At 52.9% G+C, this 121,896-nt stretch overlaps 9 protein-coding genes, 1 long non-coding RNA gene and 1 pseudogene across 21 annotated transcripts in view; 9 read left to right on the forward strand and 2 right to left on the reverse strand.

Annotated features, from left to right (window-relative positions):
• ACOX1 (acyl-CoA oxidase 1) overlaps positions 1-298 on the forward strand; it is a 23,710-nt gene extending 23,412 nt beyond the window's left edge. For all 3 annotated transcript variants that reach the window (XM_006176457.3, XM_006176458.3, XM_032456800.1), the window contains exon 14: positions 1-298. This exon is cut by the window's left edge and continues 3,505 nt beyond it. The gene's annotated coding sequence lies outside the window, so the exon portion shown is untranslated.
• Positions 299-966: 668 nt separating this feature from the next.
• FBF1 (Fas binding factor 1) lies at positions 967-22,386 on the forward strand. The gene is given in 32 exon segments (XM_032498240.1): positions 967-1,101; positions 1,503-1,642; positions 2,080-2,163; positions 2,738-2,765; positions 3,523-3,564; positions 4,898-4,988; positions 5,600-5,618; positions 5,620-5,661; positions 6,203-6,253; positions 7,819-7,960; positions 8,446-8,520; positions 9,120-9,239; positions 9,566-9,701; positions 9,846-9,979; positions 10,568-10,664; positions 11,697-12,146; positions 13,096-13,296; positions 13,624-13,712; positions 13,878-13,936; positions 14,731-14,886; positions 15,041-15,141; positions 15,258-15,464; positions 16,134-16,241; positions 16,323-16,462; positions 16,555-16,673; positions 18,177-18,299; positions 18,386-18,571; positions 19,026-19,202; positions 19,294-19,431; positions 19,526-19,643; positions 20,544-20,653; positions 21,239-22,386. Coding segments are annotated over 30 exon segments (3,546 nt in total). The 5' UTR covers positions 967-1,101; positions 1,503-1,642; positions 2,080-2,160; the 3' UTR covers positions 21,323-22,386.
• On the forward strand, positions 17,436-17,534 carry LOC116656950 (annotated as a pseudogene).
• A 2,928-nt stretch (positions 22,387-25,314) lies between the features above and the next one.
• MRPL38 (mitochondrial ribosomal protein L38) lies at positions 25,315-30,449 on the forward strand. 2 transcript variants are annotated; one of them, XM_032456808.1, is made up of 9 exons: positions 25,315-25,475; positions 25,600-25,779; positions 27,098-27,232; positions 27,319-27,527; positions 28,052-28,124; positions 28,295-28,340; positions 29,330-29,488; positions 29,738-29,874; positions 30,074-30,449. In XM_032456808.1, the coding sequence occupies exons 1-9, from the start codon at positions 25,409-25,411 to the stop codon at positions 30,208-30,210; spliced, it is 1,143 nt and encodes a 380-aa protein (XP_032312699.1). In that variant the 5' UTR covers positions 25,315-25,408; the 3' UTR covers positions 30,211-30,449. The 2 variants fall into 2 exon arrangements, with proteins under 2 accessions (XP_032312699.1, XP_032312700.1); XM_032456809.1 differs by lacking the exon at positions 29,330-29,488.
• A 1,754-nt stretch (positions 30,450-32,203) lies between these two features.
• LOC116656731 lies at positions 32,204-32,875 on the reverse strand. The gene is made up of 2 exons (XR_004311646.1): positions 32,736-32,875; positions 32,204-32,372 (listed from the first exon to the last, which is right to left on the reverse strand). It is a non-coding gene; the product is annotated as an uncharacterized LOC116656731 (long non-coding RNA).
• Positions 32,516-39,350, forward strand: TRIM65 (tripartite motif containing 65). Of its 3 annotated transcripts, none has more exons than XM_032456806.1 (6): positions 32,516-33,147; positions 34,172-34,267; positions 34,492-34,746; positions 34,832-35,006; positions 35,140-35,205; positions 35,717-39,350. In XM_032456806.1, exons 1-6 carry the CDS (start codon positions 32,680-32,682, stop codon positions 36,289-36,291), a joined length of 1,635 nt encoding a protein of 544 aa, XP_032312697.1. In that variant the 5' UTR covers positions 32,516-32,679; the 3' UTR covers positions 36,292-39,350. The 3 variants fall into 3 exon arrangements, with proteins under 3 accessions (XP_032312697.1, XP_006176572.2, XP_032312698.1); XM_006176510.3 differs by having other exon boundaries at positions 34,513-34,746; XM_032456807.1 differs by lacking the exons at positions 34,832-35,006; positions 35,140-35,205 and having other exon boundaries at positions 35,779-39,350.
• A 3,260-nt stretch (positions 39,351-42,610) lies between these two features.
• On the forward strand, positions 42,611-47,116 carry TRIM47 (tripartite motif containing 47). Of its 2 annotated transcripts, none has more exons than XM_032456812.1 (6): positions 42,611-43,367; positions 44,460-44,555; positions 44,763-44,993; positions 45,173-45,371; positions 45,820-45,891; positions 46,159-47,116. In XM_032456812.1, the coding sequence occupies exons 1-6, from the start codon at positions 42,693-42,695 to the stop codon at positions 46,797-46,799; spliced, it is 1,914 nt and encodes a 637-aa protein (XP_032312703.1). In that variant the 5' UTR covers positions 42,611-42,692; the 3' UTR covers positions 46,800-47,116. The 2 variants fall into 2 exon arrangements, with proteins under 2 accessions (XP_032312703.1, XP_032312702.1); XM_032456811.1 differs by having other exon boundaries at positions 42,613-43,367; positions 45,817-45,891.
• Positions 47,117-47,254: 138 nt separating this feature from the next.
• LOC116656732 lies at positions 47,255-55,943 on the forward strand. Of its 2 annotated transcripts, none has more exons than XM_032456813.1 (2): positions 47,255-47,790; positions 53,495-55,943. In XM_032456813.1, the coding sequence occupies exons 1-2, from the start codon at positions 47,639-47,641 to the stop codon at positions 54,270-54,272; spliced, it is 930 nt and encodes a 309-aa protein (XP_032312704.1). In that variant the 5' UTR covers positions 47,255-47,638; the 3' UTR covers positions 54,273-55,943. The 2 variants fall into 2 exon arrangements, 1 of the variants encoding a protein (XP_032312704.1); XR_004311647.1 differs by lacking the exon at positions 47,255-47,790 and adding an exon at positions 51,318-51,780.
• An 8,834-nt stretch (positions 55,944-64,777) lies between these two features.
• WBP2 (WW domain binding protein 2) lies at positions 64,778-71,859 on the forward strand. Of its 3 annotated transcripts, none has more exons than XM_032456828.1 (8): positions 64,779-64,935; positions 67,064-67,172; positions 68,256-68,391; positions 68,877-68,969; positions 69,620-69,754; positions 69,947-70,069; positions 70,555-70,631; positions 70,752-71,023. In XM_032456828.1, the coding sequence occupies exons 1-8, from the start codon at positions 64,877-64,879 to the stop codon at positions 70,803-70,805; spliced, it is 786 nt and encodes a 261-aa protein (XP_032312719.1). In that variant the 5' UTR covers positions 64,779-64,876; the 3' UTR covers positions 70,806-71,023. The 3 variants fall into 3 exon arrangements, with proteins under 3 accessions (XP_032312721.1, XP_032312719.1, XP_032312720.1); XM_032456829.1 differs by having other exon boundaries at positions 64,903-65,046; positions 70,752-71,859; XM_032456830.1 differs by lacking the exon at positions 69,620-69,754 and having other exon boundaries at positions 64,778-64,935; positions 70,752-71,859.
• Positions 71,860-72,951: 1,092 nt separating this feature from the next.
• On the forward strand, positions 72,952-86,296 carry UNC13D (unc-13 homolog D). 2 transcript variants are annotated; one of them, XM_032456823.1, is made up of 32 exons: positions 72,952-73,308; positions 74,012-74,047; positions 74,249-74,356; positions 74,473-74,532; positions 74,622-74,688; positions 74,920-75,100; positions 75,499-75,543; positions 75,680-75,748; positions 75,911-75,980; positions 76,169-76,273; positions 76,356-76,448; positions 76,524-76,627; positions 77,496-77,613; positions 77,703-77,827; positions 77,950-78,040; positions 78,122-78,178; positions 78,272-78,369; positions 78,475-78,526; positions 78,612-78,742; positions 78,830-78,950; positions 79,311-79,454; positions 79,614-79,712; positions 79,819-80,025; positions 80,198-80,266; positions 81,259-81,338; positions 82,838-82,943; positions 83,019-83,090; positions 83,499-83,582; positions 83,672-83,792; positions 83,959-84,082; positions 84,569-84,765; positions 85,527-86,296. In XM_032456823.1, the coding sequence occupies exons 1-32, from the start codon at positions 73,192-73,194 to the stop codon at positions 85,646-85,648; spliced, it is 3,273 nt and encodes a 1,090-aa protein (XP_032312714.1). In that variant the 5' UTR covers positions 72,952-73,191; the 3' UTR covers positions 85,649-86,296. The 2 variants fall into 2 exon arrangements, with proteins under 2 accessions (XP_032312714.1, XP_032312716.1); XM_032456825.1 differs by lacking the exon at positions 72,952-73,308 and adding an exon at positions 73,656-73,869.
• A 993-nt stretch (positions 86,297-87,289) lies between these two features.
• On the reverse strand, positions 87,290-119,872 carry UNK (unk zinc finger). Of its 2 annotated transcripts, none has more exons than XM_006176461.3 (16): positions 119,713-119,872; positions 101,185-101,394; positions 99,966-100,142; positions 99,686-99,816; positions 98,989-99,124; positions 98,302-98,419; positions 97,311-97,395; positions 96,011-96,153; positions 95,414-95,614; positions 94,764-94,829; positions 94,128-94,302; positions 93,084-93,185; positions 92,744-92,932; positions 90,473-90,654; positions 89,608-89,865; positions 87,290-88,752 (listed from the first exon to the last, which is right to left on the reverse strand). In XM_006176461.3, exons 1-16 carry the CDS (start codon positions 119,814-119,816, stop codon positions 88,597-88,599), a joined length of 2,433 nt encoding a protein of 810 aa, XP_006176523.2. In that variant the 5' UTR covers positions 119,817-119,872; the 3' UTR covers positions 87,290-88,596. The 2 variants fall into 2 exon arrangements, with proteins under 2 accessions (XP_006176523.2, XP_032312717.1); XM_032456826.1 differs by having other exon boundaries at positions 95,993-96,153.
• Between the last annotated feature and the right edge of the window lie 2,024 nt (positions 119,873-121,896).

The raw sequence follows: 121,896 nt of genomic DNA on the forward strand, positions 1-121,896 counted from the left end.
AAGGAAATGATCTGTATTCTCTGGAGTGTATAATTCCCTTTTTTTCTATGACTGTTGTGGCTTGAGTTGGTTCCTACCTGACAAGACATATTTAGTGTGTATTGTTACCCATCCCTGATTGGATGTGTCAATGAGGATGGGAGTACCAGGAAGTGCGCGGGGTCGAAAGTCTGTGAATCATGGTTGAATCATCCGGCGGTGCCCCGCCAGCCCTGCTTGGCCTGCGGGTAAGCCAAACCACTAACCCCCTTTTCCTTTGTAAAACTGACAAACCCTTAATAAAATCTTAACACAAAAAGATGTTACATGTCTTTATTAGATGGTGATGTTGGGTTTCACTCTACCTTTGCAACTTTGATTTTCTTAACGAAGGTCACAACTATTTCCCTAAGCTTTGGAATGTGGGATAAATACATAATAATTTGTGGTTTCACCACGTCAATCCCCCACTTTTTTTTTTAACATTTTTTATTGATTTATAATCATTTTACAATGTTGTGTCAAATTCCAGTGTTCGCAATTTTTCAGTTATTCATGGACATATACACACTCGTCACATTTTTTTCTCTGTGAGTTATCATAACATTTTGTGTATCAATCCCCCACTCTTGACACGTTTCTCACGCCCTCCACGAGTCAGCCCTCGGAAGAGTGCTGGAAGAACTTTAAATGTTCGGTCTTGGAGCCCAGACCCCAGCAGTTATCCGGGGAAAGCGGAGGAGGAAAAAGCCCAGCAGCTTTGCATCCCGGTAGCCCGCTCTTGGCGAAGGGGCTTTCAGTGAGCTCCTAGCAACGCGCCAAGCCTCAAACAGAGGCCCGACACCGACTAACGGCCGCGGCGGGGCACCCTGGAAAATGTAGTTCATCCTAGTGGCCCATGTTTCCTTGGTCCCGGCAGGTGAGCGGGCCTAGGACTACAACCCCCAGGATGCTTCGCGCCTCGCCTTACTTCCGGAGGCCGGGCGACTGAGAGATTGGCGTTCGCGAGGCTCCGTAGCGGGAGGTTGACAGAACCGGGCTCGAGTGGAGTCTGGACCAGTGGCTGTGGCTGGGACACGGCCCAGCGGCTGCGCCTCCGAAGAGAATGGCGCGTAACCTGGGGTATTTCAGGGGCTGGGAGGATCGTAGGCTGCTCTCGCGATCGAGATAGGCTGGGCGCGGGGAGGGGGTGACGCATGGAGGGACACGGAATCTCGGGACTGAGGGACTGGGTGACTCCGGGAGGGCCCTTGCTAAGGCGCGGGCTCGGGATTTCAAAATGCCTGGCACGAAGTTGGCTGAGCAGATGCGATGACGCGAGGGTCCCTGTGGCACTGTGTCCTTTGCAAGCCTCTCAGAAATTCCCACGGTCTGGGAGGGAGGAGATGGCAGACGCTCCTAGACTCCAAACGTGTTTGGACTTAAAAGTTCGTGAACATTGTCATTACAGAGAAGGAGAAACACAGCCATTCAGAGTGGCCCCTGTACAGTAACCCCACACAAACTTTGCATTCTAATAACAGGACAGGCCGACACCAGAGAAGTAGAGATCCCCTCCTCTGACTCCTTTCTTCCAAGCTGTGCCAAAGGTCAGACTTGGCAGCGTTGAGGAGGGAGAGGAAGAGAGTGATCATTCTGAGGAAAACCATTCTCTACTAATGGAGTGAGTCGGATGTGTGTGAAGGGGAATTTTTCCACCATCAGTGAAAATGCTTTCAAGGAGTAACCAGCTTTCCCATCTGCTCTTTGTGCTGAATGCTGCCTGGAGAGTAGTCATGGGTGTTGCCTGGGGAGGTTTATTGGCCGTAGTGCCAGGCACCCACCTCCTTTCTGAGATAGGTACCCGCCATTTTCTACATCTTCTTCGAGGGTGAGGGATGAGGACCACTGCACTTTTTTTGAGTGATGTCCAGGCCTCAAAAAGTTAACCAGAGCACTTTGCTTCTCATCTGAATTGCCCCGCATAAGGAATTTTTAATTGCTAGAAGTAGGTTTTGACCTCTTGAATGGGTAAAGTGAGAGAAGGCATGACAGGTCTTGGACTCAAGCACTGTTAAAGCTACATCACTTTTAAGCAACCACTTTAATTTTCTTCATTAGGAAGGATGAGCCTGATGGACAGAATTCAAATGAGCTGGACAATGCTGTGAAGGAGCTGCAAGCAGCCCCCAGAGCCTTGAGATGGTAGGCAGAATGCAGAGTAGGTGTGTGGACATGTCAGCCTGACCTCACCCCTACTCCCACCTCCAAGATCTTAGCTGCATGAAGTACTTTGGGGAGCTGGGTGACCCCAAAGAAGAGTGATGGTTAGTAGCATTTATATCAAGCTTCTTATTAAGCAATAAGCAAGCATTTCTTCTTAGTCTCTCAATGTCCATTTGAAAGCATTTTTTTAAGTGTCTGTTCCTGGTATTGAGAAGTCAGGGACATGGAATAGAGGAGAATACTGCATCCTGGCTGGCTGGAAGGGTATGAATGTGGTGTCTGGAAATCTGTGGGAAAAGGAGAGACTTCTGCCCACCGGATGGCACCCACAGTGGTGTCCACTGCTTGTTAGTGGGGGCCGTTTTCATGCTCTGAATGAGCCTGTTCTCAGAAACTCTAAGAAAACCACAGAGGGCTTCTGTCTCGAAATGCCATCAGTGCTCCTTTTCCTCTGGTGACTTGGCAAAAGGCAAAACAGTTCTTTCTGCATTCTTTATTTCAATACACATTTACTGTCTGATTTTGTTAATGTGATTTGTTTTTCCCATTTTAGGCACCAAAAACCAAGAAGGGATTGAAAGGTGAGTGGAGAGATGGAACATCACCCTTAAGCCAAAAAGAATTCCCCACCTTCAGTCCACAAATAACAGACACGTCTGTCTGAACGTTCTTGGTGTGAGTCGTGCTGATTTCCCATAATCTCATAGGCAGCTCTGGTTTTCCTAGGGAACTCCTGCTGCTGCCTCATTGGCCCTCAGAGTAATTCGGAAATAAACAAGGGGTGGGACTTGAGAAAAAATCCTTCTTGTTGGGCTCAGGATCCAGAAGTATACAGTTGGGGTTAAGAGTGGTGAAGGCACTTAAGCTGGATATGAGAAGTTTAATTCACTGTTCACACCTGAATTTCCTCCATGTTCCCCTCATCAGAAGGTATGTCTCCAAACCAGTTCTGGGGGTCTCAGCTGGAAGGGAACAAGGAAGCTATTGGTATAAAAGAAGATTGTATGTGTGCCTAGAAATCCTGGACACTTTTCCCAAAAAAGCATCTGGACTTTGTTCAGAGTCTAGAAGACTGGCTTGTTGGCCAATGTGTCACGTAGAATGTAGGTTCTCCTGAAAATCTGTGCTGTCCTTTGAGAAAGTTATTTTCAGTTTCTACGCTGGGGTCTTTTAACCAGACGTTGTAACTTGTTGCCGGGAGTTAGAAAACATCTCGTGGGCAGTGAAGAGAGAGCCAAGCCTGAGTCCCAGCCTCTGAAGGCTCTGAGGTCTCAAGACATGAGGCCCTAAAGATCATTCTTTTCTCCTGAAGTCATGGTGGCCCTTTTTCTGTTCCAGGCTCCATTGATGATGTCCTTGGTGACCTCCTGGGGGATGAGAGTGAGTGCCCCTCCCCAGAATCCCCCGATTAGGCTTTTTTTTTTTTTAATTGAGATATAATACGCGTAAAATTCACTCTTTTAAAGTGTATAATTCAGAGACTTTTAGTATATTCACACAGTTGTACAACCATCACTGTAATCGAATTTCAGAACATCTTCATCACCCCATAGAGAAACTCCACACCATTAAGTCACTCCTCATTCTCCCCTCCCCCAGCCCTAGGCAACCACTTTTTTAACTTTTCTTTCTCTATGGATTTGCCTATTCTGGACATTTTATAGAAAATGGGATCATACAGAATGAGGCGTTTGCATCTGGCTTCTTTCACTTTCCATGCCATTTTCAAGGTTTGTCCACACTGTAGCATTCCCCTCTTTACTCCTTTCCACAGCTGGACAGTATTCCACTGTATGACACACCTTGTTTTTAGCCATTCATCAGTGGATGGCCATTTGGGTGGTTTCCACATTGTGGGTAGGCTGTTAGGAATAATGCTATTAGAAACATTCATAGACAAGTTTTTTTTTGTGAGCATATGTGTTCAGCTCTTTGGGTATAAATGTAGGAGCTGAATTACTGGACTGTATGGTAGGTAACTATGTTTAACTCTTTGAGGAACTGCCAAACTATCTGCCACAGCAACTGTACCATTTTACATTCCCACCAGCAGTGGAGGAGGGCTCCAGCTTCTCCACATCCTTGCCAGTACTTGTTATTTTCTGTCTCTTTGATTATAGCCATTTTAGTGGGTATCAGGTAGCATCTCAATGTGGTTTAGATGCACGTTCCCTAATGACTAATGACGTTGGCCATTTATGTCTTTGGAGAAAGGTCTTTGCCCAGTTTTTAAAGTGGGTTATTTGTCATTTTATTGTTGAGTTGTAAGAGTTCCTCATATAATCTGGATATTAGTTCCTTGTCCTGTGTTTCTGTGTCTGCTGCTCTGAGGAGCAGGGCTTCAGGGTCATGCCAAACTCATAAGGGACAGCAAGGCCCCGGTTCCACCTACCTGACCCAGAAGAACACACAAGCACCAGCCCATGGACACGGCAGTGCCTTTTTCTTCTTGAATTTCTATGGGGTGGGGCAGCCTGCGGGGAGCATCTTCATTTGGCACCAGTTGGGTTGACTTCCTGCTTGGAAAGATACTGCTTCTTCCCCCGTTCAGGCTTTTAAGGGACCTGCTTACGGGGCCAGTTTCCTTCCTCCATAAAGGCCCTTCTTTCAGCAGGAAGATCTGGGAGACAGAGTGATGAGGAACTTGCTGCCCTTTTCATCTTGACTCCAGCTCTGCATGGTCAATTGATATCTTCTGTTTTCTTTTTTCCAGCAACACCTGAGAAGCCTGTTAAACTAACTTCACGTGCCAGAGACACCTCGGCTGTCGCTCAGGCCCTCCCTCCTTCGAGGGCGAGGACAAAGTGAGCGCAGGGGCCTGGCTCAGGCATCCAAGCCCCATTCCATTCCGAATGCCCCTGCCCCTCCCCGACCTTCCCACTCACACGGGGCCTCTTACGGTGTCAGCCCCTCCCTGCTCGCCGCTCAGCTCCTGGCCAGTGAAGGAGCCTGGAGGAGAAAACAACTGAACTGGAGTCAGAGGTTCCGGCTTCTAGTCCTACATTGGTTGCTTACTGTGTGACCGGGGCAACTCCTGAACCTCTCTGAGCCTCAATTTTCCTACCCTCAGAAAAGGGGGATTGGTGCCTTTCACACTGTGTTTGCTCTTCTGAGCTTCTCCTGACAGCTGCCAGGGAGGGAGGAGCTTTGTGAGCTCTCCGCCCTCCACCTTCTTTTTACTCCAAGCATTTCTGGTTTTCTCTCTTATCTGCTGTTTTTAAAGGGGCTCTCCTACTTTAAAAAAGTGAAAAATCATTGCACTAGGTGGTTTGTGAGGTTCCTTTTAGCAACCTTGTTCTCCATGAGTAGTCTACCCGGGTTCAACTTGGACTCTTTAAGCCACTTCTCCTTTGTTAGAATCATCGAGTGCCTTGGGGACTGTTTGTGGGTGGGTGCTGACTCTGCCCCTTCGCAGGTCCCTCCTGGAAGACGATAGGCTTTAGCACGAGGGCAGGCCTGGCAGGAGCTGATGCTGAGGTGAGCCATGCCCCTTCTCTGCTCCTCACCCTCTTACCCCCAGAAACAGTGAGAAGGAGGTTATGGCCGAGGGGCTGCTTCTCACAGAAGGTTTAGAAGTCCCTGCGAGGCCAGTTTGTTCTTAAACAGAACAGTACCTGAGGGCTGCCCAGTGGACCCAAGGTGACATCCTTTTCCTTCCTCCCGGTGAGATAAGCTAGGGAGCTGGGCTCCTTGCACCTGCTAGAGGCTTGGGTGTTGCCCCTTCCCGCAGTAAATGCCACAGCTGGTCTGGTCATGTGGACAGGAAGTAGCCTAATTTGAGTCCTGTGATGGATGTGGTCTTCCTATTGGGAAGGACAGGAAGTGGCAGGCTTTCTAGGTCTCCACTTCTAGGTTTGACTTCAAACAACACCCAAGCCCCAAGTAAGGGCGGGACCCTGCGGTGTATGCCCCGCTGGCCCAGCTCTGCTCCTGCCCTAATGGAAGCAAGGCAGCCAGGGCCCTGAGCTTTGTTGGGCCTTGACTAACACTCGTCCTTACCCTCCGAGGGTGGCTGCAGGTTTCGGACATCTCAGATGCAGACCCGCAGGCTCTGCTCCAGGCCATGAAGGTAAGGAGACAACTGGCGCAGTGTGGGGACCTGGGAAAGTGGGGTGATGGTACTGTGTGCCACGCCTTCATTCTCCCTCTTTACAATTTGCGTTTCTGAGCCCTTCCTAGCGCAAGAGTGACTTTCATCCGTGAGCTGCTGCCCTCCCTGTTCCTCTGGGCATATATCAGTTTTCCTGGTTTATGGAGATTACAGGCCTCTGGTGAAATGGGGCGGCGGCTTCCCGCTGAGGAATGGGGGAAGACTCCCCTGAAGTCTTGTTCTTAACCTTTCTCTATGTTTCTCCTCACACCCCCTGCCAAGTCCCCTTCAGTACAGCCATCCTCTCATCAGATCAAGCCCCAAGCTAATCTTTTTTTTTTCCCATTTATTTATTTATTTAGTGAGGGAGGTAATTAGGTTTATTTATTTCTTGATGGAGGTACTGGGGACTGAACCCTGGACGCTGGGCATGCTAAGCAGACACTCTGCCACTGAGCCATACCCGCCCTCCTCCCAAGCTAATCTTTGCAGGGAATTTTAAAACATAAGTTCTGAACAGCTCACGAGAGCATGATGTCACCGTACTCGGGCAGCCTGGCTGGGGTCCAAGGCCTCAGGTTGCCCTTTGTTCTCCCTCCCCCTCCGTCCAGCAGCCCCCTCCTGCCTGACCTCTACCTCACGGCCCTCCTGGTCAGCCTGTGTTGCCAGGAGCCAAGGCTGAGCTCTCAACCCTGCAGGACCCTCAAGAATTGAGACCTATTTCCTTCTTGACTCGAGAGTCGGCTTCTTAAACTTGACTCAGCTCAAAAATCGCTCTTCCCCAAGTCCAGCCCGCTGGGATCTCCAGGCATGACCCTCAAGTCCTCTGACTCTGTTGACAGTAGTGACCCTGAGCCTCTCATCCAGAACCACGAGCTGAACCCTCCACCCACTGTGCCGCCATCCTCATTCCTTGTCAAAATCACCATGCAGCCAGTCTGGACTCAGGGCTCGTGGTGACCACGGGGTCCCCGACTGCCTTCCTCTCCTGGCTTGGTTGTGGTGGTTTTTAACGTCCTCACCATGGAACCTTGACACAGAGTAGCATACCTCTGCCTCTGGTCGCAGTTTGCTTCCCCTGACCCAGGCAGGGTTAAGAATCCAGGTCAGAATTTTTCCAGACTTTGGACAAAGGGTTATCTTTTGCCTCAGGTCCCTCTCACTGCCCGGGATCCTGCTGTTTGGTTTCTACTGCAGATGTCTTCATCATTTGCTAAGCCTTTGTGCGAAGCTGCTGAGAGCAGGCTTCAGCCACCCTGTCATTCCCGCGTCAGGGCAGCAGCTGCTAGTAACTGCTGGTAGGGGTACCAGTCTAAGACCGTTTGGCTTACTGGAGACTGACTGTCTGGGGCCTTTGTGGTTTGGCCCTGCCTCTGTCCTTGTTCTGTAACACTGCTGGGGTCAGCCCCCCCGCCCCTAGTCTTCATGCGTTCTGTGTGGAATTTGGAGGCAGCACCTTCACGAGGCTGCTCCGAGTGTGAGCACATTTAGCAGCTACCAGCTGAGCAGCAGTGGGGATTCCTTCCTCCTTCCTGCTTTTCCAGGATCTAGATGAAATGGATGCTGATCTCTTAGGTCTGAAGAAGTCTAATCTAGCCTCAGACAAAAGGTCTGCCAAGGGTTCTGAGAAAGAAGAGCAGCCTAGTAATCTTAAACCTGCTGGTATGTTAACGGCCAATGAGAAAGGTAGGTGGGAGATGCTTAGACGGAAGCTCTCATTCCCGGTGGGTTTTCTCTCCCTGGGATGGAGATGAGAGGACGGGAGCTCCTTGAGTACAGATGTGTGTTTGAATGTTTGTGGTGGGAGAGGGAGGCAGGTTGAGCCTCCTCCCTGCCTAAGGCTCTTCCAGTCCCGCTAAGTCCAACATGGTGGCTCTGGAGAAGCCATTGGAGTTAAATTGGAGAATGTTATAGCAGCCTGTGCGTCTCCCAAGCCTATGTCCCCATTTGGAGTGACTTGTGACTAGGGGGCAGGAGGTAGCTTGCAGACCACATTTCTCTGCCAGAAGCCTCTCTGACAACTGGGGAGGTGTAGACCATCCCGAGGCTGCGTCCATAGCCGCCCCCAGGTAGAAGTGCTCACCATCCCAGTGGTCCCAGTCATGGTGTGGCAGAACATAGGCCAGGAGAGACACAGGCCTGTGACCTTGCCCTCCCTTGGCTCCCTGCAGGAGACGCCATTCCCACCAAGAAGCTACCTCTCTCTCCCACCAGCTTTGGGCATCACAGGAAGTTCTCCTTTGAAGGTACCACAGGCCCTGCAGTCGTGCTTCTGGAACACTTCGGTTCTGAGAGTAGAGTAGCCTGGGCAATGCTTACCTGCTTGCCCGAGGCCAAGTCACTGTGTTAATCAGATGAGGAGCAGACAGCCAGTGCCCCGATTTTGCTCTTCATGAATTCAGGGAGGGACCAGTTTTGTTCTCCTGGCTGGGATATTTGGGACACTTATTTACAAGGACTTTGACACCAGGTGTCAAACTGAAGATTTTATAACATGTGGGGAGAGTTTCCTTTCCCTTCGAGAATGCATGGAAGTTTGACTTCTCTTCTGATGCCTTGGGAACGTTTCCAGAAGGCTCGGGCAGACAGCAGAGCCTGGGCCAGTCATGCTGGAATGCAGGCCCCGCAGGCTCAGGGCCGCTCTCCCCGCTTCCTGTCCCCTGGCCGAGCCTGGTCTGTGTCTGAGCCCCCCTAACCCAGGCCCCCGCCCAAGACGCCCGAGCAGCTAGTTTATGTATCAGAGCATCTAGAAGTCTCTGGTTGAGTGAGAACGCACCCAGCACAGTGCTTGTTTTCCTGAACAAAGTGTGCCATCTTACCTTTGCTTTCCCCTTCTGGCTTTGAGACTTGGAAGACCCATTGGCAGGACTTCTCTCCGATGACGAGGAAGGAATCTCCAAGAAGCCACCAGGGATGGAGAGCAAAACAGCTTTGGAAAAGAGCGCAGCCCCGGTCAGAGATCAAGGTAGGGGGGTGGGCTTACCTGTCCTGAATCAGAGGCAGCTGACTCGCCCAACTTTCTGGTGCAGAACCAAAGACCCCACCAGGCAGAGACTCCAGGTCTGAGATCCTGGACCAAGAGATTACCGGTCTCCAGGAACAGGGTGGGGGATGCGTGAGCCCTGGAGTGGGGCCGGGGAAGTGAGGTCCTGCAGGCAGACCAGACACTGTGACGCCTGCTGTTCCACGCGAAGGTCAGGGTTGCAGGGAAGCGCCCCCCTCAACCAACTTAAACATCACAGCTAAGGGCAAGAAGGCTGCAGGCCTTATGCCCTGTGTTCTGTCTCTTAGGTCCCTCTCTGCCTCTAACTCCTGGGGACACCCCAGTCCGAAAGAAAGAACTGCTCTTTGACGATGAGGATGACATCATGGCCACCCTGGGGTTTGGAGACCGCCCCCGAGCAGAGAGGAGGCCAACGGGAGACCAGTAAGGGGCCTTATGAGCAGAGAGTCCCTGGCCAGGCTGCTGCTTCAGGCCCAGGGAGAGGGAGAAGCCAGAGGGTGGGCACAGCGTGGGCCCCCCCAGGAGCCCTTGTACTCACAGGTTCCTGCCCCGTGTCCCATCCTGCAGGGCAGCGCCCCTCCCCGCTCGCTCCAAGCTGGATGAGCTGCTGGGTCGGGGCACTGCCGCCAAACTCCTGGCCCACCCGGGCAGCGGGGAGCGCAGGGAGTTCAAGCTGGACAAGAAGTACCAGAGGCCACAGGGTAAGGACGCCTGTGGGGCAGGGGACCCCAGAGCAGGTTTTTACAACAATCCATAATAGATAAGCTTTACATCATGACACACATTATTCTTCCCGTTTATAACTGAGACAGAAGCATCAGGAAATAATAATTACCTTGCTCAGTACTCTTGTTTTTTTATTGATACACTGTTTGACTTATAAATATATTGGTCACAACTCATTAGTTTCTCAACTTGCTAATAGGCAGCAGCTCAGTTTGAAAAACACTGCCCTGGACCAGTGTTTCTTTGTTCAGAGCGTCGGCCCACTGGCCGTCTGTTGAGAATCATTCCTGTGACACAGGCAGCTCACCGGGCCTCACCTGCAGGATGCCTGTTGCAGGGCTCCCCTTGCACTTTTAACAGCTCCTCGGTGAGAATCGCGCGCTGGAGTCTGAGGTGTTGGCAGACGCCCAGCCCCTCACCCCGCTCCCCCCACAGCAGCCTCCCGGTCCACTAGTCTTAACCTGTCAAGCTGCCAGTTCAGCTTTTTTTAAACAAAGAATTCTACAGCCGCAAAAGAAAGGTTGACGCCCCCTGCTCTAGATCACAGGTGCCTTAATTCACAGACAAAGAAGAAACCTGGGATGACGAGGACTTCACCTTCAGAGCCTATCAGCCCACTGTGGGCCCCGAGGGCCGGCAGTCCCGCCGGCAGTCGGTCAGGTAAGCGGGGCCTGCAAAAAGCTTGGCCTCAGAGACTGGCTGCCCGTTGGGAACGTGGACTCAGCCCCACCCCATCCCACTGCCAGTCTTGTTTGCGGGGCACGAGGCTCTGCAGGTGCTACAGGAGGAGGGGGTTGCCCAGTGCCCACCAGTCCAGGCCCAGTGGTCAAGACGGCCCCCAGCAGGAGCCAGCCCCAGGTTCTGCTCCCAGGGTCCTCAGAAGGAAAAGGAGACAGGGAACCCAACCCCACCAGAAGCCCCTGAAAGCCTTAAACTTCTCCCTGAGGCACATCTACCCGCTGTGGGGGAAGAAGACTGTGAACCTTGGGCAGCAGGCTCCTCAAACTGCTCCAGGGCACACTGCCCTGGGATCTGCCATGACATCCTGACAGCAGTCTTGGCCCAGTTTGCAACAGAATGTTAACGGATAGAATTTTCTGAGTTTGAGGTATTTTCTCCCAGTAAGTATTTTAAATTTTGTATTTTGAAATAATTTCGAATTGGCAGAAGAGTTGTTAGAAGGGTACAAAGAACTCGCTCTTCCTCCACCCAGGCTCAGCAGGGTTAACATTACTTCGCAGTAGCTTCATCAGCCTCTCTTTCTATCTGAATAACCCTGTGTACACGTCGACTTTTTTCCCCAATCCCAGTATATTCTTAAACCTTGGAACTTGCTGCCCATGGCCAGTAGTAGCACATAGAGGCAATGGCCAGGTCGTGGAATGACTGTTGATGGAAAACCTAAAACCACCTGATCCAACCGATTTTTCTCTGGACATGTGGGCCCGTGGTTGTACTTTGGTCCCATTTGCTGCGAATGGAGTTGTCCCTGGTTCACGTGGCAGAATCCACAATGTCTGTTTCACAGTGTTCTACAGACAGCACTCACCCGCTGTGGCTCTGGCTGTGCAGGGCCCCTGGGCATCACGACTCCTTAGTGTGGGCCCCATTGTCACCCACTCCCAGCAGCAGAGGGAAAGGCTGGGACAGGCTGCTTGCCCTACCTTAGACTCCCTCTTCTCTGTCTTGAAGTAGGTTCTTAGAAGGCAGCACAGACCCCAAGGGAGAACCAGGCTCCAGACAGAGCAGCCCAGCGGCGTCCAGCCCCATCCAGCCCAGGAGGGGAGGCGCCGATTGGCTGGGCCTCAAGGACGACATCTCGGACCCACTCCCTCCCTCCCCAGCCAGGGAGGCTCAGAGGGGACCCCCTCCCGTGAGCCAGCTTTCTGCCCCAGGCTGCCACTCAGGCCCGGCCAGGCTGCCTTCCTTCTCGGGGGCAAAGCCACCAACCGAGGGTGCAGGTTCCCCTGCCAAAGCCAGCCAGGCTTCCCAGCCAGGACCATCTGAGGAAAAGGAGGAGGAGGACTGGCTGAGCCATACCCTGTCTCGGAAGAAGTCCCAAGGTCTGGCCAGAGAGGAGCGCACTGCGGCCCCTAAGGGCCAGAACTCCGTGGGGGTAGTGGGCCAGCCGCCTACTGGCAGGTAGGGGCTCGGGCTGCCGTCTCTGGTGGAGGGAGGGCCTTGCCATCCTGGTGCCTCCATCGGGAGCGCCCACAGTGCGCTGTGGGGCACAGTGCCGCCTCCTTCCGGTGCTTCTCCCTCTCTTGGGGGCTGGGGTGAGCATCTGGCTCCCCGCCTTTGCCCAGCTGAAAACATAAGGGAGCTGGGGGCTGTTGACACTCATGCCCTGACTGCTGTGGGGATAGGTGCCGACCTGATCAGGCAGGAGACCCAGGTGCCCTTATGGCAAATACACAGCCATCCCGGTGCCTCTGAGCAGGGGCTCTGCCCACAGCACCCCTGGGCTAACAGAACACCAGTGTCTGCTTGGTCTGCTGGCCTGAGCTGAAGCAGGTGACTCGTCAGCTGGGATTCACTTGTGCTCTTCCGGGGTGTTAGAGGAAACAATGGCTGAGAGGCGGCTCCTGGGGGAGGCCACAGAATCAGGGGCAGGACAGGGGGCTGGCAAGGCTGGGACTGTCCAGAGGAAGCCTCAGGATGCTATGCGGCCAGAGCAAAGGGGAGGTGAGGTGGATAGTTGTGTGACAGGCTAGAGACGTCACCCACCCCTGGGGTTGCTGTGAATGAGGAGGGCGGTTTTGACCTGAACCTGAAACCAACGGGAAAGCTTCCTCGCTGCTGACCCCAAGAGCCCAGAGGAAGGGGTAGCCACAGACGGGAGAAGGGAGGAGCTGGTCGGGTGCCGGGCACAGCGGGAGAGTGAGCCGAGCTGCAGCCTAAAGCCAAGCAAAGCTGCGGGGACCAGAGCATGGCCCAGCCTTGGTGCCCAGGACAGGTCCGCTGTCGCTCCTCGGACTGTCTTCAGATGGTCGCCCCAGTGAGCACTGAGGCGGGGACGGGTTACTGAACACCAGGGGCTCAGACTTGGGAGAATTTCCAAGACGGGCTGGTGGGAACAGGAGAAAGGCTGAGGGAGGCTCGGAGCGTCTTGGCCACAAGGCTGCACACGTGGGCTTTGTCCGGCCGGACCTGGACCTCCTGCCGCCTTCACACTCACGTTTCCTTTCTCAGCCTGCCTGCCAGCCAGCCCGCAAGGGCTCAAGCCAGCAGCGACCGCAGGGCCCTCAGAAACAGGAGCACCAAAGCCGCCTGCCAGGTCTGCCACCTCAGGGTATGTCGCCACGGGGCTGAGGGTGGGTGGGGCGTGGCAGGGCAGCTTGGGCCCTTTTCCCCAGAACAACAGGTGGTGGCTGTGCAGGGCTCTGACATGGTCAGTGTGCTGTGTGGTGTCAGGCCCACTGAGTGAGGGACCTGAAGCGGGGTCCCCGTCTCCTCTTCCCAACTGAGACCCCACTCTTAGTGAAGTGCTCACCTCCAGGCCTTTCCAGGCAGTGACTCAAACCTGGTGTTTTCCTTTCCTGCCCTGCCACCCTCCCCTTTTCCCTGTGTCCTGTACAGGAGGCTGTTGACCTTGCCACCTCCATCCCTGTGTCCTCAGGTCCCGCGTAACTAGGAACCAGGCCGCCTTGGCCCTCCATGCAGGTGACTCAAAGAGGGGAACAGCCCCTGGAGACCACTCTGGCACCGGTTCGTGTTCCGCTTTGTTTGGCGGGTTTAACTCGGGGTAAAGGAGAAGCACTAACAGCTGCCTTCAGGGCCCCGAGAAGGCGAGTGAAGCTGGGCGCTCCCGAGCGCACACACAGACCGCGTTTTCTACACCTCCTACTCATCTCTGTGCCGTTGATCTTTCAGAGCCTGCGATTTGTTTCCTGAACTCCCAGGAGCCCCCAGAGCTTTCTGTGCCTGTCCAGGTAGGGAGGGGGACAAACAAGGGTAGGTTTCAGCCCGTGGGGCAATTCTTGTGTACTCAGAAGCAACACCCACCAAACCTGACCAAGGCCAGGAGGAATGTGCCCTTCTCTCAGCCAGCAGCTGGGCCTCCTCACCAGCACTTCCTTGCACTCCCAGGCGGAGTCAGGTGCTGATGTGCCAGCACCAGGAGGGAATGGAGGTGGCACCCAGGCGGGGGCAGCCAGAAATGTGCCAGTCAGAAAGCAGGGCTGCAGGCATCCTGATGTTCCGTCTAGAAAGCCTCCTCCATCCTTGCCATCCTCCCACTGTACCCCCTCTGTCTCCCAGGGTGGCAGCCCCCCGGGCCTGGGGAGGCCTAGCCCCACAGGAGCAGCTCACTGTGAACCCAGATGTGCCTCTGAGGTGGTGGATGGGGGCCGGTCTGCAGGAAGCAGGACAGCTCTCAACATTTGGACTCAGGCCTGACGGAAAGGGCCAGTGTCACAACCTCTTGTCATAGCTGGGGCCCCAGTGTTCATCCAGGACTCTGGGATCCCTGCTGGGAAGGAAGTTGTTCTGAGGAAGGAAGGGAGACTCATTTTCCCTAACCAGACCTGAGAGGGAAGGGCAGTGACCCTGTGACTCTTCCAAGGCCTCATCCTTGGCCTCTTGGTGTCACATCCTTGTCCCCATCTACAGCTACAGATCAGGCACAGGCCCAAGAGGTCCAGAGGAGTGAGGGCCAGAGGTAGGTGAGCTCAGCTGAGTCCCCGTCCCATTCCTGAGCAAGAACATCCCTCCCCATCTCCTCCAGTCCCTGCTCCCGGAGTCCCTGGCCCAGAGCCTGCTGCCAGGCACACAATACCAGATGCAGCTCCTGGCGGCACAGGCACAGCTTCAGGGCGGCACCGCCGAGCTCCAGGCTGACCTTCTGCAGAGTCAGGCCCGGCTGGCAGAGCTGGAGGCCCAGGTGAGGGGCAGAGGGGCAGCTGGCTCGGGGTTTGGGCAGGGAACCAGAGTTGCCATGGGACAGTGTCACTGTGAGGGCGGGCGGCTTCCCCGGGCGGTCTGAGAGATCCCACCTCCCCTCCCTCCCACCACGCTGCCCCTCCTGCATCTCCCAGGTGCGGAAGCTGGAGCTGGAGCGGGCCCAGCACAAGCTGCTGCTGGAGAGTTTGCAGCAGCGGCACCAGGCTGACCTGGAGCTCATCGAGAGTGCTCACAGGTAGCCCTGCTCCTCCTGCCTGGGCTCACAGCCGTCCCCGGCAGATGCGCTGGGAGAAGCCCTTTGGGTGGCCGCCCTCACCTTCTGAGGCCCACGATTGGGTGTTCTGTTGGCAGAAGCCGCGTCGAAGTGCTAGAAGCATCGTACCAGCAAAGGGAAGAGAGGCTGCGGAGAGAGAACGAGGAGCTGTCCGCCCAGTACCTGTCGCGCTGCCGGGAAGCCGAGCAGGCCCGCACCGAGCTCACTGCCCAGCACCAGCGGCGCTTGGCCGCTGCCACGCAGGAGAAGGACCAGGAGATGGAGCGGCTCCGGGAACTGCAGCGGTGAGGGCAGGCAAGGCCCAGGGATGGGAGGGCAGGGGGAGCTGGCTTCAAGGGTGGCCAGAGGAGGCCGATGGCCATGAGACCCCAAGCTGTGGCTCAGCAGCCTTTGAACCAAAGCTTAACCTCACTGACGCATCGCCCCTCCTGAGTGGGGACCCACCACTCCTACAGAGGTGGGGAGGGCGTACTCGCAGGGCCCAGGGGGTCACTGGGTGCTCGGGAAGGGCCTGGCAGCAGTAGGCAACCCAAGTGCTAACTCAGCACAGGTTAATCCACTCGCCAGCTGGACCTCTTAAGTCCAGTGACTAGATCGGCCCTGGAAAAGGTTTGCACTGCTGTGCCTGGCGTGTTGATCTGGTTGCCCTTCTATATGGGGGCAGCATGGGCCTTTTCACCCTACTCAGGTTAGCCAGACAATTAAGGGTTGTTGGCACACCTGTCCTTTCGTCCATGTCAAGTGTCCTTTGTTGAACAACAAGGACTCTCCCCCAGGGTGTGGATTGGGAATTGAGGCACCGAGACAGATAAGGCAGAGGAGACAGGGAAACTGAGGCAATGCCCAGAGGAGAGGAGGAGAGGTCTGTGGAACACTGACCACCCAGAGGCATGCCCCTGCCATGCAGAGCTGCCCGTGGTATTCACTACACCACCTCCCCACTGCCCCCTCAGGGCCTCCATCCTGGAGATGCGCAAGGACCATGAGGAGCAGCTGCAGCGGCTGAAACTACTAAAGGACCGGGAGATTGATGCCGTCACCAGCGCCACCTCCCACACGCGGTAGGCGTGCCCTCCTGGCCCCCTTCACCCCGAGGGGCGGTGCTGGGGTCCCCAGGCCCGCGTGACCCGAGCCCTCCCCAGGTCCCTGAATGGCATCATTGAGCAGATGGAGAAGTTCTCCAGCAGCCTGCACGAGCTGTCCTCCCGCGTGGAGGCCTCACACCTCAGCACCACCCAGGAGTGGGAGCTGGGGATCCGGCAGCGGGACGAGCAGCTCCGAGGTACTGCAGGGTCCACGTGTCCCTCCCTCCGCTCCCCCCGACTCCCCATGGGAAGGTGGGCGGGCAGTGAGTGCCCCGTGGGCCGCCCCCAGTGCTGCAGGAGAGGCTGGGCCGGCAGCAGCGGGACATGGAGGAAGAGCGGAACCGGCTCCAGGAGGTCATCGGGAAGATGGAGGCACGCCTGAGTGAGCAGAGCCGGCTGCTGGAGCAGGTGGGCTCCGTCCTCCTGCCCAGGGCCTGTCTCCCCCAGGCAAGGGCAGCTGCGCTCTGACCTCACCTTCTCGGCCCTAGGACTTTCCTCTGGGATGTCTCTACTGCCCCTGTCTGATCTCTGCCAGGGCTCCCACCTCCCCACGTCCAGAGGTGCCCTGGGTCTGCCCTGTCCAGCCCCTCCCTGCCTACCCGCTGCACCTCCCTCTCTCCTGCCCCCCACTCAAATCCTTCACATCAGCTGCTGCCTGTGACATTGGGAGAAATACTCCTGTCTTCTGAGCTGTAACAGATAACATTTTTAAACTCCCTACATATCTTCCATATATAAGAACAAGCTTTATTCTTTAAAAAATAGTGCCTTTCACCTAGATTATCCAACTAAGTGAAGTCAGATAAAGAAAGACAAATTTATCACTTATATGTGGAATCTAACAAAATAGCACAAATAAACTTATTTATAAAACAGCCACAGACTCACAAATAAAACAAACTTATGCTTACTAAAGGAGACAGCAGGGGCAGGAGGGGATAAATTAGGAGTATGGTATTAACAGATATACCCTACCATATGTAAAATAGATAAATAGCGAGCATTCACTGTAAAGCACAGGGAACTGTATTCAATATCTTGCAATAACCTATAATGAAAAAGAATCTAAAGAAATATATATATATAACCAAATCACTTTGCTGTACACCTGAAATTAACACCATACTGCAAATCAGCTTACTTCAATTAAAAACAAAAGTTTGTTCATGCTTGCTTCAGCAGCACGTGTATTAAAATTGGAATGATACAGAGATTAGCATGGCCCTGCGCAAGGGAGACACGCGAATCTGTGAAGTGTTCCCTATTTTAATAAGTGTACTAAAACAGTTGTACTCCAACTGACCTCTACTTTGTGCCGAACAAAAAAGCAATTCCTGATAGAATTGGTCCAATAAATACTTGATGAATTCAGCCAGGGTGCCACTGATGGCATGGCATGTATCCTGCAGACCTATCAATATGTAGACATAGGTCTTTTTATATCCTGGGGTTTTTTTTAATCATGTTTTTTTAATATTGTGAACCATATTTATTCAGCCCTTCATTTGGTGCTTTACTAAGCACCCGCCTTGGGCCAGGCTTGTGTGTGCCCCGCATCCCCTGGCATATGGTGTCAGGCCCACCCTGGCTGGTGCTTTTACCTGTTGGATAACAGGAGACAGGAAGGCAATGCCGTAGTTGGTGATTCAGGGAACAGAGGTATTGCTGTTCTTCGGACCTTCGGAGCCACCTGAGGCTTCTCCAGCAGTGGTTCCTGAGCTGTTAGTCGTACAGTTAATCCCAGCAGCTGGGCCCTGGTCTGCACCACTCAGGAAAGGAGGTGTCTGGTATGCGGTGGGAGAAGCCAGGATTGGGGCAGTTTGCACAGCTCCCCAGGGAACATTCAGGCCTGATTGGGGGCAAGCAGAGCATGGAAGGGGCAAGAGCTCTCATCTGTGACCTGGCCCACAGGAACGCTGGCGGGTGAGTGCAGAGCAGTCTAAGGCAGAGTCCGTGCAGCGCACTCTAGAGGAGCAGAGGAAGGTCATGGTCCAGCAGATCACCATGGAGCGGGAGGAGCTGGAGAGAGCCAAGGTGAATCCAGGCACACCGTGTTCAGCTGCCTTCCTTGCCATTACGCCCAAGGATGCTCACTCTGTGCCCTCGCGCCCTGGTCCCAGAGTGCCTTGCTGGAGGAGCAGCAGTCCGTCATGCACAAGTGTGGGGAGGAGCGGCGGCGCCTGGCGGCCGAGTGGGCCGAGTTCTTTACACAGCAGAAGTTGAGTAAGGAGCGGGCGGAGCGAGAGGCAGAGCGGGCGCTGAAGGTGGACACCCAGCGGGAGGGCACCCTCATCAGCCTGGCCAAGGTAGGGCCCAGAGCCTCCTGGGCAGCCCTGCCCCTTCTCCCTGCCCCCACTGTCTGCTCCTCCATCAGGAGCATCAGCTTAGCAAAGAGCGTAGTGAAAACAAGAGATTAAAACAATAGTCATCGCATCATAGTCAGCTTCCTCTTATCATCCTAGGTGCTCTGTGCACATTGTCTCATTTAATCCTCATCACGTTTCCATGACTTAGATATTCTAGAAATGAGGCAACTGGGGTTCAGAGAAGTTGAGCCCGGGGCAAAGGGGCTACACAGAGGCTTGGCCCCAGGTCTCTCTGCCCATCATCAGACCCCCTTGTCCCCCCACCTCCTCCCAGGGTCAGGGTGGAGCAGAGCCACAGCAATGAGGCAGGAGGCTGGGGCTGGTCCTCGGAACCCTGAGCAAAGCCCAGTTCAACTCTTGGGAGGAGAAGGCAGCAAGGCTTTACCATCTCCAGGAGCAGGCAGAGCTGAAGATCAGGGCAAGTGAGCTCCGGGCCAAGGAGGATCAGCTGGTGGCCGAGAGGGAGGCTCTGGAGCGGGAGCGGCAGGAGCTGCGGCTGGAGAAGGATAGGGTCAGTGCCGCCGCCCAGCGCATCAGGCTGCGTGCTGAGGAGGTGGAGAGCATGAGCCAGGTACCCGGCGGCGCAGCTCCCAGGCGTGGCTGGGTTGCGGGCAGTGCGCTGACCCCAGCCAGCCCGGCTGACCCAGGAGGCCTCCCCACAGGTGGCCTCAGAGAAGTACGAGGAGGGGCAGCGGGCACTGCGCGAGGCCCGGCAGGTGCAGTCAGAGCAGCAGGCCCGGCTGCAGCTGGTGCAGCAGCAGCAGGAGAGGCTCCGGCAGCAAGAGCAGCACGTGAATCAGGCATGGCTCCTCCCCGCCCCCACCCCACCCTGGCAGCCCCGCTTCCTTGGCCGCTGTTCTCACAGCTGTGTTCTCTCTGTGGGGACGGTGACAGGAGCACCTGAGCCTGGCCCAGCAGCGGCTGCAGCTGGATCATGTCCGACAGGACCTGCTCTCTGGCCCTGTGGCGCTGCTCTCCAGGGCCCAGGGCCTGGCACCCTCTGGCCTGAGTGGTAAGTGGCTCTGGAAGGACAGACCATCGGATCAGCTGGCCCACTGGGGCAGGCAGTGCCTGGAACGTCCAGCCCATGCTCCTGGCCTGCTCAAGTTAGGGGCCGGCTGGGTCTAAAGTCATCTTGGTCACTTCTTTTCCTACGTAGGTGATGCATGTTAATTATAGAAAAATAAGTCATAAATAGAAGGAGGAAAACTATTTTTTTAAATATTACCCTCAAGCTCCTAGACTTGACTTGCCCTTGCTATGTGCCTTCCTTGCCTCCTGGTGCAGTGCTGGGCACATGCTGGGGGCTTAAGACACAATGAATTCTTGGGGGAAAATAAAATAAAATAAAAATAAGACAAAAATAATAAAATATTACCTTCAACTCCACTCTCGAGAGAGAACCACTTTAAACATTTTGGTGCATAACATTCTAGACTGTTCTGTATATATTTTTTAAAACGAAATTGAGATCGCATCATATGTTGTTTCATAACTTGATTTTTTTCATTCAGGAATAGACAGATGGACCATGTTTTCATGTCAGTAATTAAACATTTAACTTAATTCTTAATCAGCATAATTTTCCATTATGAGGTTGTTCCATATTTTTACTGGTTTCCTACTGAGGGATTTTTTTTTGTCACTAAGATAAACAGCACCTCAGTGGAAATCTTTGTACATACCTCTCTGCACCTTTGCCCAATTATGTCCTTTGAATAAATCCCTAGAATTGAACTTACCAGGTGAGACCCCATGAGCATTTTCAAAGGCTTTTTAGAGTTGGATGTGCCAGCAAGATTGGCCTGGCTGCACCCGCCTGCAGTGATGAGAAGGCCCCGGGGAACAGGCTGTGGCCGCCCTGGTCTCCCACTAACACTGTGGTTCCTGACTTCCTCCTCGACCTTTTCAGCCGTCGTGGCTCCTGCTCCCACCACGCCTCGGTGCAGCCAGCCGCTGGCCGGCCTGGGCCCCTCGCACCTCCACGCCAAGCTGGTGCTACTGAAACACACAGCTGCGCAGGTGAGCCTCCCAGCACAAAGGCCGCCCTTGCCCCGGCCCACCCACCCCTGGAGACTCAGGGCTCCTGGTGTTCACACTGGTGACAGGCAGCTCCCGCGGAGGCAGGAGGGAGCACAGCCTGGCCCCAGGGAGGGCTGAGCCCACCCCCTGGAGGGGAATAGAGCATCTCTGAGGCCTGTCCTCTGTGTCACTTAGGGAGCATGTCCTATGTGCCAGGCTCTGTGCTGAAAGTTTATGTTCCTTGTAAGCGCTTGCCCTCCCACAGCACTCCAAGGCAGGTAATGTTATTTTCTGCAGTTTCCAGACAGGCTTAGAGGGATGAGTCACGTACTAACAAGTGGTCCCACCAGGAGTGAGAGCTGGTGTTTCCCTGCACTGCACGTGCTCCTGCCCTGCCCCACCCGATTCCCAGAGCCGGACAGAACTGGGACATAAGCGGAGGGGAGGGGGGCTCCCAGAGAGAGGGCTGCTCGCCTAGCACCCAGGGACCCCTTCACCCACAGTGCCACAACCCAGTGCCCCTGTCCACAGAAGGAGGTACAGGAAGCAGCCCGAGGGCGACTTCTCAGTAGCTCTGCCTTTCAGGACCATGACTTCTTGGAGAATGAACAGTTCTTCCTGGAGACCCTGAAGAAGGCCTCTGACAACATGGCATCCCATTCAGCCTGAAGGGCCCACCGCCGCCTCAGCAGAGGCCTCAGACCCTGGAACTCTCCCACTGCCCACTGGCTGCCAGCCCCGAGGAAGGATCCCCAGGAAAACTCTGCAATGCCCAGGGCCTGATTACAGTTCTCCCTGTGGAAGGGGTGCAGGCGCCTTCTTCCTTAGTGCTCCACCCCGTGGGTAAGGCCCTGTGCCTCTCGGACTCCAGGGGCAGCAGCTTCTGGGGAGACGCGATACTGAGGGCATCCCAGCCCCACGACACTGTCAGCCCCAGCTTTGGTTCTCCTGCCCCGCACGCTCCCAGCTACGGTCCCGGGGTCTGACGGGCGCTGTGGGCCCCTCAGCTCCTCAGCCTGTGGGTGGTTCGGGGATCTTTTCCCCTGGGCCTCTTCTGAGGCAGGGGGTCTTCTGGAACCCCTTTCCACAAGGAATCTCCCACCCTTCCTGCCTGAGAGGCCAGCAGAGAGAGCATGGGGTCTTCTCCCTAATGGGGACAGAAGAGTCAGGCCACCCATTTTAATGGGCCTTCCAGCCTCCTGGCCAAGGGGGTGGGCAGCCATGCAGGGGCGGAGAGGGCTCTGGGCCCGGCCAGCCTTTACCTCCCAGTCTGCTGCGCTCTTGGGCCTCAGCCAGCCCTGCCTGCTGTCAGGCCGGCTCCCACAAAGTCCCCGCCTTGTTCCCGGCTGCCGGAGCAACGGACTAACTCACACAGATACTGGCCTCATGGCTTCTTGGAATACGCTCCCCAGAGGCAGGAGAGGGGGCTGTGGGTGATGGTGGGGTGTGGGGAAGGACAGAAGGCTTCTCTCTGTGCTGTTCTCTTGTCACAAAACCACATCCGGGTGGGAATGAAGATGATGGCAGCGCCAGACCGCTGCCTGGGAGGAGACAGCACCCTGGGGACGGGAGGGGCTGCTGCCCTGTGTCAGAGTTTGGGGGGCTCTGCCCTTCTCCACTTGTGGGCAGTGGGCCAAGGCCAGTCGGAGGGGCACCAGGAAAGGGTTGGGAGAGTTGGTGGTTGTCCCCTGCAAACCCAAGGACTCAACTAATAAAATCACAACTAATCTAGAGCGGCTTCTCTCACCTCCCATCAGAGGAAACCGTCCAGGGGCGAGGGAAGGTGAGGAGGGCCATGCCAAGTCGGGTGTGGCGGGCACAGGTGTCTCTGCTCTTTCAGAAAAGCTTCCAGAGGGGCATTTTTTTTTACATCTTGGACCCACTAAATAGCTATATTATTTTTTCTTTGTTTAATGAGGGGGAGGTAATTAGGTTTATTTATTTATTTAAATTTGGAAGAGGTACTGGGGATTGAACCCAAGACCTCGTTCACCTAAGCATATGCTCTACCACTTGGAACTATACCTTCCCCACTAAATAGCTACATTCTTAATGGCTGGATTCTTAAAAAATGTGCCACCACTCATCTGAGTTTGAACCTATCTCTTAGAACTGTTTGTAGCTCTGTTATTTGCTATAAAACTGGGCGGGGCTGGGACCCTCCAGCCCTACACCCTACCTGCCTGCTGGCTGGACCACAAGCAGGAGAAGGATATGAAGGGGCATCACAGACGAAGGGACTGAGACTCAAAATAATCTGCCCCAGGTGGCACAGCCAATAGCAGAACCTGGGTTTGAGTTTTGCTTGGGCAGATTCCAAAGCCCTAGGCGCTCAGCCATGTCACTTTGCTGCCTCCTCCTAGAACGGCACACCGCACACAGCACTTCTGCGCAGTGGAGGATCCCAGGCTCCTTGGGTGGTGCCCACACCCAGGAGGGAAGCATTGGTGTCCCATTAGAAGCCTGATTAAAGCTTGAAATTCAGTCCTTGGAATTCGCACTTATCAAATTCCCACCCATGTAAAGAGCTAGAGGGGTCTGAGGATGGGAGTAGCTGGTGTTTACAGTCACCTGACAGATTTGTGGATTAGGGGAGGGTGCAGGGAGACCCACAGGGAATGATCTTAAAATTAAGGAGCAAGTTGTTACGGCTCTGTACACCTTGTTAAAGAGTTTGAACTTTTATTTTCAGGGCAGTGGGTATTCACTGAAGGGTTTTAGTCAGAGTGGAACCATATTTGCTTTTTAGAAAAGCCGTTGTGGCCAAGGGTGGAGGACAGACCGGAAGGGCAAGAGTGGGGACAGGGAAGCCAGCAGGAGGCCGTCTGCTATGGTGTAGGGGAGACAGGACAGCATTCTACCCAGCGTGGCAGTGAGGAACCCAGTGCCTGACCTGCAGGATCAGGAAGGAGGGTGTATGTGGGAGGACCCCCAGGTCTCTGGCTTGGGCAACTGGGTGGTGTCCTACTTGGATGACACTAGTGCCCATGAAACAGCCAAGCAGAGATATTCCATGGGTACTTGGTCCTGACAACACTAAACCCAGTGCCTATCACTGCTCTGGATCACCGTCCCTGATGTGAAGGTGTGGTAGGTAGCTTACTCATCCCCTTTCACTAACCCTTTCTCCTTAAGGAGAGGCTGGGTATTACTGGCCTTAATGTATAGTAGGTGTGCAGTGATGGTGAGTTGGGTTGTCTGGCTGCTCTTTATGAAAACCAAATTCAAGGTGTGGCCACTTCCTGCTGGATGAAGAGACCCCTCACACCATTTCAGTGTGAATGTGAGGGTCAAGCTTCTGCTAGTACCAGAGCAACTGAATGAGTCACCAGCCCTGGTTGGGACATCAGGGAAGGCTTCCTGGAGGAAGCACTTAACGAGGTCCAAGAGGTAGCCAGGCAACAGGGAGAAAGGTAAGGAGTGGAAGGCAGAAGTGACAGCATATGCAAAGGTCTTGCGCCAGGGGGAGACAAGTGCTGACTATGTGAAACCAAGTTCCTGTAAAACCCTGTTCCCTTACAGGGTTTATGATTAGTCTCTCTAACCAAAACATTATTCCCTGTCTTGTCCTCTCTGACCTCAATCCTGTGCTAACTGAACACTAATCAATCAGAGTCAGATGACTAAAACTGCTGTTGTTGATAACATCGTTAATGTACTAAAATTGCTATTATAGATATCCTCCTCAACACAGAAACTCAGGTCGTTTCTCTAGGGTAAGATGAGCTAACATATCCCTGAGCCTGGCCAGAGAGTCGTATGTAAACCAGAAATATCCCAACTCCCAAAACTGCGATTAAGAAATGTTACAAGATGATAACCCCAGCTGCTTTGTTTTTCCCCTTAAAAAAACAAAACAAAACCCTAACTCAAAGACCAAGCTGGGGTGGATCTGAGACTTGTCTTCCATGCCCTTGCTTGGTGCTCAGCAATAAATCTTTACTTTGCTGCAAACCCACCATCAGAATTTGGCTTCCTACACCACGGGCACAAGAGCCCTTTGCTGGGATAACATGGAAGTTTGAGTTCCAGGACAGAGGCGAGAGCAGAAGACGGTCCAGATCACCTGGGGTACCAAATTTTATCTTGTTAGAGCAACACAGTTCTGAAAGGGTTTAGGCACAGACACGGTTTTAACCAGATCACTTCTGCTGCACTGTGGATAACAGTAAACTGGAGGTGATCAACAGCTAACACATATACCACAGAAAATGCCTTATATACGTTAATTCATTCAGTCCTTCTAACAACCTTATGAGGTAAGCACCATCAATCACTACCTGCATTTTTTTCCAAGTAAAACGGCAAGACAGACAGGAAGGTCGCAATCTGGAATTTGAACCCAAGCCGGGGGACTCCAGAATCCCTGCTAGTACCCCTCCCCCTGCCCATGCTGCTGCACCACTGGGGGTGCTCAGGATGCCTCCTTCAGGGGTGGGGCGACCCCTGAGAGTAGCACCAGGAAAGCGCCGCTGCCCGGCCGGCACACCGCCGCCAGTCTGTGGCGCCTCCCGGTGGCTGGCCGGGGGCAGCGGCCCGGACTGCTCGCGGCTCCGCCCCGCCGCCCACTGGGCACGCCCAGGGCCCGTAGCTACCTTCAGCCTGGAGGAAGGAGCTCCGGGAACCCGCGACGGAGGGCTCCGCGGCCTGGGCGGAGGCGCGGCTACTGGGACGCGGGGGCGGGACTTGAGGGGCGTGGCCTCTGTCGTGCGCTCAGGCGCTCTCCTGCCGTCTCTGCCGGGTCTTAAGGAGAAAATGGCGGCGCCCTGGTGGCGAGCCGTGCTGTGCGGAAGTCGGGGGTGGCGGGGCTTCAGCACCTCAGGTGAGGGTTCTGGGGGTGGGGAGGGCTCTTGAAGGTCCCCGTGTAGCCTAACCATGGGGCTCGAGCCAGCGCCCGCCCCCGGCCTCTGTGGGGCCTGGCCTGACGTCCTGCTCACTGCCTGCAGCCGCCCTGAGCCGCCGGACCCCTCCTCTGGGGCCGATGCCCAACGAGGACATCGATGTCAGCAACCTACACCGGCTGAAGAAGTACCGCAGCTTCGACCGCTACCGGCGCCAGGCGGAGCAGGAGGCGCGGGAACCACATTGGTGGCGGACCTACCGGGAGCACTTCCGGGAGGAGTCAGGTGCGGGGCTTCCGGAGCTGGGCTGTGGTCGGCGGCATCGGGACTCGCGTCCTCCTCCCGCTTGGCGGAGGGGGCTGGCCTGCCTGGCTTCCCGCGCGCACTGATGGCAGTTTAGTCCCACCAGGAATTTTGACACCTTTTGGTCTCCCTACTTGAAAAGTTCCCTTCCCTCACTGTTAAGAGTTCCACCTTAGATATGTCTACTCCTAAAATCCTTTCCCGATCAGCCTCCACACCCGCCATTCCCGGTTAGAACGCCTCTCCGTGCTGCTTTAATAGTATCCATATAACCTTGACGCACCGTATCCTGACATTTTTCACTGTCTCCCTCCCGGATTGTGCCCCTAAGGACAGGGATCTTGCCTATCTTGACCACTATTGGCTCTCACACCCATGCAGTGCTTGGCACATAGGTGTGCAGTACTTTGCTGAATTAAATTGAAAGCCCTGGACAAGGTGACTCAGGGACCCTGCTCTTGAGGGAATTACTGAATGTGTCCTTTTAGAAAGCATTGATGAAAGCATTTTTAATATTGGTTAAGGGCACAGGCAGGGAATCCACATAGTCTTATTTAAACCCAAGTCAGCCTCTTGGGAGTGACTTCCCTGAGGTTCAGTTTCCTCCACTGTAAAATAAAATGATTGTGTCACAAAATCGCTGTGAGGATTAAAGGAGACAGTTCATTGGAATTCTTAGACTAATATTCCTGCTGAGAGCCATGTTTCTTACTGTTACTGTCTAATATAAATAGGAAAAGGGGCTGAAAGTTTTCTAGGGCCTTGCTGCTCAGAGTGTGTTCTGGGACCAGAAACATGGGCATTACCTAGGAACTTGTTAGGAATGCGGAGTCTCAGGCCCTACCCTGACCTACTAGTCAGATGGAGAATCTGAATTTTAACAAGTTTCCTATGTAACTTGTATGGTTTGTCCATTAAAGTGTGAGGAGTGCTTCTTTAAGTCCTTCTAGCTTCAGCTGTTAATTCTGCCAAGGACACAGGTGTGAGCCCATGGCCAGCTGTGAACAGGCTTGGAGGTGATCCCAACTCCAACTGGGATGACCATCTGCCTCTGTTTCCCATGACTTAGACAGATGATGTGACCTGGTTTAGGGATCAGAAAATAGTCTCGATTTGTATCCAGTTTGCTTAGCAGCTGGACACTGTTCAGGTCTGTGAAGCTGACCACACAGTAAATTTTAGTTTTGTGAACTAAAGAGTTAGACTTAGCAGCAGAGCTTGGCCAGTGAGAGAACTAGGTATGGACAGGCAGCTTAACCAAGACTTGATACCACTGTCTCCAACACATCTTCCCTCCCAGATCCCAAAGACAAGATTGACATCGGGCTGCCTCCACCTAAGGTCTTCCGGACCCAACAGCTGTTGGAGCGGAAACGGGTCCTCCAGGAGCTGCGGGCCAACGTGGAGGAGGAGCGGGCTGCTCGCCTCCGCACAAGTAAGCCGTCCCAGGGGCCAGGGGCCCGGGACCCGGGTGTGTCCCTGCCTCTAAACTGCATCCTAACTGGCATCATTCCTTCCCAGCTCGCATCTCCCTGGAGGCTGTGCGGGCCGAGTGGGAGAAGACCTGTGGCCCCTACCACAAGCAGCGTCTGGCCGAATACTACGGCCTCTACCGCGACCTGCTCGGCGGGGCCACCTTCGTGCCCCGAGTCCCCCTGCAGGTGGCCTACGCTGTGGGCGAGCACGACCTGATGCCTGTGTACCATGGCAACGAGGTGACACCAACTGAGGTGACTGCGGCCTGTGCACAGACGCATCCCACCACGGGCCACAGACAACTCCTTTTTGAAAGCACGTATAGAGGTGGTGGTTACGGTGGTCAAGGGCGCCAGCACAGCCTCGGCGTAGACTGATCCGGGATGTTCTTATTCTCTGTCTCCTCTTTTTAATTTCTTGGTAAACAGCACTAGCGTACAGTAATTACAAAGAAAAATTATAAAATGACAGAAAATGAAGCTGCATCTTGGCACACTTGGCATACATACCCTCTGTCTTCAGAGTGCCCTCCCAGCCACTGGCTGCCGACACATGGGCCTTCTTGTAGTTCAGATCTCTGAATAGGCAATGGCAGAGTTCCTTCCATAGGTCTCTCTTTGCCCACCTGCCCACCTTGAGGGGCTGTCAAGGGCGTTTGGATCAGAATGGGCTCTCCCTTCAGGGCTCCCACAGGCTCCTGCCCTTCAGAAGGAAGATCTGTTTAGAATAATTTGTCCATCCCTGGTGGGGGTGACAGTTCCCTCTTTCTCTCCCCCAGGCTGCCCAGGCCCCAGAAGTGACCTATGAGGCAGATGAGGGCTCCATGTGGACACTGCTGCTCACCAACTTGGGTAGGTGTCTGGGGCTCACTGGGACTCCTGCCTCCCTCACCTTCCATGAGCCAGGGCTCCAGGGAGTTGGGGGCCGGGCCAGGCAGAGAGTTCCAGCCCCGGTTCCTTCCAAGGAAGGAGGTGGGAAGGGGCAGCAGGGCCCTCAGTCAGCAGGGTGTGTTTCTGTGCAGATGGACACCTGCTGGAACCGGATGCCGAATATGTCCACTGGCTGGTGTGAGTACCTGGGGCAGGAGGCTGGGTCAGGAGCTCTGGAGGAGTCCCTGGCATCCTAGAAAGAGCTGTACCTGCAATTAAGTCTTTGTTCCATCATGGATTATCCGTAGGGTTTTGGATTAACCTCCCACCCTTGGAGGTGGTTCCTCACCTCTGCTTCCTGAGGGCATCAGGGGCCCTGTGATCCAGTGGCTGAAGACAGCTACAGAAGAAAAAGCAGGCAATGGCCTTGGGCACTCCCACAGGCCTCTTGGCTCCCTGAACTCATTTCCTCACCTGTGAAACTAGGATGATGCCACCATGTGCCTTAGCTACCCTGAGGGGCTCTGTGACAGTCAAATGGGAAAAGGACCATAACAAGCCTCTGGCAGCTGTGACATGCCCAGTCTGGGCTACCTTTGTTTTCTCACTGGCCTTTGGTTCTGAGCGTCAGGCTGGGGGCAGAGGTCATGCAGGTGACCCCAGCTTTGGGACTTCTGGCTAATTGGGATGAGTGACTCAGGCTGGTTTCTGTCATCTTTTATTCAACTGCATATACCAACCTGTACAGCAGGAGCCTCTGAGGAGTTGTACCTGGTGCAGGCCCAATGGCCATCCCAGTGCCGGGCTGGGCAAACACTGCCTGACAAACCCAGAGCCTTCAGGAAGCAGAGAGAGAAGTAGCCTTAGGTGGCATGGCTCTCCTGCCGAACGGCTGTGGCAGCCCCACCAGCTCCCCAGGCCCAGTAAACTGCCTGCTTGCCCTTGCTGTCAACCTGACAGTCCTGGGACCCCAGCCCTCAGTCTCTAAGCCCCTGCTGCTCCCTCCGCAAGTTTGCAGTCCGTCCGAGGGTTGCAGAGCTCTGCTTCCTGCCGGATTGTACAACAGAGATCATCTTAGGGTCTGTCCTCCCAGGGAGCTCATCAGTCTTGAGGGAGCATAGCAGTGAGGACGTTCCTGCTGCCACTTCCCTCTAGTGGCAGTTAACAGATGCTTTTCCTCCTGCCAGAACCAACATCCCAGGCAACAGGATGGCTGAAGGACAGGAGACATGTCCCTACCTACCCCCCTTCCCTGCCCAGGGCACCGGCTTCCACCGCTTTGCCTTCCTGCTTTTCAAGCAAGACAAGCCAATCGACTTCTCTGGGGACACCCGGCCCTCACCCTGGTAATCTGCACACCTCCCCCCATCCCCCCACCACACACAGCAGTCCCCCCAGCCTTAGGCCAGCTTCCCAGCAATGGTCAGTCTTGCTCACTTCTCCTCTTTCCTAACTTAGACCTTGAGGTGGGCAGAAGGCTAGTTGTGCTAGGCAGACCCTAAGGGGCTTCTCAGGATTGCCTGTGGGGCTGGAGGTAGGGTGTGGGGTTCTGGTGCCCGCCTCCCCACTCTCAAATGCTCCCCATCTTCCTGTAGCTACCAGCTTGCCCAGCGGACCTTCCACACTTTTGATTTCTACAAGAAACACCAAGATGCCATGACTCCAGCTGGCCTGGCTTTCTTCCAGTGCCGTTGGGATGACTCGGTCACCCACGTCTTCCACCATCTTCTGGGTAAGGGCAGAGGGGGCTGGGGGAGAGTGGAGGCTGGCCTCAGCTCACAGACCCGACTCGCCAGAAGGGCTTGTCAGGAGAGGGCCCCCGGCAGGTGTGCAGCTCCTGGGGTGGGCTGGCTGGGTATCCCACCTAGCAGACTAGAGAGGGGCTCGGGCCAGCAGCAGCCCACTCCCATGCCCCTTCATTCTTCTTGCAGAAATGCGAGAGCCGGTGTTTGAGTTTGTGCGGCCGCCCCCGTACCACCCGAAGCAGAAGCGCTTCCCCCACCGGGAGCCCCTGCGCTACCTGGACCGGTACAGGGACAGTCACGAGCCCACCTATGGCATCTACTGAGTGGCCAGAGTGCCACCCACCTCAGTGGACTGGGCCTCTCAGGCCACCCTGTCAAGCTCTGCAGGCAAGAGCAATGGAGACAGCCCCCGGGGCCAAGCACTGGGGTTCTCGGCCCTGCCTGAGGCAGGCCCTCTGCCGCCCTCCCAGCAGGACCAGGGCTTGGGAGTGAAGAACGCTCTCTGGGGGTGACAGTGGGTGGCAGTGGGAGGAGATGAATAAAGACTCTTGCTGGAACCAGCCCCGAGCCTCGTGGAGGCCTAGGTGAGTACTGTAGGTGCGCGGCAGCCGAAAGCATTTGCTTGGCTCCTCGGGTTTGTCTGCTTCTGGCTGAGGCCTTCGTGCTGCCAGCAGCAGAGGAAGCAGAGGGGACTGGGGCCAGGTTGCTAGGGTAGGGGGGAACCTGGGCTACTGCGATGCCCCACCGCTCCAGGAAGCCTCCCACGGATGTCGAGGGCTGGTATGTGTGTCAGCAGGGCTCGCCTGAGGTGCTCTGGCTGCGTGGTGGGTGTGCGGAATCCTCCCCTCACCTTCTGACTGAAGACTCAGTTTAGGGATGTCTGACAAGATTGTAACCACAGCCCAGCCTTTCAGTGCATCTTGGAAGCAATATGTTTGTGGCTTGGGGCGGGGGGAGCGCTGTGGGCTAAGGAAACAGGGATGGTAGGGGCGCAGAAGAAGGTTTAGTTTTGAGCTTTCTCTTTAGAAACTGTCAAGATCTATGCACATGAGTCACAAGTGACGAGTGCTAAGTTGTATGGAAGATAGTTGAAGTATTGAGGCAGTGGAAAAGACTTCGAGAATTGGACTAACCCTGAGGGAAATGGGCCTCAGGGGATAACACTGATTAAAGGAGGCAGATGGGAGAATGCTTGACATCCTAGGTGAGAGGAACCATATGAAAAAGGCAAGTGGCAGGACAAGGAAGGAAGGAAGGAAACAAAGACTTTTGCTGTAGCTGGTCTGGTTCTGTGTTCTAGGAACAGCCAGAGCGCCCCCTGGTGGAACTCTTGCTTTATGGGTGGGAAGTGGGCTGCCTCCCACCCTAGGTGACCACTCACCTCTGCTTCCTGAGGGTGTCAGAGGCCCTGTCATCCTGTGGCTGAAGATCAGTACAGAAGAAAAGCAGGTTGTCGGCCCTGACTGCTCCCACAGTCCTCTTGAAGAAAATCTGCCAGCCCTGGGCATTGGCCCCTTGCCTCCAAGTGCTTTGAATAAGAAGCAAAGGCAGGGCAAAGGCAGGTCTCAGATCTCTGGGCACACCCCCTGCTTGGGGCCCAGAAAGCCCCTGCATCCTTGCTGGGTGGTTAGGGTATTTCTCCTCTTTAAAGGAAAAGACTGCCTAGTTGCCAATCAAGAGGAGATCTGTACACCTTTTCCAGAAAGAGAAACTTCACATACAACATGGAAGACAGATGCTTACTGCATTGCAGAGAGAGGGCAGCTTGCCTAAAAATTAGGCCAACTCAGTAAGAAAGGAGAGTTAACCCTCCTCCAGCTCATGCTGGCTAAATACCAACTGCCCCAGGGCAGGTGGGTTAGCAATCAGGAAAGACCCCTCTCCTCTGCTCAGCTGCAGGGGAACCACCTCTCTAAAAAGTGAGGTTCCAGAACAGCCTGGACCAGCAAAGAAGGAACTCTCCAGCAGAGGGCTGACACCTAGAGGGGATTCCAAGTAGAGCTGAAGATTGCTTTTGAGTTTCCTTTAAAGGGGGTATGAAAAATAAATAAAGGGGGTATGAAGAAACCAATTTTCTGGTCCCTGTCTCTTGGTAACCAGAAATTTCCACCTCACTGTTTAAAAGAACTAAAATTAGGCATGGCCTAGAGAAGGGAGACACCCCAGTCTGGCAAGAGCCTGAAATTCAGCTCAAGGAGAAATGCAGCAGAGCCCTTGGGGTCAGGAGAGAGCATTCTAGCTGTGTGCCCCATTCTCATTGCCAGGCACTCCCATGCGCTGTCCCATATAATCGTCAAAACTCCAGGGAGGTAGACATTGTTGTTGCTAGTATTATTAGTATTAGATTTTCAGGTAAGGGGCTCAGAAGAGGTCCCGTGGTGGCCCCCAGCCAGAAGGCCTGGAGGTCTGAGGAGTTTCCCAGGGCTCCTTTTGTCTCCAGAGCCTGGGGCCGGATTCCACGCACAGGAGCTGCTGGACTGAGGGTCTAGGGAAGCAGGATGGAGGTCTTAGGGTGGGACCGGAGAGAGCCAGACCCAAACTCCCAGCCTGGGATGACAGGAGGCAGAAAGGGGGTGTTTCGGAGCCGGGAGGGGCCGAGCGCCGGAAAGGGAAGCCGGGAGCCGTCGGAGCCGGCGCGCTGCGGCGGGCAGGCGCTGGGAGTGGCAGCAGGTCGGGGCGGAAGAAAGGCTGTCACGTTTCTCTCCCGCGGTGGGTCCTGGCTCCGCCCCCGGCACCCACGGCCGGGCGCCGCCCGCGGGACCCGCGGTCCCTTTAAGAGGCCCAACCTGAAGATGCGCCCGGGGCCGCCCGCCGCCATGGCCGCGCAGCGCCTGGAGGACAAGCTGACCTGCGCCATCTGCCTGGGGCTCTACCAGGACCCGGTGACGCTGCTCTGCGGCCACAACTTCTGCGGGGCCTGCATCCGGGACTGGTGGAAACGCTGCGAGAAGGCGTGCCCCGAGTGCCGGCAGCCCTTCCCCGACGGCGCCGAGCTGCGCCGCAACGTGGCTCTGAGCGGCGTGCTGGAGGAGCTGCGCGCCCGGCCCGCGCCGGGCCCCGGCCCCGACCCCGGCTCCGCTCCGGCCCCCGGCCCCGGCCCCGGCCCCGGCCCCGACCCCGGCGCGCGCTGCCCCCGGCACGGGCGGCCGCTCGAGCTCTTCTGCCGCACCGAGGGCCTCTGCGTGTGCAGCGCGTGCACCGTGCGCGAGTGTCGCCTCCACGAGCGGGCGCTGCTGGACGCCGAGCGCCGGGAGCGGGAGGTGACGCGCCGGGGACCCTGCCCTGCTCTCTGCGCCCAAGCTGGGGCGGGCAGCTTCGGCAGCGCGGCTTGGCCATGTTTTTAGTCCCAGTTGAAAGGAGGTGGTGGTCAGAAAATATGCTTCGAATAGAGATTTGGGGGCTGGTGACAGGTCCAGAGTGAGGTTACAGGAGTGGCTGAGATGGAGTGAGGAGGTCAAGGAGCCGAGAGCCACAGTGTTGGAGGATAATCCGTGTGGCTATTCAAGTCTCAGAGAGTGGGGACAAGATGTTACTCCTCTCAGGACCAAGACTGCGCACTGGGCCTGAAAGGTCGCAGTGGAGGCCAGTAGATGTCAGCAATAAGGAGGGAGGGAGGAACCGGTGGTCCAACCAGAAATGGTAGATGCCCTGAAGGAGCTAGAATTTAGGCGGGAAGGAAAGTTATGCTGGAGTGTAAGGGGACAGATGCCTGCCCTAGCAGGTGGACAGTCCTGCACTCATGAGAGTACAACCTTTTGATCCCCAGGGGACCAGACAGGTCACAGCCAAATAGGGGTGCCCTCTTCCCCCTCATGCCCAAAGCTAGGACTGAAGATTGGCCAGGCGTTTAGAAGAACCCACCTCACACATGCACTGCACTGCCCGCTTGGCAGACAGCTTTGGTGCTTTGGGTTATCACCCCTTCCCCACAAGTCTGCCTAAGCCAGAAGTATTGCTCCCACTTATTGATGGGGTGATGGGGGGATGCTCCGCCTACAGGAGGGACCAGAAGTCATCTTCAGCCCAAGGCTTCTGCTCTGTCTGTGCACCACCCTGCTCCAGGTGGGGAAGGGACTTTGTCCTGGTCTCCCTGGGACTCTGACCCAATTCTCCCAGGTCTCAGATTAAGGCTGGTGCTTTGTGTGCTGTCCCACTGCTCAGCCTCACCTGGGGTGGCTGGGGAGGGGTGCCCAGCATCTGCAGGTGGTTTTTGACTGGCTGAGGGGAGACTTCACAGCCAATCCTGGCCCCCTCTTGTCACTCATTCCCCGGTGGGCACCACAGGCCCAGCTGAGAGCGACGCTGGAGCTCACCCAGCAGCAGGCCACCCAGGCTGAGAGTCAGCTGCAGGAGCTACACTGGCAAAGCAACCAGATCCAGGTACAAGACCTGTCTGTGCCACCCCACCACGTCCTCGTGCTGTGTCCTTCAGGTGGCCACCAGCTGGTCTCTGGGACCATGGGCAGTAGGTGTGAGCTACCTTGAAAATGCCTCCTGGCAGCAGGAAATAAAGGGCTGAATGGGGGAAGAGACCCCAGGGCCCTGGGCTGCCCACCCTCCCACCCCTCAGCCCAGTGGGCAGCCCAGGGCCCTGGCTACCCTAGGCTCCTCACGTGCCTACCCAGAGCTCAGCCTGCGCCCTGGCCTCCATGGTCTTTGGGAAGTTCAGCCGCCTGCTGCAGGCCCTGGAGATGCGGCGGGCTTTGGCACTGAGGGACATCGAGGTGGCCAAGACACAGGTGCTGAAGCAGGTCCGGGACGAGGAACAGCGACTGGAGGGCCACCTGGAAGCCTTGGCTCGCTGTAACCGCAGGATTCGCGACCTCTTGGAGCAGTTGGATGACCAGACCTTCCTCCAGGTACCAGGCCTGGGGGTGGCGGGGTGGGGGACCAGTATGCCTGCCCCTCAGGCCCGGGTTCACTGCAGCTGTCCCTGGGGCTCAGGAATCGCAGCTCCTGGTGCCCCCAGGGCCCCTCGGGCCACTGACTCTCCCTCAGTGGAATGAAGATGGGCAGCTAGGTGGCCTGAAGGAGTCACTGAGCCAGCTGTGTACCCTCCTCCTGGAAGAGGGGGGCCACCCTGGGGCACCAGCCGAAGCTGCTGACTTGGGCTCTACTGGTAAGGCTGACTCCAGATCTCTCCCTACCCCTCTGGGCCCAGCTGTCCCTCCCACCGGGGGTGGGAGTCAGGGCCCAGCCCCCCACCAGCTCCCCTCCCCATCACTCCCCTAAAACACTGCTTTGCTCCCTAGAGGCCCCAGGTCCCCTGGCACCAGTCTTGAGCCCAGTTTGTCCACTGAGGAGGAAACTCTGGCAGAGTAAGAAGGCCCAGTGCGTGCATGTGCACTTGTGTGTGCACGTGCGTGTGAGTGTGTTGTGAGTGTGTTGTGCATGCGTGTAGGGATGTGTATGGCACGTGCCATGACTGTTCTGTTCAGGAAGTCTGTTCCATGTCCTTTCCTGGGTCCGGCCTCATCCCCTGCATGCCTGTTGCAGGATGCACACCTCTTCCACATGGAGCCAGTGCAGTATTTAAGGAGATTCTGGGCACACAACCTAGGATTGATCATAATTCTTCCACTTACTTTGAAGTTAGGTTCTCTCTCTGAACCTAAGTGTTCTCATCTGTGAAATGAGGCTCATGGAAGGTTCCACACCTCAGAGGTTGCACAGAGGATTGGATGCTGTGATGATGTCCAGCTTGCAGTATGTCTGGCAGCTGTCTAGTGGTCTGTCCGTGGGACTTCAGTTGTTGTCTGTCCCTTCTGGGGACAGGATGGTGGACCTGCTCCCTTGCCCACTCACCTTCCATCTGTCTCTGCCCAACAGATTATCGCAATCTGACCTTCGATCCTGTCAGTGCCAACCGTCACCTCTACCTGTCTCGGCAGGACCAGCAGGTGAAGCACCGTCGCCAGCCCCGGGGCCCAGACAGGCCAGGCAGCTTCGAGCTCTGGCAGGTGCAGTGTGCCCAGAGCTTCCAGGCTGGGCAGCACTACTGGGAGGTGCGTGCATCTGACCACTCAGTGACGCTGGGCATCGCCTACCCGAAGCTGACGAGGCGCAGGCAGGGGCCCCATACAGACAACATCGGCCGCGGGCCCAGCTCCTGGGGGCTGTGCATTCAGGAGGACAGCGCCCAGGCCTGGCACAACGGGGAGGCCCAGCGTCTCCCGGCGGTATCAGGGCGGCTCCTGGGCGTGGACTTGGACCTGGCCTCTGGCTGCCTGACCTTCTACAGCCTGGAGCCCAAGACCCAACCCCTGCACACCTTCCATGCCTTCTTCACCCAGCCCCTCTACCCCATTTTCTGGCTCCTTGAAGGTAGGACCCTGACTCTATGCCATCAGCCCGAGGCCAAGCTCTCTCCAGGGCTCCAGGAAGAGGCCTCAGGGCTCAGCTGAAGAAGGCACAGGGTGGAGCTGGGGGTCAGGTGCCACCGTGCCTGTGTGCCCAAGCACTGCCCCAGCCCCTGGTCTAAGGACTTGAGGCCGCAGTTCTAACAGGACCAGTCATTGACCGGAAGACCAACTCAGGACCAGGCTGGGCCTGGATCCTGGGGAAGCCTCCAACCTGGAGTTCACCTTTCCAGCCTCTTTGAAGGGGACAGGGACTGAAGGGAATGAAAAGGGCGCACATTTCTAGGCGGCTGCCTTGACCTCAGAGGCCAGTGCGGTGCCCGGGGTCTCCTGGTCCCACAGGAGCGTGCATGCAGTGTGGGACACACCACAGAGTGGGACAGACAAAATCATCCACCTGTAAACCCCAGGTTGCCTTCCACCAAGACAGTGTGGAAGCAAAGAACTCCCAGAGGGAATCTTGAGAAAATTGATTTTCACCTTCTCTCTCCTTGTCTTTATCTCTTATATTCCTTAACATTTTCGTGTATTTTAGTCTTTTTTACTTTGTACATCCTTGTGATTGCATTCTATAAACAGTTGCATTTTTGCATTTTTTAAATTTAACATAAGCATTTTTCACATTGTTAAACTTTTCCCCTGAATAATTACCATGTAAACAGTCATTCTAATGACTACCAAAATTTATTTACCCATTATTGGACATGCAAAATGTTTTGGGCTGTAAAAATACGGCTGTGATGACTGTTTTTGAGCAGGAAGCTTTGGCCACATTTATGGCCATGTACAAACATAGAGTACACTCTAAAGAGGGATCACTCGACAGAGAAACAGTGAGCGCTTGAAGATACTATTTTTATACGAAAGACCAAAATGAACCCTTGAGTCAGGCCAGCTAGTGCCCCTGGCGCCCATCACACCGGTCAAGTTAGCGTGGCAGGGTCTCGGCCCCTAGCATCCTCACCGCATCCCCACCCCAGATGTGGGATTATGTGCAGTGATTTGTGCAGGGGCCAACACGGTGCTAACTCCTGTTCTTTTGTTTTTTTGCTACTCAGAACATGATTCTGTGACAATCTCTGTACATGTTTTTCCCTGTGTTTCTGGAACTGAGGGTACTGGGTCATAGGGGGAACAGAAATTTTGTCCTTGAAGTGTTCCACTTGATCTGGGTGCTGGTTCCCAGGGTGTTTGCTTTATAACCTTTTATGCTGCAGTTATATGTTTTATATACTCATGTATAAGTATTTTGTAATAAGGTTTTTTTTTAAAGGATGACACATGCAAAAAACGCAGACTCAAAAAAAATACCAAGTATTTTTATATTTGTAAAAAATCTATCTCCCTTCCACATTGTAACCTGGCCCGGGCAGAGGCCACGGTTGCAAACTCCACCTCAGGCCCTCACTCCTCAGCCCTGCAGCGTCTGTTCAAGGGCAGGGCCAGGCAAGGAGCTTCCAATAGATTCCTAAGGTGGAGAGGCCCCCAAACAGGAAGAAGGTTCTTACACTGGGCAGCCCCAGCAGTGTGACAGGAGGCAGTGGGGACCTTGCTGAACAGCTGGGTTAACAGCAGAGCTGAAAGGCCCAGCGAGGCAGGAGGTGGGGTGGGGCGGGGCTGGGCCGGCCTCATCATCGCTGGCTGCCCCAGCATACAGAGTCATACAGATGCCCCAGCACTTGTCCAACTGGCCAAGCCCATCCTCTGAAAGGGGCAGAGAGAACAGCGTCCTTCCGCTTCCGTGGTGGGAGGCATTTGGGGTCACTTACTCTATGGATTTCTTTCTTTAATGGGTCGTTAATCCTTTCCCTGTTGTTCTGTGGGAGTATTCTAGATCATGACCATTAACCTTTGTTTACATATGATGAGATGCTACGGAAATTTTGATAGAGTGCTGTGATTAATCAGTGCTTCCCATTTTTGGTGGTGGTAGTTGTTTTTTAATGACGGTACTGGGAATGGAGCCAAGTACCTCCTGCATGCTCAGCATGCGCTCTACCAGCTGAGCTATACCACCACCCTTTTAAATTTTTTGGTGGGGGAGGTAATTAGGTTTTTATTTATTTATTTATGGAAGTACTGAGGATTGAACCCAGGACCTCGTGCATGCTAAGCCTGCACTCTACCCCTGAGCTATACCCTCCCCTGATCAGTGCTTCTCAATTAGGTGTTGGGGAGAAGCATTGCCAAATCTGGAAAACTTCAGATAAATTCACTCCATCTACCTGATTATGACAGAACTCTCCACCTGCTCTCCAGGAAAAATGTATTGGTACAGAGGGAAAAAGAAGCATGGACTTCGGGGTGTAACATTTATAAAAGGGACACATTTGATTAGCCTAGGAGTGTTTCCAGCATCTCTGCCTGCCCCCTCCTCCTCACGGCCTCTGGGCTTCTGTGAGACAGAATCAGGAGGGTGGGCAAACAGACAGAACAAGGGCAGGAGAGAGTTTTAAAGACAGGGGCCTCTGGAGCCAATAGAGGTGGAGGGAGTTGGATTGGAGGCCAGAGAGGAGAGGGGTAAAGAGAAGAGGCTGCTCTTGCCCAAGAAGGGAGTAGCGGGGTGACTGCAGGAAACGTGGCTTTGAGTAACACAGGGCTGGAAGCTGGGAGACAATGGAGCCAGGCCTTTGAGATTCTGACAGGAAAGGATTTGCATTGAGAGTTCCATACCCAGCCAAGCTGTCAATCACAGACGAAGCCTGAACAAAGACATTTGTAGACACTTCCGCTTGCATTGTCAGGAAGCTCCCAGAGGACGTACTTTTCAAAAATAAAGGAATAAATCAATGGAAGGAAAGGGAGACTGGGGATCCAAACAACAGGGAATTCAACACAGAAGAGAAGTGATCAAGAATCAATATCCCCAGAAATATGGGCCCAAACATCCAGATGTTCAAGGCTTATAAGCATGTGCTTTAGAGACCTGCAGGTAAATGCTGGAAGAGACGGTTAAAGTTGAACCCAGTTGTCCCTGGGAGCACGAATCTGGAGGAGGTAGGACAGGGGACTGCCAGGTTTTTGTTATAAGCCTCATTAAATTGTTTAACTTGTAAATACTCTGTATTACTTTGAAATAAATATAACTTTTAAAGTACATCATAGCATAAAGAAGTGCTGCTGTGGGGACATGGCTCGGGCCCCAGTTCCATTTTTTTTCAGCGGTGCAAGCAGAGCTAGGCCTGGCTTACTAAATACGATCATTTGCTTGACTGCTTTTGCTTGTTTTTTGTTTATGTTTGACTTTTTTTTTTTTTTTTTGGAAGCAATACTGCAGCTAGACAGGGTCATTTATGAGGTTTAGGATTGTTTTCATTTTGCACCTTTTGGATTGAAATTCTGCCGCCTCTGCAGGACTGGCTATATGACCTCTGGCGAGATAGGCAGCCTGTCAGAATTCCATTTCCCCTCCTTCATGACAGTCCTTGCAAGGGCGGAGCGAGATGCAGGCGTTAACATGCTCCTGCAGAACTCAACAGTGTCAATTACCCTTTCCCTTAAGAGCCAATTAATTTAAAAAATAATGACTGTATTGGGCAACTTTAAAGCAACGATCATGGAAATGAAGGATCAAAATGCCACCACCCTGACAAACCGCAGCTCCCTGCTTTCCTGGGGGAGCACTTCTTCCTGAACAGGCTGTGGGATGGGGAGCAAAGCACCCCCCAGTGCAAGTGGCATCCCTCTCTCCCCTCCAGAACCAGGCGGGTCTGTGGTCTCAGCAAGCCCAGGCAGCCTCCGGGCAGGGTAGCGCTGATGTCTGAGCCTCTGAACTGTTCCTGCGTCTTGGCAAACAAGCGACAGTTGTACAGTCAAGATCAAGTGCTTCCTATGGAACTCATTATCCGCCTTCCTGCCAAATTGGGCACACCCAGGCTGGTTGCCTCTGCTACTCCTCTGCCCGGAAGATCTTTTCCCACCCTGCTTTCTGCCCACCTGAGTCCTAGCAGTCTGAAAGCCCAGCTCAAATGCCACTTCCTTCATGCAGGCCTCCACGTTCTCCCTCCCCCTCCCCGTGAATCCCCCAGGAGTGGATCCCACCTCTCTGTTAATATTTAATAGATCCTAGTTTTCTTCTCTCCTTCCAGGAGGCTCTATATAGCATCTTTCTAGTTTTTGGGGGGTTAGGTAGTTAGGCTTATTTATTTATTTTTTAGAGGAGGTCCTGGCGATTGAGGCCAGGACCTTGTGCAGGCTAAGCACTCGCTATACCACTTGAGCTGCTATACCCTCCCCTCCACAGCATCTTTCTAAATTAGACATTTTTAACCTGGGGTCTTGGGAGCTGGGGTGGAAACTCTATTCTCACTGTCCTCTAACTGAAATTTACCATTTCTTTCTATTCCGAATGGAGAGAACACACCACAATGATATTAGCAATACCTGTGACTGGTCACCAATAGAAATTACAGATTTTTCATAGCACATTACGGAGGTGACAGAGAACTTGAAGTATTTTTATAATCACCACTATTTCAAAAATACAGTAAATGTTTAGGCCTCATCAGATCTTTTTACTTATTTGTCCTTGTGTTAAAGAAACACATACATAACTTTACCACAGATTTTTCTTCATATTTTGTGCCTGTATCTCAGTGTTATTGGTTTCCATGGAATCCTATGCATTTTGTTTTGTGCATTTGAAAGCGTTACTGTGGAAAGGCTTCGAAGGCTGTACTAGGCTTCGAGAGCCCCCTGCCCTGCACAGGGCAAAAGGCTAAGCCCAGCTCTAGGTGGACAGATCTTCTTCACCCCTTTACTCTTTGTACTTTGGCCTCCCATCAGCAGGAGGTCTGCTGGCCTTGGGGTAGGAAGCATTGCCTCAATTATTCTATATTTTTTAATGAGCTTTTAATTTTAGAATAGTTACACACTTACAGAAAAGTTGCAAAGATGATTCAGAGTTCCCATATACCTCCCTCCCAATTTCCCCTTTTGTTACATGACTGTGGGACATTTGTCACAATTAAAGAGCCCACGATGGTACATTCTTATTCACTATATTCCATAATTTATGTGAATTTCCTTAGTTTTTTCCCTAGCATCCTTTTTTTTTTTTTTTCTTTCAGGAGCATGTCCAGAATACACATTACATTTAGCTATCATGTTTCCTCAGGTTTCTCCTGGCTGTAACAGTTTTTCAGACTTTCCTTGTTTTCGTTTGATAACTGTGACAGTTTCAAGGAGTACTGGTCAGGCGCTGTGCAGTCTGTCTCTCCAACAGGATTTGTCTGAGGTTTTAATCTTAATTAGCCCAGGGTTATGGGTTTTGGGGAGAAAGATGATGTCATATCAAGGGTACTTACTGTCCACATGCTTACCACTGCTGTTGCTGACCTTGCTCACCTGGCTGAGGTCAAGTTGGTCCATGCTCATCAGGTTTCTCCTCTGTAAAGTTACTCTCCTGCTCCCTTTGGAAGAAAGTCATTAGGCACAGCCCACACTTTGGAGTGGGAAGTCATGCGCCACCTTGGAGTATTTACCAAAACTGTTCTGAATTCCTCTGGATGGGTAATTTGTCTCTTCTCCCTCATTTATTTATTTATCCAGTCATTTATTTATATCAGCGTGAACTCATGGATGTTTATTTTATATTTTGGGTTGTAACCCAATGCTACATTAGTCATTTTGTTGCCAGTCTACTTTTTTTGACTTAACATTATTGAGGTATAATTTACATATAATAAAATACACCGTTTTAAGGGCACTGTTGGATGAGCCTTAGCAAACGCCTCCACTTGAGGAACCTACACCCCTAGTCCAGGCACACCACGTGAGTGTCCGTGGACCGGAACTGAATTCTTCAAACGACGGACTTGAGGATGACTTCAATTTCCCATTTCAGGTTTGGAAAAGCCCAAGTTCCCCGTCGGGGGTAAATAGAGTCGCTATGGCGCAAAAACATGCGCACATCAGCAGTTATTTTTCTCTGCCATCAGCAGCTCAGCAATTTGCTAACGGTGCTGCGAAGGGGTCTGGAGCGCAGAGGTGCCGGCGTGACCCAGTAGGGTCGCCCAGCCCCTTCAGAACTCCTGGGAGGCCATGGGATAGGGTAATTTTGGGGGGTGGGTCATGGAGGGGTGAACTCTTTCCCAGCTCCCAGTGTGCCCCCCTCACCTTCTCTGCCCTCCGCCCTCTCTCTCTCTCCTCTTTCAGCAGCGCCCTGCCCTGACCATGCAGAAAGCCGAAAGGCGGGCCCAGGAGGGGCTGTCGTCCAGGAGCCCCTCGGGGTCAGGAAGGCCCAGAGGCCGCCCCGCGCAGTCTGGGCTGGGGCCAGGTGTCTCGGACGGGCAGGCCGGCCTGTGGCGCTGGGGGGCGGTCCGAGCCAGGGGCGGGCAGGGGCCGGACCCTTGGCTTTGGTCCCAGCGGGCGGCGCCAAAGCGCGAACGGTCCCGGTCCCTCCCAGGCGGGAGCAGCACAGGCGGTGCCCCGGCGGCCGCGGAGCCATGGACGGCAGCGGGCCCTTCAGCTGCCCCATCTGCCTGGAGTCGCTCCGGGAGCCGGTGACGCTGCCCTGCGGCCATAACTTCTGCCTCTCCTGCCTGGGCGCACTCTGGCCCCACCGCGGCGCGGGTGGAACCGGTGGGCCGGGAGGCACGGCCCGCTGCCCGCTGTGCCAGGAGCCCTTCCCCGACGGTCTGCAGCTCCGCAAGAACCACACGCTGTCCGAGCTGCTGCAGCTCCGCCAGGGATCGGGTCCCGGGCCCGGCCCCGGCCCCGGCCCTGGCCCAGCCCCGGAGTCGTCGGCGCCCAGTGCGCCGCCCAGCGCCCCGGAGCCGTCTGCGCCCTGCGCGCCCGAGACTTGGCCGGCGGGCGAAGAGCCGGTGCGCTGCGACGCGTGCCCCGAGGGCGCCGCCATGCCCGCCGCGCTCTCCTGCCTCTCCTGCCTCGCTTCCTTCTGCCCCGCGCACCTGGGCCCGCACGAGCGCAGCCCCGCGCTGCGCGGACACCGCCTGGTGCCGCCGCTGCGCCGGCTGGAGGAGAGCCTGTGCCCACGCCACCTGCGGCCGCTCGAGCGCTATTGCCGCGCGGAGCGCGTGTGCCTGTGCGAGGCCTGCGCAGCCCAGGAGCACCGAGGCCACGAGCTCGTGCCGCTGGAGCAGGAGCGCGCGCTCCAGGAGGTGGGGCACGGGCGCTGCGGATGGGCGGGAGCGGGCTGGTGCAGGTGACCCGCCTCGCAAGGCCCCCGAGGGCCCGGGACCCCCCCATCCCCATCCTTCCCAGGTTGGGTCTTAATTTCTTCCTCTAACCTGAGGATCTTTGCGGTCCCTTCTAGTCCTGACAGTGTTATCCGCTCGCTGTGGGACATACCGCTCCAGACGAGAACTGGGGGGATGGAGGGGCCCAGTGAGAATGAGAAAAGGACGCGAAAAGCGGGCCAGAGGCCTGAAGCTGGGCCGGGGCCCGTGGGGCTCTAAAGCATCAAGGAACCCGATTAGGTCCGCGAGGTCCCGGCGGGCGGATTCCCGTGGCGCGGCTGCTGCGCCGGTCGGCCGGCCGGGTTCATGCGAGTCCTAGCTCAGATTTGCCTGGGTTGGTGTGGCGGGTTTACATGGGTGTGGCAGGCGATGGAGTGCCGCAGAGGGTGGGCCGAGCACACAGACTGCTCTGTCCAGTTGTTCTGGGGGCCCCTGGTGGGAGCGTGTGCGCTCTGTCCATCCCGTTACTTCCGCCCCCAGTTTCCCTTGGCCCCCAGCCCGGTCTTGGCGCCTCTGGCCTTGGGATTTTCCGTCTCTCCTGCCTGGAGCAGTGACTCATAAGACCCAGGGGATTTGCCCGGAATCCCCTTTTTTAAGTCCTGAATTGGGGACACAGACTTTTTGGGGACCGTGTACTCCAGAACAGCTGAATGCCCTCTTGTGCAGCGCCCCCTCCCCACTCTCATTCTCTGCCTCTTCCCCACTGAAGAAGTTCTCATATGAATTTGGTAACACTGAGGACGGTAGGGGGCCCTATACTTGCTCATGGGTCAAAGGAGAGGCAGACACCCCACAGCTAGCCAGCCTGCCCTCTCCCCTGGCATTTGGGAAAGGCATCAGCCTGGGCTTGAGACACTGCTGGCAGATTATAGGACATCATGGCTACTCCCAGTCCCACCTATGCACAGATGCCACTCCCAAGTTGCCCCTCTTCTCCCCCTGCATGAGGCCTGGGACCCCAGTGAGGGGCGGAGCATCTGCCAGACCCCTACTCCTAGAGGGTGTCATTTGCAGGCCGAGCAGCCCAAAGTCCTGAGCGCTGTGGAGGACCGCATGGATGAGCTGGGCGCCAGCATCGCACAGTCCCGGCGCACGGTGGCCCTCATCAAGGTCAGATCCCGTCCTAACCCCCACCCCAGTCCACTCCTGCAGCAGGTTCCTGGCAGCATCTCTCCTGACCTGGCATACATACAGGGCAGCTCGTGCTGGTGTCTCTGTCCCTACAAGAGGACAGAGTGGGAAGGTGGGATCTGGGAAGGATGGCCAAACAGTGATGTTCTTTGCCCTCATCTCTGTCCCCTCTGTCGTCCTGTGCAGAGTGCAGCCGTGGCAGAGCGGGAGAGGGTGAGCCGGCTGTTTGCTGAGGCTGTGGCCATCCTCCAGAGGTTCCAGACAGAGGTGCTGGGCTTCATCGATGAGGGGGAGGCGACCATGCTGGGCCGCTCCCAGGGCGACCTGCGGCGGCAGGAGGAACAGCGTGGCCGGCTCAGCCGGGCCCGCCACAACCTCAGTCAGGTCCCCGAAGCTGACTCAGTCAGTTTCCTGCAGGTGAGGGCAGCTCTGCGGGCCAGAGAGGGCACAGAAACGGGTAGGAAAGAGGTGGAGTAAGGAGAGGGCAGTGGGTGCCTGGCCTTTGGGGCTATGCCAGCCTCCTGGCAGAGCTGTCCCCCACCCAGCTGGGAGGAGCTGTGGCCAGCAGGGCCTTAATGGGCATTTGTCTGGCACAGGAGCTCCTGGCACTCAGGCTGACACTGGAGGAGGGGTGTGGCCCTGGGCCTGGTCCCCCGCAGGAGCTCAGCTTCACCAAGTCATCCCAGGCTGTGCGGGCAGTGAAAGACATGGTGGCTTCAGCCTGCACCAGGCAGTGGGAGCGGCTGCGGGGGCTGAGCAGTGAGGAGGACGGGCTGCAGAAGCCAGGCCCAGAAGGTGGGTGCCCCTCGAGTGACTCACCCTTGCCCAGACTTTCTGCACAGGCCCCCAGGTCTGGTGCCCATTCAGGAGTGGAGGATGGAAACTGTGCCTCGCATGGGGTGGGACCCAAAATCCTGCCCTGTGACTGAAGCCACCACCCTGTAATCACGAGTCAGCCCCTCTGGCCACAGCCCAGCGGGTAGAGAGGGCCTCCCCAGTTCACCCTCCAGCTTCAGAAGGGCTGAGACCCAGGGAGGGAATGGAGTGAGGGCAGAACCCAAGGACCAGGCATGTGGGTGAACACAGGGCACCATATTTGGACGTGGGCCTGTCCCCAGGTGGCTTGGGATGATGGGAGGATGAAGGAGGAGGTCCCAGGTTCAGAAGGGGGTCACCCTTGCACAGCAGCTGGGCCACGGGCCACTGGGGACACCCCCTCCCACTGTCTCCTCTTCTGCAGCAGATACTGAGTCCCAGGACCCTGATAGCACCAACAACCTGGAGAGTGAGGCTCCCCGGGATTACTTCCTCAAGTGTAAGTAAACACCTGGGCTCACGCCTCTGCTCACTCTGGGCCCTCCCAAGCCTGCTGGGCTGGGTCCTGGCACACCAGGGCTTGGATTCCTCTCCCTCGTTTATGGGGTGAACTAGATCAGCTCAGGGGTACTCCCCAGGGTGGCTGAGTTGTGCTGATTCCAGAGGAGGGGAGAGGCTGTGTTTGGGCAGGTGGGCACCTAAGGGAGGGGCCATCCACTTGACCTTGAACCTGAGCCCTGCGTCTCTCTCCCCTCTGTGGGAGCAGTTGCCTACATTGTGGACCTGGACAGCGACACGGCAGACAAATTCCTGCAGCTGTTTGGAACCAAAGGTGTGAAGAGGGTGCTGTGTCCCATCAACTACCCCGAGTCGCCCACCCGCTTCACCCACTGTGAGCAGGTGCTGGGCCAGGGCGCCCTGGACCGGGGCACCTACTACTGGGAGGTGGAGATCATCGAGGGCTGGGTCAGTGTAGGCGTCATGGCCGAAGACTTCTCCCCACAAGAGCCCTATGACCGGGGCCGGCTCGGCCGCAATGCCCACTCCTGCTGCCTGCAGTGGAACGGACGCAGCTTCTCCGTCTGGTTCCACGGGCTGGAGGTGGCCCTGCCTGACCCCTTCTCTCCCACGGTCGGGGTCTGCTTGGAATACGCTGACCGAGCCCTGGCCTTCTATGCCGTGCGGGATGGCAAGATGAGCCTTCTGCGGAGGCTGAGGGCCTCCCGGGCCCGCCGGAGCGGCACCCCAGCCTCCCCCGTGGACCCCTTCCAGAGCCGCCTGGACAGCCACTTTGCGGCGCTCTTCACGCGCAGGCTCAAGCCTGCCTTCTTCCTGGAGAGCGTGGATGCGCATCTGCAGATAGGGCCCCTCAAGAAGTCCTGCATATCCGTGCTGAAGAGGAGGTGATGCAGGGGGCACAGAACTGCCCCGGGGTCTGGGGAGCTTGCTTCTCTGCACTCGCCTTGCCCCAGGGAAGGCACCGGCCTCGGAGTCCCACACATTCCCCAGTCTTCTCCTTTCTAGAGGCCTCCACCTTCCAGATACATGGCCTTCCACCTCCAGGGAGGAGGCTCCCCAGTCCCTGTGCCCCTGCAGGCCTTGTTTCTGGGAGAAGGAGCCACAAATCAGTCAGCCCCAGGCTGCCCTGACCCTTCCTCTCCCAGGTTCCCGGGCCAGTGCCTGGCACATAGTAGGTGCTCAATAAACATTTGTTGAATGACTAATCCCTTTTCTACCCTTCTCTCCACCCACCAAGAATTCCCAGTGCTTGTCATCTTTCAAGACCTGGTCCTGCTGGGAGGGAGAGCCCTGGCCCGGGAGGAGCGGGCTGAAATGAGGTGCCTCAACTTGGGGCACCCCTACTCCCTGGTTCTGGGCAGGGGCAGCTAGAGGTGGCTTCTCCTGTAGGGGCCCAGCCCCACAGTCATTCCCGCTGCCCGAGTGTTTGCTTTGGAAAGTCTGGTTCCCATCAGCTATTTTCATCCTTGATGCCACGGCTGAGTTCTGGACCTGCCTAATGGTGTTTGTGCCCAGGATTAAATGCAGACCTCACACCCTCGAGAGCAGAGCATGACTCTTGGGCGTGGGTGAGAAAGTTCCAGACCTATAGTTTCATACACATACCTTCTCAGCCCATGAGGGACAAGGATATGACTGAGCTGAACCCAGGGTGTGGCTGGAGCTGAGGACCTCTACGCTCAAAGGACGCATGTCCTCCTTTGGAATCTGCCTCACATCTCCCTACCATGCTGGGGAGACGCGGGGCCCTACGCCCTAGCAGACCTCTGCTTCTCTCCCAGGAAGGCTCAGTGCTCCCTGCTGCCCCAGAACCTCCATCCCATCTTGGGATGCCCACATTCTGCTTTCAAGGGGAAGACTTGCTCCCTGAGGCTACAAGGTGAGTGTGTTCCCAGGCCAGCCCCCTCCTGCCCGGGTTCTCTTGTGACTCAGGCACAGCCCAGGGAGCACCTGACCTAGAGAGCAGGAGCAGACAAAGACCTCTCAGCCCTGGCCCGAGGTCAGGCGGGACAGTGGGTGACTTATGCAGCCAGACAGCAAGGCCATACAAGTCCTGCATCGCTGCCTCACCAGCTAAAAATAGCCCCTCCCACAGAGCCTGCTTGTGCCCTAGCAGCCAGGATGTTGTTTTTCCAGGCGGGGCCTCCTGGCTCCTGGTGCTCTGTGTTCTTAACACCGTTTCCTTGACAGCCAGGGGGCCTGGGGCAATGGAGGAGGCTGCTCCTGTCGCTGTCCCAACGTGGACCAGTGGGGGCTTGCTACAGTCCCCTCACCTCTGGGAGCCTCCCACCTTCATATGGTCCCTCCCACTCCCCAGCCTGGCACTCCTCACCCACACACTCCCTTTACAGAGAACCCTCAGGTCCCTGATCCTGCAGGGTCCTGGCGTGTCACAGAATGTGGATTAGACTGACGGGGTTGGAATTCAGGCTTCCTGGTTGGAATTTGGGCCTGACTAGTCAAATCTGCAGTCACAGCATCCCTGCAGAATGATTGGCATCTTCCAAAGATTCATGTAACCTTGTGCAACTTAGTCTTAAATCCCGGTGTTAACAGATTTACAGCTCAAGGAAGGGGACTGTCTTGCCAAGGGCTGCACAGCTCCCAGGTTGCTGGCTGGGCTGACCCCAGGTTTTTTAGTGTTATCCCCTTCCCCAGCCCGGAGCATTACCTGCAACCCTGCTGCACTTTCTGTGACTCTAGGATAAGATGGGGTGTGTGTAAGTCTAAGTGTTTCTGGGTGTATCTCTTTGCCTATGTGTGTATTTTTGTAAGTGTCTATGTGTGTCTATGTTGCGTGTCTCTGTGTTTGTGTCTGTCCTCATGCCTCTGTGTATGTATGTGTGTCTGTTGTGTGTGCATTAGTGTATATGTCTGCCTGGGTGTGTGTGCATTTGTGTGTGTGGATGCAGCCCAGTGACTTTTCAAACATGCTCTGAGAACACCTGGAATTCTGAGGAGACTCACTGAGGCAGGGCCGGCTGGCTGATTGGGAGGGGGACACCAGGGAGTGAGCCCTTCCCTGCCCCTGCCAACACTTACCCAAGATGGCTTGAGAAAAGGAGAAGCTATTAAAAAGATAAAGTGTTACAAAACCATTGATCTAGTCAAAACCTCTCCCATCACCATTTCCAGGTGAAGGAACTGAGGCTGAGAGACAAGAGGAGTTGCCCAAGGCTCCTCAGGCCAGGACCCCTGCTCCATGTTCCATGGCTTAGATATGTCCTGCGCTTAGAAATGTCTACACACACACACACCCTGCTTCCCAGCGCCATTGCCTGTGTAAGAGCTGCCCTCAGCCCAGGGCCCAGTTTCCACGGCCACCAGAGCCCTTCCTTGGTGGAGCTGCCAGAGGATCTGTGGTCCCCGGAGCTCTAGTCGGAGCCCCGCCAGCTTCAGACAATAGCCGACAGCACAGCATGAAGGGTCTTCTGAGGCTGTGTTGCTATTAGCTGAGTCTGGCTCCTTTGGGACAGGCAGGGAGCCAACCGCCGCTTGAGCTTTGTTTCTGTGGGAAAATGAGCTCCGAAGTTCCAAACAACATTCTGATCAACGGACTTAAAGCATCATTTCCCTCTCCGCAGCTGCGGGCTTCTGGGTCCTACAAGGCTCACTGCTTCCTCCTCCACCCCCTAACCAATTCAGGGAGGAAAGAGAGGCATCCTCTTCCCTCCCTCTTCCTCCTCCTCCATCCCCTCTCAAGAAACTCTCAGAAGTGCTTTCCTTCACCTCTCCTCCTCCCAGGCACAGGATGAGGCTGGACCGAGACTGTGGCTAAAAAGGACAGCCTGGCCTGGAAGATGGAGCTGAACTGGGAGGGTCAGCGATTTGCAGGCGGCTCTACTGGTGCCGGGTTTTCTCCCCTGGGAAGAAAACAGCCTTCAGCTACAGGGTCTGTGTCCCATTCAGCCCCATGCCCAAGCCCAACACTCATTCCCATTTGATGCTAACATTCAAAATCTGAAACACAAGGTCACTTCCTTTCTGCACTATCACATCTCCTGGAAGGTGTCTAAGAACTGCAGGAGGGGCCCTGGGTGGTCCTCACTGGCTTCTCCCGGGTGGAAGCCTCGCCCTCCTTCCCAGCGTTCTCAGAGAAGGGGCCAGGAAGGGAGCTCACACCCCAACATGGCTCAGAACCCAGCACTGAGGCAGGCAGGACGTATTGGACAGATTCTTTGATGTCCTGTGTACTTTGTCTTTAAACGACATTCAGTTTTTGAATTTCACTCCATCATATCTCTGATTTTGCTTTAATATAAAGGACAACGCTTCTCTGTCCCAGCAGTGGAGAATGGTGTTGTGTGTGAGTTCTGGAATCAGAAAGTCTTGGCTAAAAGTTCCACTTCGGCAATTTCCCTAGCTGTGTGCCTTTGGGCAGGGTACTTAGCCTCTCTGTTCCTCGCTCTCCTCACTTGTAAATTAGGGATAATAGTAGAACAGCGTGCACAGATACAGAGAACAAACAGGTGGTTGCCAGAAGGCAGCAGGTTGGGGGAGGCGAGAAACAGGTAAGAGAGATTAAGAGCAGGACTGCACTGGGGGAAGGTATAGCTCAGTGGTAGAGCCTGTGCTTAGCAGGTATGAGGTCCTGGGTTCAATCTCCAGCACCTCTGTTAAAAAAAAAAAAAAAAGAACTGCATGGCATTATCTTGAGCATTAAATGAGGTCATTTAGGCAAAGCACTTGGCACAAATCTGGCACAGGTTGAGCTTTCAATAATGTTATTGTTATTATTTCTCTTGAATGATGAGTAAAATCGATACTCTTGGAAGTCTTTGTCAATCCTTGGGAGATCCCTGGATTTGTTCTTCAGGAGCTAAGATTAGCCCAGACCTAAATTTGTGAGGATGCTACATCTTGACCCACCCACTAAGACTGGAAATTTTCATTCACTCATTCAATAGTATTTATTCGGCGTGGGGCACTGTACTCAGGGCTAGGGATACAGCAGTGAGTGGCCCAAGCAGAGATGCCTGGGCCCTCGGGAACCATGCAAACAGCCACATGATAATTGCGGCTATAGTAAGTACTATACGAGAAAAGGGCAGGAACTCCACCCTTGGGACGTGCCCCAAAGAACCAAAAGCAGGGGCTGGAACAGACACTTGCACACCCATGTTCATAGCAGCACTATTCACAATAGCCAGAGTGCCCATGGTTGGACAGACGGGTGGATAGATAAGAAAATGCGGTCTGAATAGACAATAGAATATTATTTAGCTTTAAAAAGGAATGAAGTTCTGACACATGCTATCACAGGAATAAACCCTGAAGACATTAGGCTAAGTGAAATAAGCCAAATGCGAAAGGACAAATCTTGTATGTTTCCACTTAGATGAGGCATCCAGACTAGGCAAGTTCACAGACAGAAAGTAGGAGGGTGGTTACCCGGGGCTGGGGGAGGAGGGATTGGGGAGTGAGTGTTCAGTGGGGTCGGAGTTTCAGTTTGAGATGATGGAAAAGTTCTGGAGATGGGTGGTGGCGATGGCTCTACAGCAGTGTCATTGTACTTAATGCCACTGAACTGGACACTTAAAATGATCAATTTTATGTGATGTATACAGTGTATTTTACCACTGAGGCGGAGAAAAGTTTTGCCTCCCCTACATTACAAAACAAAACAAAACACAAATTTCCCATGAACAGGAAAAAAAAAAAAGGAAAAAGATAATGGTCTTGAGAAGGGGCCCTATTAGGGCTGGGGGAGGGGCGTTTCCAGGGAGGACTGCCCTGAAGGGACAGCTGAGACTCGTTAGCAAGACAAAGGATGGGTGTGGGCTCCGGACAGAGCACTCTAGGGGGCCAAAGTAAGGAGGGCAAGGGGCTGGAGTGGAGGTAGCCGGTGAGCCTGGCCGAGCAGAGCCTGGTAAGTGTTCTGGAGTTTTCTACAGGGAAGTGGAAAGCCGTGGTGGGGTCTCACTAGGGTAAACAATACAATCGATTTGAAAGTTTAAAATCACTCTATAATTTAAGTGACAGAGGGGCTTAAGGAGGGAAAAAGAGGATGAGAGAGAGAGGGGTTTTCATCTCCCTGGGGAGATGGGGAGGAGCCCCCCCCCAACTCTTGGAAGGAGGATCCAGAAATAGCAGGGAGGGGCCCGGATGCACAAGAGCCCCCTTCCCCCCGACCACGGCCCCTCCCATCCTGAGCTCCCTCCTGCAGAGGGGTCCCTCCAGGCGTGGATTTCCCGTGCTAGGGTGGGGACACCTTCAGAGGGGATGCTTGTGTCTTTCTTGGGGTTTTGGAGGCCCAGAAGTGGAAAGACAGCAGGAGCGTTGTGTAAACACTCCTACAGCAGGAATCACTCAGAGGAGGGCTTGCAGCAGAGTCTGGGGATATTGAACTTGACAGAGGAGGGAGGTCTGGACTGGGAAACGCTGGGTGGGGCTCATCTCCATAGCAACCAGAAACAGCCCCAGACAAGCCTTGGCTCAGGCCCCCTGATGGAGGAGCAAGGAACTTGTGTTACTGAAATACTCACAGCCAAAATGAACTGCCCCAAAATAGCTCACTTCCCCATCCAGGGGCACCACACATGGTGTCTGCCACTCCCTCTTCGAAGCCCAACCAACCAACCACTAGCATATGGCAGGAAGCTGACGGTTACTGTCAGCTGTCTTTCTCTTGCTGGCTTCTTTGAATGATGATGAAAAAAGTGCGGTGTGTCAAGCATGAATCTGCTCCAAAACACTCAGGTACAAGAAATGTCAATTGTGGAATGTTTCCTAAATCATAAAATTTGATTATGGGCTAAATCATAAAATACGATTATAAATTTCTTCCCCTTTGCCAAGAGGATAAGAAATTCAACCTCAGTCATGTTGGGGGAAGGGGTGGGGTCTTCCCCTTGGTAGAATGATAATCTGGGGTTTACAAGGCGTGAGGATAAGAGAGCTTCTCCATGGGAGAGGAATCTTCTGGTCACCGGGGCAGCGGCTGAGATGCCCGTTGTCTGAGCCTTGTATGGCGAAACTTCTCTTACTTGAGCAAAGCAAGGTTTGGAGATTGTGACAAACTGGTATCTTTCTGCTCCAGCCCGGTTGTAGCAGTCAGCCGACTGCGGCTAGGGCTTTTGTAACAAAGTGCCACAAACTAGGTGGTGTAAACAACAGACAGAGTCCAAGATCAAGGTGTTGGCAGGGTTGGTCCCTTCTGAGGCTGAGAGGGAGAATCCATGCCAGGGCTCTCCCCTAGCTCCTGGGGGCCCGCTGATAATACTGGGCGATCCCTGCAGCTCTCTGCCTTGGTCTTCACATGGTGTTCCCCCGTGTGCATGTCTGGGTCCAAATTTCCCCCTTGTTGTAAGGACACCAGTTATACTGGGTTAGGGCTCACCCTAATGACTTCATCTTAACTAATTATGTCTGCAACAGTCCTACTTCCAAATAAGGTCACAATTTGAGCTACTGGGGGTTAGGATTTTAACATATGAATTTAGAGGGGGTGTCAGCCGAGGGAGGCTGATGTGGGGTTCTAGGAGGTGAGCGGCCCAAACGAAAAAATGCACGAGGAGTTGCCATACTGCTGGACAGACTTCAGCTGGAGACACCATGGGGTTAACAACACTTTATTGCCACAGGGAGGTGCTGATGGCCTTATGGAAGAAATTACGGCCTGAGCAACAATATACTCCATTGCCAACCTCCCTTCAGGCCCGAGAGGTGGCCTTTGCTGATTTCCTCCCAGACCAGGAGGAAGGCCAAGGTGTTCGGGACGTGGGGCACCCCGATGACCGGAGGCCACATGTTGAGCTGACTATTCACTGGTCCCCCATGAATAAACAGCGAGTGCTGGCACTAGTAGACACAGGAGCTGAAATTACACTGGTGCATGGAAATCCGGAGCGTTTTCAGGGACCATGGGTTGATATAGAAGGATATGGAAACAAGCAAATGTGTGTTAAACGAGTGACTCTGATTTTGGGCATTGGCCGTCTGCCCCCTGCTGCATATGAAGTGCATATATCCCCAGTAGCTGAATACATTTTGGGGATAGACATTTTGCAAGGATTGCAAATACAGACGACTCAAGGGGAATTTCGCCTGAGAGTCCGTGTGGTGAAAACAGTTATACGGGGGCATCCTCATCATGCACCTTTGGTTTTGCCACAGGCCACACGAGTGGTGAATGTCCGGCAATATCGATTGCCCGGAGGCCATGAGGAAATAGGACAGACTATTCTGAAGCTTGAGGAAGCCGGTATAATTCGGGCTACGCATAGCCCATATAACTCTCCAGTATGGCCGGTGCGGAAGCCAGACGGCTCCTGGAGGATGACAGTGGACTATCGGGAACTGAATAAAGTCACTCCCCCCATGCATGCAGCTGTGCTGAATATAACAGATTTGATGGACTGACTGTCCCATGAACTGGGTACTTGTCACTATGTGGTTGACCTGGCTAATGCATTCTTCTCGATAGACATAGCCCCTGAGAGCCAAGAACAGTTTGCCTTCACCTGGGGAGGCAGACAATGGACATTTGTTGTGTTGCCGCAGGGATAGCTGCACAGCCCCACACTGTGTCATGGCCTAGTGGCCCAGGACCTGGCTACGTGGAGCAAACCGGATACCGTTCGCTTGTTCCATTATATTGATGACATAATGCTAACCTCTGATTCTCTTTCAGATTTGGAAGCCAGTGCCACAGCGCTGCGAGAAGCCCTGGCGGGCTGGGGGTGGGCCATGAACGAGGACAAAATGCAAGGATCTGGATATTCTGTCAAATTCTTGGGTGTTGTCTGGTTGGGTAAGACAAAAGTGCTGCCTGAAGCAGTAATAGACAAAATCCAGGCATATTCCCGTCCTGAAACAGTTAAACAGTTACAGACTTATTTGGGTCTTCTGGGATACTGGCAGGTGTTTATTCCTCTTCTTTGCACTGCAACTCCTCCACTTGCATCTGTAAATCTCTCATGTCTTGGCTAGCATGCCGTAAAACAGATAAGAACATCCAGGCCACCCTCCCGGCTGCCTCTCGGTGGGCTAATGGGACATTATTTTCTAACAGCTCCAACGCCCTCCAAACGTCATCTGGCTGGGGTGCCACTGTGTCCCAATCCTCAGGTTGAGCCCACGTCAGCAAATAGGCTGCCACCGGGTACCACACAGAGGTAAGGGGCCACTTTGCTTCCACCAGAGCATCCCCGTCAGGGGCAGGGGGTTCAGAAGGGGCACTCACCTCATCCTGCCGACTACGCTAAGTGTCAGCCGAGGGAGGCTGATGTGGGGTTCTAGGAGGTGAGCGGCCCAAACGAAAAAATGCACGAGGAGTTGCCATACTGCCCAACAGACCCAGGAATGGGCCAAGGAAAATGATATTAACTGGATATTGCATGTGCCTTACCGTCCTCAAGCAGCAGGAATGATTGAACGGTACAATGGCCTATTAAAGGACAAACTGAGGGCTCTCAAACCACAAGGGCGAGGCTGGAACAGTGTCTTGCCGCAGGCGGTACGTCTTTTGAATGAACAACCTCGCCGTACAGGTATGAGCCCACTGGAAAGGTTATTGCAAGGGACTATTCGGAGGCTCAGAGTTGGGCCTGTACAGAATGCCTCCGATGTCACAATAGTGGGGCATGTGTTAATATTATGCGCCCCCAGGGTGTTGAGCTCAGGAAAACAGGACACCTGGACATGGAAGAATCAGGTCCAGACTGAAGGCCCCTGGCTAGCCCTTTTGGAACCATGGGGCGATGGGCTAGAGAAAGCCCTGCAGGTAACCCCACGAGTGGGGGAATGGCCTTTTGATGTGCAGGTTACTCTAGGGAAAACAGGAGTGTCCCTACTTAAAGGAGCAGAAGCCCTACGGCTTTGGGCAATTCCACTGATAGCTCCTGAAGCTCTCCCAGAGTGTAACCAACCTAGTGTGGGCGGGTTGGTGTGGTACCACCGCCCAGGGCGAACAGCCCTTCCTGCCACTGTACTCTCACAGGATGAGAAAGTAGCTTGCATCCTCCCAGAAGGGAGAGATTTGCCAATCATGGTGTCCACCTCTGCTCTGTCCCTCCGTCCAGGGTAACAGCAAATACCATGTTCTCCTGGGCACACACATTCGCGCGAGTCCACAACGTCTCTCACTGTTGGGTCTGTACTGAACTTCCTGTAGATGCAGGAGATGGACTGCCGTGGCACCTCCACCCCGCGTCCAGAGCTAATTGGAGCACCTTGATTCGATGGAATGCCAACAGGACAGCGAGATCGCCCTGGGTCTTGCGGCGGCAGACTATTGAAGAAATACTCCAACATGAGCGGGGCAATGCCCCCCCCCCAATTGGAAGGACTGTATGGAATGGGTGGGGATGGATGAATAGTGTTCATGTGAAAGTGAGGAACTTAAGCCCCCTCTGTATTGAGCAGCGGTTTGAACACGAGGCTCCAAACCGCACAGTGGGGTGGCTTCCCAGTAGAGCTGTGTGCCAAAATTACTTATAATGTAAATGCCTCCACCTGGTGGGATGGACGACCTCTAATTGGCACAAAACCCACTGATTTCCTGCCACCAGGGTATCTGTGGGTATGTGGCATCCACGGATGGTCTTATCTCCCAGCTAAATGGACAGGGCGCTGTACTTGGGGTAGAGCTTACTTGCCCGGACATATCCGGCCCACTTTGACAGAGCACCCCACAAATTGGGACCCACTGCACACCCAGTGGCACTGCGGGAAGCGTGCAGCTTGGTGGTTTTATCCCATGGCCCTGTTCCTGCCTGGTGCTGGGACCATCAGTGTTGAATTGCAGGTAGAAGTTTTAGCTCAGCACATATCAGCTGTACTGAATGTTACTAGAAGAGCTATAGAGGAATTGTTAGACGAGACTACCCAGATGCGAAAGGTAGTCTTACAAAATAGAATGGCATTAGATATTCTCACTGCAAGCCAGGGTGGCACATGTGCTATGTTACATATTGAATGTTGTATCTATATACCAGATCACCAGAAGGAAGTAGCTAAGGCACTGCATGAAATAGATCAGGAATTGGATCGCATAGATCATGTAACTCAAGACACCCTGAAGAATTGGTGGTCATCCTTGACATCCTCCTGGAGATGGAGCCTAACTGTCCTGGCTATTGTTGCTGTCTGTGTATTGGTAGGATGCTGTACTCCGTATTGTTGTTGTGGTCTTTGGGCACAACTGCTCCGCCCTGTGAGCTAGGGTTCCCACGACCTAGGAATGTGAGCTGGTGTTGAGATGAGTTAAGGCCGTGGGACCCAAGGCCACGATCGGAGCATTGAAATGAGTTATAGCCATGGGACCCAAGGCCACGATCGGAGCATGTTTGTAGTATGCAGTAAATAATTGCTCCACGCATGCGTCAATTATATAAGATGTAGAACAAAGAAAATAGAAGTACGCATGTGCTAGAGATATTCTGTAAGCCTAATGAACAAAGAAACTCAGAGCGCGCATGTGCTGACAGAAAACAGATAAAAGCAAGACAGGTGCATCATAGGGTGCACCTCCCTGTGGCAATAAAGTGTTGTTAACCCCATGGTGTCTCCGGCTGAAGTCTGTCCAGCAGTATGGCAACTCCTCATGCATTTTTTCGTTTGGGCCGCTCACCTCCTAGAACCCCACATCAGCCTCCCTCGGCTGACAGGGGGACACAAGTCAACCCATAATGCCTACCCTCTAAACTGAGCTCTGGGAGGCTGGGGCTGGGACCCTGTCCCGCCCCCAACCCGGGCGGGGGGGGGGGGGCGCGGCGCATTTCTCCATTTCTTGCTGCTCCCTGCCAGGCTCTGCCAACAGGGGGCACTAGAGGGTTTGCAGGGCTGGAGAAGAAAAGGCGCTTCCCAGCTGCTGGCTGTTCCCTCATCGCAGGAAGGCTGCTTTACTGGGGCTGCTGCCGGTCCTGAGCAGCAGCTAAATGCAGTTTGTAGTCTTTCCAACCTTGCAGAACCAGGTACCTCGAGCCCCCTTCAGAGACACCAACACCAGCGAGCGTGTGTTCCCCTAGAGAGCTGGGCTTTAGTTCCCAGGGGCTTTTCCTTCAAGCTTCTATATTTTAATTATTCCGACTTCGCCCTTGGGTCCTCCAGCCCTAGGTTCAGGCACTGCTGGGACACCTTCGAATTTTTTTTTTCCCACCTTTTCAGTTACCTATTGACCTAACTTGAAAGCAACATGCCTAGCTCTAGACCGGTGTTAATTCTTTATAGCAAATTCTCTTTGTTCAGATAGCTGGACCCTTTCATACAAACCCCAAAGCAGTGACCACACCCCACCTCCTGGGATTGCCTTTTGGGAACAGGACAGGAGGGGGTTGGGGGCTACCACTGGAGAATTCTTCAAACTCTGCTCCTGTCCTGGGGCTCTGAAAGCACCCCTTCCCTCTCCAGGTCCAGCCATTCAGCCCCCTACCACCCTTTAGCTCCTACAGCCCCGGCTGCACGCAGTAGGCCTTGGCTCCAACAGAAGCCTGGGGCTTTGTACCTTCAAAGTGTCTGGTAACTTCTATGTTAGCCAGAGCTGAGAACAACTGTCAGGGAACCCATAAGCCCGCCCTGGGAATAAGAAGGCTTGCCTGCCCTCTTGGTTGAGAGATGGAAAAATGCCTCGTGGTCTTTTGAGTCGCCTCCCACACAGAGTGAGGCAAAGATATAATACCTTAAAAAGCTACCCTCTCCACCAAGTGGTTGAGAATGACCTAAATCTCACTGACACAATCCTTTAGTGAACTGATCATAAATATGGGAGAGTTTCAGCTCCAGGAGGCGGATGGACGCGTTACTGAACCAGACCCGGGTCTGCTGGCCCACGCACAGTGAAGCCAATCTCCTGACACCTGGTTGTGGTGAAGGGAACTGTAGCTTTTCTTCGGGGCACCGAGCAAGGAGTCCAGGCAACTAAGGCTCAGAAGACTCGAACTCCCCATTGGCTTTCAGGGAAAGGTTTTTAAAGACGGGGTGAGGGAGGGGGTGTGGGTGTGTGATCAGCTCGTTAACACGCTTCTGATGGGTCGGTGGTGAGGTCATCGGGAGTTTGCATTATCCGCCTTCTGGTTCCAGCAGCTCTGGGGCCTCCGTGCTTGTGGGCAGCACGCAGTTAACTTCTTCCACCTGTGAGGGTCTCAGTCTCTGCAAGCTCACAGGACATGGATCAGAATATCATCTATAGCCATTGAGGAGAAACTAAAGGTCCTTGGCTTCGTGTAATGGCAAAGTTATTATTATTTTGTCTTTTTTGTTTTTGGTGGGGGCAAATAGTTACGTTTATTTATGTACATTGTTTGATAGATGCTAGGCACACACTCTACAGTGAGCTATACCCTCCCCCCCTTATTATTTTGTCTTGCTTGATTGGTTTCCTTTGCTTCTGCATTTTCTCACTTCTCTGATTAAATTTATTCTTTGGAACTTGGAGGAGGCTAAAATTTTTCCACAAACAAGAGGCAGGTGGAGGACACTGCGGGGGCGGTGAGGGAGGATCTGTGCCGGGAAGCACCCCACCTTACAGATGCAGGTCCCAGCCTCTGACAGGGGATGGGTGCTATTTCCCTCAACTCCAGCACTCTCCTCTCCTCCTCCTCCCCCTCCCCCTCCCTCCTCCCCCACAGCCCCATCCCTCCTTCTGGAACAGGGGTTTTCAAGCTGAGGACTGCAAAATCAATTTAGGGCAGAAAAATTAGCAGTTTTAAGATATAGAAAATCTCAGTGTACATCATAATAAAAATTGTCCCAAACCTAGGCTGGGGTAATTTTTTTTTTTTTTTTTTAGCTAATACAGTTCACAGTCTCCTTCTGGGGAAAATATAGCATTCATGATAAAATGCTTAAGCAATTTTTAGGTAAATTTTAATGGCATTAAGATTGCTCTGGGAAATTAGTTACCACACCCACCTACCCAGTTGTCTTCAGTCAGAAGCCCAATGACTTCTGGCTAAATAGAAGCTCTGACAGCTCTCTTCCTGTAAATGGTCCCTTATAAGAGGGAACATCTGAATTTCCCTTTTCCTCTGCATGCACTGTTGCAATACGACTTCTATGTGCTCATAACTAGCGTGACCGAATGGTGTCCTTTAGTAGCATATAGTGAGGGTAGGTATTGTTTCAGGAAGGGTGTTATGGTAGAGCCTCCTCCGCCAGCCACCAGCAGGCATAGCCCAGGATTGCCACGGGATGACCACGCATCCCTGAGTGGGAGAGGGGAAGCAGTTTTGTCTAATTTAGTTTCTAAGGGAGTCTGAGGGGAGTCTGTGGGAAGCAAGGACTAGTTCTGGAGTGGGTGCTGTTTCTGAGCAGAAATTAGAAACAGTGGGGATTAACTGGGGCCTGGGGGCTGTCACCAGGTGAGCGGTTGGGGACTGGGGCATGCCCAGCAAGAGATGGGAATTGCAAAGCGTGTCTAGGGGTATCATTGGTAAGAAAGCAGCATTGCTGAGAGAGAGGGGTATTGTGCCAACTTAGAACTGCTGCATGAAAAAAAAAGGGGGTGGGTATAGCTCAGTGGTAGAGCGCATGCTTAACACGCATGAGCAAGTACGAGGTCCTGGGTTCAGTTCCCAGGACTTCCATTAAAAAAATAAAATTAAAATCGTAATAAACTTTAAAAAAAAAAAAAAAAAAAAAAGAACTGCTGCATAACTCTGGGAAAAACCAGGTTTCCTGCTGGCTCTGCTGCAGGTGTTGTCCGAGTCTCTCCTCCCAGCCTGATTGACTGCAGGGCCATTTTGTTTTGTTTTGTTTTTTTCCTATTTCAGTCTGGGCTGATTTTTACCCTTTCAGTCCCAAACAGGCCTTTACTCTTTCAGTTCCACTTATAATAAATATATATCTGTGGGTATTGGGTCTGGATATAAAAATGTACTTCTCACTGTGGGTCAAGGTTAAAAAAAAAAAGGGAAAGCCACCATCTGATAAATTGCTTCACAACCTTTTTAACATCAGGACACACAGAAAATTATTTCTTCGTTCAGCACAAATGATATTTTTTCCACTCTCTAGATGAAGCTTCTAGGGAGTAAAGAGGTGATGGAAACAGGGGCCCAGTCACCCTGGACCCCGCCTGGTTGTCCTGTAGCGATGGGAGAAATATGCCAGGCTTACCTAAACCCCTGCTTAGCAACGCTCCAGAAGGTTCAGTCTGGAGATTAGGAGCAATTGCAGCTCAGCAAAAAGTGATCATTTCTGGAAACAGGCAGAGCCTGTGTGGACTAGAGCTGTCTGCGTTCTGGGACCTGGGCCCAGATGGGACCTTTGGCCACAAATCTGGTTCAGGAATGAAATCCCCCTGAGCCCCTCAGCGTGGGTACCTGAAAGGACCCGCCCCCTCCACCGCCTGGGAGCCCCCCTAACAACCTGTTCACACGGTCAAGTGGTTTTATCAAATTTGCAGAAGTTAGACAGTTCACCCTGATTACGTGAAGCCTGCTATCTCATTCCGCCCCCACTTCCTCTTCATCACGTTTCCCTTCCTGTCAGGAGGCTTCAGGGTGGCCACAGCACTGTGTTCCTAATTGTGTATTTTAGTTCTTAAACAGGACCTCCAACATTGTATAGGCTTTAAGCCCAACAAAACCTGCCAGTTCCGAAAATGGGTCGGGGTGGGAGTGCACTGTTGCCCCATCTTCCCTCTTCTGGCCCTTACAGCAGCCGTCCTTGCACACCCACTGCTGGGTGCGTTTTCTCTGTTGTTGGTTTTTTTTTTTTTTTTTTGAAATTTATTAAAATTTAAAATGCACACAGTAAACAGTACCAAAGAGTACAATGCACACTGAGTCACCTACCAACCCCAATTCCCAGAGCCGTGCCTCAATGGGATAAAGCCAGACACAATGTCTGGTGGGTCTTCCCCAAAATGTCATATCTAGATCTAGATCCAATTTTTTTCACAAGTATATGTTTATTTTGAATATTACTGTTACCAAGTCCAAACTTGTTTTGCTCGCCACACTGCAGGCCAATAAATCAGGAGACAAGGTGTTGAGGCAAGGAATAGCGACTTTATTCAGAAAGCCAGCAGACCAAGAAGATGGCAGACTAACATCCTGGAGAACCGTCTTCCCCAAGTCATAATTCAGGCTCCTTTTATACTAAAAAGGGGAGAGAATGTGGTTGGTTGTTGCAAACTTCTTGGTGTTGGAATCCTTTATTCTTGCAGCTGTCCACGTAGGCCAGGTCGATCAGGTCAGCGTGGTGTTCCTGCAAACCTCCAACAAGACAAATGTTATTTATCTTTACATGAATAGGGAAGAGTTATACCCTTAAAGGTCAGAGCCTTGAGAATGGGCTCTCCTGTATATTTCAGGCTCTAGGCAACAGTCTTTTACAAAAGATGCAGAACCAGCATGACTCAGCATGAGAAACAGCATAGCATTCAAGCCAAAGGAACTGATCTAATACGGAGTCAGATTTGTTCTTTTCTATTACACTACCATGTTTTTATTAGTCTCATTTATGGATGCCCCTTGTGGCAGCGGCAGCAGAGAGTGCTGGGTGGTGGAAGGAAACTTTCATCACATACAGAGGTGGCGAGATTGAGTGATCATGGTGAAAATTTCTCAACATGCTCCTGCAGGCTGAGGGTGGCCTGAGGTGAAACTTCCAAGGGAATTCCAGCACCCAGACCCGACCCTGCCTGGGCCAGGAGGCGCGCTGTGGAGGGGGGAACCCTTCCCCTCCCCAGCAGTCATACCTAGCCAGGGGATGTTTGAAAAGAAGTTGCCAGGTCTCTGGTGCAAAGAAATGCACATCAGGCAGGACAGTCATGACGAGGCTACCCATGTGCTTGAGGGCCTGGCAACAGGTCCCTGCCGCCCAGAGATCCCGGTGAGTCCCCTCACTCTACTGCCTATTTTTTATGCAAATGGAAGAATACATATATATTTAATTGCAGTTTAGTTGATTTACAATGTTCTGTTAGTTTCTGGTGTGCAGCATAGTGATTCAGACACATATATTCTCTTCCATACTCTTTTTCATTATAGGTTATAACCAGGTATTGAATGTAGTTCTCTGTACTATACATTAGGATCTTGTTGTTTGTATCTGATAATCCCAAGCTCCTAATTTATCCCTCCCCAACCGTTTTCCCCTTTGGTAACTGTAAGTTTGTTTTCTATATCTGTGAGTCTGTTTGTTTTGTAAATAAATTCATTTGTATTTTTTTAAGATTACACATATAACTGATATCATATGGTATTTTTCTTTCTGACTTACTTCATTTAGTGTAGTAACTTCTAGGTCCATCCATGTTGCTGCAAATGGCATTATTTCATTATTTTTTATGGCTGAGTAGTATTCCATTGTATATGTATGTATGTGTGTGTGTGTATACACAACTTCTTTATCCAATCATCTGTCAATGAACATTTAGGTTGCTTCCACCTCTTGGCTATTGTAAAATTGTAATAGTGCTGCTATGAACATTGGAGTGCATGTATCTTTTCAAATTATAGTTTTCTCCAGATATATGCCCAGGAATGGGATTGCTGGATCATATGGTAACTCTATTTTTAGTTTCTAAAGGAATCTCTGTGCCCTTTACAAACGGAAGTGTACTTATACAACATTCTGCACTAACAAACCTTAGCAATCTTTCCATATCAGCATATAGAATTTGACTTCTTTTCAACCGCTGCAGAGATTGCATGTGTGGAAATTAACCTGACCCTTTGGGACAGATTTCATCATGTCCATGGGGCACTTGTCCTGCAAGGTGCAACCTGGTTTTTGCACAAGACCCCACAGAAGGCTGTTACCTTACCTGTTTTCTAGTTTTAGATCCTTCACCTAGGAAGTCTCACTCAAAAGGAAAATCAAGCAGGTGGATTCTCAAGGTTGGCCACCAAGTGTCAGGAAATCAGCTGTCTGCTTAATATCAAACTCTGATCCCTTAAGATTAAGCATACACCATTACAGCCACATAAGGCATGAGACCGTTCCCCCTCCCATTCCCCCATAAAGATCCACCTCGGAGGTTGGGGGTAGTTTATATAACTACAGCGACCTAGTGGGGGCTACCCAGTGCTGGGTCACAATGAGTCAGCCCTATTTTGTAAGCTGTCGGTCTAGCATTGTGCCTGGTTCCATTTAGTTATTCGGAGTTTTGCTTAAATCTTCTGGCTGGACTGCGAAGCCAAAACATTCTAGAGGAAGCAGCGCCACCGCTAGGCTAGCTACGGTGGAGGCAGCGGTGAGGCGCGGGCGCAGGGCCCAGAATCTCCCCCCGCGGAGATTCTCCCCGCCCACCTCGGGGCTTTGGGTCTGATTTCTTGTAAGCGACGGCAGGTTTTTTTTTTTGTTGTTGTTTTGTTTTGTTTTGTTTTTTCTTCTGACTCTTCCCTGCCAATCAGCCGGCCCACTACGTCCTGGAACAGAAACGAGATCTCGCATTCATCTATATGGCTCAGCGATTACTCAAGTGGGGTGGAGATAAGAGATACAATAAGCGCTCTCTAAACGGTAGGGGATTGAATGAAGATGTCCCAGTAAGCGTTCAGTGCTCCATAAACCAGGTTTAGGTTACGGTCCCCATTGGTTAGGTTACATACGCCAGTAGGTATGAGCTCTTGCGTCCAGGGCCTTTATTGATTAATTCGCCTGTGACGCGCCCAACTATTTATTCCGGTCCCTGCGAGTACCGGGTGGAGAGGGGTGGGGAGTGCGTAGGCCGATTAGTTATGCAATAAGTGAAGTCCAGCCAGGCCTAAGGTCTGGAACACTACAAGTTCCAGAATGCATCCTTTCATTAGCGTAGGGAAAGGTCGAGGTTGAGGGAGCATTGCCTTCTGGGAATTGTAGTCTTGAACTTGTTTGTGATGCAGGAGAAACCGGGGGGAAGGGGAGAGGGAGTAAACTATTAGCACGTGACGTCCGGGATCAGGTGGTTGGGCCAGCCTCCGCGCGAGAGGTGTGATTGGCTGACTCTAATACGAACGACGCCACAAGGGGCGGGACGAAGAGGGGAGCAAGCGCACTGCGTTCCGAGTCTCGGGACCCTTTTCCGAGAGACTATGGCGCTCAACAAGAACCACTCGGAGGGCGGCGGAGTGATCGTCAACAACACCGAGAGGTGAAAACAATGCAGGAGGATCCTGGAGGACCGAAGGGCTGGCGTCGAGCGTGTGGGCGGTGGGCAGTGGGTGGTGAGAAATAAACCAGTGAAGAAGAGAAACTGATAGGGGTAAGGGGTGGGGGGGTAACGGCTGGGGGCGGGGCTGGAGGAAGGTGGGTGGGTCGTGAGGGAGGGGCCGGGATGTTGTGATCAGCCAGGGAATGGGGTGGGGCCGCTGGATGGGGCCGAGATTTGGAGAGACAGGTGGGGTCTGCGGGTAGTTTTTGAGCTCCTTTCCGAGAGTAGGTGACTTTAAGAAATGGGAAGAGCCTTAGGCAAAAATGATGGCCATTTATGGGTTTTTACTATGTTACTATATGTCAGGGACTGTACTTCGTCTTTCTTTTTCAATACGTAAGTCCTGTGTGGAAGATACTATTCACATGTTCCACGTAGAAAAACTGAGGCACAGAGAGGTTAAGTAACTTGCGTGAGATCACAGAGCTGTAAGTAACAGAGATGGGATTCCAGGGTAGGAGTCTTGTTTCCAAATTCAGTAGGCTTAACTGCCAGTATATAGCCTTCCCATATATTCCAGAACAGCTCAGTTTTCAGATGAGGAACTGAGGCCCAGAGGTGAAATTGCACAGTTAACGTTTGTCAAGTATGTAACACATTTCCTGTAAAGGTGTAAAGGTCTGTCTTTACCTCTTTCCCTTGAATTCCTGTTGGTTTGGTTCACTCCCTAGAGCAGAGGTCTCCCAACTTCCAAGTTCTTCCTACCCGTCAGTTCTGTCTCTCCTCCTACAACTGGGCTCCTTGGACGACTTCTCTTGCTCCTCGGGCACTGAGAATCGGACCAGCCAGCCCTGGTTGAGCGATGCTGAGCCTAAAGCACTTCTTGAAGGCAGAAGGAACATCGCAGGAAGTGAATCCCCAGAGAAGACCCTGTGGGATCAGAGCTTAGTAGCTGATTAAGACAGTGCTCAGCCCAGGGCTGTCACCCGGGAATTCTTGATGAGTCAGAGAACACTCAGGGAGCCCCAGACCTCAGAATGCTGACTTTTCCTCCGTCGTACCTGCTCAGGGTCTGTAAGGCCCAGCCTGTTCCCGATAATGACCTCTTTTCTCTGAGCTTGTCTTCTCTTTTCTGGTACTGGTCCTCCTTCCCACTTACCCCTCCCCAGTGAAGGAAGTTGTGATATCTGGGAGGAGAAAGAAGACAAATGCAACCATATGAACTTGGACCTTTTCTTGTAATCAGAGACACCGGACATTGCTCCTGACGTGTAGTCTCTGTGTGCAAGCCAGTCCAGGCCCCGACGAACCCTTTTGACGCTGTTTGGTAGTATCTCCTGGGACTGTTTCTTTTTCTCTCAGTGGGACTTTTCTGGGGCAAGACTGTATCTGTCCTGCTGGGCCTCCTGTGGCTTGGCTTAGGGCTTAGGGCTCAGTGCTGCTACATAATGGTGTGCCTTGTTTTAGAAAATGCTTCAGCCTCATTTCTGAAATAACTGTGTAAACAGTGATTGAAGTTTACTTTCAGTACTTAAAATTTGATTTGTGAAATAGTTAACCTTATTCCCCAAGTCCTGAAGCCCTCTGAGAGTGAAGAAAGCTGTGGACTCTCCCAGGAAGATGCCGGTACACAGTCATCTCAAGGGCTCATGGACTGACAACCCCCCCCCCCCAGACCTAGCTTAAGAACCCCAGGTTTAAAGGAACCCGGAAGTGAGTCCTTTTGTAATGTGTAGAGTCATGTCTTAAAATGTTCATTTTATGAGATTTAAAAAAACCAACCAACCAAAACCACACCTCTGGAAAAGGACCTGGAAGAAAATGGAAGGGTTAACCCGGATAATCTAAACTGATTCAGGGGATTATGGCATCCCCCGGGCCCTGCAGCTCTTCTCCTGCGCTGGTCACTTAGGGGCTGTGTGGGTGGGGTTTGGGGAAATTCTATAGAACCCCAACGTGCTAGTCGCTTCCGCGGCTTCCTTAACAGTTTCCTCCCAGCAGTGGTGAAACAGACAACATGCTGGCAGCTACTAATAAGCAGCTGTTCAGTGGGAGGATCCAGTCCCTGGAGGTGACAGGTCGTGACTCCAGATGTCCCATCAGGGCCTTTCTTTTTTTTTCGTCACAGCATTCTAATGTCCTATGACCATGTAGAACTTACATTCAATGACATGAGAAACGTGCCGGAGGCCTTCAAAGGGACCAAGAAGGGCACCGTCTACCTTACCCCGTACCGGGTGAGTTGTGCAGTGCGATGGGGTTTTGGAGGCTCGTGGCTCCTGGAGGTTGATGAGAGTCTTAGGTCAGCCTCAGCCTCATGAGTCCAGTGGCCCCTGAACCCCAGTGAAAGTTAGCGTGGTTTTCTGTCACATGCTCCTAGTTCTAGGACCACCTGGCTCTTTGCATGGCTGAATTGACCACTGGGCAGTGAATCCGTGCAAATTCCAGAGCTGCTGCTGCAGAATCTCTGTGGAGAGTTGGATGCAGCTGTGGAGATGCAGACCTGGGCTTGGAGGGGAGAGATGGCTTTTCTTTTGATTTCTGAAGTAGCCCACGAGGCCTTTGTGCACATCCAGGGTGATAAATGTGGTAAACAGGATACAAGAGCGTGGCCACCGTCTCCGGACTGCAGGATGGGCCTTGCCTGAGAGTTACCCAGGCAGGCTGAAAGACTTCCAGAGAAATACAAATGGATATTCTTGGATAAGATGGCTGCGTGTGGCTGCCCAAGAGCTAGACTTAAAGATGGTTGGAGGAAGAGGAGCACAGGCCTTAGTGGAGACGGGAGTCTCACAGCCCGAGCTCTGGGGGTTCTAGTTGGCATCTTCAGTCACAGATCGAAGTCGTGGGTGTAAAATAGAGGGTTCACCATTCTAGGGCTGGGAGACTTGCTGGTGTTTGGGCCGTGAGCCCGCAGGAAGGTTAGGACAGCCGCTGCTCCCCGGATCTGAGGCCCCCTGCCATTCCCTTCTCTCAGTTCTCTGAAGCTCGGGCTGGACACCCCCTTCCGGAGTGCTTCCCCGCCTCTGCCCTCGCCCCCCAGGCCCCTTCACTTCTGCTCCACATCCTCCACCTCCTCACCACCCCTCAGATGACAGAGCTCACACATGCTCTCTGTGAGCCACACGTTTTTCTTGTGAATTCACACATCTGGCCTCTCCAGCCCGGCTGCACGCGAGGCCTCGTACTCTACAGAGCATTCTGGCCTGGTGCCGAGAGTGCCCAGCCCGGTCCTGGGAGTGGACTCATCACACACCGGAAGTGATGGCTGAGCGGGCCCTGGTGCGGGGGTTGATGGCTCTCGTCCTCGCTCCCTGCAGGTCATCTTCCTGTCCAAGGGGAAGGACGCCATGCAGTCCTTCATGATGCCATTTTACCTGATGAAGGACTGTGAGATCAAGCAGCCTGTGTTTGGGGCAAACTACATCAAGGGAACAGTGAAGGCCGAAGCAGGAGGTGGGTGAGGGGGGTTTGGGGACACGGACGGGCTTCCAGAGAGGTGCGCTGGGGCGCCTCTGACTGCTGCCCTGGAGACGTCCTCTTTGGATCCTTACCACCCTAGCCTTGTCCTCTTCCTGGCTCTGGATTAGCTTCTGAGACCAACACTTGGGCTGCCAGCCGTGCAGGCCAGCTGACTCATGTTGCTGAGTGTGTCCGCTCCTGCGAAGCTGCTTTATTGGGGGTGGGAGGCCTGAGGGCACATGTGCCAACAAGGCTGGGGGAGGCAGGACAGGCTTGTCCCCAGTTCCAAACGGTGAAGCAGGCGTGGGCCGGAGACGGGCCGGCCTGCAGCGCTGGTGGGCGATGTGGGTGGCCGCCAGAGCAGCCCTTCTCCTGCAGCTTCCCGGGCAGTGGGTGGGGTCTGGAGAGGACGAATTGCCATCTCTTTGGACGTAAGTCATGTTCTTCCCTGAGCTGTTGATGCACTGTTCCCTTCTCAGGTGGCTGGGAAGGCGCTGCGTCGTACAAGTTGACCTTTATGGCAGGGGGCGCCATCGAATTTGGACAACGGATGCTACAGGTGGCATCTCAAGGTATCAAGGCTCTAAAAATTAGGAGCTGAGGACACATTGGATGTGTGTGGTGGTTCATTTTTTATTTTCGGTTCGTTTTTGTTTTGTTTTTGAAGCAGCCAAGAGATGAGTCTCTGGGCCCCAGGCTGCCCAGGGCTAGGAGTTGGGGAGGAAGCCTGTAATTAGGGTCAGCCTCCTGTCCCTCAAAGGCTGGGTTTCTTCTGCGTGGAGCAGGTATAGGACATTTAGACAAAGCTGTTTAGACTCAAGGACATTTTACTGTGGCTTCAGAGAAACACACAAAACCCTCACCATTAAGCTACCATCAGGCAGCCATTTTAGGTCACCTGGGATGTGTCCAGCAGACCTCCTCAGCTCATCCCCAACCTCACCTAGCTCCATTCTTTACCCCATACCTGAGCCTCCTCCCTCCTTCCCTCCATCCATCCCCCCTTGCCTGTCCTTGATCTCCTCCACCCCGGCTCTGACCCCTCCCCTCATCCCTGACTGAGGCCAACTCAACCGTGGGTGAGCAGCGGAGTGGGTAGGGTGAGGCACGTCTGCTGTGCACGTTCCTGGGACCCTGCAGCTCTGCTTGGCAGGCAGTGGGTCCGCCCTCTTTCCAGGCCCAAGGCAGGCGACACTCATTTCTCTCTCCCCTTGTACTGTAGCCTCCCGAGGCGAAGCCCCCAACGGAGCCTATGGTTACTCTTACATGCCCAGCGGGGCCTATGTCTTCCCCCCGCCAGTCGCCAATGGAATGTACCCCTGCCCTCCTGGCTACCCCTATCCACCGCCCCCACCTGGTGAGTGTGTCCTCTGCTGCCCACCCCTCACCCCACCCCCCCCACCCACTAACCACCCCCACCCAGGTCAGGGGGTCGAAGAGGGAAACCTGTTCTTTGACCTGCTCAGGACTGACGGAGAAGCTGGAGAGGCCTGGGAGGGAGCCCGGGCTGGGCTGCTCACTGGGTCCCTGTCACTCTCCTGCCAAGCAGAGTTCTATCCAGGACTTCCCATGATGGACGGAGCCATGGGATATGTGCAGCCTCCGCCACCACCCTACCCTGGGCCCATGGAGCCTCCGGTCAGTGGCCCCGATGTCCCCTCCACTTCTGCAGGTGAGGCTCCTGGGCTGCTTGCTAGTTCCCTGGGGGAACTAGCCCTGTCCTCCCCATGGTTATATAGGAGCCCCAAATAATGAGTGACTACTGGCCTAGGGACAATCCCAGGGGACCAGCAGCGTAGTGGCCTTGTGATGAAGAGCTAGATCCCAGCCCCCACTTTGTCCCTTAGCCACTTGTGTGCCCTGGGGCCAGGAAGGTCTCCTTCTGCACCTCAGTCTTGTCATCCACAGAATGTGCCAACAGTACCACCTGGTGGGTTTGTGGCGAAGCTCAGAAGGGGAGGTGGGTGTCAAGGGACTGGATGGGACAGTGTGGCCGCTGTAAGTGCTCAGGAAACGTTAACCACTGTTCTGTTGATGAAACCGGGTCCTCAGTGCTGGGGGGCTGGCGTCATGGGCCAAAAGCAGCTCCAGGGGCGGCTGGAGGAGGCAGGGAGGGTCAGTCTCTGGGGCTTATCCTGAGTGTGTGTGCTCTCGCAGCGGAAGCCAAGGCCGCAGAAGCAGCTGCCAGCGCCTATTACAACCCGGGCAACCCGCACAACGTCTACATGCCCACGGTAAGTGGGTGGCCACGGTGCTGGAGGGACCCCCACCGCCGCAGCTGGCTGGGGTTTAGGGGCGGGGGAGATCTTGTCTTATTTTGACCTTTCTAATGTGTTCTTTCCTTTCTCCCTTAGAACCAGCCTCCGCCACCGCCCTACTACCCCCCAGAAGATAAGAAGACCCAGTAGACCCCTCCCACCCCCTCCTCCCACCTCTCATCGCTCTTTCCTCCCCTCCCCTTGGGCTGAGTCTGGGGTGGGAGGTGATGGGAGAGCCTTGTCCTTCCTCCAGGTTTGATTATAAAACAGTTACCAGGAACTGTCATTGAAGGAGGGGAAGGGCCCCTTGACTCGCAAGCGGCGCCTCCCAGCTTCCCACGCGAGCCCAGAACCCCCAGGCGCTTCCCTCCCCCCATCTCTGGGGGCGTCCCCCTTGTTCCTGTTTGGCTTCTACACACGGAGGGACTCTCTGGCCACCTCCTCCAGCAGTCCAGCCCCCTGTTCTGGTAGCGCCTTTATCCTCAGCCTCATGAGCTCCGTCAGACCAGCCACGTGTCTTCTCCGGGGCCCCTGCCAGGCCCTACTCACATTCCCCCCACTGTAGTCTGTGCCTGGCTGTGAGAGGCCCCCTTCCTGCCGGACTGTCGGCCCACATTCCTTTCCCAGCCAGCCTCGGCCCCCGTCTCGCTCACCTTCCCTTCCCTGTCCTGTCCTGGTCATCCTGTTGCCACCACTTTTGACCTTTGGAGCTCTCCCCTGAGCTGCCGGGGCGGTGGCATCAGGGCCAGGCCCCTGCGACGGGGGAGGGAGCCCTTCTGCTTCCCTGCTAGTTTTTCTGGAATTTGTTTCCCTTTGCCTTCTTGCTTTTCCCTCTAGAAGGGGCTTCTTGGACTGGAACTGGAGAGTGCATGTCCATTTGGAGGCTGCGGGGCAGGCGGGGAACACGGCACCTGATCTCTGAGGCCTGGCCAGGGTGCTGACCGTGACCTCTCACCAGCCCCTCAGCCTGCCCCCTTCCCTTTGAGCTTCACGCCTGGTTGGCAGTATGCTCCCTGGATACACTAAAATTTGCTCTCATTTGCTCCTGGACTGGCCTTCAAGTGAGGAGATGGTTATTTAAAGAGAATTCCCTATTTATTTGACAAAAAAAAAAATCCAGTTAATATATTAATGTGAAATAAACCCTGTTTGCACCTTGATTTGTCTGCTGAAAATGTGAACTAGTAAAAATGAAGTAACTGGACTCTGTCTGGCTCTGTGTGTGGTGATGGCGGAGGTGAGCTCTTGGGAAGGACAGCTGTCTGGCTGCTGAGGGCTGGGGAGGCTCCCAGGAGACTGTTCCCTCCTGTGTGTGAGTCCCTTGTTCTCTTGGCCCATTTGGGCCCAAGATGCTAAGGCCTCTCCTGTGTCCATTCCACTGCAGTTGCTTGGCAGCTGTGCCCACCCACTTAGTCTCCTGGGGCCTGGTGCTGCCCAGCAACTGTCCTTGGTGGGAGGAGGCATTGAAGGCAGGGTCCAGGCTGGTCATGAGTTCCAGTGACCCTGGCCGCTGTGCTCCCTGCCTCACTTCATGGAGGTGGGACGGCACCTCTGAAGCCCGGTGGGGGTGGGGCTGTCCCCTGCAGTGCGTGTCCTGGTGCCACGCTCCTTGTAAACATCAGTGCCTGGGGCCAGGAGAGGGTGGGAAACAGCCACAGTCCATGCCCAGGCCTGCACCCCTGGGGGCCCTGGCCTGGAGGACGGCCCTGGGCGTGGTGAGCTCAGAAAGCCCAGCACCGAAGGGGCCGTTTTCCTGAACCTTCTGGACTAAGTGGCCCTGTTGGGAGAGGCTAGGCAGCAGCCTCCCCCACCTCTTCCTTCTGGCCAGCCCCACCCAGCAGCTCCTGGGGTTGGCTAAACCCACTCCAAGGGCACTTGAAGGGAGTACCCTCCTGACCATCCTTGGGGCAGGGACTGTGGGGCCGTCCCTGCCCGGCACAGCCTGGCCCTGTCACCTTTGTGGAATGTCACCTGTAGGGCTGAGCAGGTTGAGCAGTTGGCTGACTGCTGGGCTGCTGGGAGACGCCTCTCTGGAGCTGGCACACTGCCCTGTCCACCACTGCCAGTCCTGGGTCTTGGGTCTGTTCAGGGACAGCTGTGGGTGAGACCCCCACCAGCTAGGTCAGCTTCCCTCAGTTCCCTGCCCAGCCAGCACACACCTGGGATGGGACAGGGCTGCTGCCTGCTTGCCCTGATGCCCCCTGCCGGGCAGCGCGGGGCGGGGTGGGGGGGTGCCTACCCAGGGCCTCTGTGGGAGGGTGGGGTGGGGCCGGGCCCGCCCACCGGGTCTACCTTCTGCCTCTAGCCCAGACCAGTTCCTCCCAGGATCCAGTATCTGGCCAGCAGGAGGCAGAAAGGTGCAGGGGCCTGGGAGCTGGCCCCGAGGTGGTGAAACACTGACCTGACCCTCCCCGGACCCACCCTTCCTTCCCCCTCCCTGGGGACGGGGTGGCAGCCCTGGGCTCCTTGCCTAATCCTGTGGCTTTGTTATCTTCATCCAGTGGCACGGCGCAGGGGACGGGCAGAGCTGGCCACCATGGCGACGCTCTTCTCCCACCCCCAGCGGCGCCCTCCCCTCTTGCGCCAGGCCATCAAGATAAGGCGCCGCAGGGTCAGAGATGTGCAGGAGCCTCTGCCCCTGAGGGCTCGGGAGGTAGGAGTGACCTCAGTGGGAGAAGAGTGGGCCTGGGTGGGGCTCTGCCATCTCTGGGTATGGGGCCCCACCTCCTGCGGGCTGCCGCTAAGGATGTGGTCCCCTCCCCTGCCCACCCCGAACCCCAGGCAGAGCTTTCTGGGTTGGCAGAGTAGGGCCTGCCATGTTTTCTCTGGGCCACCCTGGGCCTCAGGTCTGGGGATCTGAGCCCACCCCTCCCCCACCCTCTGCTCCTCCAACTCCAAAGTCACCCGCTCCCCGAGGCTGGGAGTGTCCTTGCTGTGGGTTGGGCTTTGGGGGATCAGCTGAGCAGCCCCTAGGCCTGCTTGGCATGACCCCTCGTCTCCCACCTCTGCTGCTGGGCCTCACTTCCGCCGCCGGGTGTGGAGCGGGGCGGCCGATAAGCTGTTTCCTCTGGGGAAGGAAGGGAGGTTGGGGCCGTGGTGCCGCGAGCTCACGCTGCTGGGCAGCTGAGCACCAATGGACCTGAGCTGTGGCAGGCCAGGGGACAAGGAGGGTGGCCCGGGGGCAGGACTCCCAGAAGGCTTGCTGTGGGAACAGGTGTGCGGCACTGGTGGGACTGGAGGCCGGATGCTGGGGCCCCCTCAACCCTCAGCCTGGTCCTGCTGTGAGGAGCCATTCAGGTGTAGAAGCCCTGGTCCAGGCCTCTGAGACACTTCGTTTTTTTTATCTTGTTCCCCAGATCAAGCCTCCATCCCACCACCTATCCCCTGAGGAGGTAAGAATTGGAGAGCTGGGGCGGTGAGGGGGCACAGAACGGTGCTGGGAAGCAGCTGGGCCTCACCCCCTCCCTTCCCTGTGTGTGTGGATGCCTTGTCCCAGCTTTGGGCATGTGCTGTGGGTGCCAGGGGTGGCTGGTGGGGCTCAGACCTTGTTGTGGGTGGATGGGGGTTCCCGAGGTGACCCTGCTGTGTCTCAGCGGGCCCTGCTCTACGAGGAAGCACTCTACACTGTCCTGCACCGCCTGGGTCAGCCTGAGCCCAACCATGTGGTGGAGTCCTCGGAGCTGCTGCGATACCTGCAGGAGGTGAGCCCAGCCCCCACCCCACCCGCCTTCCTGCAGCCTGGCCTTTGCAGTCTTCTCTTCCTGGCCTGGCCACTCCCATCCTGTGTCCCAAGCTTCCCATGTTCCTACCCGGCCAGGCCTTCCACATGGAGCCTGAGGAGCACCAGCAGATGCTGCAGCAGGTCCGGCAGCTCGAGGTAAGCCTGCCAGGGCCATCCTGGGCAAGGACGGGGACTGGGAAGTCCAGCTGCCTCTGAGACTCAGGCCCCACCTCTCGTCCCTCCAGAAGCCAATATTTTGTCTGAAGGCGACAGTGAAACAAGCCAAGGGCATTCTGGGCAAGGATGTCAGCGGTGAGTAAGTGACAGGGGGCCCTGAGGGCCTTCTTCCTGGCTTCTTCCTCTCCCCATCACAGCCTGCCCCAGACCTCTTGGTGGGAGCTCCCATCTCCTACACACCCCCTGGGGCTCACCTCAGAGCTGCTGGGATGGGGAGAGGCTCTCCCCACTGCCCTGGGTAGCGGGCAATAAGTACTCTCCCTGGGAGCCCAGCCCTGGCTGCCTCATCCTCCCCCTCCTCCCTAGGGTTTAGTGACCCCTACTGCCTGCTGGGCATCGAACAGGGGGTGGGCATGCCGGGGGGCAGCCCTGGGACCCGGCGTCAGCAGAAGGCCGTGGTGAGACATACCATCCCGGAGGAGCAGACCCACCGCACCCAGGTCATCACCCAGACACTCAACCCCGTCTGGGAGGAGACCTTCATCCTGTACGTGGCCCTACCCTAGCCCTCGCCTCGTCTGATCGTCTGGGACTACTCCAGGTGGTGGGAGTCAATAGGACTCCTGGCTCAGGGGAGGGGCTTGGCTTGCCCAGAGAAGGAGCCTGCTCCCAAAGCAGGGCGGACAGACAGGAGGCCAGACTGGATAGAGCAGTGGCATCGGACACATCTGGTTTGATCTGGGGGGTAGCGTGAAACCTTACCTTAAAGGAGGACGAGGTGCAGCTGGGAGAGGTGGAGGAGTCTGTAGGGAGGGACTAAGACTTGACAGTGGGTGATAAGGGAGATGGCAGCTTTGGAGGACAGGCTCAGGGCTGGGTAGACTGTGGCCTGGTCAGGGAGTCTAGCCCTCCAAGACCCTCAGCCATGCCCTTTTCTCCCTACAGAGAGTTTGAGGACATAAGCAATGCCAGCTTTCATCTGGACATGTGGTGAGGGGCGTGTCCTGCCCGTAGGGGTGGGGAAGAGGAGGGGGTTGGGGGTGAGGGTTGCAGAGGTTCCTCCTAAAGGGGTCAGGGGCTCCCAGGACACCCTCCTTGCCTCTCGCTCAAGCCTTTGCCCCACCAGGGACCTGGACTCCGTGGAGTCTGTCAGACAGAAGCTCGGGGAGCTCACAGATCTGCATGGGCTGCGAAGGTGAGAGCTAGGGGGTTCCTGGGGAGGGGCTGGGGCCCCTCTACCCTCCCCGGCACATGCGCACTGGTGCTGCGCTGCAGGATCTGCAGATGGAGGCTGGCTCCCAGCCTGACCCCTTCAGGCTCATGTCTCATCTCCCTCATGGGACCCTGCCTGGAACAGGATCTTTAAGGAGGCTCGGAAGGACAAAGGCCAGGACGACTTTCTGGGGAACGTGGTTTTGAGACTACAGGTGAGTCAGATAGGGAAAGGTTCCCAGGAGAGAGGCGGAAAGGGGGTTATGAGGGGTCCAAGGAAGTGGTTCCAGGTCTGCACCAAGCAGAGCCGGGGGTCTGCCTCCCATTGCCTCCCCTGCCCCTGACTGTGTGAGGCTCCTGTTGCTCCTGGGCATGGGCATCTCCTGCCTGCCTGGCCTCCCAGGACCTGCGCTGCCGGGAGGATCAGTGGTACCCTCTGGAGCCTTGCACGGAAACGTACCCAGACCGCGGTCAGTGTCACCTCCAGTTCCAGTTCATTCACAAGCGGGTAGGTGGCCCGGCTGGGTTGGGAGGATGGGCTGCACCAGGCGTGGGGTCCTCTGTTCACAGCCATGCTGGTCCCCCTGCAGAGAGCCACCACGGCCAGCCGCTCCCAGCCCAGCTACACAGTGCACCTCCACCTGCTGCAGCAGCTCGTGTCCCACGAGGTCACCCAGCACCAGGTAGTGCCCTCCTAGGGCTGGGCAGGGCCAGGGTCTGCCTGCCAGGTCTTGACACCCTTCTACCTGTCCCTCTAGGCAGGCAGTACCTCCTGGGATGGGTTGCTGAGTCCACAGGCTGCCACCATCCTCTTCCTCCATGCCACGCAGAAGGACCTGTCTGACTTCCACCGGTCCATGGCGTGAGTGCATGGCCCAGCCAGAGCACCTGAGGGCTGTCTGTGCTGAACCACCCTCTCCCTCCCTGCCTGTCCTCCTCCAAGCTGACAGCCCAAAGTCTAATCCTCAAGAGATTTCTGTTTGGGGCCCAAACTGTGGGTTTTAAGTTTTGAGACACTTGCCAGCTTTTAAAAATCTGGCGATTTGCCTTGTGGATTCACATCTCCAGCTTCTCGTGAAATATTAGTCCTGGAACTGCAGGGCTGCAGTCAGTCAGAGCAGAGTAGTGCGACCTCCTCCATCCATCACTTCACTCCCTGACATCACCTGAGTCCTTCTGGGCACCTGAGTTTGCCACCCTGGGCCCAGTTTCCAGGGCCATCAAACAAATCTGTGCTCTGACGCTCCCGAATCTGTGGTGAGGGCCTGTCACGTCCCCAGAGCCACGTTAGGTTATGGGAATTCTGGGAAGGGCACACAGGAGTTCAATGCCCAGGAGAAGTAGGGGCGCAGCCTAGGGGGCTGCCAGGAGGAGGCGTGAGAGTGGATACTGCCCTGGGCCTGGCTGACAGTTGGGTTTGAGTAGGGGGTCGAAAGGAGGCTGGCGGAGGAGGGCAGCTTGTAGGACTGTGGGCAGGTGGGTACTCCTGGATAGCTGAGGGGATGTAGGTGAGGCTGGAGACTGGCGCAAGTGCTGATGGTGAGGGCCTCGTTTGCCTGTAGGGCCCCAGAAGGTAGTGCAAGTGGCCATCATGTCCCAGCGCGGGGTTACCTTCAATCACTGGTTTCCAGCCTCTGCGCGTTGATAGGATCCTCAGGAGGCTGTGGAGCAGGGGGAGGCGTTGTGTCTGCCCCCACCTGGCCAGGCTGAGGGCTTCCTGTCTGCCACAGGCAGTGGCTGGCCTACAGCCGTCTCTACCAGAGCCTGGAGTTCCCCAGCAGCTGCCTCCTGAAACCCATCACCAGCATTGAGTACCAGTGGATCCAGGGCCGGCTCAAGGCAGAGCAGGTGGGCTGGGGTAGGGCCGGGGCGCGGGGCCGGTGTGGCTCAGGGCATGACAGCAGCTCCCACCTCACGGCACCTTCCTGGCCCTGCAGCTGGAGGAGCTGGCCACCTCGTTCAACTCCCTGCTGGCCTATGGTCTCTCCCTCATCCGGAGGTTCCGGTCTGTCTTCCCCCTCTCCGTCTCCGACTCCCCAGCCCGCCTGCAGTCTCTCCTTAGGTGGGTGGGGTCAGGGACAGGGGAGCAGCTGGGGCACCTCCGGGGTGTGGAAGCCTGCTTGGAGGAGTGAGTGGGGGCTTTGGGGCAATAGGCATCTTGGACACGGCTTTCTGTCCCCACAGGGTCCTGGTGCAGATGTGCAAGATGAAGGCCTTTGGAGAACTGTGCCCCAGCAGCGCCCCACTGCCCCGCCTGGTGACCGAGGCGCTGCGGGTATGGTGCCCACGCTATGGGTGGAGAGGGCACGTGCCTGGGCCTGGCAGCCCTCCCTGCTCACTGACTCTCTGCCCGCAGACTGGCACGGTTGAATGGTTCCACCTGAAGCAGCAGCACCATCAGCCCATGGTGCAGGTGAGGGGGAGGCTGGGGCAAGGTGGTGGGTGGTGGGAGGGGGTGGCTGCCTGCCCCTCGAAGCCCTGCGCAGCTCACCTCTGTCCCTGCCAGGGTATGCTGGAGGCGGGCAAGGCCTTGCTGAGCCTGGTACAGGACGTCACTGGTGACCTACACCAGTGCCAGCGCACGTGGAACAAGATCTTCCTTAAGTGAGCAGGAGGCCGGGTTGGGAGGCAGTGCGGCAGGGGCTCAGAGTGGGGACCAGAGGAACCCCGGTGTGTGCAGCCAGGTCATGCCTGCTGCCTTTCCTCCAGTGTCCTCAAGATCGACCTCTTCTCCTTGGCCTTCCTGGAGCTGCAGTGGCTGGTGAGGCTCCCCAGGCTCTCAGCTCTCCAGGCCTCGCCCTCTGCGCTGGCTCTGGAGCTCCGCCCACCACGCCTTCCCTTCGCAGGTGGCCAAGCGGGTGCAGGACCACACGGCAGCGGTGGGCAACTCCATGTCCCCAGAGGTGGGCGAGAGTCTGTTCCAGCTCTACATCAGTGTCAAGGAGCTCTGCCAGCTGGGCCCTGTCCCCACAGAGAGGTGGGCAGCAGGCTGGCTGCGGGGAGAGAAGGGCCTGCAGCCTGCAGGGGCCCCGGCCTTCCCCGGACTGACCCTGGCTCTCCCCAGGGATGGAGTTCTGGCCCTGGATGGCTTCCACTGCTGGTTCCAGCCAGCCATCCCCTCCTGGCTGCAGAAGACGTACAATGTGGCCCTGGCACGGGTGCAGCGTGCTGTACAGATGGACAAGGTGGGGCCTGGACTAGGGCTGAATCCCAGCTTTGGGAATGTGGCTTGGGGCTCTGCGGGACCTTTAGCGTGTGCAGAAGAGGGTGACTGGCCTTGAGTGGTCCTCTTGGGGCCAGTTGTGTGCAAACCACGGCCTCCTGTTATCCTCAGGGTAAACTATGGGTTCCCTTTACAGGCTGATCTTTGCAGCCTGGTGTTGGGGGCTGGGCAGAGCCTTGCTTGTTCACCTTGTAGCCCCCTGCCCAGCTCTGTGCTTGCTGGTGGTAGGGTCTCTGGATGCTTGAGGATGGAAGGAGGGAGGGAGGGGCATGGATTTGGCAAGCCCTGAGCCCTCCTTTCTGCATTCTCCCCCATCTCCCAGCTGGTGCCCCTGGGTGAATTGACCAAGCATAGCACATCAGCTGTGGATCTGTCCACCTGCTTCGCCCAGATCAGCCACACTGCCCGGCAGCTGGACTGGCCCAACCCAGAGGAGGCCTTCATGATCACTGTCAAGTTCGTGGAGGTGCAGCCTCATTCCCACCCCACCACTTCAGCCAAGTTCTCACCCTAGCAGCCTCCAAAGGCCTATGTCCTAAATCCCCCAAGAAACTGAGATTTCTGTGCCTCCCCTATTGGCCACTCCTGGGACCCCCCTCCAATGGTCATTCCCTCCCTATCCCAGGACACCTGTCGGCTGGCCCTGGTGTACTGCAGCCTTATAAAAGCCCGGGCCCGTGAGCTCTCTGCAGGCCAGAAGGACCAAGGCCAGGCGGCCAACATGGTGAGGGCCAGAGCTGGGGGCTGGGACCAGGCCGGGGTGGGATGCAGCCTGCAGTCCTGGCACTGTTCAGGAAGCTCTGCATCCTTGTGCCCGTGCCTGCCTGCAGCTGTGTGTGGTGGTGAATGACATGGAGCAGCTGCGGCTGGTGATTGGCAAACTGCCCACCCAGCTGGCATGGGAGGCGCTGGAGCAGCGCGTGGGTGCTGTGCTGGAGGAGGGGCAGCTGCAGAACACGCTGCACGCCCAGCTGCAGGGCGCACTGGCTGGGCTGGGCCACGAGATCCGCACTGGCGTCCGGACCTTGGCTGAGCAGGTTTGAACCACAGTGACCCCACCCCACCCATCCTCAGCCTGTAGTCCCCTCAGTGGGACTTGGGCCAATATCTAGCCTCCTCTTCTGCCTGAACCTGAACTCAGGCCCTAAACAACCTCTCTTGACTCTTGACTCACACCCTGGCTTCCTTCCTACCATTTTGTGTCTCCAGCTGGAGGTGGGCATTGCCAAGCACATCCAGAAACTCGTGGGCATCAAGGAGTCCGTCCTGCCTGAGGATGTGAGTGGCCCTCCCTGCTCGCTGACCTTTGCCAACTCTGTGGGTCTGGGATTGCCAAGGGGCTTAGGGTAGGCAGGGGGCTGAGGGCCATGGGGTGTCAGAGACAAGTCCCCCAGACTTAGGCAAGAAATGTTCCCTCCTGAGCCTTGGTTTTCTCCTTGGATGCTAACAGGGTAGAGTTGGGTCACTCCACGGCCTCTCCCAGCACTGACAGTCGGTGTGGGGGCTGCACTGGGGGAGGCTTGGGCTTTGCAGCCAAGCAGACCTGGGCCTGCATCCTTCTCAGCTGCCTGCTAGCGTAGCTGTCCTGGTTACACAGGCCAGCTGATTTCAGTTTCCTCCTCTGTCAGCGGGCATAGCGATGTACACCTTTGATTGTTTGGGAGAATGTTACTGGTAAATTAATCAACTGTTTAAGCATCTACATTGTCCTAGGTATTGATTTAGACACTGGGGGTTTATATCAATGAATACCCGTGACAAAAACCCCTGCTTTCCTAGAGTTTACATTCTAGTAGGGGATGTGGAAAAAGAGCTAAGCATATGTAACTAGAACTATAGCTGTAACTGGAACTATATGAAAATGTGTGTGTGTATGAACATATATGTGTATATGAACTTATATATGTACATACATACACATATGGTATGTTAGATAATCATAACCACTGAAAAGAAAAATAAAACACACAAAGGAGTGGAAAGGGTGAGAGGGCTGTATTTTTAGATAGTGGCCAGAGAAGGCCTTAGTCCGAGGGTGACAGCTGAGTCAAGATCTAAAGGAAGCAGGAGGAGCCATGAGAATTGCTCCAGGAGGGGACAGCATGGGCAAAGGCCCTGAGGCAGATCCATGCCTGGCAGGGGTCAGCTCCTCAGACATTCCAAAGATGCTCACAGAAGCTCCTGGCCCTGTTTCCTCCCCTGGTCAGGGCAAGGAGGTGGGGGTGGGACCAGAATGGGCCAGAGCCAGATGTGCTGCCGCCTCTCCCCAGGCCATTCTGCCCCTGATGAAGTTCCTGGAGGTGGAGCTCCACTACATGAACACCAACTTGGTGAAGGAGAACTTCAGCAGGTCTGCAGCAGCCTCCTGCCCCACGGTGCCCCACCTGCCCCACGGTGCCCCACCTGCTCCACTTCTCCTCCCAGCCACCCCTTCTTCCCGGCCTCAGCATCCATCCTTGGGTTGGGGGGATGCTACCAGCCTCTCAGATTCTCACTCCCAGGGACAGGGTGCTGATGACCTCAGAAGCCTGTCCATTTCACCAGAGGCTGAGCTGAAACCTGCCTGTCCTCTCTCTCTTAGCCCTGAGCCGTCTCTGGGAGACTGCAGCTCTGCCCTCCCTAACATTATAGGCAGCTGCTATTCCTCTCCCACCATCCAGGGCACCTTTTAGTTAGGGTCTCTCTTAAAGCAGGGCCCAGCACACTGGGCAGCAGAGGGCAGAGGTCAAGGGCTTGGGCTCTCAATAACCTGGATTCAGACTCCAGCTTCACTGCTGGCTGCTTGGTGGGTGGCCTGGAGCAGATTCCTCAAGGTTTCTGTGCAGATGATCGTAGTTCTGGCCTCTGATGAGGACTAAATGAGTCACTTGAAGTGCTGAGAGCAGTGCCTGCTACAAAGGAAGTGGTCGATGACTGCGAGCTGCCATGAGAATGGTGGCAGTGACAATGGCCCCTGATGACAGGGCCACCATGTGGGCTCTGGGCCCCAGAAGGCTGCAGGCCCTGGCCAGAGTTCTACTCCACTCCCACTGGGGCAGCGGGGCCGTGGGAGCCCACGTTCTTTATTTGCTAGGCCAGAGTATGCCGTTTGTTCAGCTCTGACTTTCACACAAAACAGCTTAATCTCCACTAAGATAGGAGCTTTACGAACCACTTCCTCAGAAACTGTTAGAACAGAGTCTGGTGCATGATGGACACTTCAGCTGCTCATTACAGTTGACTAAATTAACTGCCTCTAATGTAGACCGTCCCTGTTCTTTTTTTTTTCTGTTTTTTTCTCTCTTTTCTTTTTTCTAGACTGTCCCTATTCTTAATCACACAGCACACGTTTTTGTACTTACCTGCCTGCCTCTGACAAGTGACATCTCAGTTACATGAGGAGTTACTAGGATGAACTGTGGCTTGGTTGTTACTACAGGTTTTATGTGCTTATCCCTGCTGTGTGCTGAGACCCTATTCATTTTGGCCGCTCCCATCTTGACTTATAATTCTGTCATTGGGGGACCACAGCCCTTGTCCCTTCTGCCCCTTTGTTTCTTGGGGTTTGTTAATCCTACTGAGAAGGCTTCTTCACTAGGTTGGGAGACATGTTGCCTAGGACTGAGCCTGTCTGCTCCATCCCCTGCCCTCCTTCCCTCAGGAGACCAGCCCTCCCTCCCTCCCCTGCCTGCCTGCCTGCAGCCCTGGCCCAGTACCCCTGGTGTGGGGATGGGGAGGAGCTGGGGGCAGGGGTGGTGTGTGTTGGGGGTGGGCCTGGGTCCAATGAGGCCTCCTCTTTCTCAAGAGCATCTCCACTTCCTCTTCTGTCCCCCTGTCCTATGTCTGGCATCCCTCTGCACCTCACCCCAGCCTTCTGACCCTGCTCTGGACCCACACGCTCACGGTGCTGGCAGAGGTGGCTGCCTCCCAGCGGAGCTGCCCCTTGGCCTCTAGCAGGCTGAAGATTGCACTACAGGTAATAATACAGTGACAACAATGACAACCCTGGTGGGAGAGTGCCTGGGGTCACCTCTGATGTCTTACCCCCTAGAACCTGGAGATCTCCTTCTACGCTGAGGGCTGTGGCCTGCCGCCTGAGGCCCTGCACACGGCCACCTTCCAGGTAGGGGCCTTTTGGTGAGCTGGTGGCATGGGGAACCTGCCTTCCTGTGCTCACCTGTGTCAGAGACCAGCTACATCATTTATAGAGCCCAGCACAAATTTAAAATGTGGGCCCCTTTAAAAAATAATAATTGAAAAAGTTAAGATGGCAACAGCAGAGCATTAAACCATTTGTTTCTTCTGAACACGGTGGGCAGGGGTGGGGAGAGGGGAGGGCGGGGGCGGCTGTGAGACACCTGTGAAGCGCACCCTGTCCGTGCAGGCAGTCCTGCCTTTGGTCCCACAGAGCCCAGTGCTTTCCCCAGCAAATGGACATCTCCCCCCTTGGTTGCCAGCTTCTGAAGGGCAGCACTGGGCTGTGGCTGAGTGTGACAGTTCTGGTGACCCCTCAGCTGTGCCCCATCCCCAGGCTCTGCAGAGGAACCTGGAGCTGCAGGCGGCCTCCAGCCGGGAGCTCATCCAGAAGTACTTCTGCAGCCGCATCCAGCAGCAGGTGAGGCTCCCTCGGCTGCGCTCACTGCACCCAGAGCCCCGCCCGCCCAGTCTGCCCCAGCTGACGCTGCCCCTGCGCCCCACCCCCAGGCAGAAACCACCTCAGAGGAGCTTGGGGCCATCACGATCAAGGCCTCTTACCGCGCCTCTGAGCAGAAGCTGCGTGTGGAGCTGCTCAGTGCCTCCAGCCTGCTGCCCCTGGACTCCAACGGTGAGTGGAGGCTGCCCTCTTCTGGTCCCGTGAGTCCTTTCCAGCAGAGGCACTGGGCGCTTCCTCGAGGTTACTGGGAGGGGCCGGTGCTGCCAAGCGGGGCGCAGTTGCGTGGAGTGGCAACTGGATATCCTTAACCAAGGCCCCCTCGCCGGCCATTTGCCAGGCTCCAGCGACCCCTTTGTCCAGCTGACCTTGGAGCCCAGGCATGAGTTCCCTGAGCTGGCCCCCCGGGAGACGCAAAAGCACAAGAAGGACCTTCACCCGCTGTTTGATGAGACCTTTGAATTGTGAGTGGTCCCCATGCTCGCCACTCTTCCCCCGCCCTGGACCCGCCGCTCGTCCTCCCTGCTGGGGCCAAGGGGCTCCCCTGAGATGACTGGGTTCCAGGGAGGGGGCACTTGGGACAAGAGTTTGTTGGCACAGGCCTCAAACCTGCTCCCTTGCGGGACTGTTGTTGGGGGAAGACTCTTCCCACATGTTTGACTGAGAGGCTTCCTGTCCCTGAGGTCCTCTGTTCCCCAAGACAGACAGGCCCGGGTACACAGGGCCCCCTGGTTTAAAGCATCAGCCCACAGTCACAGCAGGCATCATAGCATGCGCCCAGATGCACCAGGCTGAGTGAGAGCTGACTTTGCAAACCTAATCCCACCTGTCTGCGGCCTTTCTCCCAGCCCTGGCCTGTCCTCAAGAACCAGGGGTGAGCCCGTGTGAGGGCAGGTGGCAGTGGCAGTGTGTGGGGCAGGCAGCTGAGCCCAACTCTGTCCCCTGCCCAGCCTGGTGCCTGCGGAGCCATGCCAGAAGGACGGGGCGTGCCTCATGCTCACGGTGCTGGACCATGACACCCTGGGGGCCGACGACCTGGAAGGGGAGGCCTTCCTGCCGCTGCAGGCGGTGCCGGGCCTGACGGGGACTGAGGAGCCTGGCGAGGTGCCTCAGACCCGCCTGCCCCTGACCTATCCTGCACCCAACGGTAGGCCTGGGCCCTAGGGCAGGGCAGAGGCTGTGAGGCTTGGCGGGGGGGGGGGGGTGCCTGGCCCAGCACTGGGGATGCAGGAGAGAGGCAGCCTGTGAAGGCTCAGGGACCCCCAGGGAGCTGAAGTTGGGGTCAGAGGAAAGCCTCCTTGGAGGTGGAACCTGTGGCTTGTGTTGCATCTAATCGAGGGACCAGGGATATGTAAACCAGGCCAAGTGTATGTGAATGTGCCTCTCCCTGGTCGGGGAAGGTCACCAAGTTTTCCTGGGGAGAGGGGCCATCTCTCTGCCCGGGGGCACATCTGTACAGAGCGCTCGCTCCCCAAGCTTGGTGTGAGGTGGACTGTCTGTCTTGTGTTTGAGCACTGATGTTGGGTCAGCCCTCAACCCTTGACACATAGGAACTCTTTCAGTCCTCACAACCCCCCAGTGGGGGAAAGCGGCGTTCTAATCTACAGATGAGTAAACTGAGGCACAAAGTGGTTAACTAGCCAGCCTAAGGTTCTCATATGAAAAGGCAATAATACTAACCTGAGCTGCATCTCAGCCTCTTGCTCTGCAGCGGGGTCCAAGTGCCTGGGACCAGCGCGGCTGCGCCGGGGGTGGCGAGCCTGTCTTGTCTGTCAGGCTGTCTTGTGAGCTTGGCTGGTGTGGGTCTGTTGCTAGTTTCTGGAGAATGGGACAATGCTGTAGCTCTTGCCACTCCACAGGCACTGCCTCTTCCCCACCCTGACCCCCCCCAAATGCCTCTCTTCGCAGGGGACCCAGTCCTGCAGCTGCTGGAGAGCCGGCGGGGTGACCGCGAGGCCCAGGCGCTGGTGAGGCTGCGGCGGCAGCGCGCCAAGCAGGCCTCCCAGCACGCCCTGCGGCCAGGGCCGTAGCAGTGGAGGTTGGGCCCCAGCAGGGACAGGCTTTCCTGGGAAGCCTGGGTTCTCCCCATCCCAGTGTTGCCCTCCTGTCTGGCCTAACACTCTGTAAGGGCCCTGAAGTCTGAGGAGCCCCAGCATATGGGGCTCCTGTTGCCAGAGTTGGGGCCCACTGTGATGGGGCCCCATTCGCAGTATTTATGCTCCCCCCCTCCTCTCAGCCCTGGCCTCAGCATTCTCTGCCAAATCCAGCCTCAGGGGGAAGGGAGACAGCTGTCTGCACTCCTTGCCCCTGCTACCTTTTAGGGAAAAGCTGCTTTAGCAGAGCAGGGTCTCAGCCCTCTGTCTTCTGGCAGGACTAGTCCAGCCACTGGGGCTGGGGGCCAGGCTCCTTGGGCCTGTTCTTCAGCAACCATAATCAAGGAAGCCAGGGTCCTCTCCTGTGGGGGCTGCCAGCACCCGCCAGGGCTAAGGAGCCTAGAGCCAGGGGCCTTCTAGCTGTGAAGGGGGTGAGAACTGGTGAGCAGTGGGGCTGGAAGCTGGCACAGAAGGGCGAAAACACAAAGGACAGTTTGGCGAGCTGTGTCTGCTGAGGACACCTCCTTGGGACAGTCCCTGCCACCTAGAAACTTTCTGAGCAAAAATAAAAAAATTAATAATCCATTGTCCTGCTAGAAAACATACTGTTGGACTGCAGTGGGGCCCAGGTTACGGTCAGGCCGTGCAAACCTTCACCTCAGCGTTCAGGAGACCTTGCGCTGCCCTGACTCTGGGGCCTGGCCCACCCCAACTCCCCTACGTTACAGAGCAGGGAGGTAACTGATGTGGCAGCAAGGGCTGGGGCAACTGGCATCACTGGTATTTTGGCCAAAAGCTTCGGACAAAACCCTACCAGATACATCAGGTTCTGTGGTCACTGCCCAGCACAGGAGTCTGGCACTCTCATGGGAGCACTGTGAGCTGGGGGCCTCCCAGGGGTGCAGGCTGAGGCCAAGCAGCTGCTCTTGACAGCAGGGCTTAGAGGAATGGGGCCCCAGACCTGCCTGGGGTAGAGGGAGGGCCCACATGTTGGGAGTAGGAGCCTGAGGCTCAGCTGTCTGTCAAGTTGTGTGACCTTGGTTGAGTCACTAAACCTCTGAGCCTGCACAGGCTGGTGTGGGAGGTGAGATAAGACCATCGTTTCAGCTCTGCTCCTCTGAGACCCATACAGAGAGCCCACTAGAGTGTGTGTTCACACCCACCTAACAGGCCAGCTAAGAATAAGGGAAGGGAGGGGGCAGGCCCACTTTTCTTTAAATGTTTTTGTGAGAAGGCAGTCTGTTCCCCTGAGAAACTACTGGGGGTCTTGTTGTCTCTTGGAAAACAAGTAAAAACCAGTTGCATCTGACGATGGAGCCCTGAAGAATCCTAGGGCCTGGGAGGCCCGTGTCCGAGAACACTCAGCTCTGTCTAGGAGCCTGAAGCAGCCTTTGGGCTTGGATGGGCCCAGGGAGCCTCAAGGCCTCTTCAGCTACATAGCCCCCACCAGGTGGGGGACGAGCTGCTTCCATGGCTGAAACCTGGGCTGGGACAGCCGAGCTGGGAGCCGGCCCACCTCATTGTTCAAGGCCCTCATTTGGAGCCCCACTCTCCCTGACCCCCATGTAAACAAGCTACTACTGCAAGTTCGTATTTTATTTCCAATATGTTCGGAGCTTTGATTTTTGCATTTTTGTAAAAAAGTTTTCACTTAATTCATTGAAAGCCCTTTCGTGCTGAGCCCAAGGGGGCACCTGGGCCGGGCTAGACCCTTTACAGCCCTCTTGCTCCCACCCCAGACCCCCAGTGCTGGGAGCGGGGTGGCTTCCCTCTGCCCTCCCGCCCCCATTGCATCTCTCTGTACAGAACAATTTTTAAAATGGAAGCTAAGACACAATATACATTGGACAGGCACGCACACACATGCACACGGGCGTCCGCTCCACACGGGCAGGACGTCAGCTGCACTCAGAGAGCACCAAGGAATGCATATGGAGCCCCTCCTGGCGAGGAGGGCAGAGCCTGAGCCCCGCCTTGGTCCTCACAGTCCGCAGCTCCTCCCACCTATTGCCCTGCTAGCTGCCAGAGGGAGGGGGGACAGCACGGAAGGCCGTGCAGGAGGAGGACAGCTGAGGGCAGCTGGGGATGATGGATAGGGCAGTGCCAGCCTGGTAGGTGGCCCTCGGGCCAGGGAGGCTGCTCTGGGAGCCCAGAGCGGGGTGGGGGAGGACTGGTGGACCCCCGGCCTCAGGAACCTGAGGGGTAGAACGCCTGGGCCTTGCCCCTCCAGGAGCTTCAAGGGCCCAGGGTCGGGAGTGGGGCTGGCCCCACAACTTTGGCCTGCCAGCCCCAGACTAAATAGACATTTGGTAAAACGAGGAGCTAGGCTGGCTTCAACCCCCAGCATACCCCCTCAAGCCTCACAGCTGGGAACCAGTTCTGCCCCCAGACCCTCCACACTCCTGGCTCTCACCCTGGCCTGGGGAGGTGGGATGACAGGGCCCGCCCTGAAGGCTTGTCCCCTCCCCTCAGCCCCTTCTAGCTTCCACCCTTCCCTGCTCAGGCCCCAGGAAGAAGTTAAAAATAGTTAGTTCTTACATAAAAAAAGAGACAGAAACAGATTCCCTGCCAAAAGGCCAGTTGGGAGAAGAGAGGACTTTGTCTCTGCAGTGGGAAAGGTAGGGAGCGGGCAGGGGGAGGACTGCAAAATAGTTTTTTCTTTTAAAAAGTGCTTGGTAAGTCTGTTTTAAAGTGTGTGTCTATATCTATGTACAGATATACACACAGACACTGTTCACACACTGGCTGCCCACGCATACCTGCACACATACAGAATGTATACATATACATAATCATATACATATACATACATACATACATATATATATACTTTAAAAAGTCCTAGGTGAGAAGATCTGAGCCAGGCCGGGGCCAGGCCTACAGGGTCACGACTGGAGGGCATGGGCCCGGCCTGGCTGGCAGACAGGGCACTCACTGCCCTCGGCACAGAGCTCACACAGCACGGCGTGTTGGCACGGCAGCACCGCTCGGTTCTGCTCCTGACACTTAAGGCATTTCACCGACTGCATGTGGAACACGGCCTGGGGGAGAGGGACAGCATGGTCACTGGTCTGGCCCCTTGTCGGACCAGGGGTTTCCCCAACTCTCACTTGAGCCCCCTTGGGATGAGGAAACTGGGGCACAGAGCTCAACCATGTGCTCACAGGCCCCAGCTGACAAGAACAGGGTTAGAGGTCAGGCTGATCATCTCAAGGCTTCTAATTTCCACTTGCAGCTGCAAGGCCGAGCGTGGGGGACTCGGAGTCCGGGCACGGGGGAGGGGCAGGGCCAGAGCTGCTCTGCAGCTCCCACCTGGATGGGCTCGTCCTCGCACAGAGGCTTCGGTTTCTTGTCTCGTTTGACCTTGTAGTGACCCTAGGTCCCCAAACGAGAACTATGGAGTCTGGAAGGACAGTGACGTGCCCCAGGTGACATGGTTACATGTGGGGCCTGGCTGCCAAATGCCCAGTGAAGGGAAGAATGCTCTTCCCCCTGTGCCATGCTCCCCTGGGGACCCAGCAGGGTACTGAGGAATGCATACAGTAGCCCTGGGGACCTAACCATTCTGGAATGTCTGCTGATGTGCACAGAGCTCACAGGAGAAGCGGTCAGGATGCAATTTAGGGCCAAGGTGTAATAATACAGCTCAGGTCAATGCCTGCCCTCCAAAGTGCCAGGCGTGGGCCCCGGCACCTGCCTACCTCCAACCTTCCCACTTCCCAGTGAGTGACATTCTCTTCCCAGCTCCCCTCCACCAGGCCAGCATTTTGTGTGAGCCCAGCTGCTGAAGAAGGAGGGTGGCCATCCCTGGAGCAGCGGGGACATATCTGAGTCCAAGCACTGGTTGAGGCCACTGTACATCCCCACCCTGTGCTCCCCCATCCTCCGAGGCTGACCTTGTCCACTTGCTCTAAGTGAGCCCGCAGCTGCTTCTGGAGGGAGTAGAGGGTGGAGAGTGAGAGGGCCTCCAGGTTGGAGAAAGTGGGTAGGGCCTGTGGGTCGGGGCCCGAGTGCAGCCGCTCCAGCTCCTCCTGTAGTTTCTTCACCTGCACCTCCAGTGCATCCCGCTGTTCCCGGGCCAACTCGCACTCAGCGCCTGCTGCGCTGGCCCGCTCACCGGCCTCCTCTGCCTCCTTCTTCCAGGCATCACAAGCCTGTGGGCCCAATACGCAGCACCTTGTCACGATGGCCCCCTGCCCTTGCCCCCCTGCCCTGAGAGTGCATCTCTCAGAGCCTGTGTGGGCCGCTGTGGCTGCAGGGCCTGCTGGGGAGCTGGGTCAGGTGCCTGGGGAGGGGGGCAAGGAGGAGGCTGATGCTGCCTGCAGAGAAGAGAGGTTTCAGGACCTGCGAGAGACCCTCTGTGGGCAGGGAAGAGGGCTGAGCCCAGCACAGCATGGGTGAATGAGGCACCTCCAGGGGCAGCCAGGCTGTAGTTGGACATAGGGGCCATCTCAAAACCTAGAACCCTGGACCTAGAGCCCTGGAGAGTCAGGGTTTCTGGGGAGAAGCAAGCAAGTGCTGTGGGACCAGACCAAATAAGCAGCTCACAGAGGGAGTTCCGGGCCTGGGACACCAGCCACCCCAGGGTCCTGACTGGTAAGACAAGTCTTTCCACAGGGGTAGAGAGTAAACAAAACTGAGTTTCTGCTCTGTTCTCCAAGACCCCTGACCTCCCCCAGCCCCTGCATCCACTCTGTGTAAGATGGGCTTGGGCAAGATGCTGCCAGGCCCTGGGGAAGGTGGGTGGGCGCGGCCCAATACCTGCTTCGCCTGCTTCCAGGATTCCTCCCACTGCTTGATGGTGCTGTTGGCTTCGTCCAGCTCTTGCCGAAGCCGGGCCAGCTCGGCAGCCCCCGGCCCTGACAGGAAGGCAGGGGAAGTGCCCGGGGAGAAGCTTCCAGAGGCAAAATGCTCCCAGATGCTGCTGTTCATCCCGTTCAGACCTGTCCCAGGAAGGGGAGGACCATCAGAGGTCTGAAGGAAGGGCTTTGGGCCCAGCCCTGCCTGGGGGCTTAAGGGGGCTTGCTGTGCAAAGCTCCAGCAATGTCAGGCTGGGGAATTTCACAGGGATGTGTAGGCATCACCTGTTACTCATCAGCTGCCATTTAACTCCCGAGTCTCAGCATCCCCATCTGTAAAGTGGGGTTCCCATCATTTGCCTCACAAGGGACCTGGGAAGTGCTGCAGGGAGAGTAGTCTGTGAATCTGGCAATTTGTGATCACAGCTTCACTTTTAGGCTAGAGAAAGGGGAGCCTTATTGCACCCTGATGTGAAGCCCAGGAGGCGATTCAGGGGAAGAAATGAGTCAGAGCCTCAGGGATCCCTGGGTCCATTACCCCTTGTTCTACAATGAGGAAACTGAGATAAAATATGTTGCCAAGAATCACTCAAACAGTAAGTGGCAGCGCCAATACAGTCAGGGCGTCTGACTGCAAAGGCCTGCTCCCTGCAGTAAGCTAAGGTGCGTGCCCCCCCCCAACAGATGTTTACCTACACCACGTGCCCCTGGTCCGTGGCCCCCTGGGTGGCCCGTCTTGTGAGGGAGACCCATATCCATCCACCTCTGGCCTCATTCTGCCCACACAGATTCTAATGACCCCTTTCTTGATCCCTTTCCACTAAAACAACCAGGACGTTCCAGAACCAAATGGATTTAAGACAGTCTCTCCTTCAGACTCCAGATGTTCACGGGTGCAGAGCTCTGCAGCAAGTGTATGCACATGGCCAGTGTCATCCTGTGTGGAGACACGTGGCTACCCGCTCCATCCTGGAAGTGAGAACATGGGATCACTGCGCCGACACAACCTTGTCCAGCTCTGCCCGCATCGTGCCTCTCTTTCCACGCAGGTGGCATCTCCTCTTGTGGAGAAGAGCCACTTCCTCACAGAGGGCGTCCAGGTTAGGACCCTCTATTATTCTGAATTACAGCGCCCAGCCCACTGCCTCCACACGACAGTGACGGTCTCTACTGTGACCTAATGTCTGGGCACATCTGCCTCCTCCAACAGATCACAGCTCCCATGCCAGCAGGGACTATTGAGCTCACACTGTATCCACAAAGCTGCTCAGTAATTACATGGAGAAGGAATGAATATGTGGCTGGAAAATAGGGCTACAGTTGAGATGCCTCCAGAATGTGGGGCAAGTCAGACAAATGCACCACTGAGCATGAGGCTGAAAGCGTCAGCACCAACTATAACGTGCTAAGAAATCCATGTGCTGCTCTGATCTCCGGAGTTTAGGGAGGGCCTCAAACCTGGTCAGAACGTCCAAGGGCAGCGCAGAGGCTCAGGCTCAGTGTGACCAAGATGCCCAGCACCCTCGGGAGAGGGTACTTCTTATCTCCTTGAACAGCTGCCAGGGGAGGGAAGCGAGAGTAGCAGCTGCTGCTTACTGAGGGGCCGCGGGCTGGGCGCTATGCAGTCTCCCGTGTTACCTCAGTGAGCGTCTGCCCGGCCCCATGCGGGGAGACGAGCACCCGCTGTCGTGGCGGAGCCTGCAGGCTCCACACTGCGCTTCTAGACCCTCTGCTCTGACACGCCCTCCAGAACCCCCAGTCCACACGGCTCTAATGCTGTTTTTGGCAGACAGCCTTTGGGGCTGGAGCTGGGTCTCCCTGGTGCTTCTGCCTGCCAGGAAGGACACCTCGCGCCTGCGGTCAGCCTGCCCTCAGGAGCTCCGGGTGACTGGGCAGAACCACTACACTGGCATGAGGAACAGACCCTGGTGACTCTGAGGCCACTGCTTCTCACTGTGCAGGAGGCCGATGCCTGGCACTTCACTCATCTTATTTCGTTTAAGCCTCGAAACCATCTTATGAGGAAACTAAGGCAGAGAGGCTAAGTCTCTTGCCCAGGTTCACAAAGATAAGAGAATCTTGGAATAGCGACCTCATTCGCCTCCAAGTCCAGGGCCCCTGCTCTACCTCTACTCTGTACTGTCTCTAGCCATGGCCAAAGCAGCCAAAGGCACTTTCCGGAAACCCAGAGTCCTGCCCCAAGCCTTAGGGAGCCATCCATACCCCCTCTTACCCAAAGATCCATGTGATGCTGAAGTCCCCAAAAATGTGTTTTCTGACTGGCTCAGGTGGCCCTGGGGCTGCTGCAGGAAGTGTGAGGAGAGGCTGACAGGAGGGGACGGGGACGCTGAGTGGAAGGAGGCAGAGCTGCCTAAGGAGCCAGGGATGTTCACGGGTGCAGAGCTCTGCAGCAAGCTGCCGCCTGCAAGAGAGGTCCCGGAGGGTGGCGCGGTGAGGGCTGGGCAAGCCACGTGGAGCCACACTGAGCAGAGGACTGCCCGTCTGCCCACCCCGGGCCAGGCTGGGCCCCTGGAGCGCCCCCCGCGCCGCCCTGCCCGCCCACTGCCCAGTACCGATTGTGATGCTGCCTGGGTGGGGCACTGTGCTGCTATCGAAAGTTTTTTCTAGGGCAGCTACCCCAAACTCGTTCAGGTCCAGGTCATCCAGGGCAGACTCTAGAGACAGAGTGATTGGAGTATGAGTCTCCCAGTCTCCCAAGGGGCCACACAATCCTGAGGTTCCCGGCCTCACCTCCTGGACCCACCTACCCTTTATTGCCCCATCTGCCTCGGTGTCACCCCCAGGACCTGTGCTCTTTCAAGCCTCTGCCTGTGTTTGGGCTGCTCCTGTGCCAATAGTGACCCCCCTCCCCCAACCCATGCTGTCTGCTTAGCCAAGTCCAGCTCAAATGGCTCTCCTTTCTGAAGACTTCTTTGATACTCCCAGGGGTAACTGAGTCCTGATCTAGGGTCCCTGCATCTGACAGAGGTCTTGTCTCCTGATGTTATAGCCTGTATGTCTCACCCCTCAGTCCACTGAGGGCAGGCAGGTCTCTGGGCCCTCAATGGTTAGTGCATAGTAGGTGTTCAACAAATGTCCACTGTGCTCTGATGAACTGAACTGGTAGGATGGGAACGATGTCCTTCCCTGAGGGCAGGAATAGCATGTCTTCATTTCTATCACCCCAGTGCCTGTGACAGGACCTGGCACAAAGTGGCACCCATAAATGACTGCTGAAAGAGAAGGGAAGTGGCTTCTAATGACCAGGAATTCTGAGGACAGTTGTGTGGGTCGTTCACTGCACGAGGATACCCATTGGGGGCTGAATGACATATGCTGTGGAATGAGACTACACATACCCATAAGAAGAGGCATCTCTTTCTAATGCTCACAAAAGAGCAAATAGGAAGGCTAATCTGCTATAAGGGCTAGTCCTGGCCCTGTACCTTGGGATCATTTTCCATTTAGGTCAAAGGGCTCAAAGTGGCCACCCTCTGACTCTCCCAAGACAGATGGTCTAAAGTGACCAGTATACTGATTTGAGTCTCATTCCAATGACCTAGTAATTCTGACTCCAGACCTGGTCCTAGACTCAGCAACAGAAGTGGCCCAATTACCTATGACCGACTCTACCGTGTCGCTGGTGGGGTAGAAGGGCAGAGCATTTGCATTCATTCCAGGGACGCTGCTGGTGCCGGCAGGGCTAGGGGGAGTAGCTGCTAGGCTGGAGGTGATACTAGAAGAGATGCTTGAGGTCAGGGGGCTGCCCACAGGGAGGATGCCCAGCATGTCCTGCAATGAGAGAGTGAAGAGGAGACACAATGGGATGGCTGCCATGGAGGCTGTGGCTAACGGCTGAAGACAGAAGCTGGGTGGGGCAGAAGCGAAGGGTGCAACCCGCTCTCATCTGGTTGCCTCCATGCCCAGGTGGGGCCTTGTGGAAAGGCTGAAGTTGGAGAGGTGTGGCTTGGAGGCTGCAGGACCCACTCATTCCTAAAGTCCTGCAGTAGGGGAATGGACAAGTTGAGTCCAGTGCCAGTATAGATGCTCAATGAATTTTTTTTTTTGACTGACTGATGAGTGAATCCAGGAGGTTAAGGGCTCCAGGGCCTGGCCCCCACCCACCTTAATCCTGCCCTCAGTCTGTAGAGAAAGCAGTGCCCCACACTCCCTGAAGAAGCCTCCTGGGGTTCTGGGCCCGTCCTGTCCACAGCAGGTGCCAGAAGGGAAGAAAGGGGGCTGAGGGCTTGTACCTGTTTGGGCTGAAGCAGAGGCTGCTCTTGACTTCTGGGCTCTAGTGAGTGGGGTTTTAACTTGGCCTGAGAGAAAAGTCAGGGAGCAGGTGGTGAATGTGGTGCTAAGGAGGGCCCGAGTCCGCGAGTCCTCCCAAGCATCGACCGGCTGCGGCTCACTGAGGCCGCAGGTCCCAGGGGGCAGAGAGCCAGCAAACACCCGCTGTGCAGTCCCCCTTCACACACGTGCACCTTCCTTCCCTACCCTAGGGCCCAGGGGAGCTGCTCCTCTCCTCCCTGGCAACTCCAAGTCTCAGATAAGCCCAGTTATGGACCCCTCTTGTCCTGCTCCTCAAAGCCCTGCTGTCCCATCAAGGCAGCACAGGGCAAGGAAAAGACTGGATGTGGGATCCAAAGACTGAGGTAGGAACCCCTACCCGCCTGTTAACTGTATCTGACACTGGGCAAGGTGCTCAGCCTGGAACCTGCCTGTCTTCCTCTGTAAAATGGGACGACCTTACTCACTCTGCTCAGTCTTGAAGAGGCTGGGAACAGGGACTCCCTAGTAGCCAGTCATGCTCCCCAGAGCTGGGCTATGACAGCACTCTAGGGCTTCTACAGCTCCATACAAAAGGTGGCTAACCTCACCGGGCTGCCCCCTCATCCCTTACCTGGCATTTCAAATTTTTCAGGTACTCGGCTCCCACCTGATCTTCCCTCTCGAAGCCAGGAGCCTTCTTATAGCTGCCAGGGGCGAGGCCAGACTCCCCAGGGAAGACAATGCCTTCCAGATTCGGGGGCTTCCTGATGGAGCCCGGCGGGGAGCCACAGAGGTTAGATGGACTACCTAGACTGCTGTTTCTACAGAGGAGCTGCAGAGAAGAAAGACAGCAGGCTGGTGGGCAAAATGCAGGTTGGGGCATGGCCCATCCTCTGTCCCCTCCGCAGAGGGAGATTCTTCAGCAAGAGGCTTGGTTCCATTTTCATTTGCCAGTGGGCAGCAAGCACCACCCAGGCACCCAAAACGTCCCAAGGGAACTGTGTGTCAGAGGCCAACCGGGGCTTTGTCCTTTCTACCAGCTCTACCCAGGCTGATCACAGGCTTCCGGGACACCACCCCGCCATCAGTTTCTGACAGAGAGAAGAACCCTGAGACAGAAAAGGCAGAACCCTTTGGCTGGAGACCTCCTCCCCAAGCACGGGGCACAAGAGGTAGGTGTTGACTCTGGGCAGGCATGGTGCCCACCCACCCCTAGGCAGGCACGTACGGCGCTGAGGTCAGGGGCATGCGGGCTGGAGGGGCTCACGGGCACCGAGTCTCCGGCAGCAGATGGCATGTACAAGACGGGACCTGGCTGGGTGGGGCTGGACACAGCTGAGGAAGGCTGCAGGTCATCACCAAGGGGTGGCTCTGGAAGAGACAGGGGCAGGGTGTCAGCAGGCTCCTGAGCCAGTTCTGCCCTCCAAAGATGTATCTGGGTCTCTTTCAAAGGAGATCCTCCATCCCCTTGCACATAAAGGGAAACATACCTTGTTTCTATTAATATGCACTGTGCACTTACTACGTGCCAGGCAATTTGTACTGTGCATCTTCACAATGACTGGAAAACAGAAGTAATATCATGGTCTCCATTTTACAGATAAGGAAACTGAGGGTCAGAGAGGTAAGGTAAATCTCCCAAGGTGGCTGAGCTAGGAAACAGAGAGCAGGGATTTGAACCCTGATCCACATGGAGCCTGAGCCATTAATCGCTTCTCTGTGCTGCCTCAGCTGGGCCTACCTCTGAGCTAAGAGGCCCTGCCTGGGCCCTCAGTTTACATTTTGCTTAAATCCCAGAGAGAAGGCCTGAGCCTAGAAACAGGTTAAGGACAAACAGAGCAGTGGCCTGGAGCAGACACAGGTTTTAGCTCAAGCCCAGTCCCTGAGATTGGCAGTGGTGGTCTGGAGCTGTGCTGAGCAGTACGGCAGCCCACGACCACATGTGGCTGCTGAGTACCTGGAATGGGGCTGGTCTGGACTGGAATGTGCTGCAGCTATTCAAGTGCACACCAGGTTTCAAAGACTTGGTTTGAAAAAAAAAAACAAAGTAAAATATCTTGATGATTTTATATTGATTATATTTTAAATGGTATTATTTTAGATTGGATTAAATAAAAATATTATTAAAAAACTAATCTATTTCTTTTTCTTTTTTTTAGATGTGATAACTAGAAAATCTAAAATGACATAAGGAGGTTGCATTATATTTTGATTGGACAGCTCTGCTCTCAGCTGTTCAATTAGTGATGTCTGCCATGGGGGTGGCATGGGGTGGCTGCTGGGATCTACCTAGTTGGCTCAGAGTGCCTCACCCTGCCTGGACTGTGAGTGCCCAACCAGGCACTCTCTGCTCTCTATCTCCCAACCTTAGAAGCTCCAGGGTTTTGAGGCAGTTCTAGAGAGGTGGGACAGAAGGGTGGGGGAATAGAACTTCCAGTGGGGACAAGGCCCACTCTGTCCGACGGACTGAGCATAGTGGGAGGTGAGGGTAGAGAAGGCACTGCCCCAGGGCAACGGGAACAGCGTACGTTCTACATGGGCGAAGGCGCAGAAAGGTCCTCTGGGACAGCTGCCCGACTGCTGCATGTCGTTGCACTTGGTAGATTTATAGATCTAGAGGGCAGAGCAGAGCAGAGGTGGGTCAGGCAGGCAGCAGTGCCTTTGGCACGGCTGGGTTAGCTTAGTAACCTCTTCTTTCTCCTCCCTACTCCACGCCACTTCCTCAAGTCTCTCCCTACCAACTTCATACTCAAGACAGAGTAAGCAGACACTGCCACCCCTATGCCCAACAAGCCCCAACCTGGCCCTCACAAAGGGGTCTTCTTCATGCTGTTCTCACTCCTGATCTTGGCCTGAGCTGTGACTTTCCAATGTGCCTCTAGGCATTTAGAGAGCCAAGTTCACAGGCAATACTTCCCCACCCTCAATTGGGATCTACGCTGGGTCTAACTTTCCACCCTGCTGTCTGTGGCCCATTTCTGCCCACGTGTCTATCTTAGGGTGTCCTGACCTCCATGGAACCAGGGAAAGGGACAGCATGTGCCTCTATGTACCCTATGTGAGATCCTGGCACACTGACATAGCCCCGGGCCACACCATGGGGGCTGTGTCAGGGAAGCTGCTGATACCCTACGTTCTGATCTAGAATAGGACGACTGTAAGGGTCCTTTTTATTTTTTTAAATCCTGACGTCACGTTAAGTACCATAAGTGGTACAAAGCCCAGAATGGCCAAGTCACCATGCTCAGCGCATGCCCTCCCTGTCAGGGGGAGAGCGGAGGGCTGCTAGCTGAATGTGGGCTCAGAACAAAGGAGGTTGCCATTTAGGATGCAGGGCTCCTTTAGGCCCTGCCTGGTGGGGAGCCTATGGCTACTTCCCTCTTCCAGGAGGTGTCAGGGTGGGCTCTGCCAACATCTGTCCAGACTGTCCTTTCCTTTCTCCTTGCTTTCCAAAGAGGGTATGTTAAGCCACCCACAATCCTCAAAGGGCTGCAGCTCTGGCCTCCCTCCAAGGCCCACCTCAGGGTGGAACTGTTGCTCCGTGCGGGTGTGGCAGTACTGGCAAGAGTCTCCGTTCTCACACTTCCCGGGGTCTCCCCACTCATCCCCGTGTTTTACGTTTGGACATGGAGATGACCTGGTTCAAAGAGAGGGAGGGGTCAGACGGACGGACGAGAAGATCCGGGGGATGACAATGAGATCTCTGTTCAGGGCCCGTCTCTGGTCTCCCTACTTTGCAAAGCCAGGCTCAGAAATACGAAAGATCAGCAGTAGAGTGAGAGCCTTACTAGGGCCAGAAGCCAGGCTTTGCTTCACTGGCCCAGCCTAGCTGCATCACCAAGAAGGACACTGTTTGGTTCCCTTCAGCCAAGTCCTCCCCCCAAGCACTATGCAGCCCAAGGAGAGCCAGGCTACAGCCACCACACTTTTCACACCATGGCCTGGCCCTAGAAGACGCCCCACAGGATCAGATCTAAAGGGGCCTCTGACCCAAGATCCTCATTTCATGCCAAAGGAGGATCTAGGCAGGCCCCCCTCATCGTTCAACTATCCTGACCATTCCCTCCCCTTGTTCCTGGGTCCTGCGATCCTGTAATCCCCAGGCTGGCCTCCCTGCCTCCCTGAGAGCACAGTGGAAGCAGCCCCTGCCATGATCCCTCCCCTGCCACCCTCCCTCCCACAGCTGGCCTGCTTGGGCCAAAGGACCTGTATTTGTGTTTCCGGGGGCTCCGCCGCCGGTCCTTGCTGTTGTGGTAGTAGGGACAGGCATAACCCTGGCGGCACAGCCGCGGGGGCTTCTTGCACGGCTCCGTCTTATAGTTCCCCAGCACATAAGCGGTCTCTGCACAGGGGGCCAGAGGCAGGGCTCAGATTGCGGGGAGCAGGTGGTGGGGGGAGGAGAAGCCACTGGGAAGGGGTCTAGGAGCCAAGGCTTTTCTGAGAGGTATGAGCAGGGCCACCTCCTCACGTGCTAATGCCAAGACCTGGACCCAGGAGGGAAGTAAGGAGGACGCCATGGTCCCTCACTGGAGATACTCACAGCTCAGAGTAAAAAAGGCACCCTTGGGAGAGTTGAGAATACAAGTAAGCGTACTTATACACATGCACAACTACGTATGTATGAAAGCCCCCTGAGGAATTTGGGGAGCACCTCGGGTGATGGGAGCAAGGCAAGGTGTGTCTGAAAAGACTCCCCCAGAATTGCCCCTGAACAATGGGGCTGCAGTTGGCTGGACGTAACATGGGATGAGGGGGCAAGTGCCTGCCAGCAGAGGTGGTGGCTTGGGTTGGAGAAGGCAGTGGGTGGTGGTGAGCCATGTCCTCAGAGCAGCTACAGGAAGGAGAGGGGAGAGGACAGACAGCTGGTGGGAGGGGACATGGCCATCTGTGTGGCCATCTCTACCTTGCCACCGTGGCTCCTCACTGAGGATTTTTTCTATCATGGCGTGGCTCGCGGCCCCAGCAGACTGGCCCTCTATGCTGCCCTCTACTGTGGTCTGGCCGTTCTGCAAGGCCTCCATTGCCTGGAGCTCCCTGGGAGGAGAGGACAGAGAGCGGGGAGGAGGCATAAGAAGAAAGGAACCAGAGTGCCAGCCCTGTACTCCATCTGTGGTACCACCGTGTCAGCAGCCAGGCCCCCGCCCCGGCCCTCAGCCATCAGCCCAGCGCAGCAGCCAGCCCACCTGATGTCGTAGACAGGGGAGCGGAGGTCATGGGGCCCGTGGGCAAAAGCGCAGTGCAGGCCGTTTTTGGTGCAGTTGCCTTTTGAGTCTGTCTCGTGGATGCAGATTCCAGTCTTATAGTAGCGCAGGTGGTACCTGCGCTCAGTGTCCCCTGTGGTCCTGTGCAGGAATGGGCACCTGAAACATGGCAGTAGGTGGGTGGGGTGTCATTTACCTTCGCCACCTGCAGCCTGGGCTACCAGCCCTGCCCTTTCCCTACCTGTTGAAGGCTTTCCCCATGACCCGCAGGGTGCACTGACAGTGGGTCAAGGAGGCAAGCAAGGGATGAGCTCTGCTGTAGTAACAGAACCACCCTCCCACTGCAAGGGCTGCTGTAGCCCGAAGGGGGGCCCCATTAGGGCCTGGGATTTCCACTTCAGCTTCTTAAAGGCAATTCAGCCAGAGCCCTGGGCTGTTGTGAAGAGCAGCTCCAGAGGGAGGCACTCCTGGGAGAACAAATACTGCTCAGAACAGGGGAACTAAGAGAAGTAAAGGGCCTGCTCAAAACATGGGCAAACCCCCTCATACCCTGAGTGCTCCATTAAAGCTGGGGGGAGGGGTCAGCAAGCCTTTGACCTTGGGAGAAAGAGAAGTGCTGATGCAGGGATGGCTCAGTGAGCTGTGCTCACAGAACCTCCGCAGCACCTCCCATCACTACCTCTGCGAGGTTGAAACAAATGACAGGCAAGGTCAATAAATGTTCCCTCCTCCTAGTGACATTCCCAGGTTTGCCACCTCCTTATATTTGTCATTTGTTATCCCCTGTCTTTTCACAGGGCTTTGTGGCAAAATATTTAGGGTCAGCAAAATGGGGAGTTGAGGAGGCTCTGTTTCTATATAGCCAGCCTTGGTGGGAGCTGCATGGAATGGAGTGAGTAATGTTGGCTGGGGAGAAGATCCTTGTGACCTGCATGGGACCAGGACAGAAGGCCCAGGAAGTCACTTTGGTTCAGATGTGGCCTTTAGGCTTGGCAGAAGGCAGGCCTGAGCAGGGCTTCCCAGAAGTGGGGAAAGGGCCTCCCCCAGAGGATGGTGGGGCCTGAGCCCAGGTGGGCCAGGATGCAGCAGTCCTCCCAAAGACAGCCTTTGCTTGGCTTCTCAGACTCTGGCTGGCCTATTCTGAGGGCATCTGATCCAGGAGACAAGGGGCTTCTGAGAGGGCAGACTGGGGGACACTCACTCGTCGCCCTCCGGGCAGAGACCAGTGGCCTCGTCGTATTTGCTGCAGTAGACGTCAGGGCTATAGTTGAAGGTACCGTCCCGACGGCGAATGGACCGGCGTCGTCGCTGGTTCACAAAATGCCAGTGGAAGCAGGTGTAGGGCCGATGCTGAGTGCATTTGTGTTGCACAAAGAGTGGGCACTGCTCAGTGCGGAATTCCTTCAGGTACCTGCAGGGAGAGCCCCCAAGTAGGGCAGGCCAGGAAAAAAGAATTAAGTCCGTTGCTTCCCAGCAAGAAGTCAGGCACCAAGTCCTTCAAGGACTCCCGCTCTAGGGGGCTATTTCCACTGGGACTCCAGAAAAGACCCAGAGCTAAGGCAGGACCTCAGCATTGGGATTCTTTCTAATATCCAGGTCCCCAGCCAGCCTGAAGGGCAGGACCCATAGACCCCAAGGGCCCCCAGCAGTCAGCTGCCTGCCATGGTGACCAGAGGAGGGCTTAATCAGTGGCTTGTATTCTGAGCACTCCCTGAAGTTTCCCAGGCCAAATCACTACCACAGGGAAAAGCATGCGAACAAGAGCACCAGGAGCCCCTCCTGAACTTCCTGAGGGGGTCTCTGCTGCCCTACCTGCCTGCCAATTCCTGGGGCTCCAGGCTGAGGGCCAGGGAGGCTGCTGCTTTGGAACTGAAAGCCCAGGTCACAAGGTACCCCTCCGGACCACCAACCCAGGTGACCACTGTCCTGTCTGCCCACCTCCTCCCAGAGACGTTTCCTAGCGCTACCCAGACACATGTTTGTGAAGCTCGTATTAGAAGCATCTCAAGAGACTCCCTCTCAGCCTTGCCTCCCTCAGTCGTCCCACAAATGAGCACCTGCAGCAGCTGAGGCTATGCTACTGACATCCTGACTAACCTGGGGATCGGGGGGCTGTCTGTCCTGGCCTCCTCCCAACCTTCATTTCTCTCCTCTGCTCTGCATCTAAAATCCAAGACAACCCCAAGCTCCTCTCCCACAACCACCCAGGGGAGGGCCCCAGACCCACTTACCCCCGTACAGAACATACCATCCGTGTTTTTGTTCACTTTGTGTCCAGGTGGAGTTTCTTGGATTTACACCCCACCCCCGCCCGGCCCACATACACAGGGGAAACAGGCAGGCTGCTCAGTTCTCTTTATTCATTCCCTCAAGCCCTAACAATGCAGGCAGCAAATAGTTTGATAGAGGGCATCTGATGCCAGTGAGGATGGCTCTAGAAGGTATAGAAGGTTGTGTGCAGAAGGGAGTGTAGAGGGAGCAGCTGTCCAGACTGGGAGCCCTACCTGGAGCTGGAAGGCATGGGAAAAAAGGCGAATGAGTCCAGCCCATGTCTTTGGCTCATGCCAGGATACTCAGAGCCTTATCAGTCTGGGCATATGGAAGATGTGGGGACAGGTAGGTCCAGAGCTGAGACTTTCCAAACAGGTGTCCTTTAATGCTAATGACAGTGCTGAAAAACCCTCCTTGCCCTGAAAGGTGGAGAAGTGTCCAGCTGTGTGTACTGGGTGGGGGAAGCTGAAGCTGGGTGCTCCCTAAGGAACACAGACGGGGGCTTGAGGGGCAGTGAAGCTTCCAACAGTGTCCTGCTATTCACTGAGCACCTCCTTATTGAGGACCTACTAGGTGCAGGCATGGTGGTGAGCACCGAGAACAGACAGAACAGGTCCTTATCCTTCAGAAGCCCATATTTTTGTGGGAGAGACACACCAGTAACAGGCGGGATAAATCTAGTGTGGAAAAGGTTACGAGGGAGATTTGCTAAGGGTTCTTTGGGAACCCAGAGGAAGGATCCTTGACGCAGGCTGGCACAGAGGAAGGGAGAAGGGAAGGAGAGTGCTCGTGGGTGAAGGCTGGGAAGGGCGTTTTAGGCAAAGGGAACAGTATGAACTTAGAAGCAGTATGTCTAGGTCGCAGAGCTCCAAGCACCTTTGTGGGGGTAGGAGGAGGGCAAGAGAGGAGCTAGAAAAGGGAAATGAAGATGAGGTGAGATGCAGGGGGAGCCAAATTTTGGGGATATCTCTGGGCTGCAGGTATATTCCGAGACACCAGGATGAAACCTGGAAGGCTCCCTAGGGCCTCTCCTGCCCCTTTTGGCATCAGAACACAAGGTCTTTCTTCCTGTCTGCCTATCCGTCTGGTTATAGACAAATCTGCCCCTGCACGCCTGCACACAGGTACCAAACTCTGGCACTGGGTCAGGACACCAATCCCCCAAACTGCTAGGCTGACCTCTCCTGGGCAGCACATACTCTAACTCCGGACCCACAGGAGACTAATTCAGGAGGTGGCAGGTGGGAAATGAAGAGGAGGAAGCTGAGCCCAGGGCCAGAGAAGAATAATTGTTAGGACTGCCAGAGTAAATACAGGACACCCAGTTAAACTGGGATTTCAGATACTTCATGCGACATGCTTATATTAAAAAATTACCCATTATCTGAGGTTCCAATCTAACTGGCATCCTGTATTTTCACTTGCTAAATCTAGCAGCCCTAAGAGTGATGCCTGTCTGCTTAGTATCATCAGTCTGTAAGTAAAAACCCAGGGAAGCAGTCAGGGGAAAAACTAACTTTGGGTACAATCTCTCTTCTTGGAGAGAGTTCCTGGTGAACTGGGGCAGCCATGTCCACACTGCCCATGCAGATGCTGGGGCTCCCAAGGGCTCCAGCTAGCAGGGGTACCACAGAGAAGGACAGATATGGACGGCAACAAATTACCTCAGGCACTTGGTACCTTCTAACAAACTGGTCTCCTTGCATCTGGCCTCTCCCCTGCCCAGTTCATGCAGCACCGTGCTCACTATTCTTCCCAGGACCCAAATTTACTTCTCACTTTCTTAAAAGCCTTTAGCTTCCACCAGTAGCCACTGATAAAGATCAACTGTTTGGCCTGGCATTGCAAGCCCTGCAAATCTGGCCCAACATACTTTTCCAAGCCTTGTTTCCCTTGACTTCTCTCTACTGCAGCCTGTAAAATTGGAGTCCCTGATGTCCTGCAAAGAGATCTTTAACTTCCCTGCCTTTGCTCATGGCCCCTTCCTTACCTGTAGAAATCTTTCAACACTGAACTCAATGGTAATGAATCTTCTGATACCATCACCTCCACGCTTTCCTTGACCTCTACACCTCCCCTCCCCGTCCTGCCCTTGTCCCCAGCTAACAGTTATCATCTCTAAGTTTTTACAAGACTTTTTCTGGACATTTCCTGTAGCCCTTACCCTGCATTTCATAGTAATAACATGTACATTTTTCTCTATTAGTAGATTAAAAAGTCCTTGGTAGCAAGCAAGCAAGAACCCAGTACAGTGACAAAGTCTGCTGAATGAATACAATAAAAAGTCACAGAAGAGGCAAAGTCCACAAAGAAATACCAACAGTTTTATGATGCTGCCAGCAGGCAGTGAGAGCTGGAAGCCTAACCCTATTCCCTTGTGAAAAGCATTACAGTGGACAGGAAATTTCTAACTGTCCTGCAGAAAAGCCCCTCATCAGAGAAGGGGCCGAATGACCGAACCTAGGCAGGGAGAGGACGACTTTCAGCCAACTATAATTGGATGAGAGAAATTTCTATCTTTTTGTTTAAGTCATCCTCTACCTGGGAAACTAAAATGTTCAGTCAGAATCTCCCATTCTCCCGCCACCCCCCAACTCCAACTTTGGCTAACCGGCAACGCAGTGCCCAGATGACAAGGAGAAACTCGCTCAGAAATCACTTTTTTCTATTTTCATGGATTGAAATGAAACAAATTTTCAGTGAAAATGCACAACTATCTCCATTAAGCTCCAATCCATCTTTCCATTTTAAAGACCTGAAAGCACGAGATCTAAGGAAATAGGCGGAGACTTATTCTTCAATTCAGCCAGCTCTCAGAAACCCAAGAAGTCCTGGAATTCTTGGTTAGGAGAGAAGACTCACCAACTATCCCTGCCCCACTCCAACATCTGGGGATCGCACAGGGCCAGAGAACTCAACTCATACTTCCATCTCCCACGGATACTCGCACTCAAGGATAAATGGCAATAAACAGAGACTAGCAAGGCCAGGATGACTTAAGAAACCACTCAGGCCCTGAGTAAATAAGAGCTGACAGAAAAAGCCTTCGCTGTGCAGAAGGATCAACAAAGGTTGGCAGGACATTGCGGCTGGTCCGAGCCTCATCTCGACAAAGGAGCAGTGCCCACGTTTGCCCCACACCAGGGGCTGACTTTCAATCAAAGCTATCTTTCACTCTTTTTTAGAACATCACATTAATTATCCTATTAATGGTTTACTTATAAATATAAGATTATTATGAAAGTAACATGCCCACTTAACAAAAAGATTTTTTTTAGATTTTTTTTGTGTGTGTAGGGGGGAGGAAGGTAATTAGGTTTATTTATTTTTAGAGGAGGTACTGGGGATTGAACCCAGGACCTCACGCATGCTAAACATGCACTCTACCACTTGAGCTATACCCTCCCCGCAACAAAATTTTTTAAATGTAGAAAAGGACAAAAGCATACTTAATCCCATCACTAATAGTGCTAGACTTTTGGAAAATTTTCTCCCAGTATTTGCACACAGATATAATTATAATGCATATATTGCTAAACTGCTTTACAAACTAATACTTTTCCCTAAAAACTTTAAAAATCAAATATATGCAAACATTTTTTTAAAAAATCAAATAATACTTTCCATATTTACTGGATTATCTTTATTTTCCAAAATTCTAAAAAACAGCAAAACATCAGGCTACTTGAAATCTAAATTCAATCACTTGCTCCACTAAACCAACAGTGATAACACATAAGGGATTAACACTATATTCAGTAAAGTATTTGCAAAAGATGAGGCTGGCAAAGGGCTTAATTTCCAGAATATATAAACAGCTCATACACCTTAATGAGAAAAAAACAACCCAAACCCAAAATGGGCAGAAGACCTAAACAATTCTCCAATAAAGACATACAAATGGCCGATAGACACATGAAAAAATGCTCAATATCGTTAATTACCAGAGAAATGCAAATCAAAACTACAAGGTATCACCTCACACCAGTCAGAAAGGCCATCATTCAAAAGTCCACAAATGATAAATGTTGGAGAGGGTGTGGAGAAAAGGGAACTCTCCTACACTGCTGGTGGGAATGCAGTTTGGTATAGCCGTTATGTAAAACAGTATGGAGATTTCCTCAAAAGACTAAAAACAGACTTACCACATAATCCAGCAATCCCACTCCTAGGCATGTATCCAGAGGGAACCTTAATTCAAAAAGATACATGCACCCCAATGTTCATAGCAGCACTATGTACAATAGCCAAGACATGTAAGTAACCTAAATGTCCATCAACAGATGACTGAATAAAGAAGCTGTGGTATATTTATACTATGGAATACTACTCAGCCATAAAAAATAATAAAATAATGCCATTTGCAGCTACATGGATGGACCTGGAGATTGTCATTCTAAGTAAGCCAGAGAAAGAAAAATACCGTATGTTATTACTTATATGTGGAATCCAAAAAAAAAAAAAACAAAAAGGCAGACAAACTTATTTACAAAACAGAAACAGACTCACAGACGTAGAAAACAAACATGGTTACCAGGAGCGGAAGAGGGTGGGAAGGGATAAATTGGGAGTTCAAGATTTGCAGATACTAATACATACAAAACAGATAAACAAGAAGTTCATATTGTATAGTACAGGGGACTATATTCAATATCTTGTAGTAACCTATGGTGAAAAAGAATATGAAAATGAATATATGTATGTTCATGCATCACTGAAGCATTATGCTGTACACCAGAAACTGACACACTGTAAACTGACTATACTTCAAAAAATACATATACATGAAAGATATTTGTAAAAAAGTAACAACAAAATGCTTAAAGTTCAATGGCAAAAAAACTTTTTAAAATATATATTCAGTAATTACATTACTCTTTAGGAGGTTTTAGATCAAGTGCTACTGCTACTGGCCAATTTCCAGCTAAACTTTAAATCCTTTTCCAAGTTGCCTCACTTAATAGATTTATCAGTTTGGGTGTTTCACTCTCTTCTGGGGACGAGCGTGAGGAAAATCTGAATAAACTGAATAAACAGAAAAATATTAGAGGGGGAAGGGTATAGCTCAAGTGGTAGAGCACGTGCTTAACATGCACAAGGTCCTAGGTTCAATCCCCAGGACCTCCTCTAAAAATAAATAAACCTAATTACCCCCCACCCCAAAAAAGAAAGAAAAGTGTTGGAGATGACTGATAGGAAGACTATGTAAATTTAGAAGCAATGGGGAGAAAGTAGCAGATGTTTTAATCCACAACTAGCTCCCCACTGTTTCTAGAATAGTGTTTAGCCTGGCCTCACTCTGACTTTAATCTCCCGTGTGGCCCCTGACCTGCTCCTCTCCCCCCAAAGCAAACTAAACTCTACAGCAGGGTAAGCAAACTTCTTCTGTAAAGGACCATTAGTATTTTAGACTTTGAGGGCTGAGAGGACAAACTGAGGATATTATGTAGGTACTTACATAATAAGAGAGAAAACAAATTTCCAATTTTTTATTGATGAAATTAAAAATAATTGGCTACAATTTTTAGTAACACAAGTCTACTAATAAGATGACTTGAGGGGCAGGAATAATACAAAGTTGGGGACCCCTTTTCTCAAAACTGATTACAAATGTTCATGTGTTAATGCTAGTTCTGTAGTAAGATTTTACATATTTCATCTTTGAATATGTCTTTTCACATAGATAACAAGATTTGTACAAGTACATGGATTTTAAAATACAGAAATTTCCTTTGCATTCTTATCAATATGCAAAATCACTGCTCAAACTGTAGTTTGTGTTTGGAAATCATATCAACAGTAAATCGGTGTAGATAGAAAGATCTCACTCTTGTTTTAACTTTTGGCACCAGAAGCAGTGTACAAGGTAGCTTGACATGACTTATGATTCAAACATTAGTTTACCACAATATAAGGTTTGCATATAAGCAATGTTTCACCTTATAATTTCAAGGTGAATTCATTAAGAAATATTTTCAAGTCTGCAGCAAAAGCTAATTTCCAAAGCCAGTCAGCATTCCATAATAGTGGTTGAGAATGATTCTTCTTTTCAGAAAAATTTCAACCTTAGCCCTGAACTCAAAAAATTATAAAACTTTACCCCTGCTAAGCTATCGAACTGTTGTGTAGTAGGGCGTGTCAGAACATTCAGCTTCTATTTCTGATAAAAAATTCATGGAATTGATGATAGTTAAGTCCACAAGAGGGAGTACAGTTCATCACTGATCCCAGCTGTTCAATAACACATGAAGATTCAAGTATTTTCTGCAGAGCACCTGCTGATGAAGAATACAATGAATAACTACAGGCTTTAAACACCTTACATTTTCATAAGCTTGTAAATTTGTCCAATTAAACTCTTTCCACTCCACATTCTTATCACCATCAGTTGTTAACAGATATTAACAGATTTCATTTCAGCTTGTACTGAATTAGTGTTTTCTTAACTTTTCTGAAAATATCCTCAGTGGTAGTTGTTTTAAGTAGACTATTCATAGAGGCTACTTCTTCCGTCACTTCAGACATGGCATTGACTCCATGAATAAAACCACCACCAAACAGTAGCATCTGTTGACTCATCAAGAGCCAAGAAAAACCACATGAAATCATTTGCCTTGCTTTTTAATTGACTACTGATGCTGCTCCCCCTGACCTCAACATTTTGAGAAATTGTTCTTGCCGAAAAGATAATGTTCTTAAACAAGTCTGTTTTCTCTAGGCACATTTCTTCAGTTGCTGCAATCAAACACAATTAATTCAGTATCAGCAAACGGCTTTCCTTGCCTGGCTAACAAATGAGCCACGTGGAAACTTCAGTCATAGCTCATTTCCACTTTTGTGAAGAAATTCTGCTGTAATGAAAGTCTCTTTAAAAATTTTCTAGTTTTTCTGACTTGCCTTCCTATGAGCTGAAGATACTGTAACGACTGCTTAGTCTACTAATGTTGATGGATTCTTTCAGCACTGGTAATAAAGAATAAATAAAATATTGTGGTATGCTGATACACATGGTGCTGGAAACATTGTCAGGCTGTAACTGTGTCACTGTGATTTGTAGCGCACTGAACAGCATTGCAAAGTGATGAGAGTACCACATATGGTCTCCATCAGAACTACTGAACTTTGTGATTACAGTTCTGCCATAGACTGTAAGCCAATGAGTGTGGGTTCCAATAAAGCTTTATTTACGGATGCTGAAAACTGAATTTCACATGTCATAAGATAGTCTTTTTCAACCATTAAAAATGTAAAAACTATCCTTAGCTCACGGGCCATATGAAATTAGGTAGCAGGCCGGATTTGGCATACAAGCTGTAGTGGGTTGACATCTGCTCTGAAGAGTACCTGCTTTTGGTGATACCCTCCCCTCACTTTTGATCTCCATACTTTTGATCCTGTTGCTCCTGTGTCTGGATCACCCTTCTGGCTTCTTCTCTGCATGAGTTTCCCACATTGCCCAGTTGCGTTAACCGCCTCCTCTTCCACGTTTCCACTGCACTGTGTGAACGGCTCCTACCACAGTTGACTTCAACTGCTTTGTGTATAGCCAGGTCTATTCATCTTTGTACCCCTGCATAAAGCCAGCTCAAAGCAGGTGACATGTTTGTCCAGGGAAAAAGCAAAAACATTAAAGCATCCCAAAAGATAAAAGCCTGGTCTACAGCAGCTATGTACTAACCCAGCAAAACACAGAGAGGCAACTTGGCTGCTTCTCCTGGCAGTTAAGAAATCAGTAACCTCTCTAGCTACCTTCCCTACAATGTCTGCACAGCCTTGGTCCTCACCCTGGACACTAAATTTGAGATCCTCAGTTTCATATGCAGACTAGAAAAGCAACCAGTGAGATGGCTTGCTCTGTAACTGTTACTGGGAATGTGTGGAGATAGATGTATTAAATTCCTTTTTCTGTCCCCTCAAACAACTAAGGGGTATTGTAATGACTATTTGACAAAAGTTGGGTACAAACTAAAGACTTATTAAGTGAAAGAAAAAAAAATAAAAATATATATCTGGACAATTAGGTAAACTTTATGCAGAAAGAAAAACTGGAAAGAAAAATATATCCAGTATTACTGATTTTAGGGGTTATCTAGGCTTTTCGTTACTGTAACTTTATTTTTAGAATTTAAAAAAATTATTAGGGAAGAAATCCATAATTTTAATGACAACTTGACAGGGAATCTATCCTGATCCAAAATTAAATGAAAGACATGTTGTTAATAACTCAGAAGAGTTCCTTTACGTTAGAAGTGAACTATGGTAAATCTTTTTGTAAAATGAGTGACTATTAGAATGTCATCCTGCCTCCGATTTGTAAAATCTGATTGGCTACATATGTAGAACGGTCAGATTTGAATAAAAAGGTAAACAGGCAAGACAATGATGGCCTTTGGAGAAGCAACAGGATGGTGCTGCAACCCCAGGTATGCTCGGGACTTGACTCCCATTGTGCACAGTGAACAGCAACCTGTGAGCCCAACAAAAATGGGACAACAGGCTGAGCCGACAGAAGAAACCCACACCAGATGCCCTGCAGCCTGGAGGTCATGGCCCTGCTCTGGGGGAGCTGTCTGCTCTCCTGGCCAGTCAGTGGTCACTGCTCATGACCCTGACACGGGATGGCAGAGGCCTAGCAGTCTGACAGATGTGCACATATTCCTAATAAGCCACCAGTGTTCATCATTATTACAGAAATTCATCTATTTCAAGCAATATACAAGCTTTATCATGGAAACAGAATCTTAAAATGTAAGAAACGGTCCTGTTCTTAAATATTCCTTATTGAAATGTAACCATAATGTGACAGGATTCTGCAACAAGCAAAGGAAGGAGAAAACAAAAACAAACAAAACACCGCCAAAACCCCAGTCACTGCTGAAGACTATATTTGTGGTATCCAAAGGCTCAAATGACACTTACGTGTAATCTACTGTTTTCCATAGTCATATATACCCTACTGGCTACTTTTTCCTCCCATATGTAATGCCTGTAAAGAATTTAGTCATAGAGTTCATAGTTCATGGCTTGTCAAAGATTCTTCATTTTTAAATTTGAGAATAAAATCTTTAACTTCAAAGTGAATATTAATTATAAGAGCAGATAAGCAGTAGATTAATAATCCTGAATTACTTAATCTAAATGTGTGTATAAAAATATATATTTCTTACAATTTGCTAAAAAAGTTTTCCTCATTTTTGTAGAGCTTTAGGTAAACTTTAGCATTTCTAGATTCAATGTTTATAAAGATATACATACACATTCTGTTCTGACACCAAACACAACCAGAAACCATACAACTCTAACAATAACCACAGCAGTGGGAGTTGCCCCAAAAATGGCTTTTTAAAAAACAAGGCAAGGCCAAATAAAGCTAAAATCGGTGGTTGGCAAATATTTGGACAATTCTGATAAAGCACTATCCTTTGAAGTGATTCTCATTTAGGACATTCTCTCTGGCAGAAAAAACAAGCTTAGATAGTATTATTCAGGCAGATAAAATAAGTGTCTAGTGAATTCCCTAGTGTTTGAATCTTTAAGACAGGCTTTGATCCTGTAACTGGGTTTTAGCCAAAGACCTTAGGGCAAATATGGACCTCCTGGATATAATAAAACTATCCTAACACAAGGATGCATACACAGGAACCTACAGTACAAGTGCTACAAGCACTCAAGCATGCAAACACTTTAAGGTAGGGGAGCCACTCACTAGCAAGTAATTTCAGCCCATTCCACACTGGGAAAGAGCCGACACCTGTGAGCTGTCCTGGCCCCAAGAACTAATAAGAAACATGAATGGTACAATGTTGGTGTGCAACTGGTCCTACGTGTCCCTGGTTCCTCCATTCTATAACTGTCTCCTTGCCCTAAGAATCCTGGAACTGGTAAAATTGAGGAGGGAAAGGTCATGTAATATTTGAGGAGTACTGAAAACCTTGGTTCACATTAAAAAGAATAAAATAATGGCATTTGCAGCAACATGGATGGACCTGGAGATTGTCATTCTAAGTAAAGCCAGAAAGAGAAAGAAAAATACCATATCACTTATATGTGGAATCTAAAAAAACCCACACAAATGAACTTATTTACAAAACAGAAACAGACTCATAGACATAGGTAACAAACTTATGGTTACTGGAGGTGAAAGGGGTGGGGATAAATTGGGAGTTCGAGATTTGCAGATACTAACTGTTATATATAAAATAGATAACAAGCTTCTTCTGTATAGCACAAGGAACTATATTCAATATCTTGTGGTACCCTATAATAAAAAAGAATATGAAAACGAATACATGTATGTGTATGTATGACTGAAACATGATGCTGTACACCAGAAATCAACAAAACATTGTACAGACTACACGTCAACTGATAACAAAAATTAATTGAAAAAAAAAAAACAACTGGGAAAACAAAAACAAAAACAAAAACATCTTGGTTCATTCTTCACTAAATCAGTTAACAGCTTGACTTGATTCAAAGTTTTCCTGTACACAGCTGCCCTGAAAAGCTTCCAATATGATGACTATTTTAGTATAAACATTTTAATTGATATGCTATTTTGAATACTGTTTTCTGTACAACAAAGTCTTTGTCCCTGAAAGAGTAGATCCATTTAGAACACCAATTCTGGTAGGGGCTATAAGAACTGCGACAGAAATGAAATTTGAACGGATGAGGAAGAAAGGAGTGCTCTGGAATAGAAGGAGACACTGACCCATGTGTGCCCAAGAACTGAAGAATCTACTTCAGTGTGAATGCTGCTAAAGAAGGGATTTGATTAAGGCTGCTGAAGGAGGTAGCAATGCAACTGAAAGCAGTAGCCTGAGCATTGTTCAAATGTTGATAAGAATAGTACCTACACTGTGCTAAGTGCCAGGCACTGTTTTAAGCACTTTATATATATATATATATATAAACTCACTTAATCCTCGTAACAACCCCTTGGGACAGGTACTATTGGCATCCTCAGGAGACTGACACACAAAAAGGGAATTCACTTGCCCAAGGTCCCACAGCTAGTAAGCAGCAGAGCTGGCCTTCAAACTCAGACAATTTGGCCTAGAGTCACCATATTTAAACACCATGCTGACTGTTAACTATGCTTTTCTTTTTTTGTTAACTGTGCTTTTCTTAATTAAGCTACAGGAATAAGCGTAAGTGACTCTTTAAAGCTGTTTAAAATATGTCAGGAAGTTTTTAACAGGTCATAATTACAATATCATAAAATAAGTTTAATATTAAAAATAAAAACAGAAATGTTAACTATAACATACTCTACCGGGTATTTAACATTCATTTTATGTGTTCATTATAAAAGTACTTTTAGTTCCACAGTAAAAAAAAATTTTTTAAAGAAGAAAATACAAGTACAAGTTTTTAATTTATGTTATGTTTGGATAGGTTCAACTCACACAAATCCTAAAGTTGCAGGCTTCTAGATGCCTGGCACCTTTTAGCAGTAGAAGTTAAATTAAAAAGATACAGTAATGTTCTTACCAAAATTAATAAAAGCTTAGATATAAAAACTATCAGTTAAAACTTTTAAGTCATAAAACACCATGCCAAAAGTTTTTTATCAACCTCTTCTTTTCTAAGCATAACTATCTCTCTTCAATGAGGGTAGTTTTGTGAATAGGCCAAAATCTCAGGAAGGTGGGAATATGGGCCTTCCCCCTCCTCATCAGAAGTCATTTTGTTAGGACTTATGGTGGCCATATGGTGCTTCAAATACTAATAGGAAACAAATGAGTCAACTTATGAACACAAAAAGCAAACTGTGATGTAAAGAATAAGGAAAGGGAAGAAACATTTCAGTAAGCTCAGATATGACATGACGATACTGTCACAGGCCTTAATATCTTCTTTGTCTCCTAAATAGAGCCACCAACAGGAAAAAGGTCACCTCACAGAGAACGCTATGAGATTTTTAAGTCGCTAGACTCCTTTCCATCTTCTCCTCCTCATCAGCTCTTGATACTGCTGTCAAATTCTACACACTGGCAAAGAAAAAAGGGGTGAAAGTTGAGGGATTTTATAGAGAAAAAAATAAAAAGTTTGTTGTGATCATTTGAACTAAAATATTACAGCTACTGAAATCATTTTAAATGCCTAAAACACATGGCCTGTCCTTACAGAAATGCCCATGTGAACATAAAAACAGTCATCCCAATACCTGATGAACAGAACTGACTGCATTTTAGCAGAACAGCAACCTTTTCTACCTCCCACCCACCCTAGGAAGTAAACAATTCATTTTACGAAGGTACTGGCAAAGTGTGCTTGTTCCTTACAACGGTTACCAATTTAGAGACAATTTAAAGTACAACTACTAACAACTAGGGGTCTCAAACTTGCTGAGTATTCACTTTTTACCTCAAAAGAATCTCTGTAGACTTACAACATGTGCACGTTTGCCTAGAATGGATATATGGGGACAAAGCCACTGAGCAGGCTGGGAAAAGGGTGCCAAGGAGCTTTTCTTAAGCTGCAGGCTTTCCCATGCTGAACGATGCTACCAAGCCCTTTTAGGCCATATGTCTAAGGCCTCTGTAGTAGGGGGGACTCATATACACTGATTTTAACATCTCTTTTTCAAAAAAATTGAGATTTAATGACCACAACATAAAAATTCACCATTTTATATGAAAAGGAATATATATACGTATATGTACGACTGAAACATAATGCTGTACACCAGAAATCGACACACTGTAAACTCACTATACTTCAATTTTAAAAATCACCATTTTAAAGTGTACTTTTCAGTAGTTTTTAGTATATTCATCATATTGTTGTGTAACCATCGCCACTGTGGGATTCCAGAACATTTCTATCATCCCCAAAATTAACCCCGTACCTATTTTCATATGTACTGATTTTACCCAAGCCTTCTCCGTAGATCTCTCTGTTGCCCATGCAGGTATTTTAAGATGACTGGCTGGGGTGAATCTATAGAGTATCTATATGGTAAGAAAACAAGAAAACTACATTGTCCAGAAGGATACTGAACGCAAATTCTTGGCATTTTTAGCAATTAGGCTAATGTAATTTTTACATATTGGCTAAGAATGACAGAGAAACTTACATTCAACATCCATCTTCACATAACACATTAGTGTGCCCCAAAATTCATCCAAGATGTTAAAAGAAGGGAAGACAATCTACTAGGATTAGCCATAACTGTCCATAGTTGCAATTTCAAAATACAGAAGATGCATATGTGGGAAAACCTCCTTTAGTATCAAGCACAGCTGGATCAAAAAAAAAAAACAACAAAACAACAAAATGAAAAACTTAATCATTAAGCAAATACTGCCCCCATTTGGGAAAATAATCGCTAGACCAGTCCTCTATTTAAAGTAATGTAGCTTTAAACGCAACCTTACTTTTATCAGTCTCCTGACCTAGAGTCTCTCCTAATGAGAAAAATAACCTTTAGGCAAAGGTCTGGCAAGAAAGCCTGAAGATGTGTGGTACTCAGGCTGTTTTAGGGCTCTCATTACCTAACTGAGCTCATGGCTTCTAAGACACACAGGAAGGAGACCTCACCTTCAGGCATCAGGGTGTTGAAAGCGGGAGGAAGTAGGTCCACGAGGGTGTCTTGCTTTTGTGCACTTATCTGGGGTGCTATTTCCAGAGAAGGAGCTCCTTTATAGAGTGTGCCCAAGGTGGATTTCTCTAAGTTGCTCTCAGAGTTGTCCAGCTGCCCTCACCAATAAGCCACAGTCTTTGTAGGTTGACAGAAACCACCAGTCAAAGCAGATGCATATGGATTGTGGGGAAGCCTTCTTTAGTATCTAACATAGCTGGATTAAAACAAAAAAACTTAACCATTAAGCAAATCTTCACTTTAATCATTTAGACTATAGCAAATATCAACTAGGTGCTAAACTTGAATCTACCCTTAGCATGGGCACTTAACACTTATTAATGGGGATTTTGTGGGCTTGCCTGAAACAATGAGCTCTCACTCTGCCTTGCAAGAAATTAGTTCTTGATAAACAAGTAAATAAGATCCAGAAATGTTTAACTCATTCTTGCTCAGGCTGCTAAGCAATGCTTCCAATGATTTTCATTGTGCAAGAGCTGTACTCTAGTAATGTATTTACCATGTTACTGCAATTTGCAATAATGATTTAAATATTGTTCATTGTCTAGATTTTCCAAAACACAATCAGATGCAATCAAGTGAAGCTCATGACATTTACATAATGTATGAACTAACAAATTTCCCTCAAAATAGTTTATCTATGGAAGTACTGCTACATTATTCTTGTTTAAATATGTCCAGGGAACAGTCCTAAATTAAAACGACACCTGGCTAGATGAGACTATAAAGCATTTATTCTCTGTCTACTCAGTGGCCAGAAAGTCCAAGAAATCTTCAGTACACTAGAATTTCATTTGCCTTTAATGCAAGAGCATTAAGTCTGCAAATCAACTGCAAGTAAAGGAGTCCAAAACTGACTTAATAGTCTTTGAGGTTTATATTCTCTTATAGGGTCAACACAGTAAGGTCAAAAACCGGGATATTTCAGATGGCAGGTTTTTTGGTGACTTTTCAACTATATGTTTCACAGTAAAATTGTTATATAGTAAAAAGCCCAAAGTTAGCTAAATTTGTAGGTACATTTCGGAATGTAAGCTGCTCCAGAATTTCCCATTCTTAATCTGTTTTTATAAAACTCTTCTAATATACAAGATGGACTGATTCTGAATAAAGCTGCATTAAATTTAGTCTTTGTCCAACAACAACAAAAAGACAAATTATCTATTAAGAGATCATATGGTTCTCATACTGAAGAGTATAATACATGCACATTACCATTCTATTTAGCGCTAATCAAATACTTAGAACTGTGTAACAGAGGAAATTCTCACATGACTGTTTTCTAAAAGGGTTGAATTCCTCAGGTCTAGCACAAGTGCCTGCTGTATCAATTTGATGAAAGAATTAATTAGAAGTTTCCCTTAAAGTAAGATTATTCAAGAGGTTTTCTTAAAAATCAACAAAATAATTATCTCTCAAACTATGTTATAAATAATTCTCTTGGTTTAGGAAAAGGAGGGCTCACACCCTAGGCCTTTAGTTGTGGGACAAGAATAAAGGGCAAGAAGTAAGCCAATAGGAAGGCAATTTTTGCTTTTGATGGATCCAACTGTGTTTACCAAGTTTGTCTGCCATTAAGATGAGTGGGATTCAATTTTAATGCAAATCTCTTCAGGATTATTGCAAAATTACTGCATGTCAGACAATCTCAAACAACATCAGGAAAAAAAATACACAAATTAACATATTAATGTATAAGTTTTAAAAGATAAAAAATTTTGACATGTTAAAGAAATACAAACATTCCAAAAAAAAAGGAAAAACCAAGGGGGTCTATGTCTGTATTCAACAATGTGATCAATGCAATAGATAATAAGGTCATATTCAGACTGGAACAAATTATAGAAATTTATGCTACAAAGGAAAATGACAAGAAATGCTGGGCAGCTCAAAATTTCTTAGTAAATATAAAATCAAAATTAAAATATTTGTGTCTCCTAACCCCCAAGGACAACAAACGGGTTCACTTTAGAAAAAAAAAAATCAAGAGCCAACAAGTGTACTGGTGCCATCATCAGTGTCCTTGTGCTCCCCGCTCCTCAGACCTGGGTGACAAGGAATGAAGTTTTCCCAATCATCAAGGTGTCTAAACGTCCATAAATCTACCAAGGAAGACAACTGGTTTCTATCTGATTTTTGGAGCTAAAAACATAAACACACAGGAACAGATAACAGAAAATAAAATTGGGAACACCTCCAACCTCCAAGCACCCAATCAGGCTCTGGCTTTTCATCTGCTACTGCTGACTGAGTAAGCCACTTCAAGAGCCAAGACTGACTACCCTGTACTTATCCCACAAGGAATGGAAAGACAGATTTTAAACAAATGAACACCAAGAGGACAAAGACTGATATTAACATTTACACAGCAGTTGACTTGTTTCACCTGTCAATTCCAAAATGATGAGAAGCCTTTCTAATACAGATTCCACAGTACACTTAATGACAACACAGAAACAGAGGTTGCTGAAACCAACTCACATTACTCAAAATGTTACAGGTATTTTACTGAAAAACGTGATTTGAGGAACCAGAGATTATAAACAAGTTCCAGTTACGTGAAGTTTGCAGATTTCCAAATCAAGACCATACTGTTGCTTGACCACACCATTCACCTGAATTCTGAGAGAGAAAACCATCTCACCAAAACCAATGGCAGGACTGCGGAAATAATTCCAGTAAGCAATGATCAGCAAACCAATGGTCACATTAGAAAATTTATAGTTAATATGAGTGAGGCTGAAGAAAAAGTTTCAAGTGGATGTCAACCAGTAACAGAGAATCTCACAAAGAAATCAATACACTTTCTAAAACCGATGTTCCCTAATCCCAGAAGTTTCCCAATGGGTCTTACTTCTGTGACAAGAACTGCTCCTGCCTACTTTTAGTTCTTTCCAAACACATGCTTCCTGATCTTGGTTCACCAGGCAGCATTACTGCCTGCCCCTTAACGGTTGTTCAACCCCCACATTTCAAATCTCCAGCAAGACTGAGGTACACTTGGGGAAACTCTAAACATGCACATAACTTCGGTGCCCAGGAGAAAGAGACACTCAAAGAGCATCAGGGAAAATGGAAATCAACATTTTGCTTAACAGGAGGGCCTGCCCCTTTTCATCTTTCTCCCAATGCACCAAGCACCAAGGTAGTTGCTTTAAGTGCCTCAAAAGAAAATAAAAAGAAGACAAGGACCTACACTTAGGCCCAAGGAGATTCTCAGGAACTAAGATTTTCCAGGACTCTCGTAGTGTTACCATTCGGGGCTCCTGCAGATGCCATACTTAGGTTGGGCGTGAGGACATAGATCCCGTCACCCTACGGATCCTTGACTCGGGCTGAGTCAACTCTTTTAAAGTGAATTTAAGCAAGAGTAGCCTCCGTGGACAACACACGGGCCTTAGGGACACAAAAGGCCTCCTGGACTGTGTGGTCTGACAGGACTTCAATGCTAACCATCATTCAAAGGCGGTTCTAGGGCTGGCCCCTTAGGAACTCATGTGGGTCGCGCCTTGGACTTCTCATCGCCCCGAAAGTGCCTGGTACTGTGGTTTTACGGTCTGAGGAACAGTTAGGCCTCGAAGGCCGGCCCTAGGATGTGTACACTCCGCACCGTGAGCACCCGCCTTCCCCACTCGGCGGCGGGGACCGGGTTTCCCGCCCCACGGCCCGACCAGAGGTTGGTGGCAGTTGGAGGCAGTTGGGACCGGCCCCAGCAGGTTGGAACCGGTCTGGGCCGGGCCGGAGGAGGAAGGGGGGAGGGAGAGGCCGCCTCGCGCTCTCCCAGCGCGCGTGACTCACGCTGGCCGCTGACGTCAGGCGTGCGCGCGCGGCGGGGGGGGCTCTACGTACGTGTAGTGCTGCGGTTTCTCGGGCTGTGCCTGCAGCACCTGAGCGGTAGCGGCCGGGGGCGCCGAGGAAGCTGCGGAGCCGCCGGGCCCGGGGCCCTTCGACATGGTCCTGTCTTCCTGCCTCTTCGCCGCTCCCCTTTTATTATTCAGTCTGCGCGGTCCGCGCCGAGGACCCAGTGCGCCTGCGCCGCGCCACGAGAACGTGAAGACCCCCCGCACTGCAGCAAGGGTTGCTGGGAGTTGTGGTCCCGGGTTCGGCAGGAATTTTACCGTCGGTAGAGGGTTGCTGCTAAAGGAACGGACTACAATACCCAGGGATCCTTGCAGGCAGTGTCCCGGATGCTGAGGCCCCGCGACGGCTTCTGGGGGTTGCAGTCCCGCTGCGTTTCATCTTAACAGCGCGTTTCCAGGTTCGTAGGGGAGACTAACCCCTGAAACTGGAGCTTCTGAGTCGCAGAGGCCCAGAGCTAGGGCGGACCTAACGACTTATGTGAAACAGTTCCAAGTGTGATTTCAGTGCCAAAGGTGTAATAATTACCTCGCCTCCATACTTAAGCACAGCTTGGGCTCGGTTGTGATGCCGACACCGAGCACTGGGCCTTTGAGCTTTAGGCACTCGGAGTACGCCAGCATCCTCATTCCTGCAGTGGGACCAAGTTGAGGGGCGTGAGGGGAAGTCAGCCGGCTGGAAGTCGGCCTGAGGAGTCTTTACTAACGAAGAGCTACACGACACAGTACTGTGTTCCCGCCCCTTTGCTTGAGGCGCTCCATAGACTCTTACCAACCTTGAAACCTGGAACTCCACTATTTGATCCCGTTCTCAAGAGGCGACACCTGGCATGACCAATTTGTTTCCAGTACTTTAAAGGCCAAGGGCGAATTTAATCTCCGTCTAGCATAGTCTCAGGTACACTAGCAGGTTGCAGAGGCGTGGAGAACCGTCACAGTGTCTAGAGGAAGGGCCTGGGTTTGAGTAGAGTGCGGTTTATAATCCACTCCAGTTTCCTGCTCTGGACGCCAACCTTTCTACTTGGGGAAAATGTCTCCTCCCTGCTTCCTGCAGTCTGGAGAAGTTCTTCGTATATATTTTAACACTCGTCATCTAACTTTCTGTTCCATGTTGAATCTATTTAAATCCATCGTTTTGGAGACTGATTTACATTTTATTAGATAGTGTTGATTTATGATAATCTCACTAAAGAAACACATTCCAATAACCTTAGCGGTGATGCAGGGTGGGGTGAATGGAAGATTGTTAATGTTTAAGACTGGGGTGAATGGAAGATTGTTAATGTTTAAGACTGACACCTATTTTATTTAGTTTGAGTAACTTCACATCAAAAGCCAAATCGTCAGCCTACAAAGTTGAGAAATTGGTATTTCCTAAACAAGCCAAATTGTTCAACCACTAGGGGCATTTGAAGATGAAGAATACCAAAGTGACATACACACAGAAAAGTTATGGTGTATTGCTTTAATCCTACTATTAAATTCAAGTAATTGCTTTATATGTTGCCCCAAAATACCCATGTGATTTGAATGAAATATAGTTCAGAGTGCTAGGTTTTATGGGTGTATACTATGAGCTTCAAAATGAGTGTGTACTGGTGGAATTGGGAGATGATATCATCCAAACTGCTTGATTCACAAAAGAGGAAACCGAAACTCAGAGAGGTTAAGCAACTTGCGCAGGGTTATTCAGCAAGTTGGTAACAAAACAGGAACTAGGACAGTAGCCTACACGCTGCAGCACATTCTGCATTGTTTTGACTGTATTAACGTGTTCCCCATTTCCTATGTTGCTTTTTCTCCCATCCACCAACTTAGGAAAAAGAAAAATATAACAGTATGGCCAGTAAGAGGGACAAACTATTTCCACTAATCATCCTTAAATGGCCGAATATAAATTCATACCTAGTTTCTCCTGGAGCAGTTTTAGTTCCTGTCTAATAATTAGCAAAACTGAGGGGAAAAAAATAACTGGACTGTTTCTCCTGTAAAAAGCATGGGACAGACAGGGTTCTGGATCCCCTAGAAAAGCCTTGGAACACAAAACAGGTGTTATTTTAGGAGCCCATTCCCCCTCCAGGCCATTTGAGCAGTCAAAAAAAGATGACAGGATATTTTTCTGGTTTCGTTCCAGAACCTTTGACAGCCTCTCATGCGGGATCTAACCAGTGCCCTG

This window comes from Camelus ferus, chromosome 16, assembly GCF_009834535.1.
Source record: "Camelus ferus isolate YT-003-E chromosome 16, BCGSAC_Cfer_1.0, whole genome shotgun sequence".
NCBI classification, from domain to species: Eukaryota; Metazoa; Chordata; class Mammalia; order Artiodactyla; family Camelidae; genus Camelus; species Camelus ferus.

What these genes read in the sequence shown, in the direction of transcription:
- WBP2 (XM_032456828.1), top strand. Translation starts at nt 64,877, where the DNA reads ATGGCGCTCAACAAGAACCACTCGGAGGGCGGCGGAGTGATCGTCAAC. An exon ending in GCTACAGGTGGCATCTCAAG is followed by an intron (nt 68,970 to 69,619) that starts GTATCAAGGCTC and finishes CTTGTACTGTAG; the next exon opens with CCTCCCGAGGCGAAGCCCCC. An exon ending in ACAACGTCTACATGCCCACG is followed by an intron (nt 70,632 to 70,751) that starts GTAAGTGGGTGG and finishes TTTCTCCCTTAG; the next exon opens with AACCAGCCTCCGCCACCGCC.
- UNC13D (XM_032456823.1), top strand. Translation starts at nt 73,192, where the DNA reads ATGGCGACGCTCTTCTCCCACCCCCAGCGGCGCCCTCCCCTCTTGCGC. An exon ending in AGCAGGTCCGGCAGCTCGAG is followed by an intron (nt 74,533 to 74,621) that starts GTAAGCCTGCCA and finishes TCGTCCCTCCAG; the next exon opens with AAGCCAATATTTTGTCTGAA. An exon ending in TCCTGGAGCTGCAGTGGCTG is followed by an intron (nt 78,527 to 78,611) that starts GTGAGGCTCCCC and finishes TTCCCTTCGCAG; the next exon opens with GTGGCCAAGCGGGTGCAGGA.
- TRIM47 (XM_032456811.1), top strand. Translation starts at nt 42,693, where the DNA reads ATGGACGGCAGCGGGCCCTTCAGCTGCCCCATCTGCCTGGAGTCGCTC. An exon ending in AGGAGCGCGCGCTCCAGGAG is followed by an intron (nt 43,368 to 44,459) that starts GTGGGGCACGGG and finishes TGTCATTTGCAG; the next exon opens with GCCGAGCAGCCCAAAGTCCT. An exon ending in ACTCAGTCAGTTTCCTGCAG is followed by an intron (nt 44,994 to 45,172) that starts GTGAGGGCAGCT and finishes TGTCTGGCACAG; the next exon opens with GAGCTCCTGGCACTCAGGCT.
- UNK (XM_032456826.1), bottom strand. Translation starts at nt 119,816, where the DNA reads ATGTCGAAGGGCCCCGGGCCCGGCGGCTCCGCAGCTTCCTCGGCGCCC. An exon ending in TCCCCTGTCTACGACATCAG is followed by an intron (nt 99,817 to 99,965) that starts GTGGGCTGGCTG and finishes CTCTCCTCCCAG; the next exon opens with GGAGCTCCAGGCAATGGAGG. An exon ending in CCCCGGAAACACAAATACAG is followed by an intron (nt 98,420 to 98,988) that starts GTCCTTTGGCCC and finishes TCTTTGAACCAG; the next exon opens with GTCATCTCCATGTCCAAACG.
- TRIM65 (XM_032456806.1), top strand. Translation starts at nt 32,680, where the DNA reads ATGCGCCCGGGGCCGCCCGCCGCCATGGCCGCGCAGCGCCTGGAGGAC. An exon ending in CCGAGCGCCGGGAGCGGGAG is followed by an intron (nt 33,148 to 34,171) that starts GTGACGCGCCGG and finishes TGGGCACCACAG; the next exon opens with GCCCAGCTGAGAGCGACGCT. An exon ending in TGCTGACTTGGGCTCTACTG is followed by an intron (nt 35,007 to 35,139) that starts GTAAGGCTGACT and finishes TTTGCTCCCTAG; the next exon opens with AGGCCCCAGGTCCCCTGGCA.
- MRPL38 (XM_032456808.1), top strand. Translation starts at nt 25,409, where the DNA reads ATGGCGGCGCCCTGGTGGCGAGCCGTGCTGTGCGGAAGTCGGGGGTGG. An exon ending in GCGGGGCTTCAGCACCTCAG is followed by an intron (nt 25,476 to 25,599) that starts GTGAGGGTTCTG and finishes CACTGCCTGCAG; the next exon opens with CCGCCCTGAGCCGCCGGACC. An exon ending in GGCTGCTCGCCTCCGCACAA is followed by an intron (nt 27,233 to 27,318) that starts GTAAGCCGTCCC and finishes ATTCCTTCCCAG; the next exon opens with CTCGCATCTCCCTGGAGGCT.
- LOC116656732 (XM_032456813.1), top strand. Translation starts at nt 47,639, where the DNA reads ATGCTGGGGAGACGCGGGGCCCTACGCCCTAGCAGACCTCTGCTTCTC. An exon ending in TTGCTCCCTGAGGCTACAAG is followed by an intron (nt 47,791 to 53,494) that starts GTGAGTGTGTTC and finishes TTATTGCCACAG; the next exon opens with GGAGGTGCTGATGGCCTTAT.